At 37.7% G+C, this 134088-nt stretch overlaps 3 protein-coding genes and 1 pseudogene across 3 annotated transcripts; 1 reads left to right on the forward strand and 3 right to left on the reverse strand.

The window, feature by feature from the left end:
- The first annotated feature begins 8086 nt into the window (after positions 1-8086).
- LOC128210842 (probable serine/threonine-protein kinase kinX) lies at positions 8087-9638 on the forward strand. Its single transcript, XM_052915199.1, has 3 exons — positions 8087-8189; positions 8358-9055; positions 9093-9638. Exons 1-3 carry the CDS (start codon positions 8087-8089, stop codon positions 9636-9638), a joined length of 1347 nt encoding a protein of 448 aa, XP_052771159.1.
- Positions 9639-13791: 4153 nt separating this feature from the next.
- LOC128210843 (neuropeptide Y receptor type 6-like) lies at positions 13792-15102 on the reverse strand. Its single transcript, XM_052915200.1, has one exon. The coding sequence runs from the start codon at positions 15100-15102 to the stop codon at positions 13792-13794; it is 1311 nt and encodes a 436-aa protein (XP_052771160.1).
- Positions 15103-22837: 7735 nt separating this feature from the next.
- LOC128210844 (uncharacterized) lies at positions 22838-28201 on the reverse strand. The gene is made up of 3 exons (XM_052915201.1): positions 28107-28201; positions 23699-23987; positions 22838-23317 (listed from the first exon to the last, which is right to left on the reverse strand). Exons 1-3 carry the CDS (start codon positions 28199-28201, stop codon positions 22838-22840), a joined length of 864 nt encoding a protein of 287 aa, XP_052771161.1.
- Positions 28202-39776: 11575 nt separating this feature from the next.
- LOC128210845 (uncharacterized) lies at positions 39777-113219 on the reverse strand (annotated as a pseudogene).
- Positions 113220-134088: the final 20869 nt, after the last annotated feature.

Raw genomic sequence — 134088 nt, forward strand, 5'->3', positions numbered from 1 at the left:
TTGTTCCAGGTGGCGAAGAAGAAGTACAAAGCATCGGTATCTTCTGAATGTACTCAAATGCCTCCATCATTCTCCTTTACTATACTAACAATTTGATGGGCAACAATGTTGTCAGCTCCTTTATGTGTGTTGTGCACGTCATGACGCGTAATTATTACAGTTGGTGTAACTTCAATTGGTGAATCTTCATCTCCAATAGCAATAAGCACTCACATGTCTAGGGAATGAAATGTTGCTACCGACATGATCTCTTTCTGAGGAGGAATTTGCATTGCAGTTGACAACTGATGTACGCGCTACGTATGTGATCCTCTGTTTTCCCGTGTTTCAGTTTCTGTGCTGTATTGCCTGTATCTGGCGAAGATAAGTAGCTGTCTATAATTATCGATGTTACTTGCTTTGTTGCAGAACGTGCTGACACCTGAACTTGCAAATACTTTTTCAGCACATATTTGGATTTGGCAAGTCACATTCAAAACATCGCTGTTGGAACATGGGACAACTCATAGGTCAGCAACCTTTCACATCAAAGTCACGTGAGCTAGCTTGAAGGCCGATCACTCTTGTGAAAATTAATTATATCTTAAAGACCTTCGTATCACCAGTTTGTATATCCTTTGTGTTTCAGCTTGTGTTCGGTGCCCGTATTCACTTACGTCCTGAGTCTGAGTTAGAGACCCAGGCTCAGAACAGCGAACATTTAATGTTGTTATAAAAATGCTATAACATAAGAATATGTTGTCAATTGTTATATAAGAGATATTTTCAAACATATATAAATTCAGTTTTTTGAGCCTGAGTCTCAAACTCAGACTCAAGACGCTAGTGAATACGGCACCTGATCTTGCGACTTATCTTGACATTGAAACTCCCTGGCCAACCATTTTCATATTCCTTCATTTGTTTGATTTCAATTTCAACATCCTGATCAACATTTACAGTTTCTGGTGCTATCTGACCTGTAACTAAGTTGATGATTTCATCAGGATAATTAGACGGCTCCAATGGATTTATACAGTCATTTTTCGCTCCCTGCAGTGATGTTGCAGTCACTCAATATTCTTGCCTTCATTTCCTCTTTGGGTTTATCATTAGATGGCTTAACCTGTTCACTATTTGCAAGGCTTGAGATATCTGCCTCCAACATGCTACAAATGTGTATACAAGGCGACCATATCTGGGGTTTTGCACATTTTAATGTAATACCAATAATGCCTTGTTTTCCATACCAGTATCTCATAAATGTTGTCTCAATGAATATGTCACTCGAAATGCCGTTCCAAACGCCAAGAATGTGACGCATCACATGCTTCCCTTTTCCGAAATATTTCCCTACATGAACCGGACATTGACTCCATAGATCGTAAAAAGGAGCGGCAATACCAAATGTAATGCACATGTCTTGCTGCAAAAAATTAGGGGATCGTAGATTTAATAGCTACCAAATGAAAACCCTAATCAGTTTCTTTTTCAGCTATGATGTGAAGCATCATGATCAGCAATGACTTTATAACACAGTTATCCAAAGCTTTCATGTTCTGCTTCTAGATTACAGCTCTGAAAGAATTTCATTGAGGTCACCCATGCTGTCTATAATACCACTTACAAATGTTTCTGTCAGTAGTTCTTCAGAAGTAAATTGGAATAAAAAAATGCCATTGTTTTTTTATACATATATGTAAACGGTTGCTTGTTTCATTTAGTCTGTGTTAATTAATGTTTATTTTGGCGGCCATATTGGACGCCATCTTGGTTATTATGTAATAATATAATGTCATTTGAGATACCTATATTGGGTAAATACATTGTAATGTAAAAACGAGATACATGTGTATAACAATTGATGGTATTTGAAACAAAACCTAACTCAATTGTCAATTTTCTTTTTGTTTTGGCGGCCATTTTGGATGACATGATGGCTTAATTATGATATGAAATTTTGTAGAATGGATCGGTTTGCAATAAAAATACATAATGGTATAATTTTTAATAGGAATTAATGCATTTATACACAATTACTAGTCAAATGTTGATTTTGGTAAATTTTGGCGGCCATCTTGGACGCCATCTTGAATATCTCAATTTCCCCAAGGGTGATGTGAGGCCATTAAACGGATTCCTTAACTAGGGAGTCTAAACTACTTAAAAAGCTAAAAACATTTTCTATACACTCCGATGCAAGGTTCAGCCAAAATATCCCATTTGGCTGCCCGACTATTATTAAGTAATTTGAACACAATCGTATTCCTCATTACATGATCAAAATATAATTCAATTATACATATATACAATGACAACACAATAGGTTTGAATGTGAGACACGACATATATAATATGATCACTATTAATAATCAGTATTTTGCACATTAAATATTTACTAAATAGTGTTTAAATTGACATTGAGGATGTACAAACAAGCGTTAAGCAAAATATTTAAATTCTATTTGTCACGGAGAGTGGCATATCATATAACAATCATGTACTTTGTAAACCATCAAATTTAAGGAAGAACTATTATAAGTATATATATCAAGTAGAGTTAAATTCTAAACGTAAGCCTTACCTAAGTGATAGTGGTTACGAAACAATATTTACAATGTTATTACGTCGTTCGAATCCTTTAGAAATAAATTTGCACAAATTAAGTTGAATGGTATGGTTCCTGTTTTGCATAAGTTCAATGAATTTCATCATGCTAGGCATAACAAAGTATTTTCGATTTAAATGTAGTCTACGTAAATCAGTAAATACCTTACAAACACAAACAAAGTGAAACTCATCTTCAATATCGCCACTATTACATATTGTGCAATAGCGTTGATTATGAGGAATTCTATTGTTGCCATAACGCCCAGTTTCAATACGTAACTGATGAGACGAAAGTCGCAATCTATTAAAAGGAATTCGATATTTAGAGGCAAATTTATCGAGATACTCAGCACGTTCGAAAAATATTTCAAAATGTTTATAAGTACACAAAACGGGGCTGTTACTAATAGCTTTGTACCAAGATTGTTTAAACTGATCAATAAGTCGTTGCCTATAAACTAAATGAAAATATTTCATATCGACACAGCTGGGATTAATCCAAACAAAACCAGCTGAGTCCAGCAATATTTTTACATGACTAGCCCAATTCGACTTTCCTTTTTTTAGAGTCTGCTAAAGATCATTATACATTATGCGAACTATGATATTATCGTTATTGAGTGTTTTACACCAAACTTTTATAATTCGTGTATACCTTGTTATATACAATGAAAATCTACCAAGTTCTCCATATACTGACATTGTTGATGTTGACTGTTTTACATGTAATAATAATTTACAAAACTTAAGATGAACCCTTTCAATCTTTTTGTTTTTTCCAAACCCCCAAATTTCACACCCATAATTAAAAACTGGTGATACAAATGCGTCAAATAATTGACATATCGTACTTGGTTTTAGAGGCTTGTTTTTTTAAGTTTGAAAGAAGGACATTTAGAGCCTTTAAGCATTTCCCCGCTAGTGTTGATTGGTTCAGTATAAAACTTCCGGTATAGTTAAAAACAGTCCCAAGTTAATTAAAGTTTTCAACAGCTTCTAAGTTATAGCCATTATATGACCACTTTTCAGTATGTTTGATAGGGCCGCGGTTTCTAAACACAACAATATTACTTTTATCAGGGTTAACTTTCAATCCCCATTTTTTACAATATGAATCTAACAAATTTAAGCTATTTTGCAAGTCTTCGGGGGAATGTCCCATTATTACCATATCATCTGCAAATAACATAAGTATAAAAGATATCTCTTCTAAAGTTATACCAGAATTAACACTATCCATTAAAAACAACTCTAGATCTTCTAGAAATAGAGAAAATAATATCGGGGTCATAATTTCTCCTTGCTTTAAGCCTATGGAACATTCAAAGAAGTCAGAAAAGTGCTTCAGTTTCTTACACGTGCTTTTACCTTGGAATACATATCTCGAATATTTTTTTAAAATTTTGCCACTTACACCTAGATTATATAATTTCAACCATAGATCATTTCTATAAATACTGTCAAATGCCTTCTTAAAATCTATAAATGCACATGCTAAACGCTTATTTTCATTCAAAAATTTACTTATGGCAGCATTCAATACAAAGATAGCATCTACAGTTGAGCGACCTCTCCTAAAACCAAACTGGGCATCGCTTATGACGTCGTGATTTTCAGCCCACTCTGTAATGCGTTTATTTATAATTCCTGTAAATAATTTAGAAAAACAGCTAACTAGCATTATACCTCTATAATTGTTAACATCAAGAGGATCTTTTTTCTTAAATAAAGGAACTAGAACACCTTCCATCCATTGGTTGGGAAAAAAACCGTACGAAGAATACCGTTGAAAATGTCGACTAAATGAGACGACAAAACGTCGATAGTAGCAATGAAATACTCATTTATTAACTTATCACCAGCAAAAGCTTTATTTTTCTTTAGATCTTTAACTATTATTTCAAATTCCCTTGCGGTAATTGTAAAGTCAAGTTCATCCAAAATGCAATCGTCACTATCGAAGTAATGATTATTACAAAACTGTTCCGCGTTATCATTCGATGCGGTCGGCATGTTTTCATTTAACGTCGAAAAATATCGAAAAAAATCATCAGTGCTTATGTCACTATGAGTAGGTTTTTTCTTACTTAAATGCCTCCAAATATTCTTAGGTTTACAATGATTTAGCTTCTCAATTTCTTTTATTTTATCTGTTTCACATCGCCTTTTCATCTTTTTAATAAGGCGCTTATAGTACGTTTTAGTACCGCAAAATTCTTGCCTATTATTATCATTTTTAGAACTATTATATTTATTTAGAGCTCTTATATACAAGCATTTAGCATTAAAACATTCTTCTTCGAACCAATCAACCTTTTTACAAATACCTCGGTGAACATAAGGCTTATCAGTTATAACAGTAGTTTTAGAGAACAACCAGACAGTTAAAAGAGAGACAGGCACTATTCAAAATAGCACGTCTATTAGAAATTATGTTACGGTTTGGGAAAACTTCACGCAGTGAAAAGAAAACGGATATTTTATTTTCAATTGTAACAGTTAAGCGGGTATATTTACTTCCTCAGGAAAAGGATAGCCGCTAGTGTTGATTAAAATAAAATTACCAAACATATCTAGTACATGAAATGAATATCTACTAATTAAAGATATCGTTGATAAATCAAGAACTATTTTGAAATTTAGAGTCTTTAATTCGTACTTTATAACACTTAATTAACAGACAGTAGTTAAACTGATCATACTGCCATACTGCATACACTCTATTTTCTTGCATAGCAAGTATTTTATGCCCCCGAAGGTGGGCATAATAAATCGCACCGTTCGTCCGTCCGTCTGTCCGTCCGTCCGTCCGTCCTTCCGTCCGTCCGTGTGTCCGGCTCAATAACTCGTGTACGGGCTGTAACTTTCCCTTGTATGGACAGATTTTAAAATAACTTGCCACATGTGTTCGACATACCAAGACGACGTGTCGTGTTCAAGACCCGTGTCCCTACCTCCAAGGTCAAGGTCACACTTAGGTGTTTATTCACAATGGAATGCTGCATATAATGACATAGAGTTTAGAGTATAGATTATCGTGTCCGGGCTGTAACTTTCCATGGTATGGACAGATTTTAAAATAACTTGTCACATGTGTTCGGCATACCAAGACGACGTGTCGCGTGCAAGACCCGTGTCCCTTTTTCTTAGGTCAAGGTCATACTTAGTGTTTATTCACAATGGATTGCTGCATATAATGACATAGAGTATAGGTTGTCGTGTCTGGGCAGTAACTTTCCCTTGTATAGACAGATAAAAATAATAATACTGTGACAGCTCTTGTTTGTGTTGTCAGTTGTATAATTTACTTCTTGATGTCGAAGATTCCGATGCCTATAACGTGAATTAAAGAATCGAGTTACCATAGCTACCATTGAAAATTGCAAAAATGAACAGAAGAATGGTTTAAATACCAACAGTATTCATGGAACTAGAAAGACCACTTGCATAGCAAATTAAGCCTGACCATGAATACATTTGAACAAATTAAATGTAATTTACTTGTTTATTCAAACGCACAAAACAAACAATGCGATAATGAAAGGCTGGTGTGTAAGCTTATTTATACTCTCGGGCCTTGCCCATTCGGCGAGTGCGACGTTAAGATTGTTAGTCATTTTAGGTTTTGTGGAGGATAGTGCACAGATAGAATGCAACCCTGGTTAGAGCTACCGTGGTTCTTAAACGTGCATCAATGTATAGTACTGTGACACGGGACCCCTATTTGACGTCCTTCCCGGAAGACAATTAGTATCTTTTAGTAATGCGACGGGGAATCGAACCTGCGACGCCTGGATTGATAGTCAAATGTGTTACCACTAGACCACGGATCCACCACTAATAAAAGGCAGTCGCTTAAAGTCGATTTATATTATAGCGCCGCTGTGTACCGCTGTCGGTTCAATCAAATGTATTACTGAAAACCGTCGTTAACCTTGCTCTACGTATATCGTTTTAATATTTTATGACTGACTCAATATGAAGATATGTTTTTTTGATCGTTACGAATAATGCTCATACCGATTTTAACTTGGAAAATTAATCACATCCCGTTTAAAAGGTGATTTGTATATTTTCTTAACTCTTTAACGAATGATATTAGAGAAATCGCTTTTTTGTGAGTTTTATGTCTGGTAGATACCATGTTAAATATAGATCCAAAAGTTTAAGTATAACAATAACACGTATTATTGTATGCAGTAGCTCAATGTTATCACAGGTAATTCAGAGGGTATTTTCCAAAAGAATGCTTTAGTCCTTGAAAATATGGAAGCAGCAGTCAGATCTGTATAACTGTATAATAGGAAAATAAAGTGTTGTTGTAATACACTAGTCTAATATATAAGAGACTTTTTTTATTCGAATCTGTATTTTAAGACCATCTTAAATTTATCACCGCGGGTAACATTCTTGGACAAAGCAACGCATTATGATACAAAAAGTACCGGGCAATCACTTTTAAAATACCTAAGGGTGAAAATATGTCAAAATTGAAAGGTTTCCTTCCGACATCTCGTAAAGATATCAACCGGCAAGACAGAACCCACCAGCGAGAATAGTCTTTGTCTGATTAATTTACTCCCAAATGGCCCAACTCAGGGAAAAATGAACAAACAATGAAACCAATTCAATTGACTTCTACAACATCTCCTATATAAGAAAAAGATCCAGAAGCAAAATTGTATTTTTGCGAGATCAACGGTACTTACCGTGTTTCGATGACTTTTTTATGTTTCTAGTAACACTATCTTAGTAAACAAATACAAAAAGCCGTTTGCCTCATGGGCATATATTTTGTTTTTGACAAGACAGATTAACTTGTAAAACAAGAATTATTTTAAACAATATTAATGTATGGATAATTGTAATATGTAATATGCATGCATGAATTAAAGTATATAAACAACTTCTTATCATACTAATTTATCGCCTTATACCCAGTAATTGGTTGAAATACATATACCTTCCAAGCATTATTTTATTTTATTTTGATAATGTTAAACTATTATTATAATGTTAGTACGGATCTATTTTATATATGACAACTGATTATCATGATCTAGCAATAATGAGAGGTAGCAGTACTACCTAATCCGGGACAAAGACTACGAATAAAGTGGAAAAGAGCAAGACCAAGACTACGAGTAGAGAGGAGTGAAGCTAGGTTATGGGTATAGCTGAGTAGAAAAAGACCAACACAACGAGTATTGAGGGGTAAAGCTAGAACAAGACTACGAGTATAGCGGGGCAGAGCCAGACCAAGACTACGAATAACGCGGGGAAGAGCAAGACCAATACTACGAGTATAGCGGGACAGAGCAAGACCAATACTACGAGTATAGCGGGGAAGAGCAAGACCAATACTACGAGTATAGCGGGGAAGAGCAAGACCAATATTACGAGTATAGCGGGGAAGAGCAAGACCAATATTACGAGTATAGCGGGGAAGAGCAAGACCAATATTACGAGTATAGCGGGACAGAGCAAGAGCAAGACTATGAGAATAGCGGGGCAAAGCAAGACCAAAACTACGAATAACGCGGGGAAGAGCAAGACCAATACTACGAGTATAGCTGGACAGAGCAAGACCAAGACTATGAGTAGAGCGGGCAGAGCAAGACCAATATTACGAGTATAGCGGGGCAGAGCAAGACCAATATTACGAGTATAGCGGGACAGAGCAAGACCAAGACTACGAATAACGCGGGGAAGAGCAAGACCAATACTACGAGTATAGCTGGACAGAGCAAGACCAAGACTATGAGTAGAGCGGGCAGAGCAAGACCAATATTACGAGTATAGCGGGACAGAGCAAGACCAAGACTATGAGTACAGCGGAGTGGAGCAAAACCAATACTACGATTATTGCGAAGTATGGCAAGAGCAAGACTATGAGAATAGCGGGGCAGAGCAAGACCAACTCTATGAGTACAGCGGAGTGGAGCAAAACCAATACTACGATTATTGCGAAGTATGGCAAGAGCAAGACTATGAGAATAGCGGGGCAGAGCAAGACCAAGACTACGAGTATATGGGGGTAGAGCAAGACCAAGACTACGAGTATATGGGGGTAGAGCAAGACCAAGACTACGAGAATAGCGGGGCAGAGCAAGACCAAGACTACGAGTATATGGGGGTAGAGCAAGACCAAGACTACGAGTATTGCGAAGTAGAGCAAGAGCAAGACTACGAGAATAGCGGGGCAGAGCAAGACCAAGACTACGAGTATATGGGGGTAGAGCAAGACCAAGACTACGAGTATATGGGGGTAGAGCAAGACCAAGACTACGAGTATAGCGGGGCAGAGCAAGACCAAGACTACGAGTATAGCGGGGCAGAGCAAGACCAAGACTACGAGTATAGCGGGGCAGAGCAAGACCAATATTACGAGTATAGCGGGGCAGAGCAAGACCAATATTACGAGTATAGCGGGACAGAGCAAGACCAAGACTACGAGTATATGGGGGTAGAGCAAGACCAAGACTACGAGTATATGGGGGTAGAGCAAGACCAAGACTACGAGTATAGCGGGACAGCAAGACCAAGACTACGAGTATAGCGGGGCAGAGCAAGACCAAGACTACGAGTATAGCAGGGCAGAGCGAGACCAATATTACGAGTATAGCGGGACAGAGCAAGACCAAGACTATGAGTATAGCGGAGTGGAGCAAGACCAATACTACGAGTATAGCGAGGCAGAGGAAGACCAAGACTACGAGTATAGCGAGGCAGAGCAAGACCAATACTACGAGTATAGCGGGGCAGAGAAAGACCAATATTACGAGTATAGGGAGGCAGAGCAAGACAAAGACTACGAGTATAGCGGAGTGGAGCAAGACCAATACTACGAGAATAGCGGGGCAGAGCAAGACCAAGACTACGAGTATAGCGGGGCAGAGCAAGACCAAGACTACGAGTATAGCGGGGCAGAGCAAGACCAAGACTACGAGTATAGCGAGGCAGAGCAAGACCAAGACTACGAGTATAGCGGGGTAGAGCAAAACCAAGACTACGAGTATAACGGAGTAAAGCAAGACCAAGACTATTAGTATAGCGGGGTAGAGTAAGACCAATAATACGAGTATAGCGGAGTTAAGCAAGACCAAGACTATGAGTATAGCGGAGTAGAGCAAGACCAAGACTTAGAGAATAGCAGGACCTAGACTACGAGTATAACGGAGTAGAGCAAGACCAAGTTTATGAGTATAGCGGAGTAGAGCAAGAGCAAGACTACGAGTATAGCGTTGAATAGCAGAACCAACACTACGAGTATAGCGGAGTAGAGCAAGACCAACACGACTTGTATAGCTGTTTCGGGCAAGACCAACACTACGAGAATAGAGGGATAGAGCAAGAGCAAGACTACGAGTAAAGCGGAGTAGAGCAAGACCAAGACTACGAGTATAACGAAGTAGAGCAAGAGCAAGACTACGAGTATAGCGTATAATAGCAGTACCAAGACTACGAGTATAGCGGAATAGAGCAAGACGAAGAAAAAGCGTATAGAAGGATAGAGTAAGACCATGAGGAGAATACAATGCACTTCCATAATATAAACCAAAACAGACAGTTCACTACAGAAGCAAATTTACTAGATTTGTTGAAAGTGTCAAGTAGGACTCAACAATTAATGCTTTGTCGCATTTCTAATGCGCAAATGATTTACAAACATGGTAAGACACTGTCACTGTGGTTATTTTTTACCTATTATTATCGTGTCGTATCATTATTATATCGGAATTAATAAGGTATTCTACCACAGTGACCAAACAATTGTATAAGTATTTTTAGCTTGTTAAATGCATGGTAGGAATAAATGTTTAATAACTTTTAAAAATTACCCATTTGTGCCCATCATCCCATTTTTGGTATGTGAAATGCATAAATAAAACTTCAGCAAAAGAACCTTAATTTATAGTACTTTTTACTCCGACATTTAGTAATAATAACATAGTCATATAGAAAAAAATGGGCATTCATGGGTTCATTAAGAATATATAGACGTTTATGATAAAAATGTATGTTCACTGGCGCTGACGGGTTAAAACAAAATTCCTACTTCTAGAAAAATCCAAACACGTCCTTCAATGTATTTATTTCATGCTGTTATGTAACACTTTTCATACAATCATAAAACAACAGGTGTTATGTGTAGCATAAAATACATTCCGGTAATGTCAATATATCCAAGCAATTCAATGTCGAAATATGCGGAACCAAAGAACACAGAACATTAATCAATAGATGAAAATATCAATCTTTAATACAAAGTAGAAAAAAACCCGTTCACTTTTGTTGATAGCAATGCAAGATAAAAATGCAGTATCTTTAAAACAAATTGTTTCAATGAATGTATCTTAACATATTTGCTGCAGATAATTTGAAACCTTTGCAGTTTTTTTAAACTTGAGTATACTTATACATTTATCGCAAATATTAGTTCTCAATGTACCCTTAAAGAAATACGGCATGTGAAATAAAATTCACTTTGATCATTTGAAGCAACGACAATGATAGAAGTTATAAATATAATCGCCGAACATTTTTACATACGCATTCTTCTTTGACAAGATAAGCCGTACATTTTTTTCTCATTTATTTTTCGTCTTTAAATAACAAACACACACATACACATACACCCACGACAGCGATACACTTAAATATTCGTAAAAAATAACCTACAATAGAGATTTTGAACATTTTGAGAGCGATTCTAATTATTTGATCAATGATTCGAAAGAATTTTCTAAACCATTTTTAAAATATATAGCATTATCAGCGAAAAGTGATTGTTTAATTTCCGCATTAATTACATGTATTCCCTTGATATCAGGATTTTTCTTAATATAGATTGACAGTATTTCTAGAGAGAGGATAAATGAAATGTAAGAAAGTGGACATTCTTGTCGTAGTCCTTTTTAAATTTTGAATGCTTCCGACAAATGACAATTATTTTTAATTATAGGAAGAATATCGCTATAAAAGCCATTGTACGATATCTGTGTCAATGTTTAACGTTTTTGAATATCGAAAGAGTGATCAATACTTTCAAATGCTTTTTGAAAGTTGACAAAGCATAAGAGCTCGGGCATATTATTTTTTCAAGATATTGCATGACCTCAATGATTATTCGGAACATTTTCGCCAATGTATCTACCCTTGATAAAACCCGTATGTTCAGAATCAATTTGTTTTGGCAAGATTTGTTTTATTCTATTTGATATTACTTTCATTGCTATTTTATAATCAAAATTAAGTAAACTGATTCTTCTTCAAATTGAAAGGTTTTCGAAGTCTTTGTCAGGTTTTGAAATATTTTAGCGAAATTATACCCTGCTTTTGGAACAGTGTTAGATGACCCCTATGAAAGGAATAATTTAAGGAGTTAATTAAAGCATTTTGAATGTCGTTTCAAAACTTTTGAAAAAAATACGTAGTAAGACCATCTGGACATTTATTATTGTTCACGTCTTTAAAGCATGTCCACATTCATGTATTTAAAGTAAGCCTTCGCATGAGTTGCTAACAATTTCAGAAAGCATGTATTGATAAAATTACGGAATAAGTTTCGCATGTCATCAACTAGCTCTGTGCTTTTACTATAAAGTTTCTTATACAATTTTACTTCTTCTTGTAGAGCATTTCAACCCCTACTTCCATTTTATTGTTCATTTTTAATTTGTATACAGTTTTCTTCGGTGCGTGTTTTTCTGCAGACTTGCATACTATTTGGGTTTTCTTTTATTATTTTTTACATATATTGCTTTCGACCTTAAAATATTTCGATTGATATGCCCCCTTCGGTTTTCATCAAGATTTTTTTTCTTTTGTACTAGTGTTGGCGTTATGATATCAATATTTTCAGGGATTTTATTGTTTAGTTGTAATTCAATACATTCTATTTAATTTATTAAGTTTCCTCCTCCGTTTGGAGTATAAGTATTTTCATATCTAATAGAACTTTTTTTATGATTTCGCATCATTTGTTTGGATTTGCATCTTCATTAAAATCCTCCATTTCTTGGATGATATTCTGTGCCCAGAAAGAGAGTTGTTTCATTTAAAGTACCCTAAAAACCCCTTTCTCCATTTAAATAACCTAGCGTAAATAGTATTAAACCATGATCTGTTATAAATCCTGATTTTATAGTTCTATTATTTACGTAATTTAACAGATTGTCTTTTATTAAAAAGTAATCTTATCGACAATATATTTGAGGTTTATTATTCGAGTTCATATTGCATTTTAGACGAATGTAGCAGTCGCCATTTATCGACTAATTAGCATGTGTTAATTATATCATTTATATCATCTCTGCATTGTTGGTGTGTGTCTATTTTTCAATTCGTTTTATCAAGAGTATAGTCTCAAATTGTATTAAAATCGCAACCGATAAGAAACGTTTTTTTCATAATTTGCTAGCATAAACTCATGTAAGGTTTTAAATATTTGCGGTTTATCTTTGTTAGCTCCATTAACATTTATTAAAAGCTAATTTATCTCCATCTAATTTAATATATAGTGCAACTATTCTTCCTTCTTTAATTTCAGTATATTGTTGAATTTCCATATGAGCGTTTTGGTTAATAAGAATTGACCCGCCTTTACTGTTTGTACTATTTCCGCTTACACACAAGGTCCATTCTATTCTGTCTTTCATTTTGAAAATACATTCTGTGTACAATGTACTTCTTGCAGCAATTCAATATCAAAGTTTTCCATTTAAACTACTCAAATACTTGTTTACATTTACCGGTGTTGCCTAAACCCCGAACATTAAATGATACTATTTGCCTTTCCATTTAGCGAACTTGAGAATAACTAAGACACAACCTAGCCATAACAAAGAAAATACCGAGTTCTATGAAATAAGTATATGTGACATTTGTCATAAACATAATTGTACTTCGTTCATAATTCTGATGAACTCTGATGAACGTTCATTAGTTAATGCATTTGGGGTATAATGGTCACGGCTTTATGTCTGGAAAAAGGCAATTTATGATGATTCGCTATTTCGTATACAAAAGGAGAAATTTAAAATGAACCTAGATAAATTTAACGAAGCAAACATCTCGACATTGGATAAATAAATAAAGAGAATGTCTAAGTGTAATGAAACAATATAGTAACCAAACTTTTTTACATTTTTATATACACACATGCACACATTTCTGTGTTAAGGTAAAACCTAATTTAAGCTAATGGCCTTGCAGATTTTCAATTTCATCGGGAGATGAACAGGCGATTTGCCGAGACAGTTGTCCCTTAGATCTCCAAGAGTTACTAGATCGCGTTGAGGATGATACTTTCCTTTTCCCTGATGTGGCCAATGGAATACTGCTGTAAAACCGGAACAGTTCTTTACTGCTTTCTCTAGAGTCGTTTCTGATCGTCGCCATTTCCGTGGGACTGTTTGAAACATTTTTGTGCGGACATATAACTTGTATAATCGCCTTTCGAAAGTTCATGTTAAACCACCCGTATATGATAGGATTAAGGCAGGCGGAACACATCGCGGCCAAGAGGCAATATGCGTAGGCATGATTGAAATTCCAGTTCAAAAAGAAGCGGTAGTCATAATCTGCGAGTGTGTTCATAACCGTCAGTGGAAGCCAAGCTAAAGCAAAAGAAATCGTTATTCCTGTCAAGAGCAACATGTTACGCCGTTGCCGTTTGATTTCTCGTAACACTCGATCAACTTCAACTTGCGTTATAGGATTTTCACTTATCCTGCAGCGCAAGAACTGGCAAATGCGCCCATGGAGGAGTGAAATCATAGTGAGGGGCACCACGTACTGTACAATAAGGACGAATGTCGTGTAGATTTGCCTTAAAACATCCGAAGGCCAAACCTCCATGCAAATCTCGAATAGTTCTGGACTCACTTGAGTAACTTCATGAAAAGAAAACATAGGGATACAAAACAGGATCGAGAACAACCAAATAAGAATGATGGTAAAATGGACTGTTGTTCTGTTCTCAGTGTCTCTTTGAGCACGGACAATGGCGGAATAGCGATCAACTGCAATAGCCACGATTGTAAATGTAGAAACATACACATCAATCGTCTGAACAGTTGAACTTATTCTGCACATGATATCTCCCAACATCCAGTTTTTAAGCGTCAGACGGAGCAAAGAGAATGGCATACATGCCACACACATTAAAATGCCACAGAAAGACAAATTTAGGATAAGTATATTACGAGGTTTTTGCAAATACTTGAATTTGATGACAATGTAGCACACACACGAATTGCCAACTAGACCAAGCAACATAACTGTGCAATAACAGGCCACTAGAAGAGCTTCTTGTGATGGTGAAAACCAGTGATCCCAAGTCTGAAATTCATCCACGATTCCATTGCAGTCACTTGTGTTAAATGCTGAGTCACGGCAAGGGTGTGTGTCAATGCCGCTTCCATTACTGACATTGTTGTAATTCAAATCTGGGACAGTGTTGGATATCTGCAAAGATCGTATTCCAACGTCTAGCTTATTCGTCTTCATCTTGTTACTAGTTTTTGTAATTGTTAATTGAAAATGAAGCTAAACCATCCTCCTGAAAAAAAATCAAAAGCAGGTAATAAATATTGCCTTTTTAAAACAATAAAATATATGAGATAATGTAATTTAGCATGATACATGATAATTTAAACAAACAATATGTTTTGCAGTTAAAATTTAAGACGGAAATATCAGAAACGCTCGTGTGTAGTTTGAGCCCATTTATAAGGCGATATACGAACATTGCAAGAAGTGATCGGAAGTGCAGTATTTGTGAAAATAATGACATAGAAGACGAATTTAATTTTGTTATTATTTGTCCAACATAAAGGGAAATTCGTGAAAAATATATTCCTTTGTATTATCGGAGAAGATCGAATATGTTCAAATTTGTAAACATGTTGAATACAACGAGAAAACACTTACTACACAAAATAGCCTCTTATTTGATAAAGGCAAATAAAATAAGAAACTCTGCAATCAACATTCCCATGTGATATGTAACATCTTGTATTATACACTCTCATGTCAATTAACTTATTATTTTGTTATCTGTGTTTGAATCATTATCTATGTTATTGTTTGACTGTATACCATTTACATACATGTATGTTTGAGAATATTGTGTAATTGATAATAAGCTGTATATGCTTACATCAGAATAAACTTTATGTTATGCTATGTTATAATTCGGAGAAAACATTCGATGCATTTTAATAGCTTTTGTGTTGTCGGCTCCGTCAAATATCTATGACTTTAATACTTTGCTCCTTTTTCGACTTTCGAAATACAGCAGCATTTGCGTTCGCTTTGCAGCTCTTTTGTTAAATTGCTCCACTGCATTTGATTTGTTTAAGAATGTCATAATTGATTAGTTGTGCCATTATTTTCCGATTTTATTGAACGAAAAGTGTTACCTTGTATGAAAAGCAAAAACGAACACCGACTATCCATACACACTACAAATAGCATACTGTGTTGTCATAGATTTGTAGGTTTGGTTCATTTCTTAATTTGAAAAACGGTATTCGCCAATTTTTCTATTCCGTATAATGCCATTCTGATTTAATTCCACAGAACATAAATGTTTCACAATACTTGCGTAAGGGAGAGGTTGATCGTCCGTAAACCGGATTAAACCAATGGATTATCGCAAGCTCATATAAAGGCTCAACTATTTATTTATAAGCAAAGGGCTGCAATGATGTAAAATGGGAGTGTGTTGACCTAAACAGGCCTTATGTCTTATACCTCGCGGCAATATTTCTCCTGTTACCACATAATTAGCAGTATTTGCAAGCATGCATGTGTCTGTATTCATCAGAAATTAAACATGATGAGATGGACATTATTGCCTAGTTGTCTGTACATGGAACCCTTAATAATATTTAGAATGCGTCAAAATGATAATCACAATGTATAGGTCATTGCAATTTCCAACTGTCAATGCAGCAATTTTATTTTCGTTTAATTTTTTTCCAATTTGTTTGGACAATTAGAGACATGTCAGTCCGTATATTATAAGATACCTAATCCGATAAAATGATTGATTGATAGTTTATATGCTTTAATTCCTGATGTCTTGTCACAATTGGAAATAGACGACGATGACATTTCATATGTATCGCCATTTCGCTCTTATAGCATTCATATAAGAAAACGTATCTATAATCTCTCTGAGAAAATAAATGAGTAATGCATATGTTTTCGGTGTGGAAAGAAGAACTTGTATATCTGTCGTTTGTTTTATAGCCCTTTCTTGGTTGGGTCTATGAACGTGGGTCTTAACATACCGTCCATTTAGCGATACATGTTGCAACATCAGTTGGTTGGGGCTATGAACGTGGGTCTTAACATACCGTCCATTTAGCGATACATGTGGCAACATCAGTTGGTTGGGTCTATGAACGTGGGTCTTAACATACCGTCCATTTAGCGATACATGTTGTACCATCAGTTGGTTGGGTCTATGAACGTGGGTCTTAACATACCGTCTATTTAGCGATACATGTTGTACCATCAGTTGGTTGGGTCTATGAACGTGGGTCTTAACATACCGTCCATTTAGCGATACATGTTGTACCATCAGTTGGTTGGGTCTATGAACGTGGGTCTTAACATACCGTCCATTTAGCGATACATGTTGCACCATCAGATACAAACTTGATGAGATCTACTGTGAGGTCTGTCATAGCAGCAAGACATTTTTTATTTGCTATTTCTAAACTGTACAATGTATACAACACTTAAGCTAGGTCGTAATGAAAACAATTAGTAGTGTGGCGATGAAAAAAATATTTGTGAGACAAAAAAATAAGATTTATGTCGATTGCAAAAGTCTTTGCCTTTTTAATCAATATGAGATTGTTGATAGCATAACACTTTATTTGGTAAATGTTAATAGATATGACGAAAGCAAAAGTATTTGCTTGATAAAATGATAATATTTATATCGATTGCAAAAGTCTTTGAGTGATAGAACAATGACATATATGTCGTTAGCAAAACCATTTCTTCATAACACGATTACAGCTAGATAGATGATACAATTATCATTTATATAACAATAAGATGACTAAACTATTTAACTTTTTTAACTCTGCTTTCTATTCAATCCGTTATATTAATCATGCATATGATAGTATAAGATATAATGGTGCAATCTTTTGTGTGATAAAATGCTAAATAAAATGTGTTTTATCTCTATTTAGTGCCAAAGCATATGTCTGAGGAAAGGAAATAAACCAACAAATAATTATTCTTTTAACAAATATAAAGAGTTTGAGGAAAAAAGAATATCACTTTTAATACTTACATTGAACTGCTATCCGCGCATCACATTGTCCAATATTCCACTGCGCTAGTGCCTTATGAGAAACTAAAGCAAAGTGAGAAAAATGGTCGGCTGAAGACACTTTTATAGGATATAAGTCGCGTAGCAACTGGAGCTTACAGCCATGAAACTTTGCACAATATTTTCATTGCCGCATGTTCCCTTAATTATAAACGAAATTCTCTTAAGAAGTGTTGGGTTTGTTTGATATTTTTCCGAGGTTGAAATATTTTGAACTCTTATAATCAGATAACGTCAGTGCTGTGTGCATGCACAAACATGGCTTTAAATTGTTTTTGTTCACAGCAGTATAATAATTAATGGCACAGTATTTTAATCCTTTTAAATTTATCTTGGAAATATTAAAGCTAAACAAGAACAGTACACGATATTACAATTGTATATTAGTTGTTATTCTTCTTGCACGTTTAAATATGTATGAAGTCTGTGTGTGTTGTACTGTGGAGCTTTAATATGTATGTAACCTGTGTGTGTGATGTACTGTGGCGTTTTAATATGTATGTTACCTGTGTGTGTTGTACTGTGGCGTTTTAATAGGTATGTAACCTGTGTGTTTTGTACTGTGGCGTTGTATTATGTATGTAACCTGTGTGTGTTGTACTGTGGCATTTTAATATGTATTTAACCTGTGTGTGTTTCAACGTGGAGTTTAATTATGTATGTAACCTGTGTGTGTTGTACTGTGGTGTTTTAATATGTATGTAACCTATGTGTGTTATACTGTGGCGTTTTAATATGTATGTAACCTATGTGTGATATACTGTGGCGTTTTAATATGTATGTTACCTATGTGTGTTGTACTGTGGCATTTTAATATGTATGTAACCTGTGTGAGTTATACTGTGGCGTTTTAATATGCATATAACCTATGTGTGTTATGTTGTGGCGTTTTAATATGTATATAACCTATGTGTGTTGTACTGTGGCGTTTTAATATGTATGTTACCTGTGTGTTGTACTATGGCGTTTTGATATGCATTTAACCTGTGTGCGTTTCAACGTGGAGTTTAAATATGTATGTTACCTGTGTGTGTTGTACTGTGGCGTTTTAATATGTATGTTACCTGTGTGTGTTGTACTGTGGCGTTTTAATATGTATGTGACCTGTGTGTGTTATACTGTGGCGTTTTGATATGCATGTGGCATGTGTGTGTTATACTGTGGCGTTTAAATATGAATAAAACCTGTATGTGTTGTACTGTGGCGTTTTAAAATGTATGGAACCTGTGTTTGTTGTACTGTGCCGTTTTAATATGTATTTAACCTGTGTGTGTTGTACTGTGGCGTTTTAATATATATTTAACCTGTGTATGTTGTACTGTGGCGTTTTAATATGTATTTCACATGTGTATGTTGTACTGTGGCGTTTTAATATGTATTTAACATGTGTATGTTGTACTGTGTCGATTTAATATGTATTTAACTTTGTATGTTGTACTGTGGCGTTTTAATATGTATTTAACCTGTGTATGTTGTACTGTGGCGTTTTAATATGTATTTAATCTGTGTATATTGTACTGTGGCGTTTTAATATGTATTTAACCTGTGTATGTTGTACTGTGGCGTTTTAATATGTATTTAATCTGTGTATGTTGTACTGTGGCGTTATAATATGTATTTAACCTGTCTGTGTGTTATACTGTGGCGTTTTAATATGTATGTTACCTATGTGTGTTGTACTGTGGCGTTTTAATATGTATGTTACCTATGTGTGTTGTACTGTGGCATTTTAATATGTATGTAACCTGTGTGAGTTATACTGTGGCGTTTTAATATGCATATAACCTATGTGTGTTATGTTGTGGCGTTTTAATATGTATATAACCTATGTGTGTTGTACTGTGGCGTTTTAATATGTATGTTACCTGTGTGTTGTACTATGGCGTTTTGATATGCATTTAACCTGTGTGCGTTTCAACGTGGAGTTTAAATATGTATGTTACCTGTGTGTGTTGTACTGTGGCGTTTTAATATGTATGTGACCTGTGTGTGTTATACTGTGGCGTTTTAATATGCATGTGGCATGTGTGTGTTATACTGTGGCGTTTAAATATGAATAAAACCTGTGTGTGTTGTACTGTGGCGTTTTAAAATGTATGGAACCTGTGTTTGTTGTACTGTGCCGTTTTAATATGTATTTAACCTGTGTGTGTTGTACTGTGGCGTTTTAATATATATTTAACCTGTGTATGTTGTACTGTGGCGTTTTAATATGTATTTCACATGTGTATGTTGTACTGTGGCGTTTTAATATGTATTTAACATGTGTATGTTGTACTGTGGCGATTTAATATGTATTTAACTTTGTATGTTGTACTGTGGCGTTTTAATATGTATTTAATCTGTGTATATTGTACTGTGGCGTTTTAATATGTATTTAACCTGTGTATGTTGTACTGTGGCGTTTTAATATGTATTTAATCTGTGTATGTTGTACTGTGGCGTTATAATATGTATTTAACCTGTGTGTGTGTTATACTGTGGCGTTTTAATATGTATGTTACCTATGTGTGTTGTACTGTGGCATTTAATATGTATGTAACCTGTGTGTGTTGTACTGTGGCGTTTTAATATGTATGTTACCTATGTGTGTTGTACTCTGACATTTTAATATGTATGTAACCTGTGTGTGTTATACTGTGGCGTTTTAATATGTATATAACCTATGTGTGTTGTACTGTGGCGTTTTAATATGTATGTAACCTGTGTGTGTTATAATGTGGCGTTTTAATATGTATGTTACCTATGTGTGTTGTACTGTGTCATTTTAATATGTATGTAACCTGTGTGTGTTAAACTGTGGCGTTTTAATAGGTATATAACCTATGTGTGTTGTACTGTGGCGTTTTAATATGTATGTTACCTATGTGTGTTGTGTTGTGGCGTTTTAATATGTATATAACATATGTGTGTTGTACTTTGGTGTTTTAATATGAATGTAACCTATGTGTGATATACTGTGGCGTTTTAATATGTATGTTACCTATGTGTGTTGTACTGTGGCATTTTAATATGTATGTAACCTTTGTGTGATATACTGTGGCGTTTTAATATGTATGTTACCTATGTGTGTTGTACTGTGGCATTTTAATGTGTATGTAACCTGTGTGTGTTATACTTTGGCGTTTTAATATGTATATAACCTATGTGTGTTGTATTGTGGCGTTTTAATATGTATATAACCTATGTGTGTTGTACTGTGGCGTTTTAATATGTATGTAACATGTGTGTGTTATACTGTGGCGTTTTAATATGTTTGTAACCTATGTGTGATATACTGTGGCGTTTTAATATGTATGTTACCTATGTGTGTTGTACTGTGGCATTTTAATATGTATGTTACCTGTGTGTGTTATACTGTGGCGTTTTAATATGTATATAACCTATGTGTGTTGTGTTGTGGCGTTTTAATATGTATATAACCTATGTGTGTTGTACTGTGGCGTTTTAATATGTATGTAACCTGTGTGTGTGTTATACTGTGGCATTTTAATATGTATGTTACCGATGTGTGTTGTACTGTGGCATTTTAATATATATGTAACCTGTGTGTGTTATACTGTGGCGTTTTAATATGTATATAACCTGTGTGTGTTGTGTTGTGGCGTTTTAATATGTATATAACCTATTTGTGTTGTACTGTGGCGTTTTAACATGTATATAACCTGTGTGTGTTGTACTGTGGCGTTTTAATATATATGTAACCTGTGTGTGTTATACTGTGGCGTTTTATTATGTATGTAACCTGTGTGCGTTTTAAAGTGGAGTTTTAATATGTATGGAACCTGTGTGTGTTGTATTATGGCGTTATTATTTGTATTTGTACAATTCATCAATTTATTTGTTGCATTTTCATATTATTCCATACTTAAGATTGTAAAAACCTTTTTACTTGAGAAAGATCCGAGCTCAGCCCAACTACAGATTGCTTGGAAGTAAAAAAAAAGTTTGTTTTTTTTTTAAAATAATTTTAATTCTAAATTTTGTCGATGAATTGTTTTCACAGGTCTTTGCTTAATATTGGAGGCTTTTAAATTCAGGGCATGGTCAAAAAGCTACTGAAATGTGCAAAAATATTCTTGTGCATTTCTGTAAAAGAATAACTCTTGAACAGTAAACTCTTAGAACATTCATGTGGTCAGCAATATACAGCTGAGACATGGTATGAATGGAAGCTCACAGGACTTTGTATTATCCTTTTAATGTGACCTTGACTTTTCAGTTTGACCTTGAACTTATTGGCATTGAACAATGAGGCGATAGTAACCACATACTGAACACATATCAACTTATGAGTTTTTATTAAATTTCATTTTGTTATAGCTGAGACGAAACTGAGTCTGCTAGAGAGATGAACAATATTTTATATATGCAACTCTGTGGTGACAAAACAATATCAAAACAATAATAAGAAAAGCTCCAAATTGATTCAAAATTTATTTACAAAAACTAGACGGTGTCTCCCTGACGGTGTCTCCCTAACGGTGTCTCCCTGACGATGTCTCCCTAACGGTGTCTCCCTAACGGTGTCTCCCTGACGGTATAACGGTCTCCCTGACGGTATAACGGTCTCCCTAACGGTGTCTCCCTGACGGTATAACGGTCTCCCTAACGGTGTCTCCCTGACAGTATAACGGTTTCCCTAACGCTGTCTCCTTAACGATATAACGGTCACCCTGACGGTGTCTCCCTGACGGTGTCTCCCTAACGGTGTCTCCCTGACGGTGTCTCCCTAACGGTGTCTCCCTAACGGTGTCTCCCTGACGGTATAACGGTTTCCCTAACGCTGTCTCCTTAACGGTATAACGGTCTCCCTGACGGTGTCTCCCTGACGGTGTCTCCCTAACGGTGTCTCCCTGACGATGTCTCCCTAACGGTGTCTCCCTAACGGTGTCTCCCTGACGGTGTAACGGTCTCCCTGACGGTATAACGGTCTCCCTGACGGTGTCTCCCTGACGGTATAACGGTCTCCCTAACGGTGTCTCCCTGACAGTATAACGGTTTCCCTAACACTGTCTCCTTAACGATATAACGGTCACCCTGACGGTGTCCCCCTGACGGTGTCTCCCTAACGGTGTCTCCCAGACAATGTCTCCCTAACGGTGTCTCCCTAACGGTGTCTCCCTGACGGTATAACGGTTTCCCTAACGCTGTCTCCTTAACGGTATAACGGTCTCCCTGACGGTGTCTCCCTGACGGTGTCTCCCTAACGGTGTCTCCCTGACGATGTCTCCCTAACGGTGTCTCCCTAACGGTGTCTCCCTGACGGTATAACGGTCTCCCTGACGGTATAACGGTCTCCCTGACGGTGTCTCCCTGACGGTATAACGGTCTCCCTGACGGTGTCTCCCTAACGGTGTCTCCCTGACGGTATAATGGTCTCCCTTACGGTGTCTCCCTGACGGTATAACGGTCTCCCTGACGGTGTCTCCCTGACGGTATAACGGTCTCCCTGACGGTGTCTCCCTAACGGTGTCTCCCTGACGGTGTCTCCCTGACGGTATAACGGTCTCCCTGACGGTGTCTCCCTAACGGTGTCTCCCTGACGGTATAACGGTCTCCCTGACGGTGTCTCCCTGACGGTATAACGGTCTCCCTGACGGTGTTTCCCTAACGGTGTCTCCCTGACGGTATAACGGTATCCATGACGGTGTCTCCCTGACGGTATAACGGTCTTCCTGACGGTGTCTCCCTGACGGTGTTTCCCTAACGGTGTCTCCCTGACGGTATAACGGTCTCCCTGACGGTGTTTCCCTGACGGTGTCTCCCTGACGGTATAACGGTCTCCCTAACGGTGTCTCCCTGACGGTGTCTCCCTGACGGTATAACGGTCTCCCTGACGGTGTCTCGCTGACGGTATAACGGTCTCCCTGACGGTGTCTCCCTGACGGTATAACGGTCTCCCTGACGGTGTTTCCCTGACGGTGTCTCCCTGACGGTATAACGGTCTCCCTGACGGTGTCTCCCTAACGGTGTCTCCTTGACGGTATAACGGTCTCCCTGACGGTATAACGGTCTCCCTGACGGTGTCTCCCTGACAGTATAACGGTCTCCCTGACGGTATAACGGTCTCCCTAACGGTATAACGGTCTCCCTAACGGTGTCTCCCTAACGGTGTCTCCCTAACGGTGTCTCCCTGACGGTGTCTCTTACAGTCTCTCCCTAACGGTGTCACTCTGACGGTGTGTCTCCCTATCTGTCTCCCTAACGGTGAATAGCTTACGGTGTCTCCCGAGCGATGTCTCCCTAACGGTGTCTCCCTAACGGTATCTTCCTAACGATGTTTCCCTAACGGTGAATAGCTAACGGTGTCTCTCTAACTGTGTCTCCCTAACAGTGTCACCCTAGTGGTGAATAGCTAACTGTGGTTCCCAAACGTTGACTCCCTATCGGTGTCTCCCTGACGGTGTCTCTCTACCGGTGTCTCCCTAACGGTGTCTCCCTAACGGTGTTTCCCTAACTGTGCCTCCATAACAGTCTCCTTAACGGTGTCTTCATAACAGTGTCTCCCTAATGGTGTCTCCCTGACGTTGTCTCCCTAACTGTCTCTCTACCGGTGTCTCCCTAACGGTGTCTCCCTTACGGTGTCTCCCAAACGGTCTCCCTAACGGTGTCTCCCTAACGGTGACTCCCTAACGGTGTCTACCTAACGGTGTCTACCTGACGGTGTCTCCCTAACGGTGTCTCCCTAACGGTCTCTCCCTAACGGTGTCTCCCTGACGTTGTCTCCTTAACGTTGTCTCCCTAACGGCGTTTCCCTAACGGTGTATCCCTAACGTTGTCTCCTTAACAGTGTCTCTCTAACGGTCTCCCCCTTACGGTGTCTCCCTAACGGTGTCTCTCTTACGGTGTCTCCATAACGGTAAATAGATAACGGTGTCTCTCTAACGGTGTCTCCCTAACAGTGTCACCCTAACGGTGAATAGCTAACTGTGGTTCCCAAACGTTGACTTCCGAACGACCCTAACGGTGTCTCAATAACGATGTCTCCCTAACGATGTATCCCTAACGGTGTATCCTTGGCGGTGTCTCCCTAACGGTGTCTCCCTAACGGTGTCTCTCTAACTGTCTCTCTAACGGTGAATAGCTAACGGTCTCTCCCTAACGGTCTCCCTAACGGTGTCTCCCATTAGGGTGTCTCGCTAAATGTGACTCTCTTACGGTGTCTCTATTACGGTTTCTCCCTAACAATGAATAGCTAACGGTGTCTCCCTAATGGTGTCTCCCTAACAGTCTCTCCCTTACGGTGAATAGCGAACGGTCTCTCCCTAACTGTCTCTCCCTAACGGTGTCTCCCTAACAGAATCTCCCTAACGGTATCTCCCTGACGTTGTATCTCTAACGGTAAATAGCTAACGGTCTCTCCCTAATAGTTTCTCCCTAGCGGTGTCTCCCTAACGATGTCCCCCTACCGGTGTCTCCCTAACGGTGAATAGCTAACGGTGTCATCCTAACGGTGTCACCCTAACGGTGTCTCCCTAACGGTATCTCTTACAGTCTCTCCCTAACGGTGTCACTCTGACGGTGTGTCCCGAACAGTCTCTCCCTAACGTTGAATAGCTAACGGTCTCTCCCTAACGGTGTCTCCTTTGCTGTCTCTTTAACGGTGTATTCCTAACGGTATCTCTCTAACGGTGTCTCTCTAACGGTATCTCTCTAACGGTGTCTCTCTAACGGTGTCTCTCTAACGGTGACTCCCTAACGGTGTCTCTCTAACGGTGTCTCTCTAACGGTGTCTCTCTAACGGTATCTCTCCGACGGTGACTCCCTAACAGTGAATCTCTCACAGTGACTCCCCAACGATCCCTATAACGGTGTCTCCTTTGCTGTCTCTTTAACGGTGTATTCCTAACGGTGTCTCTCTAACGGTCTCTCCCTAACGGTGTTTCTCTAACGGCGTCTCCCAAACGATCTATCCTAACGGTCAATGGTGACTCCCTATCGATCTCCCTTACGGTCTCTCGCTGACGGTCATTCCCTAACGGTGTCTTCCTAACGGTGTCTCCCTAACGGTCTCTCTAAAGGTCTCTCTAACGGTTTCTCGCTAACGGTCATTTCCTTACGGTGTCTTCCTAACGGTGTCTCTATAACGATCTCTCTAAAGGTCTCTCCATAACGGTGTCTCCATAACGATAATTCCCTAACAGTGTCTCCCTTACAGTGTCTCCCTAACAGTGCCTCTTACGGTATCTCCCTAACGGTTTCTCTCTAACGGTGTAACCATAACAGTCTCCCCCTAACGGTCAACGGTGTCTCCCTTACAGTCTCTCCCTTACGGTCATTCCCTAACGGTGTCTCCCTAACAGTGTCTCCCTAGAGGTCTCTCCCTAACGGTGTCTCCATAACGGTCTCAATAACGGTGTCTCCCTAACGGTGTCTCCCTAACGGTCTCAATTACGTTGTCTTCCTAATGGTGTCTCCCTAACGCTGTCTCTCTTACGGTGTCTCTCTAGCGGTGAATCCCTAACGGTGTCCTAGTAACGTTGTCTCCATAACGGTGTCTCCCTAACGGTGTCTCCCTAACGATGTCTCCCTGACGGTGTTTCCATAACTCTCTCTCCCTAACGGTCTCTCCATAACGGTGTCTCCCTAACGATCAATCCCTAACGGTGTCTCCCTAACAGTGTCTCCCTTACAGTGTCTCTTACGGTCTCTCCCTAACGGTGTCTCTCTAACGGTGTCTCCATAACGGTGTCCCCCTAACGGTCAACGGTGTCTCCCTAACAGTGTCTCCCTTACAGTGTCTCTTACGGTCTCTCCCTAACGGTGTCTCTCTAACGGTGTCTCCATAACGGTGTCCCCCTAACGGTCAACGGTCATTCCCTAACGGTGTCCACCTAACAGTGTCTCCATAACGGTGTCTCTCTAACGGTGTCTCTCTAACGATGTCTCCCTAACGGTGTCTCCCTAACGGTGTCTCCCTAACGGTTATTCTCTAACGGTGTCTCAATAACGGCGACTCCTTAACGGTGTCTCCCTAACGGTGTCCTCGTAAAGTTGTCTCCATCACGGTGTCTCCCTAACGGTGTCTCCCTAACGGTGTCTACCTGACGGTGTCTCCCTAACGGTGTCTCCCTAACGGTGTTTCCCTAACGGTGTCTCCCTAACGGTCTCCCTAAAGGTGTCTCCCTGACGGTGTCTCTCCAACGGTGTCTTTCTTACGGTGACTCCCTAACTGTGTCTCTTTAACGGTGACTCCCTAATTGTATCTCCCTAACGGTATCTCCGTAACGGTGTCTCCCTAACCGTGTCTCCCTAACGGTCTTCCTAAAGGTGTCTCCCTGACGGTGTCTCTCTAACGGTGTCTCCCTTACGGTGAATCCCTAACTGTGTCTCTTTAACGGTGACTCCCTAATTGTATCACCCTAACGGTATCTCCGTAACGGTGTCTCCCTATCGGTGTCTCTCTAACGGTGTCTCCCTAACGGTGTCTCCTTTACGGTGACTCTCTAACGGTGTCTCTCTAAAGAGGTCTCTCTTACGATGTTTCCCTAACGGTGTATCTATAACGGTGTCTCCCTAACGGAATCTCTCTAACGGTGTCTCTCTAACGGTGACTCACTAACGGTGACTCCATAACGGTGTCCCTCTAACAGTGTCTCTATAACGGTGTCTCCCTAACGATGTCTCCCTATCGGTGTCTCTCTAACGGTGTCTCCCTAACGGTATCTCCCCAACGGTGTCTCCCCAACGGTATCTCCTTAACGGTGACTCTCTAACGGTGTCTCTCTAACGGTGTCTCTCTAACGATGTCTCCCTAACGGTGTCTCTCTAACGGTGTCTCTCTAACGGTGACTCCCTAACGGTGTCTCTCTAACGATGACTCACAAACGGTGACTCCTTAACGATGACTTTCTTACGGTCTCTCTCTCTAAGAGTGTCGCAAACAGTGTCTCCCTAATGGTGTCCCTCTAACGGTTACTCCCTTATTGTATATCCCTAACGGTATCTCCGTAACGGTGTCTCTCTAGCGATGTTTCCTAACCGTGTCTCTCTAACAATGTTTCTTAAACGGTGTCTCTCTAACGGTGTCTCCCTAACAGTGACTCCCTAACGATGTCTCCCTAACGTTCACTGCCAAACCATGTCTCACTAACGGTGTCTCCCTAACGGTGCATCCATAACGATGTCTCCATAATGTTGACTCCCTTACCATGTCTCAGTAACGATGTCTCCATAATTGTGTCTCCCTAACGGTGTCTCCTTGACGCTGTCTTCAGAACTGTGTCTCCCTAACGGTGTCTCCATAACGGTTTCTCTCTAACGGTGTCTCCCTAAAGGTGTCTCCCTAACGGTGTCTCCTTAACGGTGTCTCCCTAACCGTGACTCTTTAACGGTGTCTCTCTAAGGGTGACTCTCTAACAGTGTCTCCATAACGGTGTCTCCCAAATGGTTTCTCCCTAAAGGTGTCTCCATAACGGTGTCTCTCTGTCTCTCTATCGGTGTCTCTCTAATGGTGTTTCCCTAACGGTGTCTCCATAACGGTGTCTCTTTAAGGGTGATTTTCTAACCGTGTCTCTCCAACGATTTCTCTCTAACGGTGACCTTCTAACCGTGTTTCTTTAACGATGTCACTCTAACTGTGTCTTTCTAACGGTATCCCACTAACGGTGTCTCCCTAACGGTGACTCTCTAACGGTGTCATTCTGACGCTGTCTCCCTAACGGTGACTCTCTAACGGTGTCTCCCTGATGGCGTCTCTCTAATGGTGTCTCCCTAACGGTGACTCTCTTACGATGTCTCCCTAACGATATCTTCCTAGCGGTCTCTCTCTAATGATGTCCCTCTAACGGTGTCTCTCTAACGGTGACTCACTAATCGTGTCTCCCTAACGATGTCTCTCTAACGGTGTCTCTCTAACGATGTCTCTCTAACAGTGTCTCCCTAACAGTGTCTCTCTAACCGTGTTTCTCAAACGATGTCTCTCTTACGGTGTTTCTCTAACGGTGTCTCACTAACGGTGTCTCTCTAACGGTACTCTCTAGCCGTGTCTCTCTAACGTTGTTTCTCAAACGATGTCTCTCTAAATGTGTCTCACTAACGGTGTCTCTCTAACCGTGTCTCTCTAACGGTGTCTCTCTAACGCTGTCTCACTAACGGTGTCTCTCTAACGGTCATTCTCTAACGTTGACTCTCAAACCGTGTCTCCCTAACGGTGTCTCTCTAACAGTGACTCTCTTACCGTGTTTCTCAAACGATGTCTCTCTAACGGTGTCTCTCTAACGGTGTCTCACTAACGGTGTCTCTCTAACGGTGTCTCTCTAACGCTGTCTCCCTAACGGTGTCTCTCTAACGGTGACTCTCTAACCGTGTCTCCCTAACAATGTCTCTCTAACGGTGTCTCTCTAACGGTGTCTCTCTAACGATTACTCTCTAACAGTGTTTCTCTAACGGTGACTCTCTAACAATGTCTCTCTTATGGTGTCTCCCTAATGATGTCTGTTCAACGGTGACTCTCTAACCGTGTCTCTCTAACGGTGTCTCTCTAACGGTGTCTCCCTAATGATGTCTCTCAAACGGTGACTCTCTAACCGTGTCTCTCTAACGGTGTCTCTCTAACCGTGTCTCTTGAACGATGTCTCTCGAACGATGTCTCTCCAACGGTGTCTCTCGAACGATGTCTCTCTAACAGTGTCTCTCTAACGGTGTCTCTCTAACGGTGACTCTCTAACAGTGTTTCTCTAACGGTGTCTCTCTAACGGTGTCTCTCTAACGGTGTCTCCCTAATGATGTCTCTCCAACGGTGACTCTCTAATCGTGTCTCTCTAACCATGTCTCTCTAACGGTGTCTCTCGAACGATGTCTCTCTAACGGTATCTCCCTAACGGTATCTCCGTAACAGTGTCTCCATAACGGTTTCTCTCTAACGGTGTCTCTCTAACGGTGACTCCCTAACGGTGACTCTCTAACGGTGTCGCTCTAACGGTGACTCTCTAACTGTGTCTCTCTAACGGTGATTCCCTAACGGTGTCTCTCTAACGGTGTCTCTCTAACGGTGTCTCCATAACGATGTCTCTCTAACGGTGACATTCTAACAGTGTCTCTCTTACTGTGACTCTCTAACGGTGCCTCTCTAACCGTGTCTCTCTAAGGATGTTTCTCTTACGGTGTCTCTCTAACGGTGACTCCCTAACGGTGTCTCCTTGACGGTGTCTCTTTAACGGTGTCTCTCTTATGGTGACTGCCTAACGGTGTCTCTCTAACGGTGACTCCATAACGGTGACTCCATAACGTTGTCTCCATATCGGTGTCTCCATAACGGTGTCTCCCTAACGGCGTCTCTCTTACCGTGTCTCCCTAACGGTGTCTCCATAACGGTGTCTCCCTAACTGTGTCTCTCTTACGGTGTCTCCCTAACGGTGTGTCTCTAACGGTGTCTCCCTATCAGTGTCTCTCTAACGGTGATTCTCTAACGGTGTCTCTCTAACGGTGTCTCTTTAACCGTGTCTCCCTCACGGTGACTCTCTAACGGTGATTCTCTAACGGTGTCTCTCTAACGGTGTCTCTTTAACCGTGTCTCCCTCACGGTGACTCTCTAACGGTGACTCTCTAACGATGCTTAGTGTATGGAGATGACTATTCCCGTATTTATTATTTCCTGTACGCCAATGCTATGAAATAATTCGACAGCAAACATGATACAATCAACGTAACGTTATGTACATAATGTTCTTAATGGAACGTTGCCTCTTGCAAGGTGAAATTGTTTTTGAAACTTTAATTAAAAAACAAAACAAAACATTGACAGTTTTCTTCCGGTGGTCTTTTTAAGCTGTTAACATTAACTTGTTTATAACTAGTCCTGATACGTTACGAGATTTGTATTAATTGAAAAGCGTTTTAAGTCGCCATTTTATAACAACACTGTCATAAATTTTGTAGTATCTGTTTTCGAGATTTGAATTACATTGACTGTTATTTGATAAATAACGAGAACTTTCATATAATATTTGTTATTTCTGTGATCGTAAGTTTACTCCCAATAAATAACAAAGATTTTCATGCGTAGTTTGTTTATTACGATAATTGCATTGCGTTCAAAGCATGTTTATTCACTTGTACTTAACTAAGACAGTTAAACACTCATGCATGGACCAACTTTGAGCAGGGTCAGTCGCAATTACATAACAAATATTGCGAAGTAGTCAGCAGTTCCAACCGAGCCACTTTCCCAGAAGATTTTTGAGTTGCCCTCCGGATAGAGAAACATTGGAATTCTAGGATGCTTATCCATCTTACATACGTTGTTTTTTTATTCATCGATGACCACGAAGTGACCGATGTCACCTGGGCAGTTGACATATAGCTCATTGATAAAGAAGCGCCTGTTGATTACCCCACCGCCTAGGTCACCCTCGATAGAGAAAAAGTTGTATGTGCCGTCGGAAGCAAGGTCCGACCATGTTGATTCCATGATCCGTGGTGCATCAAACCAGTCCAGGTAATTGCTGCCAACCCCGTCGAAGATCATATAACCGACTTCTTTGTTATTCTTGTACAGGCCAACTTTTACCTGTATACCAGATACATGTAATATAAATAACTACTTTTTCTTAGTTGTTTCGTGATCATTGTTATATACTGGGCACTTTTATAAGCATTTAGTCAGATCAGGTATAGTAAGATTGATAAGATTATATGTTATAAGATTAACTTTGATATTATATTAGGGGGTTTCCGGTGGTTTATAAAGATGCACTCTTACTCCCAAATAAGATTTACCACAACTAATACAATTGTTTTAACATACCAAAAAAATGAATATCGAAAGCAATGGTTCTTATGAAGGATACCAAGTTTAATTTGAAAGAAAGGTGCAGAAAATATGGCATTTCCACCTTATGAGAAGCACTCACCAATCATTTAATAAGTTTGCGTTTTCAGCTATTAAATGCACGGTTACAATATTTTCCATAAATGCATTATTTATTAAGTAGTTAAAGGGTTATGACTCAAAATGTATGTTTGTCATACATGTGTATGTATTGATTTTGAATAAGAGTGTCACTTTAATAAAGATTTAACGTTGAATCACAACTTGATTATTTAAATGCATCAAAGAACTTGGTATACCAAATCTACATTATTACTTTGAAAAACAACAACGGGTCAATCAGGACAGAGCTCGAGACAAATATCAAAACACGATGAACGCAATATCGTTAAATAACCTTATTGACGTCGACACCATCGTTCCAAACCGTGTCAAGCTGACTTAGCCTGTAGTGGTTGGGGTAAGAGCCGCTCACCCTGCTCATGTCGTTCGGTTTAATCGTAGTCGTTTGGTCGCCTGTAAAATTGAGTCCAGTGATTAGTTCATGCAGCAACATGATGCCTTTAAATGACAACCTGGTTTGTTCAGGCCGTCACGTTGGAAACCTTTTTCAATATCACGCATGGTTATGGATGATCGTCTACGTTAAACTAGTAACACTGTCATTAAGTTACTGTTGTCTGAAAACAGACACGTATATGGTCCAATTAACATGCGTTGTCTTCGTCAATAATATAATGGCAACTATATGAACACGCCCAGTAGTCAAACATTCAAAATTAAACCCTATTTAGAGGCAAAAGGCAAGGGCCTAAAAAAACAATGAACTAGATACACAAACACATAAACACCACATACAGAAATAGTATACTTATATTTTTCGAAACTCCATTATTGGCTTCGTCAGGACTATAAAGCACATACGTGTCTGCACGCAAACATCACGACTTTTCGGATTAAAGTTCCAATATCTTTGTTAGTATCAATGCAATATGGTGGCCATTCTTCCAATGATTTGAATCTATAATGCCAACACTACAACATTTGGGCTCTGTTGTTGCTGTTGGTTAAGAGTGGTCACGTAAGAAAAAATACAGCCAGAGTTGTAGGACTTGCCAGCTTCGCGCCCATTGCATTTATACAAACAAAGGGTTAAACTTTAAGCAGTCATTGTTTGTCACAAATCTTATCCAATTCACTGTTATTCGTCAGCTATTCAGTATATCTCAAAACCAATTCTATGAAGCTGCGCTGAAATAGTATCCTTTGATTTAATAACGGTTTTCAATCATTGCCAAAGGTTAAAATGTTTGAAAGACGTCACTTCCGGCACAGATACCGACAACGGTGACCCACCCAAATATAATACATTGACTGTATTGTTCTGGTCTAACAGACAGAAAGATCATTTACCGTTTGTATATGCTGGATAGACTGGATTACCATTCGCAGACGTTGCCCGAAACACCATCATCCAACCATCACGTTCCAACTCGCTAATAAGAGGTGGCTCGTTACGACTAAAAGGATACATGCATTATTATACCAGTGTTACATGTGAAGTGTTCAACAACATTTAATTGTTTCGGGGTATTGATTGAATCAATCAAGCAATCAGTTTACCAATTATAAGACTATACTTTGTAAGTTAATGAAAACAAAAAGGATGCATTATCTGAAAATAGTGCCAATTTCATGGATGCATTATTGGCGTGTGCGACTATTCAGGTTGTTAAGCGGCATCACGTCTGCCATGGATATAACCACAAAGCAGTTAAATCATCAGAGCGCATGTACGTTGCAGCGGGATCATGATTCAACGTATAGCTGAAGCTTGGAACCAAGCTCGTTATTATACCTTTGGCGAATCAGATCTCGCAGTCGTTGTTCTATTTCTTCTGGTGATGGGCCAGGTTCTGTAATGCAATGTGCAAAGATAATATAAGCAGTAAAAGGTTGTGCATATATTGTTTTTTTAGTTCATTTTTAAAATGTATCTGGCTGAATTATAGCATGCAAGTGTAGCCGTGTTGTTGATTCATGGCTATACATGAAACAAACCCCTTTGCAAGATTACACGCTTTTGTGATATTGTATTTTCAAGAATCACTAATATATAAATATAAATAACATTAAAATCCCGTACCAAAATGTAAATACGTTGCAACTAATCTGTGATAAAAGTACACCCTCAACATACCTTCTTCATAGGCACAGTCTTGTTCATCTTCTTTCCCAGCACACTCAGTGACGTTGTTGCATACGTTTGCGCAATTTCCAGTCCCTGGGCATATTATCTGGCCAAACACACACTGGCTGACTGGAAAATATGAAGATTTTAGGTATTAAAGCCAGAAAAGTGATATTGTATATTGGGAAGATGGCACACTATTTTGTCCATGGACTTATTATTTGATGTACCTACATTTGTCATTCTGAGAATATGCATTTAAATATGTTCGAATATAACGAAGGTCACTGAATTATCTGACCTACATTACACTCGCTCGGAAAACACCTAGACATTTGCCTAAAGAATTTGGCGCACTTTTGTTATTTTGGACACACTTTTCTGTCGTCCCCACGGACTTGCTGTTGAATGTCGAGCATAGTAAAAGGGTTGGTACTTGAAAGAGGTCATATTGACAGATGAAAATGTTGTTACAGACGCTTTGGCATTTTTGCGTTTTGTCTCTGTCGCATTGGTTAACTGACTCATTGAAGGTTGTTAGCAGCACCGCTGACGTGAAAAACTGCTATGACAGAATTGCTGGGAACAAGTCACATGACTGTACTGTAAGACCATGTATTATTTTTCGCACACGTCTGAACCCGGTTTATACTGACAGTATGCTTTAAATTAGGAGCTGAAATATTCGGATGAGGCAATATCATATTTGATACTCACAGCAGTCTTTTTCATCATCCCCTCCCGGGCACTGCTGTTCACCGTCACACACTTTCTTCTTGGGGATGCATGTCTTATCGTCATCACACCGGTAGTTTCCACCGGAACAAGAACAGCTGGGGGCTATAAAATAGGAATGATTGAATTAATCACAAGGGCAATATCTACATAGAAATGTATTATTATGAAAATAAGACTCAGTTTGATTAAAGCATTTTATTGAAGCCAGACTGTGTGAACATCAATCCTCCTGGCAATGCCATTTTTGTATAGTGAGAAGGAAGAAGTTAAAGTCATATGTTTACACGATTGTATCTATCTTTGTTCAAACATACGGCATAGATTTCGTCTTCACCGCCGGGGCACTCCTTTTTGCCATCACAAGCTAGGCTACACATGTTTTTGCTCGCACGATGAGAAAATGCCAAATATATAAAGCTCGTGGTATTTATAGTGGGTCATAAATAAGTTGCTTCAATTAGCTAATATATTCGAATGTGTATAGATATTTAAGTATATGTATCTGTCATTTCAATATATTCATAATTATAACGATTTCCGTACCAATCTGTTTCAGATCGTGAATTATCATAAACAAACTTCTGATCCACACTTTCAAAAACAATTCCTTAATTTTCTTTTACCGATAACATAATGGACAATACCAGAACAAACCCAGAAACAAAAACAATAACTATGATCTATGTGATATAAAGACACTAAAACATTTTTGGACTACCACATGTGAACAGTCTGCTACAAGAGGCCATTGGGGTTCGATAAAATTTCAATACAATGTTGAAATGATTTCAATTATTTTCTCTCTTACTTCAACATTTTCATAAGCATAACTTTGATTATATACCTTATATCGACAATAAGCGTTTATAAATGTGATTATTTTCCTAATTTTAGCGATTTTATATGCACGTCAGTCATACTTTATCGTACTACACCTGTTTTCACCTGTAATATTTCTAACCACATCCGGTTTTACCCTCACCATATTGTAATTACTCACACCAAGTCCGGTTTAACCTGCATCATTTTTGTAATTTCTCTTACCACATCCGATTTCATCTGCACCGTTTCCACAGTCCTGTTGTCCGTCGCAGACCTTTTGTTTGTTGATACATTCTGGAGGAATGTTTGAGAATCCGGCACGACATACAAACTGACCGGTACACACGCTTCTTGCAGCTAAGGACTGTATAATGTTAATCAATAGTGTAAATCAAAATTGTAATTGATAATATAAAAAGAATTGTGAAAAATTCCAAGAGTAATCTAGATGTTTAGTGTTTTACCCAAAACATTCATTTAAACATTACAAAAATAAATGTGTTTCTGAGTGAACTGTACGGAAATATGTTTCCAAGTCAAGCCGAGACCGGACACTCGGCAATCTGCACGTGTCCTCCGGTCGAATTGATCGTTCCGACCAGTAACATACGATACAGTGTGTGTACACCACGTGATAAATTACGTTTTTTTATGCTACGCCAGACGGCAACATTTTGCCTCAAATAAAGACGTAAATCAAAGATAACTTTTCTTTAACTACACGATTTTAAATGAAACAAAGGGCAGTCTATGTCGCTTAAAGTGCCACGCCTTCCTTCGTTTTACTACCGGAGTTTGATAAGGTGATTAGTTTCATCAAACACTTCGACAAACCTGTTTCCAAAATAATGTTTTGAAAGTGCTTTGTCCGACGGCCGTCTTGTGAAAAGGTTTGTCGAAGTGTTTTAAGAAATACACTCTCAATCAAATTCTGGTAAACGACCGAAGGCAAGGCTCAGTTAGTGGTGTAGACTGCGCTATGTTTCATTTCAGATGGTGATTAAATAAGAAAGTTATCTTTATTTAAAGTCTTCACTCGAAGCATAATATTGTGAAAATGCAATTGTTCAAGATTTTTGGGAAGTAAATATATCGAGCCGGAGTTGCCTAGGTGAGAAGCGATTGCGCTAACCATTGTGCTAACTGGGCAACTAAAGATTGAGGATGGTAGGTGATTTTTAATGTACCCATCTTGATAAATAATGAAATTATTTACATATATTTACTTCCCAAAAATCTTGAACAATTGCATTTTCACAAGATTGTTTTGCATGCAATTAGTTTCACGGCGGTTTTTTTTCTCATTTTTATTTTACTTTAAAAAAACAAAACAAAAAACAAAAAAACACACGCAAATTTGACATTGTAAAAATAATACGTTGTCATCATCAAACATTGAACAAACGGTTAGTTGCCAGATAACATAATTTACAATAATTGAATAAAGACGTCGATACTCACAAATTGGCACTGATGGCCGTCCATGATAAGTTTTATCGTGGCCCGCAGCAGCCGACACAAAGCACAGCAGAATCCATACGGCAGCCATCTTGCACTTTAAAAGTGTTAAATTATTTATTTTTTATGGTGTTAAAAATATCCTGACAGGGTTAAACGACATGGAAAACAGAACTAAGAAAAATATGTATATACTTAAATTGAATGAACGTTTGAATAACAATAAGTCAACTTTTAGAAAATTTAAATTTAGAGGATAATTGAAGTTTAGTCAACATGCCTCAGAAGTGTAGCCACGTAAATTATTAGCTATAAACTTATAAGCCCGTCCAGACTCGACTTACACTTACAGGTATGCGTTACGCCAGGAAGTGGCAAATAAATCTCTCGTTATATACTCTCATAATATGCCCATTGGCTTTTTGTCACTTTGATGAATTTGTTTTTAGTATATTTACTATGTACTTTCGTCAGTAATTTGGTAATATATGTAAATATATAGATAAATATGCCCATTGGCTTTTTATCAAGATTACTCACTGTATTAAATTTATTGTTCGCATACATACTATGTACTTACGTCAGGAAGTTGGTAAAATATATATTTGAGAAATATTACACACCACTGAGGGTCATATGACATAATAAGGACCGGTCAGTCAGCCCTCGAAAGTGTATATGGATCGAAGCGTTAGGTCCATTCACCTTCGGGGGCTGACTGGTCTGTCCTTATAATGCCTGATGGCCCGAAATGGTATGCAAATATTTCTTATATGATACCGAACATTTTATATTATTCAATAATTTACAAAAGCGTTAGATGCGTCTTATTGAACAAAGCTAATAATGTTTACTTCTTACAATTTTTGCCGTTATGAAATTGCAAGCAGCACAGACCAGTTGTATCACGCCAGAGGTCCATAAAACACTTTTGGCGAAGTCCGGACCGGGCAAAAATATGATATTGACCGCTGTCGTCATAAAGCTGGACTTTTATCATAATACAGTGATAAACGGACCGATCGACTTTATGTATACAAAGAAGGGACACATTTATCTAAGGTACATCAATGTGGCCATAGCCTTTTTATCAAGATTACTCCCTGAAATACATTAATTTTAAAACTTATGTAAATACAGAAAACAAGGTAGGGTTTATTTTCACTTGATACAATACACTTCCTTGAAAGTAAGTATGTATGTTTTGCTTTTGCCATAAAGTGATTATATTTTGTAAATGGCCAAAGGCAAATCATGTCGATTTCCAATACACTTTGAAAATTTGTTAAACAACATGTATTGATTTTCACTAGCAATTAATAGTACATAGTGTTTAACCAGTGATAAACTTTAAAACAGTTAGTAGATTTTTAACTGTTTAGTAGTTAAATACATGACTTTAAACTATTTCTTGGATTAAAGTATTGGTCCCCACCCCGTTGCACCAGCAAAATAATAAAGTTTAAGTGTATTTTGCATGTTTAAAGAATTTAGAACATTGAATAACAAGAATAAAACTTCTGCTATTTAACACAAAACAAATTGAACCATAAAAGGCAAAATCATATTGAAAATGTGCGAGGACTCATCGGCTACAAAACATTGGAATAATTTTATTCATTTCGTTAAATAATGAAGATGTTATAGGTATTGGTTACATTCGTAGTATTTAAGCAAACGTAGTTATGTTGCTTAATCTATATGAAGCTTAGAATACCCCGGTGTTTGTTATATTAAAAATTATCTAGAAGCGTCAGAACATTTTAATAATCCTATTCAAAGAAGTATGCATACTTCTTAACCGGGCCCCAATTTCTCGAAACTTCTTAAGCTTAACAGGCTTAAGTAGCTAATTTCAAAGAGCCAAAATACATACACAAAATGGATTTTGATAAATGAAAAATGTTTTTTTTTTTTTGTGATAATCATACAAATTATTCCTATATATTTTCTAACAACTCTTCAAGAAGTAAATATAATGCATATTATAGAACAACAAAAATAATGAGCTAAGCTTAATCCTGTTATAAGGGACTTAAAAAGTTTCGAGGAATTGGGGAGACCTCGTACATATCCGCAGTTAACATTTATTCACTGGTTCCTGAAAGTTGTGAGAAAGGGTGTGTAGCCTTCTCTGGACAAGATCAGCTAGTTTGATGAGCATCTTGAACACTAAATAAAGTGCAGTCCAAATCTCCGACCAATATAAATCTAATTTGTTTTGAAAAGAACTGATATAATATTCATTTTTCAATACTTTGACGCCAAATGTATCTATTGGTGGTTTTAATTTAAAACATAGACTAAAATAAATAAATAATAAGTTATATCTATGTTTAAATTTTAAACATAGATATAACTTATTATTATTTTTTTAGTAAAATAAAATAATAGAAATAAGTCATCATTGTGTAACAACTTTGTTTCTCGTAATATGTAATATGTATTGCTTTATATACTGTATATATGACCGTTTGTTTGTTTAATATGTTAAAATCACTTTCGGGTTGAAAGGCAGCCGTGGGTCCCAGTCCCGCGATGTTGCTGATCGTCCGAAGTAGTTGGGTGGTGGTGAGCTCTTCCTGCTCGTAGCGGTCCCAGGCGTCGAGAATTATCCATGGAGTGAAGCATACTTCTTACGTTGGATGCGGGTGAGTAGAAGCTCGACCAGGCGGATCTGCAGGTCGACCGTCTCGGATTCACCGCGGAGGAGGGGGACCAAGACATAGAAGCCAAGGTTTGCTCTACCAGCTTTGGTGTTGTCAGCTTCAGTTGTTCAAATGCAGGGACGATGTGCTCGGTCGGTAGATAGGGTAGTGACATAACCTTCAGAAGAAACTCTAACTTGGCCCCCTTCTGTAGGCATTCGCCATGAACCACTCCACCAAGGGCTGGCCTAGATGTCGTAGCAGACTTCTCAGCACCTCTGGGACCTGCTTCGTGTTCTCACCCTTCTTTACAAAGGAGTGGATTGTGGCGCGCTGATAAAACGGATGTTTCACCAGCTTGTAGGTCCGTAGGTCTATGAACCATCTCCTAGACTGTCGAAGGTGGTGTAGCTGTTGCTGCGTCGCAAAGATGATATGGCGCGGACCTTCGACCCGTATATCGTCAAGGATAAACTTCTCGCTGATGAATTCCCTCTCCAACTGTAATTCGAGGTCAGCTGGATCACTCACCTTCTGTGATGGTTTGCAGCTCGCGCCAAATTGTCAGGCTTTGGTAGGCTGACGTCATCTTGTGTCGACATCTGCTTCGCTTGACGATATTTGCTGCGGACGCGAAGATGCGCTCCCTACCGGCTTCCTTAACTTTTGTAGATATCTTTATCTTTTTGGCGGCGCCGGTATCGGCCGGATGGACATGGCCGACGATGCTTGTAGTGAACATATCGCCGAATTGCTTGACGCTTGCGTGGCAGGTCATCTTCTTGCTTCTTATACTGCACGTGCATTAATGCGACCACCCTTGTTACGGCGAGCTGTGTATGAGTATCCGGCACTACTGACGAGCTTCCAGCCACCGCGCTTGCTGCCACCCTCTACGACCTCAAAGGTCACCGGTACATCTACGGGAATCTCTTTGTCTAGGGACCTGTCCGGTAGCGACTCATCCAGTGGAATATGGGGTCGACCGAAGCTCAAAATAGCACTTCAGATAAACTTTACTCCACCCAGTAAGTGTGAGCATTTAGTGAACGTTTTTAACATAGGCATGCTTTTAAATCTAAAACGTTCAACAATAGCTTTCTTCGATATGTTGGTGTTAAAATGCATTTCGTTTCCTCACCGCTGCTGCGACGTTATATTCATATTTCTTGCATTAATTATCGTAAGCTTATGTCCTCGCACAATGCCAGTCATTTTGTTGTTCTGCGCAACTTCAGCTGTGTTAAGGTCAAGTGCAGTCATGTATAAGGTTACTCATCCTTTTAATTTGTTTATGATTGCATTCCGAAACTTAGGGCTACGTTCAGAGCCTTTCTTTGTATCAGTTGCATATATTTGCTGATGGCTGCAATAAATTTCTTTAAACGTTCGTTTTTATGGCGGTCACATGACTGCCATTCAATATGTTGTCACTGCCATAAATTTTCTTGGCACTGCCAACGTTTTGTTCGACATTGCCATTATTTTTCTTGGCAGTAGCTATTTGCCAACCTACGGTTGCTGTGCGAGTATAAAAGCGCCACGATTTTCGGTGGCAGGCAGTCTGAGTCAAGCTTTGTTCAGAGCAGAACCACGTTACGTTCGATAAAGTAATAAAGCTGAGTTTTAACTGAAACAATAACGATAGTAACATTATAGAACTGCATTTACTCAGCAAACATATAAGTTATGTGGCCTTGTATAAATTAAACATTCATAATTAGTTTTACTAACGTTCAATTTTGTTGAAATTGATACAGGCCTACAGTATTTATTAACAGAACATACATGCGTGTTAAAGTTATAAAGCACAGACAACTGTATTGAGCAAGTAGGGTGACTTTTGCGTGTTATCTGGCTTAGATTGCCATTACCAGAGCGTTATTAAAATCGCGTTGTACTACAGAATAACACCACTAGGTTCATGGTTAATATAACAAATAAATTATATAATATATAATACAATACGATTTTTACGGAGCGTGTGCACCAGCGAAAAGATGGTGACTTTTATCAAATATTATGATAAAAATACATAATATTTCTATATGAACAATTGTACTCAGTTCGAGTGATGTTTCACCTAATGCAATTCAACTGTCAAAACTTTCAAACTGTTTTCAATACGTGGTTGGAATTGGTATGGACTATAAAATGTCTGCTTAATATCAGAGTTGAGTCGATCACCTGTGAGCCAAGCTGAGCTTGTTAGCACGGCCCACTAGAAGTAACTCGGTATCCTTCATAAGAACCATTGTTTATGATAATTACGTATTCTTTTTGGTATACTAAAACATTTGTATTAATTGTGTTAAATTTTATTTGGGAGGAGTAAGAGTGCATCTTCAAGTATAATAACCAAACAGGTTAAACCAGACATTCAAACAGAATAGTTGATAACTGAAACATGAAACTATAAAGTAGGATCAAGGTTTATGTCCCTTGATTATATAACGTCTACTGACAAGTGATTAACGGGTACTTTTTTTATTTCAGTCCAATACCTACAATCAGAAAGAAAACACATACACGAATATTTCAGAGATAAATACATGTACTGTTGGATTATAAATTTTCTAACTTCAGGTCTAAAATAAATGGTAACATGGAAAAATTAACAGTTTATAACGTATGGTTGTGATTTACGCGAAATGCTTTGAATGGTATTTTTCGAATCTGAGGATTGCCTATTTACATTTAAATGTATAAGAAAATATAAAAGCAGTCTATAACCTAGACATCTGATAATATGTCTACCATTCATTACGAAAATTGATTAAATGCTTACATATAGAATGTATAGCGTCGAGAAAAATGCCTCAAATGGACCTTTAAATGACAGATTCTATGTCTGCGTGGGTGATGACAACTTCAAATATAAAATAATCTATCTTGACGTCGCGAAAATACTCACATTATCGTATATCCAGTATTGCGTTAATAATGCCCTAAAGAAAAAAAAACACATCAATTTAATAGAAAATACTTTACATGAGAACAAGTCGCCACCGTTATATGGGGTTAACCATTGCATCGATCCACAATGACCGCCCCAAGGCAGTAATCCAACATTTCTTGATAAAGAGGATATTTGTTGAATTCAGTGTAAGATCGTATTTTATTTCACGTGTGGTCACAGACAAAATATTTTCTCGAGTGGCGTAGTAAGCTCCTCTTCGCGCAAGCAGACCTTCCACTAAAAAAAATGTTCCACACTTAATGAAAATGGTTGTTGGAATAGATAAAACCCTAGTTCCATCAACGAAACCTATCATGTTTAACATTTAATGAGACAAAAAACAAGTATTTAAACAGAAGCATTTCGTAAATAAAAAAAAATGTATCGCGTAGAAATACAATTCAATGAAACTTGAGCATGTGACATTTTTGTACATTCAAAAACAATTTCAACAGATTTAAATTAACAATGATGGACTTATACAAGTGTATATTGTTAAAAGCAACGGACGTCTGTGTTTAGTGTTTTTCGTAGTGTATATCTAGTCACTGTCGCTCTCAGACTCTGGATCTTACGGGGTTTTTTCGGGGTGAACTCATGCTCAGTGCAGCCGAAGGATGTTTGGTTGTTGAGACAGCGAATTAGTTTTATATCTATTAAAGTTGAATGTCACGTTCCCGTGTGTTTATGAAGACCCCAGAGGAAATGTCGAGGATGTGCCCGAAGATGCTTTTGAGAGGGATGCAGCGTAAACTTTGAAAGTTTTTAAAAAGAAAAATGTATTGTTGAACTGATGAATGTAAACTGGAAATTGGTCAAATTCAAAATGCTTGTGCATACATGTACGCGGTTAGAGTTTGTAGGAAGAAATGGTCTATCAACTCTATTACTAGCACATGTGGCCAAGTAAATATTCAACCGATACCTACCAATTGTAACAGTATTTTCCATGAAATAGTTCATACATAAATTGGTAAGCTTGTTCTTTTTTAATAGTTATAATCAATCGCAAAAAAAATGTTTGTTTTATTAAAACTATTGCATAATTTGATTGTGACAATTCAATACGATTAGGTCAATGTGTATATATTACTGCACTACAGACGACAACAAACATGTACTTGTGACATACATGTATTTTTTCAAAGTCAAGGGAAGCAAAGTCTGAGTGGAATGAGCAAGGGTTATCATGTCACTCGAGCCAGAGTAAAATGATCAAGTTATCATTCACTAATATTTTTCACCGGTATGCATGAAATAAAACTGAATCATCACAATTCTGTTTGATGTTTAATCGACGTCTGTTGTTAAGTGGCGTTGTTTGTCTTGTTGGGCTTTCACGACAGCTCAATTATGCAACAGATACTTCAATGACGACCATCTGGGTATGTTGTCTTGTTGCGATGTGTGTCTATATGCGCTATCATGACAGCTCAATTATGCAACAGAAACTTCAATGACGACCAACTGTGTATGTTGTCTTGTTGCGATGTGTGTCTATATGCGCTATCATGACAGCTCAATTATGCAACAGAACCTTCAATGACGACCATCTGTGTATGTTGTCTTGTTGCGATGTGTGTCAATATGCGCTATCATGACAGCTCAATTATGCAACAGATACTTCAATGACGACCATCTGTGTATGTTGTCTTGTTGCGATGTGTGTCAATATGCGCTATCATGACAGCTCAATTATGCAACAGAACCTTCAATGACGACCATCTGTGTATGTTGTCTTGTTGCGTTGTGTGTCTATATGCGCTATCATGACAGCTCAATTATGCAACAGAAACTTCAATGACGACCATCTGTGTATGTTGTCTTGTTGCGATGTGTGTCTATATGCGCTATCATGACAGCTCAATTATGCAACAGAACCTTCAATGACGACCAACTGTGTATGTTGTCTTGTTGCGATGTGTGTCTATATGCGCTATCATGACAGCTCAATTATGCAACAGAACCTTCAATGACGACCATCTGGGTATGTTGTCTTGTTGCGATGTGTGTCAATATGCGCTATCATGACAGCTCAATTATGCAACAGAACCTTCAATGACGACCATCTGGGTATGTTGTCTTGTTGCGATGTGTGTCAATATGCGCTATCATGACAGCTCAATTATGCAACAGAAACTTCAATGACGACCAACTGTGTATGTTGTCTGGTTGCGTTGTGTGTCTATATGCGCTATCATGACAGCTCAATTATGCAACAGAACCTTCAATGACGACCATCTGTGTATGTTGTCTTGTTGCGTTGTGTGTCAATATGCGCTATCATGACAGCTCAATTATGCAACAGAAACTTCAATGACGACCAACTGTGTATGTTGTCTTGTTGCGATGTGTGTCTATATGCGCTATCATGACAGCTCAATTATGCAACAGAAACTTCAATGACGACCATCTGTGTATGTTGTCTTGTTGCGATGTGTGTCTATATGCGCTATCATGACAGCTCAATTATGCAACAGAACCTTCAATGACGACCATCTGGGTATGTTGTCTTGTTGCGATGTGTGTCAATATGCGCTATCATGACAGCTCAATTATGCAACAGAAACTTCAATGACGACCATCTGTGTATGTTGTCTTGTTGCGATGTGTGTCAATATGCGCTATCATGACAGCTCAATTATGCAACAGAACCTTCAATGACGACCATCTGGGTATGTTGTCTTGTTGCGATGTGTGTCAATATGCGCTATTATGACAGCTCAAGTATGCAACAGATACTTCAATGACGACCATCTGTGTATGTTGTGTTGTTGCGTTGTGTGTCAATATGCGCTATCATGACAGCTCAATTATGCAACAGAAACTTCAATGACGACCATCTGTGTATGTTGTCTTGTTGCGTTGTGTGTCAATATGCGCTATTATGACAGCTCAATTATGCAACAGAAACTTCAATGACGACCATCTGTGTATGTTGTCTTGTTGCGTTGTGTGTCAATATGCGCTATCATGACAGCTCAATTATGCAACAGAACCTTCAATGACGACCATCTGTGTATGTTGTCTTGTTGCGATGTGTGTCTATATGCGCTATCATGACAGCTCAATTATGCAACAGAAACTTCAATGACGACCATCTGTGTATGTTGTCTTGTTGCGATGTGTGTCTATATGCGCTATTATGACAGCTCAATTATGCAACAGAACCTTCAATGACGACCATCTGTGTATGTTGTCTTGTTGCGATGTGTGTCTATATGCGCTATCATGACAGCTCAATTATGCAACAGAACCTTCAATGACGACCATCTGTGTATGTTGTCTTGTTGCGATGTGTGTCTATATGCGCTATCATGACAGCTCAATTATGCAACAGAACCTTCAATGACGACCATCTGTGTATGTTGTCTTGTTGCGTTGTGTGTTTATATGCGCTATCATGACAGCTCAATTATGCAACAGAAACTTCCATGACGACCATCTGTGTATGTTGTCTTGTTGCGTTGTGTGTCAATATGCGCTATTATGACAGCTCAAGTATGCAACAGATACTTCAATGACGACCATCTGTGTATGTTGTCTTGTTGCGTTGTGTGTCTATATGCGCTATTATGACAGCTCAATTATGCAACAGAAACTTCCATGACGACCATCTGTGTATGTTGTCTTGTTGCGATGTGTGTCAATATGCGCTATTATGACAGCTCAATTATGCAACAGAAACTTCAATGACGACCATCTGTGTATGTTGTCTGGTTGCGATGTGTGTCTATATGCGCTATTATGACAGCTCAATTATGCAACAGAAACTTCAATGACGACCATCTGTGTATGTTGTCTTGTTGCGTTGTGTGTCTATATGCGCTATCATGACAGCTCAATTATGCAACAGAAACTTCAATGACGACCAACTGTGTATGTTGTCTTGTTGCGTTGTGTGTCTATATGCGCTATTATGACAGCTCAATTATGCAACAGAACCTTCAATGACGACCATCTGGGTATGTTGTCTTGTTGCGATGTGTGTCTATATGCGCTATTATGACAGCTCAATTATGCAACAGAAACTTCCATGACGACCATCTGTGTATGTTGTCTTGTTGCGTTGTGTGTCTATATGCGCTATTATGACAGCTCAATTATGCAACAGAAACTTCAATGACGACCATCTGTGTATGTTGTCTTGTTGCGATGTGTGTCTATATGCGCTATTATGACAGCTCAATTATGCAACAGAAACTTCAATGACGACCAACTGTGTATGTTGTCTTGTTGCGATGTGTGTCAATATGCGCTATCATGACAGCTCAATTATGCAACAGAAACTTCAATGACGACCATCTGTGTATGTTGTCTTGTTGCGTTGTGTGTCTATATGCGCTATCATGACAGCTCAATTATGCAACAGAAACTTCAATGACGACCAACTGTGTATGTTGTCTTGTTGCGATGTGTGTCTATATGCGCTATCATGACAGCTCAATTATGCAACAGAAACTTCAATGACGACCAACTGTGTATGTTGTCTTGTTGCGATGTGTGTCTATATGCGCTATTATGACAGCTCAATTATGCAACAGAAACTTCAATGACGACCAACTGTGTATGTTGTCTTGTTGCGTTGTGTGTCAATATGCGCTATCATGACAGCTCAATTATGCAACAGAAACTTCAATGACGACCAACTGGGTATGTTGTCTTGTTGCGTTGTGTGTCAATATGCGCTATCATGACAGCTCAATTATGCAACAGAAACTTCAATGACGACCATCTGTGTATGTTGTCTTGTTGCGTTGTGTGTCTATATGCGCTATTATGACAGCTCAATTATGCAACAGAAACTTCAATGACGACCATCTGTGTATGTTGTCTTGTTGCGTTGTGTGTCTATATGCGCTATCATGACAGCTCAATTATGCAACAGAAACTTCAATGACGACCATCTGTGTATGTTGTCTGGTTGCGTTGTGTGTCTATATGCGCTATTATGACAGCTCAATTATGCAACAGAAACTTCAATGACGACCAACTGTGTATGTTGTCTTGTTGCGTTGTGTGTCAATATGCGCTATCATGACAGCTCAATTATGCAACAGAAACTTCAATGACGACCATCTGGGTATGTTGTCTTGTTGCGATGTGTGTCTATATGCGCTATCATGACAGCTCAATTATGCAACAGAAACTTCAATGACGACCAACTGTGTATGTTGTCTGGTTGCGTTGTGTGTCAATATGCGCTATCATGACAGCTCAATTATGCAACAGAACCTTCAATGACGACCATCTGTGTATGTTGTCTTGTTGCGATGTGTGTCTATATGCGCTATCATGACAGCTCAATTATGCAACAGAACCTTCAATGACGACCAACTGTGTATGTTGTCTTGTTGCGATGTGTGTCTATATGCGCTATTATGACAGCTCAATTATGCAACAGAACCTTCAATGACGACCATCTGTGTATGTTGTCTTGTTGCGATGTGTGTCTATATGCGCTATCATGACAGCTCAATTATGCAACAGAACCTTCAATGACGACCAACTGTGTATGTTGTCTTGTTGCGATGTGTGTCTATATGCGCTATCATGACAGCTCAATTATGCAACAGAACCTTCAATGACGACCAACTGTGTATGTTGTCTTGTTGCGATGTGTGTCTATATGCGCTATCATGACAGCTCAATTATGCAACAGAAACTTCAATGACGACCATCTGTGTATGTTGTCTTGTTGCGTTGTGTGTTATATGCGCTATCATGACAGCTCAATTATGCAACAGAACCTTCAATGACGACCATCTGGGTATGTTGTCTTGTTGCGATGTGTGTCAATATGCGCTATCATGACAGCTCAATTATGCAACAGAAACTTCAATGACGACCATCTGTGTATGTTGTCTTGTTGCGATGTGTGTCTATATGCGCTATCATGACAGCTCAATTATGCAACAGATACTTCAATGACGACCAACTGTGTATGTTGTCTTGTTGCGATGTGTGTCTATATGCGCTATCATGACAGCTCAATTATGCAACAGAACCTTCAATGACGACCATCTGGGTATGTTGTCTTGTTGCGATGTGTGTCTATATGCGCTATCATGACAGCTCAATTATGCAACAGATACTTCAATGACGACCAACTGTGTATGTTGTCTTGTTGCGATGTGTGTCAATATGCGCTATCATGACAGCTCAATTATGCAACAGATACTTCAATGACGACCAACTGTGTATGTTGTCTTGTTGCGTTGTGCGTCAATATGCGCTATCATGACAGCTCAATTATGCAACAGAAACTTCAATGACGACCATCTGTGTATGTTGTCTGGTTGCGTTGTGCGTCAATATGCGCTATCATGACAGCTCAATTATGCAACAGATACTTCAATGACGACCATCTGTGTATGTTGTCTGGTTGCGTTGTGTGTCAATATGCGCTATCATGACAGCTCAATTATGCAACAGAAACTTCAATGACGACCAACTGTGTATGTTGTCTTGTTGCGATGTGTGTCAATATGCGCTATCATGACAGCTCAATTATGCAACAGAAACTTCAATGACGACCAACTGTGTATGTTGTCTTGTTGCGATGTGTGTCTATATGCGCTATCATGACAGCTCAATTATGCAACAGAAACTTCAATGACGACCAACTGTGTATGTTGTCTTGTTGCGATGTGTGTCAATATGCGCTATTATGACAGCTCAATTATGCAACAGAAACTTCAATGACGACCATCTGTGTATGTTGTCTTGTTGCGATGTGTGTCAATATGCGCTATCATGACAGCTCAATTATGCAACAGAAACTTCAATGACGACCATCTGGGTATGTTGTCTGGTTGCGTTGTGTGTCAATATGCGCTATCATGACAGCTCAATTATGCAACAGAAACTTCAATGACGACCATCTGTGTATGTTGTCTTGTTGCGATGTGTGTCTATATGCGCTATCATGACAGCTCAATTATGCAACAGAAACTTCAATGACGACCATCTGTGTATGTTGTCTTGTTGCGATGTGTGTCTATATGCGCTATCATGACAGCTCAATTATGCAACAGAAACTTCAATGACGACCATCTGGGTATGTTGTCTGGTTGCGTTGTGTGTCAATATGCGCTATTATGACAGCTCAATTATGCAACAGAAACTTCAATGACGACCATCTGGGTATGTTGTCTTGTTGCGATGTGTGTCTATATGCGCTATCATGACAGCTCAATTATGCAACAGAAACTTCAATGACGACCAACTGTGTATGTTGTCTTGTTGCGATGTGTGTCAATATGCGCTATCATGACAGCTCAATTATGCAACAGAAACTTCAATGACGACCATCTGTGTATGTTGTCTTGTTGCGATGTGTGTCAATATGCGCTATCATGACAGCTCAATTATGCAACAGATACTTCAATGACGACCATCTGTGTATGTTGTCTTGTTGCGTTGTGTGTCTATATGCGCTATCATGACAGCTCAATTATGCAACAGAAACTTCAATGACGACCATCTGTGTATGTTGTCTTGTTGCGATGTGTGTCTATATGCGCTATCATGACAGCTCAATTATGCAACAGATACTTCAATGACGACCATCTGGGTATGTTGTCTGGTTGCGTTGTGTGTCTATATGCGCTATCATGACAGCTCAATTATGCAACAGATACTTCAATGACGACCATCTGGGTATGTTGTCTGGTTGCGATGTGTGTCTATATGCGCTATCATGACAGCTCAATTATGCAACAGATACTTCAATGACGACCATCTGGGTATGTTGTCTGGTTGCGTTGTGTGTCTATATGCGCTATCATGACAGCTCAATTATGCAACAGAACCTTCAATGACGACCAACTGTGTATGTTGTCTTGTTGCGATGTGTGTCTATATGCGCTATCATGACAGCTCAATTATGCAACAGAAACTTCAATGACGACCATCTGTGTATGTTGTCTTGTTGCGATGTGTGTCTATATGCGCTATCATGACAGCTCAATTATGCAACAGATACTTCAATGACGACCATCTGGGTATGTTGTCTTGTTGCGTTGTGTGTCTATATGCGCTATCATGACAGCTCAATTATGCAACAGATACTTCAATGACGACCATCTGGGTATGTTGTCTGGTTGCGTTGTGTGTCTATATGCGCTATCATGACAGCTCAATTATGCAACAGAAACTTCAATGACGACCAACTGGGTATGTTGTCTTGTTGCGATGTGTGTCTATATGCGCTATCATGACAGCTCAATTATGCAACAGAAACTTCAATGACGACCAACTGTGTATGTTGTCTTGTTGCGATGTGTGTCTATATGCGCTATCATGACAGCTCAATTATGCAACAGAAACTTCAATGACGACCATCTGTGTATGTTGTCTTGTTGCGATGTGTGTCTATATGCGCTATCATGACAGCTCAATTATGCAACAGAACCTTCAATGACGACCAACTGTGTATGTTGTCTTGTTGCGATGTGTGTCTATATGCGCTATCATGACAGCTCAATTATGCAACAGAACCTTCAATGACGACCAACTGTGTATGTTGTCTTGTTGCGATGTGTGTCTATATGCGCTATCATGACAGCTCAATTATGCAACAGATACTTCAATGACGACCAACTGTGTATGTTGTCTTGTTGCGATGTGTGTCTATATGCGCTATTATGACAGCTCAATTATGCAACAGAAACTTCAATGACGACCAACTGTGTATGTTGTCTTGTTGCGATGTGTGTCTATATGCGCTATTATGACAGCTCAATTATGCAACAGAAACTTCAATGACGACCATCTGTGTATGTTGTCTTGTTGCGATGTGTGTCTATATGCGCTATCATGACAGCTCAATTATGCAACAGAAACTTCAATGACGACCAACTGTGTATGTTGTCTTGTTGCGTTGTGTGTCTATATGCGCTATCATGACAGCTCAATTATGCAACAGATACTTCAATGACGACCATCTGTGTATGTTGTCTTGTTGCGATGTGTGTCTATATGCGCTATCATGACAGCTCAATTATGCAACAGAAACTTCAATGACGACCAACTGGGTATGTTGTCTTGTTGCGATGTGTGTCTATATGCGCTATCATGACAGCTCAATTATGCAACAGATACTTCAATGACGACCATCTGTGTATGTTGTCTTGTTGCGATGTGTGTCTATATGCGCTATTATGACAGCTCAATTATGCAACAGAAACTTCAATGACGACCAACTGGGTATGTTGTCTTGTTGCGTTGTGTGTCTATATGCGCTATCATGACAGCTCAATTATGCAATAGAAACTTCAATGACGACCATCTGTGTATGTTGTCTTGTTGCGTTGTGTGTCTATATGCGCTATTATGACAGCTCAATTATGCAACAGAACCTTCAATGACGACCAACTGTGTATGTTGTCTTGTTGCGATGTGTGTCTATATGCGCTATCATGACAGCTCAATTATGCAACAGAAACTTCAATGACGACCAACTGTGTATGTTGTCTTGTTGCGATGTGTGTCTATATGCGCTATCATGACAGCTCAATTATGCAACAGATACTTCAATGACGACCATCTGTGTATGTTGTCTTGTTGCGATGTGTGTCAATATGCGCTATCATGACAGCTCAATTATGCAACAGATACTTCAATGACGACCATCTGGGTATGTTGTCTTGTTGCGTTGTGTGTCTATATGCGCTATCATGACAGCTCAATTATGCAACAGATACTTCAATGACGACCATCTGTGTATGTTGTCTTGTTGCGTTGTGTGTCAATATGCGCTATCATGCGCTATCATGACAACTCAATTATGCAACAGAAACTTCCATGACGAGCATCTGTGTTGTCTTGTTGCGTTGTGTGTCAAAATGCACTATTAAGACAGCTCAACCATGACGAGCCTCTGCGTCTGTTGACTTGTGGCGTTGTTGGTCTTGTTTGGCTTTCACGACCGCTTAATAATACAAGGTTATCTGCTATTAGCACTTTCCTCACAGCTCAATAATGCAACAACGACATCAATTTGCGATTTTATGACAGCTGAATGATGCAACAGAAACTACAATATATAGTATCTGCATGTGTTACCTAGTAGCATTGTTTGTCATGTTGTTTTTTCATGACAGCTTAACAATACAACTGAAGCAATAAAACTGATACAATGAAAGGGATCTAACACAACTGAATAGCAACTAGACACGCAAATAGATTGTTGTGATGCTAACTGTTGCGTTATAGAACTGCCTTTTGAAGTCTTTGTGATCAGTCATACCATTTTGAGTTGAATATCTTATCTGCAAGTTTTACATTATTGTTTAAAACCACTCATTGCGAAATTAGAACTCGCTGCTATGTTTCAGAATAAACTGGGAAACACTTACGCCAATCATAAAGTAAAGTCCCTGTGGAATTTGTCTGAAATTAATAGGCATAATTAATAAAAAAGAAGGGTTTCCTCTTTAGATTATTGATGCGAACAAGCCTATAAATGCCTTCGTCATTGGCGATAACAACGCCTTATGCACCTGATCTATTTTTGTGTCTAATAGACGAAACAATGTGCTGTTAAAAATATTTATGTTAAAAGTAATAATAATTAGATATCGTCTACATTTGTCATGTGATTTAACAAAAAAAATACATTCAAAATGCTTCGTTCAAACACATTATAACGAAAACACAACTTTCAGGGACAAGCACGGAAGCTCTAATTCTACGCATTCCCTGCCTTCAGGGACAAGCCCGGCAGTTCTAATTCTACGCCTTCCCTGCCTTCAGGGACAAGCCCGGCAGTTCTAATTCTACGCCTTCCCTGCCTTCAGGGACAAGCCCGGCAGTTCTAATTCTACGCCTTCCCTGCCTTCAGGGACAAGCCCGGCAGTTCTAATTCTACGCTTTCCCTGCCTTCAGGGACAAGCCCGGCAGTTCTAATTCTACGCCTTCCCTGCCTTCAGGGACAAGCCCGGCAGTTCTAATTCTACGCTTTCCCTGCTTTCAGGGACAAGCCCGGCATTTTCTAATTCTATGCCTTTCCTGCCTTCAGGGACAAGCCCGGCAGTTCTAATTCTAATCCTTCGCTGCATTCAGGGACAAACCTGGCAGTTCTAGTTCTAATCCTTCGCTGCCTTCAGGGACAAGCTCGAGAGTTCTAGTTCTACGCCTTCCCTGCCTTCTGAGACAAGCCCGGCAGTTCTAGTTCTACGCCTTCCCTGCCTTCAGGGAAAAGCCCAGCAGATCTAATTCGACGCCTTCCCTGCCTTCAGGGACAAGCCCGGCAGTTCTAGTTCTACGCCTTCCCTGCCTTCAGGGACAAGCTCGAGAGTTCTAGTTCTACGCCTTCACTGCCTTCAAGGACAAGCCCGGTAATTCTAGTTTTACGCCTTCCCTGCCTTCAGGGACAAGCTCGAGAGTTCTAGTTCTAATCCTTCCCTGCCTTCAGGGACAAGCCCGGCAGTTCTAATTCTACACCTTCCCTGCCTTTAGGGACAAGCCCGGCAGTTCTAATTCTACACCTTCCCTGCCTTCAGGGACAAGCTCGAGAGTTCTAGTTCCACTCCTTCCCTGCCTTCAGGGACAAGCCCGGAAGTTCTAATACTAATCCTTCCCTGCCTTTAGGGACAAGCCCGGAAGCTCTAGTTTTAAGCCCGGCAGTTCTAGTTCTACGCCTTCTTTGCCTGCAGGGACAAGCCCGGCAGTTCTAGTTCTTCGCTTGTTCCTGCTACTCCGGAAGCTCTAATTCTACGACAGTCATGTCTCAAGAGACAAACCCAGTAATTCTTATTTTACGACGGCCTTGCATTGACTTACAAATCCGGTAGCTCTAATTCTAAGACTGAATATTTTTTTATGCGTCGGCGTGATTGTTTTCAAGTTCAAAAAGAAGTGGTAGTCATAATCTGCGAGCGTGTTCGTTACCGCAACACACCAAACGCATTAAAATAGAAAACGTAAGATTAAGTACATTCTGAGGTTCTTGCAAATGCTTGAACTTGATAACAATGTAGCAAATATACGAATTGCCAACAAGACCAAGCAACATTACTGTACAATAACAGGCCTCTAGGAGAGCTTCTTGTGATGGATAAAAAACCCCCAGTGATCCCAAGTCTTAAATACGCTCACGATTCCATAATAGTCGTTTAAAATGTTGAGACATGACAAGGGTGTGTCCAAATGTGTCCAGTATTATTGTAGTTGTTATCATTCATACGGAACAGTATTGGATACCTGTAGAGAACGTATTCCAACGTTTAGGTTATTCGCCTCCATGTTGTCAATGCATTTTGTAATGTTTTGATAATGAAGTTGCGGCATCCTCTTGAAATTTATTAAAATATGTTTTAAATATACTTCCAAAAAAGTTAGATACACGAGACGATTAACCCTAGCATACGTAAGGTTTAACTAAATTATTGCACTGTAGTAAAGGTTTAGAATTTAATAAACATAAAACTGTGAAACTGCTTTTTTCTACATTGCTCGTGTAATATTCGGGGGAAATCATTTAAGGTGTTGTCATAGACATGAGACCGATGGCTTTGTCAACGGCGTGTAAATAAGCCAACCTTTCTCATTATTTAAAATCTGGTGAAGATATTCAGAAGAAACGTGAGGAAAATGCTGCCAGAGACAACACGCAAAGCCCGTATGTTTATCTGCTATATTCGTCGAATATGCCTTTTTCGACTATAAACATAATTGGAAAGGCGTACACTCCACCGCTGTTTTGTTAATTTACTCGAATGCGTATTTGAATGCTTCGAGAGACATTTCAAGTGATAACGATAGAAAAACAAACATCTAAAATACAATGCTTATCAATTCCTCTTTTTTTGTTGTTTTCTTGGAGCAATGGACATCAATGCGACCTTATGTGTACGTTGTTGTTTTCTTGGAGCAATGGACATCAAGCGACCTTATGTGTACGTTGTTGTTTTCTTGGAGCAATGGACATCAATGCGACCTTATGTGTACGTTGTTGTTTTCTTGGAGCAATGGACATCAATGCGACCTTATGTGTACGTTGTTGTTTTCTTGGAGCAATTGAAATTAATGCGACCTTATGTGTACGTTGTTGTCTTCTTGGAGCAATGGACATCAATGCGACCATATGTGTACGTTGTTGTTTTCTTGTAGCAAGGGACATCAATGCGACCTTATGTGTACGTTGTTGTTTTCTTGGAGCAATGGACATCAATGCGACCATATGTGTACGTTGTTGTTTTCTTGTAGCAAGGGACATCAATGCGACCTTATGTGTACGTTGTTGTTTTCTTGGAGCAATGGACATCAATGCGACCTTATGTGTACGTTGTTGTTTTCTTGGAGCAATGAACATCAATGCGACCTTATGTGTACGTTGTTGTTTTCTTGGAGCAATAGACATCAATGCGACCTTATGTGTACGTTGTTGTTTTCTTGGAGCAATGGACATCAATGCGACCTTATGTGTACGTTGTTGTTTTCTTGGAGCAATTGAAATTAATGCGACCTTATGTGTACGTTGTTGTCTTCTTGGAGCAATGGACATCAATGCGACCATATGTGTACGTTGTTGTTTTCTTGTAGCAAGGGACATCAATGCGACCTTATGTGTACGTTGTTGTTCTCTTGGAGCAATGGACATCAATGCGTCCTTATGTGTACGTTGTTGTTTTCTTGGAGCAATGAACATCAATGCGACCTTATGTGTACGTTGTTGTTTTCTTGGAGCAATGGACATCAATGCGATCTTATGTGTACGTTGTTGTTTTCTTGGAGCAATGGACATCAATGCGTCCTTATGTGTACGTTGTTGTTTTCTTGGAGCAATGGACATCAAGCGACCTTATGTGTACGCTGTTGTTTTCTTGGAGCAATTGAAATTAATGCGACCTTATGTGTACGTTGTTGTTTTCTTGGAGCAATTGAAATTAATGCGACCTTATGTGTACGTTGTTGTCTTCTTGGAACAATGTACATCAATGCGACCTTATGTGTACGTTGTTGTTTTCTTGGAGCAATGGACATCAATGCGATCTTATGTGTACGTTGTTGTTTTCTTGGAGCAATGGACATCAATGCGTCCTTATGTGTACGTTGTTGTTTTCTTGGAGCAATGGACATCAATGCGTCCTTATGTGTACGCTGTTGTTTTCTTGGAGCAATGGATATCAATGCGACCTTATGTGTACGTTGTTGTTTTCTTGGAGCAATGGACATCAAGCGACCATATGTGTACGTTGTTGTTTTCTTGGAGCAATGGACATCAATGCGACCTTATGTGTACGTTGTTGTTTTCTTGGAGCAATGGACATCAATGCGACCTTATGTGTACGCTGTTGTTTTTTTGGAGCAATGGACATCAATGCGACCTTATGTGTACGTTGTTGTTTTCTTGGAGCAATGGACATCAATGCGTCCTTATGTGTACGTTGTTGTTTTCTTGGAGCAATGGACATCAATGCGTCCTTATGTGTACGTTGTTGTTTTCTTGGAACAATGGACATCAATGCGACCTTATGTGTACGTTGTTGTTTTCTTGGAGCAATGGGCATCAATGCGACCTTATGTGTACGTTGTTGTTTTCTTGGAGCAATGGACATCAATGCGACCTTATGTGTACGTTGTTGTTTTCTTGGAGCAATGGACATCAATGCGTCCTTATGTGTACGTTGTTGTTTTCTTGGAGCAATGGACATCAATGCGACCTTATGTGTACGTTGTTGTTTTCTTGGAACAATGGACATCAATGCGTCCTTATGTGTACGTTGTTGTTTTCTTGGAGCAATGGACATCAATGCGACCTTATGTGTACGTTGTTGTTTTCTTGGAGCAATGGACATCAAGCGACCTTATGTGTACGTTGTTGTTTTCTTGGAGCAATGGATATCAATGCGACCTTATGTGTACGTTGTTGTTTTCTTGGAGCAATGGACATCAAGCGACCTTATGTGTACGTTGCTGTCTTCTTGGAACAATGGACATCAATGCGACCTTATGTGTACGTTGTTGTTTTCTTGGAGCAATGGACATCAATGCGACCTTATGTGTACGTTGTTGTTTTCTTGGAGCAATGGATATCAATGCGACCTTATGTGTACGTTGTTGTTTTCTTGGAGCAATGGACATCAAGCGACCTTATGTGTACGTTGTTGTTTTCTTGGAGCAATGGACATCAATGCGTCCTTATGTGTACGTTGTTGTTTTCTTGGAGCAATGGACATCAAGCGACCTTATGTGTACGTTGTTGTTTTCTTGGAGCAATGGACATCAATGCGACCTTATGTGTACGTTGTTGTTTTCTTGGAGCAATGTACATCAATGCGACCTTATGTGTACGTTGTTGTTTTCTTGGAGCAATGTACATCAATGCGACCTTATGTGTACGTTGTTGTTTTCTTGGAGCAATGGACATCAATGCGATCTTATGTGTACGTTGTTGTTTTCTTGGAGCAATGGACATCAATGCGACCTTATGTGTACGTTGTTGTTTTCTTGGAGCAATGGACATCAATGCGACCTTATGTGTACGTTGTTGTTTTCTTGGAGCAATGGACATCAATGCGACCTTATGTGTACGTTGTTGTTTTCTTGGAGCAATGGACATCAATGCGACCTTATGTGTACGTTGTTGTTTTCTTGGAGCAATGGACATCAATGCGATTTTATGTGTACGTTGTTGTTTTCTTGGAGCAATGTACATCAATGCGTCCTTATGTGTACGTTGTTGTTTTCTTGGAGCAATGGACATCAATGCGACCTTATGTGTACGTTGTTGTTTTCTTGGAGCAATGGACATCAATTCGACCTTATGTGTACGTTGTTGTTTTCTTGGAGCAATGGACATCAATGCGACCTTATGTGTACGTTGTTGTTTTCTTGGAGCAATGGACATCAATGCGTCCTTATGTGTACGTTGTTGTTTTCTTGGAGCAATGGACATCAATGCGACCTTATGTGTACGTTGTTGTTTTCTTGGAGCAATGGACATCAATGCGACCTTATGTGTACGTTGTTGTCTTCTTGGAACAATGGACATCAATGCGTCCTTATGTGTACGTTGTTGTTTTCTTGGAGCAATGGACATCAATGCGACCTTATGTGTACGTTGTTGTTTTCTTGGAGCAATGGACATCAAGCGACCTTATGTGTACGTTGTTGTAATCTTGGAGCAATGGACATCAAGCGACCTTATGTGTACGTTGTTGTTTTCTTGGAGCAATGGACATCAAGCGACCTTATGTGTACGTTGTTGTTTTCTTGGAGCAATGGACATCAAGCGACCTTATGTGTACGTTGTTGTTTTCTTGGAGCAATGGACATCAAGCGACCTTATGTGTACGTTGTTGTTTTCTTGGAGCAATGGACATCAAGCGACCTTATGTGTACGTTGTTGTTTTCTTGGAGCAATGGACATCAATGCGACCTTATGTGTACGTTGTTGTTTTCTTGGAGCAATGGACATCAATGCGTCCTTATGTGTACGTTGTTGTTTTCTTGGAGCAATGGACATCAATGCGACCTTATGTGTACGTTGTTGTTTTCTTGGAGCAATGGACATCAATGCGACCTTATGTGTACGTTGTTGTTTTCTTGGAGCAATGGACATCAATTCGACCTTATGTGTACGTTGTTGTTTTCTTGGAGCAATGGACATCAAGCCTCCTTATGTGTACGTTGTTGTTTTCTTGGAGCAATGGACATCAATGCGACCTTATGTGTACGTTGTTGTTTTCTTGGAGCAATGGACATCAATGCGACCTTATGTGTACGTTGTTGTTTTCTTGGTGCAATGGACATCAATGCGTCCTTATGTGTACGTTGTTGTTTTCTTGGAGCAATGGACATCAATGCGACCTTATGTGTACGTTGTTGTTTTCTTGGAGCAATGGACATCAATTCGACCTTATGTGTACGTTGTTGTTTTCTTGGAGCAATGGACATCAATGCGACCTTATGTGTACGTTGTTGTTTTCTTGGAGCAATGGACATCAATGCGACCTTATGTGTACGTTGTTGTTTTCTTGGAGCAATGGACATCAATGCGACCTTATGTGTACGTTGTTGTTTTCTTGGAGCAATGGACATCAATGCGTCCTTATGTGTACGTTGTTGTTTTCTTGGAGCAATGGACATCAATGCGATCCTTATGTGTACGTTGTTGTTTTCTTGGAGCAATGGACATCAATGCGATCTTATGTGTACGTTGTTGTTTTCTTGGAGCAATGGACATCAATGCGATCTTATGTGTACGTTGTTGTAATCTTGGAGCAATGGACATCAAGCGACCTTATGTGTACGTTGTTGTTTTCTTGGAGCAATGGACATCAATGCGACCTTATGTGTACGTTGTTGTTTTCTTGGAGCAATGGACATCAATGCGTCCTTATGTGTACGTTGTTGTTTTCTTGGAGCAATGGACATCAATGCGTCCTTATGTGTACGTTGTTGTTTTCTTGGAGCAATGGACATCAAGCGACCTTATGTGTACGTTGTTGTTTTCTTGGAGCAATGGACATCAATGCGACCTTATGTGTACGTTGTTGTTTTCTTGGAGCAATGGACATCAATGCGACCTTATGTGTACGTTGTTGTTTCTTGGAGCAATGGACATCAATGCGACCTTATGTGTACGTTGTTGTTTTCTTGGAGCAATGGACATCAATGCGACCTTATGTGTACGTTGTTGTTTTCTTGGAGCAATGGACATCAATGCGACCTTATGTGTACGTTGTTGTTTTCTTGGAGCAATGGACATCAATGCGACCTTATGTGTACGTTGTTGTTTTCTTGGAGCAATGGACATCAATGCGACCTTATGTGTACGTTGTTGTTTTCTTGGAGCAATGGACATCAATGCGACCTTATGTGTACGTTGTTGTTTTCTTGGAGCAATGGACATCAATGCGACCTTATGTGTACGTTGTTGTTTTCTTGGAGCAATGGACATCAATGCGACCTTATGTGTACGTTGTTGTTTTCTTGGAGCAATGGACATCAATGCGACCTTATGTGTACGTTGTTGTTTTCTTGGAGCAATGGACATCAATGCGACCTTATGTGTACGTTGTTGTTTCTTGGAGCAATGGACATCAATGCGACCTTATGTGTACGTTGTTGTTTTCTTGGAGCAATGGACATCAATGCGACCTTATGTGTACGTTGTTGTTTTCTTGGAGCAATGGACATCAATGCGACCTTATGTGTACGTTGTTGTTTTCTTGGAGCAATGGACATCAATGCGACCTTATGTGTACGTTGTTGTTTTCTTGGAGCAATGGACATCAATGCGACCTTATGTGTACGTTGTTGTTTTCTTGGAGCAATGGACATCAATGCGACCTTATGTGTACGTTGTTGTTTTCTTGGAGCAATGGACATCAATGCGACCTTATGTGTACGTTGTTGTTTTCTTGGAGCAATGGACATCAATGCGACCTTATGTGTACGTTGTTGTTTTCTTGGAGCAATGGACATCAATGCGACCTTATGTGTACGTTGTTGTTTTCTTGGAGCAATGGACATCAATGCGACCTTATGTGTACGTTGTTGTTTTCTTGGAGCAATGGACATCAATGCGACCTTATGTGTACGTTGTTGTTTTCTTGGAGCAATGGACATCAATGCGACCTTATGTGTACGTTGTTGTTTTCTTGGAGCAATGGACATCAATGCGACCTTATGTGTACGTTGTTGTTTTCTTGGAGCAATGGACATCAATGCGACCTTATGTGTACGTTGTTGTTTTCTTGGAGCAATGGACATCAATGCGACCTTATGTGTACGTTGTTGTTTTCTTGGAGCAATGGACATCAATGCGACCTTATGTGTACGTTGTTGTTTTCTTGGAGCAATGGACATCAATGCGACCTTATGTGTACGTTGTTGTTTTCTTGGAGCAATGGACATCAATGCGTCCTTATGTGTACGTTGTTGTTTCTTGGAGCAATGGACATCAATGCGACCTTATGTGTACGTTGTTGTTTTCTTGGAGCAATGGACATCAATGCGACCTTATGTGTACGTTGTTGTTTTCTTGGAGCAATGGACATCAATGCGTACCTTATGTGTACGTTGTTGTTTTCTTGGAGCAATGGACATCAATGCGATCCTTATGTGTACGTTGTTGTTTTCTTGGAGCAATGGACATCAATGCGACCTTATGTGTACGTTGTTGTTTTCTTGGAGCAATGGACATCAATGCGATCCTTATGTGTACGTTGTTGTTTTCTTGGAGCAATGGACATCAATGCGTCCTTATGTGTACGTTGTTGTTTTCTTGGAGCAATGGACATCAATGCGTCCTTATGTGTACGTTGTTGTTTTCTTGGAGCAATGGACATCAATGCGTCCTTATGTGTACGTTGTTGTTTTCTTGGAGCAATGGACATCAATGCGACCTTATGTGTACGTTGTTGTTTTCTTGGAGCAATGGACATCAATGCGTACCTTATGTGTACGTTGTTGTTTCTTGGAGCAATGGACATCAATGCGTCCTTATGTGTACGTTGTTGTTTTCTTGGAGCAATGGACATCAATGCGTCCTTATGTGTACGTTGTTGTTTTCTTGGAGCAATGGACATCAATGCGACCTTATGTGTACGTTGTTGTTTTCTTGGAGCAATGGACATCAATGCGACCTTATGTGTACGTTGTTGTTTTCTTGGAGCAATGGACATCAATGCGACCTTATGTGTACGTTGTTGTTTTCTTGGAGCAATGGACATCAATGCGACCTTATGTGTACGTTGTTGTTTTCTTGGAGCAATGGACATCAATGCGACCTTATGTGTACGTTGTTGTTTTCTTGGAGCAATGGACATCAATGCGACCTTATGTGTACGTTGTTGTTTTCTTGGAGCAATGGACATCAATGCGACCTTATGTGTACGTTGTTGTTTTCTTGGAGCAATGGACATCAATGCGACCTTATGTGTACGTTGTTGTTTTCTTGGAGCAATGGACATCAATGCGACCTTATGTGTACGTTGTTGTTTTCTTGGAGCAATGGACATCAATGCGACCTTATGTGTACGTTGTTGTTTTCTTGGAGCAATGGACATCAATGCGACCTTATGTGTACGTTGTTGTTTCTTGGAGCAATGGACATCAATGCGACCTTATGTGTACGTTGTTGTTTTCTTGGAGCAATGGACATCAATGCGACCTTATGTGTACGTTGTTGTTTTCTTGGAGCAATGGACATCAATGCGACCTTATGTGTACGTTGTTGTTTTCTTGGAGCAATGGACATCAATGCGATCCTTATGTGTACGTTGTTGTTTTCTTGGAGCAATGGACATCAATGCGACCTTATGTGTACGTTGTTGTTTTCTTGGAGCAATGGACATCAATGCGACCTTATGTGTACGTTGTTGTTTTCTTGGAGCAATGGACATCAATGCGACCTTATGTGTACGTTGTTGTTTTCTTGGAGCAATGGACATCAATGCGACCTTATGTGTACGTTGTTGTTTTCTTGGAGCAATGGACATCAATGCGATCCTTATGTGTACGTTGTTGTTTTCTTGGAGCAATGGACATCAATGCGACCTTATGTGTACGTTGTTGTTTTCTTGGAGCAATGGACATCAATGCGTCCTTATGTGTACGTTGTTGTTTTCTTGGAGCAATGGACATCAATGCGTCCTTATGTGTACGTTGTTGTTTTCTTGGAGCAATGGACATCAATGCGACCTTATGTGTACGTTGTTGTTTTCTTGGAGCAATGGACATCAATGCGACCTTATGTGTACGTTGTTGTTTCTTGGAGCAATGGACATCAATGCGACCTTATGTGTACGTTGTTGTTTTCTTGGAGCAATGGACATCAATGCGACCTTATGTGTACGTTGTTGTTTTCTTGGAGCAATGGACATCAATGCGACCTTATGTGTACGTTGTTGTTTTCTTGGAGCAATGGACATCAATGCGACCTTATGTGTACGTTGTTGTTTTCTTGGAGCAATGGACATCAATGCGATCCTTATGTGTACGTTGTTGTTTTCTTGGAGCAATGGACATCAATGCGACCTTATGTGTACGTTGTTGTTTTCTTGGAGCAATGGACATCAATGCGTCCTTATGTGTACGTTGTTGTTTTCTTGGAGCAATGGACATCAATGCGATCCTTATGTGTACGTTGTTGTTTTCTTGGAGCAATGGACATCAATGCGACCTTATGTGTACGTTGTTGTTTTCTTGGAGCAATGGACATCAATGCGATCCTTATGTGTACGTTGTTGTTTTCTTGGAGCAATGGACATCAATGCGACCTTATGTGTACGTTGTTGTTTTCTTGGAGCAATGGACATCAATGCGACCTTATGTGTACGTTGTTGTTTCTTGGAGCAATGGACATCAATGCGACCTTATGTGTACGTTGTTGTTTTCTTGGAGCAATGGACATCAATGCGACCTTATGTGTACGTTGTTGTTTTCTTGGAGCAATGGACATCAATGCGACCTTATGTGTACGTTGTTGTTTTCTTGGAGCAATGGACATCAATGCGACCTTATGTGTACGTTGTTGTTTTCTTGGAGCAATGGACATCAATGCGACCTTATGTGTACGTTGTTGTTTTCTTGGAGCAATGGACATCAATGCGACCTTATGTGTACGTTGTTGTTTCTTGGAGCAATGGACATCAATGCGATCCTTATGTGTACGTTGTTGTTTTCTTGGAGCAATGGACATCAATGCGATCCTTATGTGTACGTTGTTGTTTTCTTGGAGCAATGGACATCAATGCGACCTTATGTGTACGTTGTTGTTTTCTTGGAGCAATGGACATCAATGCGACCTTATGTGTACGTTGTTGTTTTCTTGGAGCAATGGACATCAATGCGACCTTATGTGTACGTTGTTGTTTTCTTGGAGCAATGGACATCAATGCGACCTTATGTGTACGTTGTTGTTTTCTTGGAGCAATGGACATCAATGCGACCTTATGTGTACGTTGTTGTTTTCTTGGAGCAATGGACATCAATGCGATCCTTATGTGTACGTTGTTGTTTTCTTGGAGCAATGGACATCAATGCGTCCTTATGTGTACGTTGTTGTTTTCTTGGAGCAATGGATATCAATGCGACCTTGTGCAATGGATATCAATGCGTCCTTATGTGTACGTTGTTGTTTTCTTGGTGCAATGGACATCAATGCGACCTTATGTGTACGTTGTTGTTTTCTTGGAACAATGGACATCAAGCGACCTTAAGTGTACGTTGTTGTTTTCTTGGAGCAATGGACATCAATGCGACCTTATGTGTACGTTGTTGTTTTCTTGGAGCAATGGACATCAATGCGACCTTATGTGTACGTTGTTGTTTTCTTGGAGCAATGGACATCAATGCGACCTTATGTGTACGTTGTTGTTTTCTTGGAGCAATGGACATCAATGCGACCTTATGTGTACGTTGTTGTTTTCTTGGAGCAATGGACATCAATGCGACCTTATGTGTACGTTGTTGTTTTCTTGGAGCAATGGACATCAATGCGACCTTATGTGTACGTTGTTGTTTTCTTGGAGCAATGGACATCAATGCGACCTTATGTGTACGTTGTTGTTTTCTTGGAGCAATGGACATCAATGCGACCTTATGTGTACGTTGTTGTTTTCTTGGAGCAATGGACATCAATGCGACCTTATGTGTACGTTGTTGTTTTCTTGGAGCAATGGACATCAATGCGACCTTATGTGTACGTTGTTGTTTTCTTGGAGCAATGGACATCAATGCGACCTTATGTGTACGTTGTTGTTTCTTGGAGCAATGGACATCAATGCGACCTTATGTGTACGTTGTTGTTTTCTTGGAGCAATGGACATCAATGCGACCTTATGTGTACGTTGTTGTTTTCTTGGAGCAATGGACATCAATGCGACCTTATGTGTACGTTGTTGTTTTCTTGGAGCAATGGACATCAATGCGACCTTATGTGTACGTTGTTGTTTTCTTGGAGCAATGGACATCAATGCGTCCTTATGTGTACGTTGTTGTTTTCTTGGAGCAATGGACATCAATGCGACCTTATGTGTACGTTGTTGTTTTCTTGGAGCAATGGACATCAATGCGACCTTATGTGTACGTTGTTGTTTTCTTGGAGCAATGGACATCAATGCGACCTTATGTGTACGTTGTTGTTTTCTTGGAGCAATGGACATCAATGCGACCTTATGTGTACGTTGTTGTTTTCTTGGAGCAATGGACATCAATGCGACCTTATGTGTACGTTGTTGTTTTCTTGGAGCAATGGACATCAATGCGACCTTATGTGTACGTTGTTGTTTTCTTGGAGCAATGGACATCAATGCGATCCTTATGTGTACGTTGTTGTTTTCTTGGAGCAATGGACATCAATGCGACCTTATGTGTACGTTGTTGTTTCTTGGAGCAATGGACATCAATGCGACCTTATGTGTACGTTGTTGTTTTCTTGGAGCAATGGACATCAATGCGACCTTATGTGTACGTTGTTGTTTCTTGGAGCAATGGACATCAATGCGACCTTATGTGTACGTTGTTGTTTTCTTGGAGCAATGGACATCAATGCGACCTTATGTGTACGTTGTTGTTTTCTTGGAGCAATGGACATCAATGCGACCTTATGTGTACGTTGTTGTCTTCTTGGAGCAATGGACATCAATGCGACCTTATGTGTACGTTGTTGTTTTCTTGGAACAATGGACATCAAGCGACCTTATGTGTACGTTGTTGTCTTCTTGGAGCAATGGACATCAATGCGACCTTATGTGTACGTTGTTGTTTTCTTGGAGCAATGGACATCAATGCGTCCTTATGTGTACGTTGTTGTTTTCTTGGAGCAATGGACATCAATGCGTCCTTATGTGTACGTTGTTGTTTTCTTGGAGCAATGGACATCAATGCGACCTTATGTGTACGTTGTTGTTTTCTTGGAGCAATGGACATCAATGCGACCTTATGTGTACGTTGTTGTTTTCTTGGAGCAATGGACATCAATGCGACCTTATGTGTACGTTGTTGTTTTCTTGGAGCAATGGACATCAATGCGTCCTTATGTGTACGTTGTTGTTTTCTTGGAGCAATGGACATCAATGCGACCTTATGTGTACGTTGTTGTCTTCTTGGAGCAATGGACATCAATGCGACCTTATGTGTACGTTGTTGTTTTCTTGGAGCAATGGACATCAATGCGACCTTATGTGTACGTTGTTGTTTTCTTGGAGCAATGGACATCAATGCGACCTTATGTGTACGTTGTTGTTTTCTTGGAGCAATGGACATCAATGCGACCTTATGTGTACGTTGTTGTTTTCTTGGAGCAATGGACATCAATGCGACCTTATGTGTACGTTGTTGTTTTCTTGGAGCAATGGACATCAATGCGACCTTATGTGTACGTTGTTGTTTTCTTGGAGCAATGGACATCAATGCGACCTTATGTGTACGTTGTTGTTTTCTTGGAGCAATGGACATCAATGCGACCTTATGTGTACGTTGTTGTTTTCTTGGAGCAATGGACATCAATGCGACCTTATGTGTACGTTGTTGTTTTCTTGGAGCAATGGACATCAATGCGACCTTATGTGTACGTTGTTGTTTTCTTGGAGCAATGGACATCAAGCGACCTTATGTGTACGTTGTTGTTTTCTTGGAGCAATGGACATCAATGCGTCCTTATGTGTACGTTGTTGTTTTCTTGGAGCAATGGACATCAAGCGACCTTATGTGTACGTTGTTGTTTTCTTGGAGCAATGGACATCAATGCGTCCTTATGTGTACGTTGTTGTTTTCTTGGAGCAATGGACATCAATGCGTCCTTATGTGTACGTTGTTGTTTTCTTGGAGCAATGGACATCAATGCGACCTTATGTGTACGTTGTTGTTTTCTTGGAGCAATGGACATCAAGTGCGACCTTATGTGTACGTTGTTGTTTTCTTGGAGCAATGGACATCAATGCGACCTTATGTGTACGTTGTTGTTTTCTTGGAGCAATGGACATCAATGCGACCTTATGTGTACGTTGTTGTTTTCTTGGAGCAATGGACATCAATGCGACCTTATGTGTACGTTGTTGTTTTCTTGGTGCAATGGACATCAATGCGACCTTATGTGTACGTTGTTGTTTTCTTGGTGCAATGGACATCAATGCGACCTTATGTGTACGTTGTTGTTTTCTTGGAGCAATGGACATCAATGCGACCTTATGTGTACGTTGTTGTTTTCTTGGAGCAATGGACATCAATGCGACCTTATGTGTACGTTGTTGTTTTCTTGGAGCAATGGACATCAATGCGTCCTTATGTGTACGTTGTTGTTTTCTTGGAGCAATGGACATCAATGCGACCTTATGTGTACGTTGTTGTCTTCTTGGAGCAATGAACAATGCGACCTTATGTGTACGTTGTTGTTTTCTTGGAGCAATGGACATCAATGACATCATGCACTTATGTGTACGTTGTTGTTTTCTTGGAGCAATGGACATCAATGCGACCTTATGTGTACGTTGTTGTTTTCTTGGAGCAATGGACATCAATGCGACCTTATGTGTACGTTGTTGTTTTCTTGGAGCAATGGACATCAATGGACATCAATGCGACCTTATGTGTACGTTGTTGTTTTCTTGGAGCAATGGACATCAATGCGTCCTTATGTGTACGTTGTTGTTTTCTTGGTGCAATGGACATCAATGCGACCTTATGTGTACGTTGTTGTTTTCTTGGAACAATGGACATCAATGCGACCTTATGTGTACGTTGTTGTTTTCTTGGAGCAATGGACATCAATGCGACCTTATGTGTACGTTGTTGTTTCTTGGAGCAATGGACATCAATGCGTCCTTATGTGTACGTTGTTGTCTTCTTGGAGCAATGGACATCAATGCGACCTTATGTGTACGTTGTTGTCTCTTGGAGCAATGGACATCAATGCGACCTTATGTGTACGTTGTTGTTTTCTTGGAGCAATGGACATCAATGCGTCCTTATGTGTACGTTGTTGTTTCTTGGAGCAATGGACATCAATGCGTCCTTATGTGTACGTTGTTGTCTTCTTGGAGCAATGGACATCAATGCGACCTTATGTGTACGTTGTTGTCTTCTTGGAGCAATGGACATCAATGCGACCTTATGTGTACGTTGTTGTCTTCTTGGAGCAATGGACATCAATCGACCTTATGTGTACGTTGTTGTCTTCTTGGAGCAATGGACATCAATGCGTCCTTATGTGTACGTTGTTGTCTTCTTGGAGCAATGGACATCAATGCGTCCTTATGTGTACGTTTGTTGTCTTCTTGGAGCAATGGACATCAATGCGTCCTTATGTGTACGTTGTTGTCTTCTTGGAGCAATGGACATTTAGCGTCCTTATGTGTACGTTGTTGTCTTCTTGGAGCATGGACATCAATGCGTCCTTATGTGTACGTTGTGTCTTCTTGGAGCAATGGACATCAATGCGACCTTATGTGTACGTGTTGTTGTCTTCTTGGAGCAATGGACATCAATGCGACCTTATGTGTACGTTGTTGTCTTCTTGGAGCAATGGACATCAATGCGACCTTATGTGTACGTTGTTGTTTTCTTGGAACTATGGACATCAATGCGACCTTATGTGTACGTTGTTGTCTTCTTGGAGCAATGGACATCAATGCGACCTTATGTGTACGTTTTTGTTTTCTGGAGCAATGGACATCAATGCGTCCTTATGTGTACGTTGTTGTTTCTTGGAGCAATGGACATCAATGCGTCCTTATGTGTACGTTGTTGTTTTCTTGGAGCAATGGACATCAATGCGTCCTTATGTGTACGTTGTTGTCTTCTTGGAGCAATGGACATCAATGCGTCCTTATGTGTACGTTGTTGTCTTCTTGGAGCAATGGACATCAATGCGTCCTTATGTGTACGTTGTTGTCTTCTTGGAGCAATGGACATCAATGCGTCCTTATGTGTACGTTGTTGTTTTTGGAGCAATGGACATCAATGCGTCCTTATGTGTACGTTGTTGTCTTCTTGGAGCAATGGACATCAATGCGTCCTTATGTGTACGTTGTTGTTTTCTTGGAGCAATGGACATCAATGCGTCCTTATGTGTACGTTGTTGTTTTCTTGGAGCAATGGACATCAATGCGACCTTATGTGTACGTTGTTGTCTTCTTGGAGCAATGGACATCAATGCGACCTTATGTGTACGTTGTTGTTTCTTGGAGCAATGGACATCAATGCGTCCTTATGTGTACGTTGTTGTCTTCTTGGAGCAATGGACATCAATGCGTCCTTATGTGTACGTTGTTGTTTTCTTGGAGCAATGGACATCAATGCGTCCTTATGTGTACGTTGTTGTCTTCTTGGAGCAATGGACATCAATGCGTCCTTATGTGTACGTTGTTGTCTCTTGGAGCAATGGACATCAATGCGTCCTTATGTGTACGTTGTTGTCTTCTTGGAGCAATGGACATCAATGCGTCCTTATGTGTACGTTGTTGTTTTCTTGGAACAATGGACATCAATGCGACCTTATGTGTACGTTGTTGTCTTCTTGGAGCAATGGACATCAATGCGACCTTATGTGTACGTTGTTGTCTTCTTGGAGCAATGGACATCAATGCGACCTTATGTGTACGTTGTTGTTTTCTTGGAGCAATGGACATCAATGCGACCTTATGTGTACGTTGTTGTCTTCTTGGAGCAACGGACATCAATGCGACCTTATGTGTACGTTGTTGTCTTCTTGGAGCAACGGACATCAATGCGACCTTATGTGTACTGTTGTCTTCTTGGAGCAATGGACATCAATGCGACCTTATGTGTACGTTGTTGTTTTTTTGGAACAATGGACATCAATGCGACCTTATGTGTACGTTGTTGTCTTCTTGGAGCAATGGACATCAATGCGACCTTATGTGTACGTTGTTGTTTTCTTGGAACAATGGACATCAATGCGACCTTATGTGTAGGTTGTTGTCTTCTTGGAGCAACAGACATCAATGCGTCTTTATGTGTACGTTGTTGTCTTCTTGGAGCAATGGACATCAATGCGACCTTATGTGTACGTTTGTTGTTTTCTTGGAGCAATGGACATCAATGCGTCCTTATGTGTACGTTGTTGTCTTCTTGGAGCAATGGACATCAATGCGTCCTTATGTGTACGTTGTCTTCTTGGAGCAATGGACATCAATGCGTCCTTATGTGTACGTTGTTGTCTTCTTGGAGCAATGGACATCAATGCGTCCTTATGTGTACGTTGTTGTCTTCTTGGAGCAATGGACATCAATGCGCCCTTATGTGTACGTTGTTGTTTTCTTGGAGCAATGGTCATCAATGCGACCTTATGTGTACGTTGTTGTCTTCTTGGAGCAATGGACATCAATGCGACCTTATGTGTACGTTGTTGTTTTCTTGGAGCAATGGACATCAATGCGTCCTTATGTGTACGTTGTTGTTTTCTTGGAGCAATGGACATCAATGCGTCCTTATGTGTACGTTGTTGTCTTCTTGGAGCAATGGACATCAATGCGTCCTTATGTGTACGTTGTTGTCTTCTTGGAGCAATGGACATCAATGCGTCCTTATGTGTTACGTTGTTGTCTTCTTGGAGCAATGGACATCAATGCGACCTTATGTGTACGTTGTTGTCTTCTTGGAGCAATGGACATCAATGCGACCTTATGTGTACGTTGTTGTCTTCTTGGAGCAATGGACATCAATGCGACCTTATGTGTACGTTGTTGTCTTCTTGGAGCAATGGACATCAATGCGTCCTTATGTGTACGTTGTTGTCTTCTTGGAGCAATGGACATCAATGCGTCCTTATGTGTACGTTGTTGTCTTCTTGGAGCAATGGACATCAATGCGACCTTATGTGTACGTTGTTGTCTTCTTGGAGCAATGGACATCAATGCGACCTTATGTGTACGTTGTTGTTTCTTGGAGCAATGGACATCAATGCGACCTTATGTGTACGTTGTTGTCTTCTTGGAGCAATGGACATCAATGCGTCCTTATGTGTACGTTGTTGTCTTCTTGGAGCAATGGAATCAATGGACATCAATGCGACCTTATGTGTACGTTGTTGTCTTCTTGGAGCAATGGACATCAATGCGACCTTATGTGTACGTTGTTGTCTTCTGGAGCAATGGACATCAATGCGTCCTTATGTGTACGTTGTTGTCTTCTTGGAGCAATGGACATCAATGCGACCTTATGTGTACGTTGTTGTCTTCTTGGAGCAATGGACATCAATGCGACCTTATGTGTACGCTGTTGTTTTCTTGGAGCAATGGACATCAATGCGTCCTTATGTGTACGTTGTTGTCTTCTTGGAGCAATGGACATCAATGCGTCCTTATGTGTACGTTGTTGTTTCTTGGAGCAATGGAAATCAATGCGACCTTATGTGTACGTTGTTGTCTTCTTGGAGCAATGGACATCAATGCGTCCTTATGTGTACGTTGTTGTCTTTTTGGAGCAATGGACTTCAATGCGACCTTATGTGTACGTTGTTGTTTTCTCGAGCAATGGACATCAATGCGACCTTATGTGTACGTTGTTGTCTTCTTGGAGCAATGGACATCAATGCGACCTTATGTGCTCTTTCTTGTCTTCTTGGAGCAATGGATATCAATGCGACCTTATGTGTACGTTGTTGTCTTCTTGGAGCAATGGACATCAATGCGACCTTATGTGTACGTTGTTGTTTTCTTGGAGCAATTGACATCAATGCGTCCTTATGTGTACGTTGTTGTCTTCTTGGAGCAATGGATATCAATGCGACCTTATGTGTACGTTGTTGTTTTCTTGGAGCAATGGACATCAATGCGTCCTTATGTGTACGTTGTTGTTTTCTTGGAGCAATGGACATCAATGCGACCTTATGTGTACGTTGTTGTTTTCTTGGAGCAATGGACATCAATGCGACCTTATGTGTACGTTGTTGTTTTCTTGGTGCAATGGACATCAATGCGACCTTATGTGTACGTTGTTCTCTTCTTGGAGCAATGGACATCAATGCGTCCTTATGTGTACGGTTGTTTTCTTGGAGCAATGGACATCAATGCGTCCTTATGTGTACGTTGTTGTTTTCTTGGAGCAATGGACATCAATGCGACCTTATGTGTACGTTGTTGTCTTCTTGGAGCAATGGACATCAATGCGTCCTTATGTGTACGTTGTTGTTTCTTGGAGCAATGGACATCAAGCGACCTTATGTGTACGTTGTTGTTTTCTGGAGCAATGGACATCAATGCGTCCTTATGTGTACGTTGTTGTTTTCTTGGAGCAATGGACATCAATGCGTCCTTATGTACGTTGTTGTTTTCTTGGAGCAATGGACATCAATGCAACCTTATGTGTACGTTGTTGTTTTCTTGGAGCAATGGACATCAATGCGACCTTATGTGTACGTTGTTGTTTTCTTGGAGCAATGGACATCAATGCGACCATATGTGTACGTTGTTGTTTTCTTGGAACAATGGACATCAATGCGACCTTATGTGTACGTTGTTGTTTTCTTGGAACAATGGACATCAATGCGACCTTATGTGTACGTTGTTGTTTTCTTGGAACAATGGATATCAATGCGACCTTATGTGTACGTTGTTGTTTCTTGGAACAATGGACATCAATGCGTCCTTATGTGTACGTTGTTGTTTTCTTGGAGCAATGGACATCAATGCGACCTTATGTGTACGTTGTTGTCTTCTTGGAGCAATGGACATCAAGCGACCTTATGTGTACGTTGTTGTTTTCTTGGAGCAATGAACATCAATGCGTCCTTATGTGTACGTTGTTGTTTTCTTGGAGCAATGGACATCAATGCGACCTTATGTGTACGTTGTTGTTTTCTTGGAACAATGGACATCAATGCGACCTTATGTGTACGTTGTTGTTTTCTTGGAACAATGGACATCAATGCGACCTTATGTGTACGTGTTGTTTTTTGGAGCAATGGATATCAATGCGACCTTATGGTACGTTGTTGTTTTCTTGGAACAATGGACATCAATGCGTCCTTATGTGTACGTTGTTGTTTTCTTGGAGCAATGGACATCAATGCGACCTTATGTGTACGTTGTTGTCTTCTTGGAGCAATGGACATCAATGCGACCTTATGTGTACGTTGTTGTTTTCTTGGAGCAATGGACATCAATGCGACCTTATGTGTACGTTGTTGTCTTCTTGGAGCAATGGACATCAATGCGTCCTTATGTGTACGTTGTTGTCTTCTTGGAGCAATGGACATCAATGCGTCCTTATGTGTACGTTGTTGTCTTTTTGGAGCAATGGACATCAATGCGTCCTTATGTGTACGTTGTTGTCTTCTTGGAGCAATGGACATCAATGCGTCCTTATGTGTACGTTGTGTTTTCTTGGAGCAATGGACATCAATGCGTCCTTATGTGTACGTTGTTGTTTTCTTGGAGCAATGGACATCAATGCGACCTTATGTGTACGTTGTTGTCTTCTTGGAGCAATGGACATCAATGCGACCTTATGTGTACGTTGTTGTCTTCTTGGAGCAATGGACATCAATGCGTCCTTATGTGTACGTTGTTGTCTTCTTGGAGCAATGGACATCAATGCGTCCTTATGTGTACGTTGTTGTTTTCTTGGAGCAATGGACATCAATGCGTCCTTATGTGTACGTTGTTGTCTTCTTGGAGCAATGGACATCAATGCGTCCTTATGTGTACGTTGTTGTCTTCTTGGAGCAATGGACATCAATGCGTCCTTATGTGTACGTTGTTGTCTTCTTGGAGCAATGGACATCAATGCGTCCTTATGTGTACGTTGTTGTTTTCTTGGAACAATGGACATCAATGCGACCTTATGTGTACGTTGTTGTCTTCTTGGAGCAATGGACATCAATGCGACCTTATGTGTACGTTGTTGTCTTCTTGGAGCAATGGACATCAATGCGACCTTATGTGTACGTTGTTGTTTTCTTGGAGCAATGGACATCAATGCGACCTTATGTGTACGTTGTTGTCTTCTTGGAGCAACGGACATCAATGCGACCTTATGTGTACGTTGTTGTCTTCTTGGAGCAATGGACATCAATGCGACCTTATGTGTACGTTGTTGTCTTCTTGGAGCAATGGACATCAATGCGACCTTATGTGTACGTTGTTGTTTTTTTGGAACAATGGACATCAATGCGACCTTATGTGTACGTTGTTGTCTTCTTGGAGCAATGGACATCAATGCGACCTTATGTGTACGTTGTTGTTTTCTTGGAACAATGGACATCAATGCGACCTTATGTGTAGGTTGTTGTCTTCTTGGAGCAACAGACATCAATGCGTCTTTATGTGTACGTTGTTGTCTTCTTGGAGCAATGGACATCAATGCGACCTTATGTGTACGTTGTTGTTTTCTTGGAGCAATGGACATCAATGCGTCCTTATGTGTACGTTGTTGTCTTCTTGAGCAATGGACATCAATGCGTCCTTATGTGTACGTTGTTGTCTTCTTGGAGCAATGGACATCAATGCGTCCTTATGTGTACGTTGTTGTCTTCTTGGAGCAATGGACATCAATGCGTCCTTATGTGTACGTTGTTGTCTTCTTGGAGCAATGACATCAATGCGCCCTTATGTGTACGTTGTTGTTTTCTTGGAGCAATGGTCATCAATGCGACCTTATGTGTACGTTGTTGTCTTCTTGGAGCAATGGACATCAATGCGTCCTTATGTGTACGTTGTTGTTTTCTTGGAGCAATGGACATCAATGCGTCCTTATGTGTACGTTGTTGTTTTCTTGGAGCAATGGACATCAATGCGTCCTTATGTGTACGTTGTTGTCTTCTTGGAGCAATGGACATCAATGCGTCCTTATGTGTACGTTGTTGTCTTCTTGGAGCAATGGACATCAATGCGTCCTTATGTGTACGTTGTTGTCTTCTTGGAGCAATGGACATCAATGCGATTATGTGTACGTTGTTGTCTTCTTGGAGCAATGGACATCAATGCGACCTTATGTGTACGTTGTTGTCTTCTTGGAGCAATGGACATCAATGCGACCTTATGTGTACGTTGTTGTCTTCTTGGAGCAATGGACATCAATGCGTCCTTATGTGTACGTTGTTGTCTTCTTGGAGCAATGGACATCAATGCGTCCTTATGTGTACGTTGTTGTCTTCTTGGAGCAATGGACATCAATGCGACCTTATGTGTACGTTGTTGTCTTCTTGGAGCAATGGACATCAATGCGACCTTATGTGTACGTTGTTGTCTTCTTGGAGCAATGGACATCAATGCGACCTTATGTGTACGTTGTTGTCTTCTTGGAGCAATGGACATCAATGCGTCCTTATGTGTACGTTGTTGTCTTCTTGGAGCAATGGACATCAATGGACATCAATGCGACCTTATGTGTACGTTGTTGTCTTCTTGGAGCAATGGACATCAATGCGACCTTATGTGTACGTTGTTGTCTTCTTGGAGCAATGGACATCAATGCGTCCTTATGTGTACGTTGTTGTCTTCTTGGAGCAATGGACATCAATGCGACCTTATGTGTACGTTGTTGTCTTCTTGGAGCAATGGACATCAATGCGACCTTATGTGTACGCTGTTGTTTTCTTGGAGCAATGGACATCAATGCGTCCTTATGTGTACGTTGTTGTCTTCTTGGAGCAATTGACATCAATGCGTCCTTATGTGTACGTTGTTGTCTTCTTGGAGCAATGGATATCAATGCGACCTTATGTGTACGTTGTTGTTTTCTTGGAGCTATGTGTACGTTGTTGTCTTTTTGGAGCAATGGACTTCAATGCGACCTTATGTGTACGTTGTTGTTTTCTCGAGCAATGGACATCAATGCGACCTTATGTGTACGTTGTTGTCTTCTTGGAGCAATGGACATCAATGCGACCTTATGTGCTCTTTCTTGTCTTCTTGGAGCAATGGATATCAATGCGACCTTATGTGTACGTTGTTGTCTTCTTGGAGCAATGGACATCAATGCGACCTTATGTGTACGTTGTTGTTTTCTTGGAGCAATTGACATCAATGCGTCCTTATGTGTACGTTGTTGTCTTCTTGGAGCAATGGATATCAATGCGACCTTATGTGTACGTTGTTGTTTTCTTGGAGCAATGGACATCAATGCGTCCTTATGTGTACGTTGTTGTTTTCTTGGAGCAATGGACATCAATGCGACCTTATGTGTACGTTGTTGTTTTCTTGGAGCAATGGACATCAATGCGACCTTATGTGTACGTTGTTGTTTCTTGGTGCAATGGACATCAATGCGACCTTATGTGTACGTTGTTCTCTTCTTGGAGCAATGGACATCAATGCGTCCTTATGTGTACGTTGTTGTTTTCTTGGAGCAATGGACATCAATGCGTCCTTATGTGTACGTTGTTGTTTTCTTGGAGCAATGGACATCAATGCGACCTTATGTGTACGTTGTTGTCTTCTTGGAGCAATGGACATCAATGCGTCCTTATGTGTACGTTGTTGTTTCTTGGAGCAATGGACATCAAGCGACCTTATGTGTACGTTGTTGTTTTCTTGGAGCAATGGACATCAATGCGTCCTTATGTGTACGTTGTTGTTTTCTTGGAGCAATGGACATCAATGCGTCCTTATGTGTACGTTGTTGTTTTCTTGGAGCAATGGACATCAATGCAACCTTATGTGTACGTTGTTGTTTTCTTGGAGCAATGGACATCAATGCGACCTTATGTGTACGTTGTTGTTTTCTTGGAGCAATGGACATCAATGCGACCATATGTGTACGTTGTTGTTTTCTTGGAACAATGGACATCAATGCGACCTTATGTGTACGTTGTTGTTTTCTTGGAAATGGACATCAGTGCGACCTTATGTGTACGTTGTTGTTTTCTTGGAACAATGGATATCAATGCGACCTTATGTGTACGTTGTTGTTTTCTTGGAACAATGGACATCAATGCGACCTTATGTGTACGTTGTTGTTTTCTTGGAACAATGGATATCAATGCGACCTTATGTGTACGTTGTTGTATTCTTGGAGCAATGGACATCAATGCGTCCTTATGTGTACGTTGTTGTTTTCTTGGAGCAATGGATATCAATGCGACCTTATGTGTACGTTGTTGTTTTCTTGGAGCAATGGACATCAATGCGTCCTTATGTGTACGTTGTTGTTTTCTTGGAGCAATGGATATCAATGCAACCTTATGTGTACGTTGTTGTTTTCTTGGAGCAATGGATATCAATGCGTCCTTATGTGTACGTTGTTGTTTTCTTGGAGCAATGGACATCAATGCGTCCTTATGTGTACGTTGTTGTTTTCTTGGAACAATGGATATCAATGCAACCTTATGTGTACGTTGTTGTCTTCTTGGAGCAATGGACATCAATGCGTCCTTATGTGTACGTTGTTGTTTTCTTGGAGCAATGGATATCAATGCGACCTTATGTGTACGTTGTTGTTTTCTTGGAACAATGGACATCAATGCGTCCTTATGTGTACGTTGTTGTTTTCTTGGAGCAATGGACATCAATGCGACCTTATGTGTACGTTGTTGTCTTCTTGGAGCAATGGACATCAAGCGACCTTATGTGTACGTTGTTGTTTTCTTGGAGCAATGAACATCAATGCGTCCTTATGTGTACGTTGTTGTTTTCTTGGAGCAATGGACATCAATGCGACCTTATGTGTACGTTGTTGTTTTCTTGGAACAATGGACATCAATGCGACCTTATGTGTACGTTGTTGTTTTCTTGGAACAATGGACATCAATGCGACCTTATGTGTACGTTGTTGTTTTCTTGGAGCAATGGATATCAATGCGACCTTATGTGTACGTTGTTGTTTTCTTGGAACAATGGACATCAATGCGTCCTTATGTGTACGTTGTTGTTTTCTTGGAGCAATGGACATCAATGCGACCTTATGTGTACGTTGTTGTCTTCTGGAGCAATGGACATCAATGCGACCTTATGTGTACGTTGTTGTTTTCTTGGAGCAATGGACATCAATGCGACCTTATGTGTACGTTGTTGTTTTCTTGGAACAATGGACATCAGTGCGACCTTATGTGTACGTTGTTGTTTTCTTGGAACAATGGACATCAATGCGACCTTATGTGTACGTTGTTGTTTTCTTGGAGCAATGGACATCAGTGCGACCTTATGTGTACGTTGTTGTTTTCTTGGAGCAATGGATATCAATGCGACCTTATGTGTACGTTGTTGTTTTCTTGGTGCAATGGACATCAATGCGACCTTATGTGTACGTTGTTGTTTTCTTGGTGCAATGGACATCAATGCGACCTTATGTGTACGTTGTTGTTTTCTTGGAGCAATGGACATCAATGCGACCTTATGTGTACGTTGTTGTTTTCTTGGAGCAATGGATATCAATGCGTCCTTATGTGTACGTTGTTGTCTTCTTGGAACAATGGACATCAATGCGACCTTATGTGTACGTTGTTGTTTTCTTGGAGCAATGGACATCAATGCGACCTTATGTGTACGTTGTTGTCTTCTTGGAGCAATGGACATCAATGCGTCCTTATGTGTACGTTGTTGTTTTCTTGGAGCAATGGACATCAATGCGACCTTATGTGTACGTTGTTGTTTTCTTGGAGCAATGGACATCAATGCGTCCTTATGTGTACGTTGTTGTTTTCTTGGAGCAATGGACATCAATGCGTCCTTATGTGTACGTTGTTGTCTTCTTGGAGCAATGGACATCAATGCGACCTTATGTGTACGTTGTTGTTTTCTTGGAGCAATGGACATCAATGCGACCTTATGTGTACGTTGTTGTTTTCTTGGAGCAATGGACATCAATGCGACCTTATGTGTACGTTGTTGTTTTCTTGGAGCAATGGATATCAATGCGTCCTTATGTGTACGTTGTTGTTTTCTTGGAGCAATGGACATCAATGCGTCCTTATGTGTACGTTGTTGTAATCTTGGAGCAATGGATATCAATGCGACCTTATGTGTACGTTGTTGTAATCTTGGAGCAATGGATATCAATGCGTCCTTATGTGTACGTTGTTGTTTTCTTGGAGCAATGGACATCAATGCGTCCTTATGTGTACGTTGTTGTAATCTTGGAGCAATGGATATCAATGCGTCCTTATGTGTACGTTGTTGTCTTCTTGGAGCAATGGACATCAATGCGACCTTATGTGTACGTTGTTGTAATCTTGGAGCAATGGACATCAATGCGACCTTATGTGTACGTTGTTGTAATCTTGGAGCAATGGATATCAATGCGTCCTTATGTGTACGTTGTTGTTTTCTTGGATCAATGCGACCTTATGTGTACGTTGTTGTTTTCTTGGAGCAATGGACATCAATGCGACCTTATGTGTACGTTGTTGTCTTCTTGGAGCAATGGACATCAATGCGACCTTATGTGTACGTTGTTGTTTTCTTGGAGCAATGGACATCAATGCGACCTTATGTGTACGTTGTTGTTTTCTTGGAGCAATGGATATCAATGCGACCTTATGTGTACGTTGCTGTTTTCTTGGAGCAATGGACATCAATGCGACCTTATGTGTACGTTGTTGTTTTCTTGGAGCAATGGACATCAATGCGTCCTTATGTGTACGTTGTTGTTTTCTTGGAGCAATGGACATCAATGCGACCTTATGTGTACGTTGTTGTTTTCTTGGAGCAATGGATATCAATGCGTCCTTATGTGTACGTTGTTGTTTTCTTGGTGCAATGGACATCAAGCGACCTTATGTGTACGTTGTTGTTTTCTTGGAGCAATGGACATCAATGCGTCCTTATGTGTACGCTGTTGTCTTCTTGGAGCAATGGACATCAATGCGTCCTTATGTGTACGTTGTTGTTTTCTTGGAGCAATGGATATCAATGCGACCTTATGTGTACGTTGTTGTCTTCTTGGAGCAATGGACATCAATGCGTCCTTATGTGTACGTTGTTGTTTTCTTGGAGCAATGGACATCAATGCGTCCTTATGTGTACGTTGTTGTTTTCTTGGAGCAATGGACATCAATGCGACCTTATGTGTACGTTGTTGTTTTCTTGGAGCAATGGATATCAATGCGACCTTATGTGTACGTTGTTGTTTTCTTGGAGCAATGGACATCAATGCGACCTTATGTGTACGTTGTTGTTTTCTTGGAGCAATGGACATCAATGCGACCTTATGTGTACGTTGTTGTTTTCTTGGAGCAATGGACATCAATGCGTCCTTATGTGTACGTTGTTGTAATCTTGGAGCAATGGACATCAATGCGTCCTTATGTGTACGTTGTTGTTTTCTTGGAGCAATGGATATCAATGCGACCTTATGTGTACGTTGTTGTCTTCTTGGAGCAATGGACATCAATGCGTCCTTATGTGTACGTTGTTGTTTTCTTGGAGCAATGGACATCAATGCGACCTTATGTGTACGTTGTTGTTTTCTTGGAGCAATGGACATCAATGCGTCCTTATGTGTACGTTGTTGTTTTCTTGGAGCAATGGACATCAATGCGTCCTTATGTGTACGTTGTTGTTTTCTTGGAGCAATGGACATCAATGCGACCTTATGTGTACGTTGTTGTCTTCTTGGAGCAATGGACATCAATGCGTCCTTATGTGTACGTTGTTGTCTTCTTGGAGCAATGGACATCAATGCGACCTTATGTGTACGTTGTTGTCTTCTTGGAGCAATGGACATCAATGCGACCTTATGTGTACGTTGTTGTTTTCTTGGAGCAATGGACATCAATGCGTCCTTATGTGTACGTTGTTGTCTTCTTGGAGCAATGGACATCAATGCGTCCTTATGTGTACGTTGTTGTTTTTCTTGGAGCAATGGACATCAATGCGTCCTTATGTGTACGCTGTTGTTTTCTTGGTGCAATGGATATCAATGCGTCCTTATGTGTACGTTGTTGTTTTCTTGGAGCAATGGACATCAATGCGTCCTTATGTGTACGTTGTTGTATTCTTGGAGCAATGGACATCAATGCGTCCTTATGTGTACGTTGTTGTTTTCTTGGAGCAATGGACATCAATTCGACCTTATGTGTACGTTGTTGTCTTCTTGGAGCAATGGACATCAATGCGACCTTATGTGTACGTTGTTGTTTTCTTGGAGAAATGGACATCAATGCGTCCTTATGTGTACGTTGTTGTTTTCTTGGAGCAATGGACATCAATGCGACCTTATGTGTACGTTGTTGTTTTCTTGGAGCAATGGACATCAATGCGACCTTATGTGTACGTTGTTGTTTTCTTGGAGCAATGGACATCAATGCGACCTTATGTGTACGTTGTTGTTTTCTTGGAGCAATGGACATCAATGCGTCCTTATGTGTACGTTGTTGTTTTCTTGGAGCAATGGACATCAATGCGACCTTATGTGTACGTTGTTGTTTTCTTGGAGCAATGGACATCAATGCGACCTTATGTGTACGTTGTTGTTTTCTTGGAGCAATGGACATCAATGCGACCTTATGTGTACGTTGTTGTTTTCTTGGAGCAATGGACATCAATGCGTCCTTATGTGTACGTTGTTGTCTTCTTGGAGCAATGGACATCAATGCGACCTTATGTGTACGTTGTTGTCTTCTTGGAGCAATGGACATCAATGCGTCCTTATGTGTACGTTGTTGTTTTCTTGGAACAATGGATATCAATGCGTCCTTATGTGTACGTTGTTGTTTTCTTGGAGCAATGGATATCAATGCGACCTTATGTGTACGTTGTTGTATTCTTGGAGCAATGGACATCAATGCGACCTTATGTGTACGTTGTTGTTTTCTTGGAGCAATGGACATCAATGCGTCCTTATGTGTACGTTGTTGTCTTCTTGGAGCAATGGACATCAATGCGACCTTATGTGTACGTTGTTGTTTTCTTGGAGCAATGGACATCAATGCGTCCTTATGTGTACGTTGTTGTCTTCTTGGAGCAATGGACATCAATGCGACCTTATGTGTACGTTGTTGTTTTCTTGGAGCAATGGACATCAATGCGTCCTTATGTGTACGTTGTTGTCTTCTTGGAGCAATGGACATCAATGCGACCTTATGTGTACGTTGTTGTTTTCTTGGAGCAATGGACATCAATGCGTCCTTATGTGTACGTTGTTGTCTTCTTGGAGCAATGGACATCAATGCGTCCTTATGTGTACGTTGTTGTCTTCTTGGAGCAACGGACATCAATGCGACCTTATGTGTACGTTGTTGTTTTTGTGATACTTACAATCCGCCATATATATTATCTCAATGTTGACAGCAAAATCATTTTTCTTCTAAAACCTTTCAATAAGTTTGAAAACAATTATAAAAATGTCATTCAATATAATATAGGATGCCTATACCGATAAAATGAGACGCTTGATGTTTGATCGCAAGTTTCATTCGGAAAAACACACACAATAGTAAACTTAAATATTCATCGCCCTGTCGCCGTTATAGCATACGTCTTAGTAAAAGTTTCTTCATTTTGAAAAAGGAAAACGTGATGCGTATGTTGCCGACGTTGAAAAACATAAAAAGGAGGTATTAATGTCAATTTGACGTAATACATTGCCATTATGTTGCTCAAGCTATGAAAATGAACCAGGATCAAAATACTTTTTTACCCGAACTATAATGCCAATATTTGAAAATTATTTGTCATTACTTCCAAAGTAAATCAGAAGCACGGCATTATTGTATTTTGCTCTGACAAAACTTTGCGATGTATAAAATAGTTAAAAAACCCGAAAAAAGACATTGATATCACAGCCATCTCGTTTAAATAACAAAAGTGGTGTGACGGTGAAACAAAATATTTGCGAGATAAACTAATTAGACGTATGTCAAAAGCAAAACTCTGTGCTTCATTAAACAATATAAGGTATATCTATAGCAAAACACTTTCATTTGTAAACACCAGACAACCAAATGACGTCGGGATTTATCGTTCAACTGACGAGTTTCCCAAGTTACAACTGTACCTGGTTTGACTGTTTGAAGCATTGGCCAACGAGGAACGCTTGACTGTGTGGTCTTTTTTACGAATTTGCCCATATCCAAGATGAAATAACAACAGGAATAATATCATCGCGGATCCGCTGGTGCATTTATTTAACGCCTAAAAAACTGTGTGCATCTATTTCTAGATACAATACACACATATGAAGCATGGATCAATACTCTTTAATAATGTTGAGTTAAAGATCCTTGTTGTTCTATAAAACAACATTAGGCAAGCGTTGGCGTTCCCTCTGCGGCGTTCTTATTAGATTATTGAAATTTGATGTGAGAAATACTTAGTGAGAACTTGTAAACTAGACTACCCTAACGTAAAGCCATAAAGCAAACACCTGTTGCGCCGACGGGTCAAAGGCTGTTTACCCTACAATAAACAACGACTGCCCTGTTTCAAGGTACAAGGGTAAGGCCACTGAGCGAGTGATATCACAGATAGACTACACTTGCATCTTTATAAAATACATCTTTATGAGGTCAACGAAACATAAGGTCATTGGAAGTTATAATATATTCTTCAATGTTCATAAATAGTTAACCATACACGTATACCGACAATTATCGATAATTTCATAAGAAACAAGAGGGCAATGATGGCCATGAAAAGCTTATCTGACGTATGTAAAAAAAAACCACTTCTTATAAACATGTTTAGGGAAGTACGCCCAATTAAGATGTAATAGGTCACTAAGCGGCGCACAGGGAAAGCGACGATTTCGGTTGATATTGTTATTGATAAACCTTTACTGAGGGACCGGTTTATAAATTGCAGATAAATGCTGTTGATTTTTTCCACGTTGTACGATAAAATGTATTAAACGGTTTGATGTAACAAAAAGACGTACAAAAAAACAAAAATGAATAATTTGATTGATAACGAAGTCTTAAACTATAATGGGAATATATTTTGCTTTTTGAAAATAATGATTCGAAATACATTTTTTTTCCTGAATAGCTGAAGGTTTTACGGTACTATTACAATTTCCTATATATATATCTCAATCTCCTGCGCATTTATTTCTCTTAACGACAAAGGTGGTTAAAAAGCTATATACGACAATATAAAACCTGACCCAGATGCTTTTGTGTCAGAAAAAGTAGTTGACGGTGCCATTTAAACGTTACCTAAGTGCAAGGCATATGAACATATGGAAGGTTAATCATCGCTCCAGTATTGGCTGATATGTTTACTTCTATGTTAAGGTTGTCCCATATCCCGGTGTTTATGAAGATAGGTACGATAACTACTATGCATAAGGGAGGTAATATGAGAAAAGACGACCCAAACAATTATCGAGCCATCACTCTGTCGTCGGTTATTTTTAAAGGTTTTTAAAATATTTTTTTTTGCAACGATGCATGTACCAATTACTTACAAACACTGACAACCAACAGTGTGGTTTTCAGGAACAGTTAGGGTGTTTAATGATGTCATCTTTTTCGCTACGTGAAAGCTTATTATTCGCACGGGAACATTCCTCAACTGTATATCTTTATTTCTGGATGGGAGATAAGCTTTTGACCGCGTCTGGCACGATGGGCTTTTCTACAAACTTCTGCAAACCGCCATGGATCATACAACACACCTTGCAGTAAAAGAGATGTTTACTGAAGTTCAAAGTCATGCTAGATTTAAAGGTTTTTCGTCTGAAAAATTCGACGTCCTACAATGAAATCCTCATGGCCGAAAGACGTCACCGATAATGTACCTTGTCTTTATCGACGGACTTTTAAAGGAGTTGTGGGCTGTGTACTTATAATATTTCCATAGGATCACCAACGGTAGTCGATGATATGGTGTTGTTGTCTTTATCTAAACACGGAATGGACACAATGATGAACATTTGTTGAAATTACCCCCGAAAATGGAGATATCTATACAATACATATAAATGCACTGTCTTAACATTCAACAACCGTTTAAATCAATGGCATATAATCCATCTGGGCAATGAACTTATCAGTGAATGTGATGCGTATACACATTTGGGAAAAATATGCAACTCCAATTTGTCATCGACGAGCTCCATAAAGGTTGCGTGTATCAAGCTTCGCGGCACGTACCTCAACATCTGCAACAGTGGAATCCATCCGAAGTCACTGCCTCAATTAACTTTTTTGAAGACTGTTTATGAGAGTTTCGTACTGCCTAAATCTATGTATGGTTGTGAGACATGGTACTCTTACTCAAAATCAGACATTCAAAAGCTCGAAACAGCTCATAGGTATTGCATTAAACATATGCAGAAAAAAAGCTGAACACAAGTAAAATTTCTGCATTTAGTACACTAACATTTAAGTTTTCTGTACTTTATAAACACTTCAATAGGTTGAATACCCTAATGAAGTGTTTATAGACTATAGAAAACTTAAATGTTTGGGCCAATTATGTCGAGTGCCGGCAAAATATTTGACTAAGGAAATATTTAACCATAGTCTTGTCAAGTATCACCATTGTGACAAACAGACGGTCGGCTTTGTTCCGGACGTATGTCGTTTATTGATGAAATATTCATTATATAAATACACACGTGGACAACGGTACGTTCCCCTCTTCCTGCGCTTGGAAAAGTATTCTCCAATATAAGGTACTGAAAATGGAAAGGCAAAACGTTTTCGAATCAGTGCTCCAACTTAATTCATGGTGGCTCACCTAAAACATTATCATACCGGAAATATATTCAAATTTATGGTAAGCGGCAAAGGCATCTCCAAGACTATTGTCAATGCGCTCATTTCTAATGAACTTAAGTGCCTCATTTATGACGTGACAAAACAATTGCAACTGTGAAATGTGTCATCTTATGTGTAAAAGTCTGCCAGAACATATCATGTGTTACTGTTATAAGATTGATCATGTGAGACATACACTGTGGGTACATATCTTTGACCTTAAAGGTGCAGTTTATTTTAGAAAGTTCATAATTCTTTTTGCGAGAGAGCAGTCCCTCAATATATTGAACATTGCGGCAGAAATGTCAGATTCGAAATTGCCTAGTTAGGATTTAGCAAAGGTGCTTAAATATATGTTTAAATTTGCGTAATATAACATGGACTTACACATAATAAGCAGTGAATATATTGCCTCTAATGAAAATGCGATTGCTAAGAATGAAATACTCCTCATTTTATTGCATTTCGTGCCGTTATTGTTGATTTTTCTTCTTTTAATGCTCAATAATTGTAATAATTGCTATTTTTTATTGACTACTTATCTGAACATTTAGTTTAAGTCTGCCTTACAATTGTTTCAACATACAGAAATCTTGATGATATATACGAGCAATAATAACTCGAAATAAGTAAGGTAATACAAAGAACTTTTGCTTTTACTCATAAATAAAAAAAAAACGTTTCACATTTGTATTTCCATATTATTTAAAAAGTTTACTCCTTATGCAGTTTGGAATTTAGAATTTTGCTTTTGTCTCTGGATTCCAAAACCATACGTCCATCCATCCATCCATGTTTGTTTACAATAGAACCATAAATACTCATTGGAAAAATTGCGCATAATGTTATGGTGTCACTGCAGGTATTACGTTTTTGCTCTAACTTATTTACAGACACAGAAAGAACAGAAAGTTGGCTTTTTTGTGGTTGATGTTGTTGAAAAAACATTACAGGATTTTTTCAACAACATCAACAATAAAAAAGCCAATGAAATGTTGATGAACGGACGGACGGACGCCGAACAAAACACGATCCTAAAAGCTCACAGAGTCAGCATCAATATAAATACTATGAGAATGCAAATAAAGTTCAGTAAATCATATAAACAGAAAAACTAACGACCTGTTACAGACAACACATGTCAACGAATGTTTCCAGAAGGAACAAACAACATAGCTATCCAGGAGATCAAACAAAATCAAAATAGAAAAGAAATGATTACAATCTTGCAAAATAATCTCTTATTATATTAAACATTGGTGCTGCACTTAATCACGCGTGAAAGATAATCCTGCACCAACAAAGCAATCAAGTATGTACAACTCAAATATTATTGAAACCTCCGTATAACTTAATAAGAAAGGGTGACACCATAAGGGATTATTTCAATTGTTGATCTGTTCCGATTCATTCTCCGTAGTGAATATACATTAAATTAATATTCATTGTACATACTTGCTACAATCATGCAATCGAGTAAAATATCACACCGATTTTAAACCAGAATGTATTGTTTCCTACAGAGTTCATTGTTTAGTTAAATAATAGTAAGCAATAAAACGTTTGTTCTATGAACAATCAGGTTCGCGAACAGGTATGGAAGGCATAGTTGTGGGCATCGTTAGCATTGCTGGCGTTGACGATTTAGACCAAGTCCCTGATTATGCCTCTGTTAGGTGCTCTGTTGAAAATGTACATAATAGTCATGGGATTAAATTGCTTGGTCTTTGTAAACCGACATGTATTCGCATTATAAATGGTAGAATATGTGAAAGTTTTACACATACTTTTTATTCTCATAACGGAGTTTTCGTAATTGATTACTTATTTATCCATGAATGTAACTTTTTAATGATATCCAACTTTACCATTGGCGATTTCAATGAATGGAGCGATCACGCACCAAAACATTTTTATTGTATTTCGACTAGTTACATGACATACACTGATGTTAAATTTGAATGTGATAATACTCTATGTGAACAATTTCGACTGGGATTATTACAAAATTACCTGTTTTCAATGATATTGTTTATAATATAAACTGTTCAAATGGATTGTCAATTAATGATGTTTTAGATTGATTTACGGCTACAATCCGCAGTGTCTCGGACCCGTTATTTTCTAAACGTTGTAGTTACGGTAACAAAGCATTGTTTGATATTGATAATGATTGGTTTGATAATGAATGTGTTAATGCACGATGATGATATCAAGAAGCTTTTCATATTTTTAATTCGAATAAAACTGATATTAATAGAGCTACTCTGTGTGCAAAAAAGAAGTCTTATAAAAGTTTACTTCGTAAAACTTATCGTCAGAAAATGAAGGATATTGAGAATTTAAGGAAAAATAAACCTAGATAATTTTGGAAATTTAAAAATAAATAAAATAAAGTTAGCAATTGTAATTTTGTTATTGAAATACGTAGTGCAATAAAACATTGAAAACGTAATAAATCGGCTGGTAGCGACTGTATATTAAATGAGTACTTTATTGAATGCGTTGACATATTAACGAGAATTTTGTGATATACTGTATAGCATTTTAGTGTCGCTTTTTTCAAGAAAAGCGAACAGAAGGTGTCATTATTCCTCTCCATAAAAAGGTTCTGTTACCGATGTCAATAATTACAGAGGAATTACACTTGTGAGTTGTTTTTCAAAAGTATTTACAACAATTTTAAATGAGTGCATCAAGTCATTTTGTGAAGGTAATGCCACTACTTCGGATGCAAAATTCGGATTTCGAAAGAGGTTGCTCAACGGTTGACGCAATTTATATTTTGGTGTCTTTTGTGCAAAAATATATTAGTGATAATAAAAGATTATATGTTATTTATGTCGACATGCTGAAGTGTTTTGATAGTATTTATCGCAATGCTTTATGGCTTAAATTGTATAAATCTGGTATAAAGGGTAAATTACTTAGAATAGTGAAAGATATGAATGAAATGTTAAATCTTGTGTGATCTCATGTACATCTTTCTCTGAATACTTTAGTTATGCCGTTGCCCTGCGTCAGGGGGAGGTTATGTCCCCGAATCATTTTCCCTGTTTGTAATGGACCTATAACTATATATGCAAGATCGCATCACTCCCGGCTTAAGTATTGATATTTTATTGATTATGCTGCTATTTGCTGATGATATGGCCATTTTAAGGAAATCGCCCGAGAAAATCCAAACCCAATTAAACACAGTTTACTTGTATGACGCGATGAGAGGTAACGTTTGGTAAGCGTTTAAACACAAACACGCTTTTAGATGTTACATTGGCAGGCATATGAACACAAACACGCGATGAGAGGTAGCGTTAGTAAGCATCTGAACACAAGCACGCGATGAGCGGTAACGTTGGTAAGCATATGAACACAAACACGCGATGAGCGGTAACGTTGGTTAGCATATGAACACAAACACGCGATGAGAGGTAGCGTTGGTAAGCATCTGAACACAAGCACGCGATGAGCGGTAACGTTGGTAAGCATCTGAACACAAGCACGCGATGAGCGGTAACGTTGGTTAGCATATGAACACAAGCACGCGATGAGAGGTAACGTTGGTAAGCATATGAACAAAAACACGCGATGAGCGGTAACGTTGCTAAGCATATGAACACAAACACGCGATGAGCGGTAACGTTGGTTAGCATATGAACACAAACACGCGATGAGCGATAACGTTGGTAAGCATATGTACACAAACACGCGATGAGCGGTAACGTTCATAGGCATGTGAACACAAACACGCGATGAGAGGTAACGTTCATAGGCATGTGAACACAAACACGCGATGAGAGGTAACGTTCATAGGCATGTGAACACAAACACGCGATGAGAGGTAACGTTCATAGGCATGTGAACACAAACACGCGATGAGAGGTAACGTTCGTAGGTAACGTTTGGTAAGCATATGAGCATAAACACGCGATGAGCGGTAACGTTGGTTAGCATATGAACACAAGCACGCGATGAGCGGTAACGTTGGTAAGCATATGAGCACAAACACGCGATGAGCGGTTACGTTGCTAAGCATATGAACACAAACACGCGATGAGCGGTAACGTTGGTTAGCATATGTACACAAACACGCGATGAGCGGTAACGTTGGTAAGCAAATGTACACAAACACGCGATGAGCGGTAACGTTGGTAAGCATATGAACATAAACACGCGATGAGCGGTAACGTTCATAGGCATGTGAACACAAACACGCGATGAGAGGTAACGTTCATAGGCATGTGAACACAAACACGCGATGAGAGTTTACGTTCGTAGGTAACGTTGGTAAGCATATGAACACAAACACGCGATGAGAGGTAACGTTTGGTAAGCATATGAGCACAAACACGCGATGAGCGGTAACGTTGGTAAGCATATGAACACAAACACGCGATGAGAGGTAACGTTTGGTAAGCGTCTGAACACAAACACGCGATTTGATGTAACGTTGGAATGAATCAGAACACAAAAATGCAATGAGAGTTAATGTTGGTAAGCATCTTACTAAAATGTCTTTTGTTTCATGTCTTGACTCGCCGATCGCCATGTTTATGAACACGTATCATTTATAGCCAATGATCAAGGGCCATTTTAAACGTAAAGTTAATAAAGGCAAAACTAATATTCTGGGTTTTAGGAAAGGGGTAGATTTATTTAACCGTTATTTTTTTTATTCCCAATGCAGGTTTTCAATAAATTTACATTTTTAGGTATTTTCTTTAGATCAGGTGTATTACTTATGCATGCTATCAAAACGTTGTCCGGACAAGCACATGAAGCAATTTTTAATTTTATTTACAAATTTAACACATGAACATTAAGCTAACATTTGAAAATCTTATTATACGTATTATATTCCTTCGGTGCTTTACTACCAAGTTAGTGAATTTACTTTACAAAAACATGACAATTATTTTGTATTGCTTAAAGCTATTAGTTTTGAACTGAATTAAAGAAATTGAATGGTTGTCATATGCATAAAACGATATAAATGTTTTTTTCAGTCTGAAGTTTGCCTATTAACATCGAAATATATAGGGAAATTAATAAGTAGTCTGTAACCTTTTGTGTCTGCGTGGGCATTGGCAATACAAAATATTAAATATTTATCTACATTTACGTCGCAAAAAGCCACAGCACCATATATCAGTAGTGTAATAAGGATGCCTTAAAGCATGAATTTACCAGAACTTATCTTAGATAGGAAACTTTTCTTAGGACATAGGGGATTTGCCATACCATGGAGATCCACAATGACCGTTTCAAGGCGGTAGTTTGAAACATTTATTGATAATGAAATACTATTACTTACTTTCCTGAAAGGTCATTAATGGAACAACAACTACATGTACTTCTACGAGCATCTGCGTCTGTAGTCTTGTAGTGCTGTGTGTCTATTTGCGCTTTCAGTACAGCTCAGTAATACAACACAAACTACTGCGAGGAACATCTGCGTATGTTGCAGTAGTGTCACAGAGTGTTATTTTGCGCTGTCAAGAAAGCTAAATAAAACACTAGCAACGACAGTGACGAGCACAGATCTATGTTTATCATCTTTTGGCTTTGTGAGACTCATTGTGCTTGTTTGACAGCTAAACAATAAAATATAAGCAATTTTATATACCAAAATATAATAAAAGGGATTCAATCAGACTGAGCAATGCATCTGAATATAAAACCTCCATGGCGTTAACGTAAGAATGTATTTGAACAATAACAAAACATGGAAGTTAACGTTGGAATGTATTTGAACAATAACAAGACATGGAAGTTAACGTTGGAATACATCTAAGAAAATTAATTAAGAGTAAACGTTGGAATGCATCTGATTACAAACAAACGATGAGAGGTAGCGTGGGTAAGCATATGAACACAAAAACGCGATGAGAGTCAATGTTTGGTAAGCGTCTGAACACAAAAACGCGATGAGAGTCAATGTTTGGTAAGCGTCTAAACACAAACACGCGATGAGAGTCAACGTTTGGTAAGCATCTGAACACAAACACGCGATGAGAGGTAACGTTGGTAAGCATCTGAACACAAACACGCGATGAGAGGTAACGTTGGTAGGCATATGAACACAAACACGCGATGAGGGTCAACGTTTGGTAACCGTCTGAACACAAACACGCGATGAGAGGTAACGTTAGTAAGCATCTGAACACAAACACGCGATGAGAGGTAACGTTGGTAAGCATATGAACACAAACACGCGATGAGAGGTAACGTTAGTAGACAAATGAACACAAACACGCGATGAGAGGCAACGTTTGGTAAGCATCTGAACACAAACACGCGATGAGGGACAGCGTTACTAGGCAAATGAGCACAAACACGCGATGAGAGGTAACGTAAGTAGGCACATGAACACACACATGCAGTGAGAGGTAACGTTTGGTAAGCATCTGAAAGCAAAAACGCAGTGTGAGGTGACGTTTGGTAAGCATCTGAACACAAACACGCAGTGGGAGGTAACGTTTGGTAAGTGTCTGAACACAAACACGCGATGAGAGGTAACGTTTGGTAAGCGTCTGAACACAAACACGCGATGAGAGGTAGCGTTGGTATGCATATGAACACAAACACGCGATGGGATGTAGCGTTGGTATGCATATGAACACAAACACGCGATGAGAGGTAGCGTTGGTATGCATATGAACACAAACACGCGATAAAAGGTAACGTTGGTATGCATATAAACACAAACACGCGATAAAAGGTAACGTTGGTATGCATCTGAACACAAACACGCGATGAGGGTTAATGTTTGGTAAACGTCTGAACACAAACACGCGATGAGAGGGAACGTTGGTAAGCATCTGAGCACAAACACGCGATGAGAGGTAACGTTGGTAGGCATATGAACACAAACACGCGATGAGAGGTAACGTTTGGTAAGCGTCTAAACACAAACATGTGATGAGAGTCAACGTTTGGTAAGCGTCTGAACACAAACACGCGATGAGAGGTAACGTTGGTAAGCATCTGAACACAAACACACGATGAGAGGGATCGTTGGTAAGCATCTGAACACAAACACACGATGAGAGGTAACGTTGGTAAGCATCTGAACACAAACACGCGATGAGAGGTAACGTTGGTAAGCATCTGAACACAAACACGCGATGAGAGTCAATGTTTGGTAAGCGTCTGAACACAAACACGCGATGAGAGTCAACGTTTGGTAAGCATCTGAACACAAACACGCGATGAGAGGTAACGTTGGTAAGCATCTGAACACAAACACGCGATGAGAGGTAACGTTGGTAGGCATATGAACACAAACACGCGATGAGGGTCAACGTTTGGTAAGCGTCTGAACACAAACACGCGATGAGAGGTAAAGTTGGTAAGCATCTGAACACAAACACGCGATGAGAGTCAAAGTTTGGTAAGCGTCTGAACACAAACACGCGATGAGAGGTAACGTTAGTAGACAAATGAACACAAACACGCGATGAGAGATAACGTTTGGTAAGCATCTGAACACAAACACGCGATGAGAGGTAACGTTGGTAGGCATATGAACACAAACACGCGATGAGGGTCAACGTTTGGTAAGCGTCTGAACACAAACACGCGATGAGAGGTAAAGTTGGTAAGCATCTGAACACAAACACGCGATGAGAGTCAAAGTTTGGTAAGCGTCTGAACACAAACACGCGATGAGAGGTAACGTTAGTAGACAAATGAACACAAACACGCGATGAGAGATAACGTTTGGTAAGAAATTGAACACAAACACGCGATGAGAGGTAACGTTAGTAGGCAAATGAGCACAAACACGAGATGAGAGGTAACGTAAGTAGGCACATGAACACACACACATGCAGTGGGAGGTAACGTTTGGTAAGCATCTGATCACAAAAACACAGTGTGTGGTGACGTTTGGTAAGCATCTGAACACAAACACGCAGTGAGAGGTAACGTTTGGTAAGTGTCTGAACACAAACACGCGATGAGAGGTAACGTTTGGTAAGCGTCTGAACACAAACACGCGATGAGTGGTAGCGTTGGTATGCATATGAACACAAACACGCGATGAGAGGTAGCGTTGGTATGCATATGAACACAAACACGCGATGAGAGGTAGCGTTGGTATGCATATGAACACAAACACGCGGTAAAAGGTAACGTTGGTATGCATCTGAACACAAACACGCGATGAGAGTTAATGTTTGGTAAACGTCTGAACACAAACACGCGATGAGAGGGAACGTTGGTAAGCATCTGAGCACAAACACGCGGTGACAGGTAACGTTGGTAGGCATATGAACACAAACACGCGATGAGAGGTAACGTTTGGTAAGCGTCTAAACACAAACACGTGATGAGAGTCAACGTTTGGTAAGCGTCTGAACACAAACACGCGATGAGAGGTAACGTTGGTAAGGATCTGAACACAATCAAACGATGAGAGTCAACGTTGGTAAGCATCTGAACACAAACACACGATGAGAGGTAACGTCAATAAGCATCTGAACACAAACACGCGATGAGAGGTAACGTTGGTAAGCATCTGAACACAAACACGCGATGAGAGTTAACGTTGGTAAGCGTCTGAACACAAACACGCGATGAGAGTTAACGTTGGTAAGCGTCTGAACACAAACACGCGATGAGAGTTAACGTTGGTAAGCATCTGAAGACAAACACGCGATGAGAGTTAACGTTGGTAAGCATATGAACACAAACACGCGATGAGAGGTAACGTTGGTAAGCATCTGATCACAAACACGCGATGAGAGGTAACGTTAGTAAGCATCTGAACACAAACACGCGATGAGAGGTAACGTTGGTAAGCATCTGAACACAAACACGCGATGAGAGGTAACGTTAGTAAGCATCTGAACACAAACACGCGATGAGAGGTAACGTTGGTAAGCATCTGAACACAAACACGTGATGAGAGGTAACGTTGGTACGCATACGAACACAAACACGCGATGAGAGGTAACGTTGGTAAGCATCTGAACACAAACACGCGATGAGAGGTAACGTTGGTAAGCATCTGAACACAAACACGCGATGAGAGGGAACGTTGGTAAGCATCTGAACACAAACACGCGATGAAAGGTTACGTTTGATAAGCATACGAACACAAACATGCGATTAAAGTTTAAATCGGTAAGCAGTTTTAGCCATTGCCAGCGCAACCACGGTAAAGTAATGACATCATTTTCACTATTCAAATGGAGTTGCTGTTGTGTATATAGTACTTTCATGTGTAGGACTGTTAATATTTCGCAACAATATCATCATTACATGTTGTAAGTCATGCGGCTTATTTTTGCCCTTCATATTTGTATAAACCTTAATTAAGGTGATTATATTTGTCTGAGTTGGCGCTTTTTTAATGTTTTATAATACGTACAATACTCCTACTCTAATGCATTTGATGGACGATGTGCTTTTTTCCAATGAGATGTGACAGTTTCCATGTCAATTAATGAACCGACATTGTTTTTAGACATGATAGAGCGATATGTCATGTTATCTATACAGTCTGGTGGCCTAGAGGATGCTAAATAACTATTAATCAAAATAATCGACATATGTTAAACGAGATGTATATTGCTTTCAGGTCTTGCATTTCTGGTGATAATAATGCATATTTGCGTTTGCCAGGGCGTCAGTCTAGGTGAACATCCTTCACCCGTATTATTGGCAATATCTTTAAACATCCTATAACGCAACATGCGATTGCTTTAGGCGGCAGATAAAATGAATTTAATATAAAATAAAACAAACAAACAGACAAAGCCGGTATTTATGAATATACTGGTTTAACTATACGTTGACGAAACTGTTATGTTAGCAGAGAATGTATACGTAGATGAACTACAATTAACATTAGATAATAAATATACATATTGTATTGATATGTAGCTACGAGTTGATATCGACAAGATATAAATTTTGAATCATCATGTTTAGAGTCTTTTGGTGTGGCACAAACACGGTCCTATAATAGGTCCGTGGCACCGGCACAAATAAAGCCATTGAGTCAGAGTCAAAAACTGCAAGAATACATACTTTTCAGGAGGTACCCAATCGAATTTCCTTGTCGGGGACATCAGTAAATCAAATGCATTGACATTCTATATAGGTGGCACGTTTTCTTCCTCTGTTTTTGAAAAAAACCCTCTATGACAATGGGTTTGACCCGGTATTTTATCAACAGGGAGCCGGCATGTCATTTGGTATGACGATCTCCCTTTATATTTACTTGCATTTCCAGCTGTTAGATATCCGCATACATTCTTGTCGAATGTATTAGAGGGAATGCTTGTGTTAATAATATCGGAGACAATACCATTTGCATTTATTTTAACAAATGAATTTACTGTTTTGCTGTTCGAGAAAAAGCTTAACTGTAACCATTCCGCCATGTTTCTTCGAGCGTTCTTGTCCAATCAAACGTCTGGATACAAAAAGGTCAGCGCTTACGATTGGATGACTTATATTTCCCCAACGATTTATTTTAATCGACGATCGAAATTCGGAGCGGAGGAAATAAAAATGTTTAAGATTTCCAATTATTTTATTTTTCTGAAATCGCGTTTTTTTAGCAGCGGGTTTGTTAAACGAACAATAAAAAACAGTGGCTTTATCTGGAACTGATTTGTGTGTAGTGCAAATTATGTAACTCAAAATATGCAAATAGACAAATCGTTTTATAAATAGTTCTGAGGATAGTGCAGCATTATACTTTGAATGCAGTGTGAATAATTTGATGCCATTTGAAGCGAGAAATGATTCATTTGGATATGAAATATTGCCACAATCCAAAGTTTCCATGGTTCTACAGACGACGGTCTTCAACAAGGGATGTAATAGCGTGATAACAATAAATAAGCTGTTCCATACGGGGTTTTCTTTCTTTGCCAGTGCACAAGATAAGGATTTCCAGCATGGCCAAATGTTTGAATCTACTTATATGGGTTGGTAGAAAAGCAAAGGTTTAACACCTTAAGCTAGTTTATCTATCAATAATATCCGGATGTGCTCAACGTATTTCAACAGACAATGTACTGAAGATTTCTTTATGGGCTCAGAATAATATTACCCTAGTAACTATGAATAAGAATAACAATTTACCATTTTCATATAGTGTATGAATACAAATGCATACCATGGAAATGCAAATATTTACTATGCGAATAATTCAACCCAACTAAAAAGAAAAACGCACGAAAAGAATGTTAATGGCATAAATAGACAAAGATATGAACAAAAGCAATCCAAATATAAATCTTAAAGTTGCGTACATATCACAAATGTTAAAACATGCATATTGAATGTTTAACCTAATAAGTTTACATTCATTAGCACAAGTAAATTTAATTCTTCAAAGAAGGATTTATTTTGATCAAAAGTGGCTGTCAATTACTGCCATAATTAAATAAATAAGAATATTATCTGACACTTCAATATAATACATGTGGATTAGTTGCACCTTTAGGTCCTTGTACTTGTTATTGTTCTGTTAAAATTGAATGATTGACTACTGCACTTATCCTCTTATTTTCATTGCATTATTATACGTGAATTGGCTACTACTGGATATGTCCCTGTAGTCTTCATTGCATTTTCATACGTGAATTGGTTACTACTGATTTGTCCCTGTAGTCTTCATTGTATTATTATACGTGAATTGGTTACTACTGATTTGTCCCTGTAGTCTTCATTGTATTATTATACGTGAATTGGCTACTACTGGATATGTCCCTGTAGTCTTCATTGCATTTTCATACGTGAATTGGTTACCTGATTTGTCCCTGTAGTCTTCATTGTTTTATTATACGTGAATTGGTTACTACTGATTTGTCCCTGTAATATTCATTGTTTTATTATACGTGAATTGGTTACTACTAGTTTTGTCCCTGTAGTCTTCATTGTTTTATTATACGTGAATTGGTTACTACTAGTTTTGTCCCTGTAGTATTCATTGTATTATTATACGTGAATTGGTTACTACTGGTTTGTCCCTGTAGTCTTCATTGTTTTATTATACGTGAATTGGTTACTACTGATTTGTCCCTGTAGTCTTCATTGTTTTATTATACGTGAATTGGTTACTGATTTGTCCCTTTAGTGTTCATTGTATTATTATACGTGAATTGGTTACTACTGGATTTGTCCCTGTAGTCTTCATTGTATTATTATACGTGAATTGGTTACTACTGATTTGTCCCTGTAGTCTTCATTGTATTATTATACGTGAATTGGTTACTACTGATTTGTCCCTGTAGTCTTCATTGTTTTATTATACGTGAATTGGTTACTGATTTGTCTCGTAGTCTTCATTGTTTTATTATACGTGAATTGGTTACTACTAGTTTTGTCCCTGTAGTCTTCATTGTTTTATTATACGTGAATTGGTTACTACTAGTTTTGTCCCTGTAGTCTTCATTGTTTTATTATACGTGAATTGGTTACTACTAGTTTGTCCCTGTAGTCTTCATTGTTTTATTATACGTGAATTGGTTACTACTGATTTGTCCCTGTAGTATTCATTGTATTATTATACGTGAATTGGTTACTGATTTGTCCCTGTAGTCTTCATTGTTTTATTATACGTGAATTGGTTACTACTAGTTTTGTCCCTGTAGTCTTCATTGTTTTATTATACGTGAATTGGTTACTACTAGTTTTGTCCCTGTAGTATTCATTGTTGTATTATACGTGATTTGGTTACTGATTTGTCCCTTTACTGTTCATTGTATTATTATACGTGAATTGGTTACTGATTTGTCCCTGTAGTCTTCATTGTTTTATTATACGTGAATTGGTTACTACTGATTTGTCCCTGTAGTCTTCATTGTATTATTATACGTGAATTGGTTACTACTGGATTTGTCCCTGTAGTCTTCATTGTATTATTATACGTGAATTGGTTACTACTGGTTTTGTCCCTTTAGTGTTCATTGTATTATTATACGTGAATTGGTTACGACTGATTTGTCCCTGTAGTATTCATTGTATTATTATACGTGAATTGGTTACTGATTTGTCCCTTTAGTGTTCATTGTATTATTATACGTGAATTGGTTACTGATTTGTCCCTTTAGTGTTCATTGTTTTATTATACGTGAATTGGTTACTACTGATTTGTCCCTGTAGTCTTCATTGTTTTATTATACGTGAATTGGTTACTACTAGTTTTGTCCCTGTAGTCTTCATTGTTTTATTATACGTGAATTGGTTACTACTAGTTTTGTCCCTGTAGTCTTCATTGTTTTATTATACGTGAATTGGTTACTGATTTGTCTCTTTAGTGTTCATTGTATTATTATACGTGAATTGGTTACTACTAGTTTTGTCCCTGTAGTCTTCATTGTATTATTATACTTGAATTTTTTACTGCTGGATTTGTCCCTGTAATCTTCATTGTTTTATTATACGTGAATTGGTTACTACTGATTTGTCCCTGTAGTCTTCATTGTTTTATTATACGTGAATTGGTTACTACTGATTTGTCCCTGTAATATTCATTGTTTTATTATACGTGAATTGGTTACTACTGATTTGTCCCTGTAATATTCATTGTATTATTATACGTGAATTGGTTACTACTGATTTGTCCCTGTAGTGTTCATTGTTTTATTATACGTGAATTGGTTACTACTGATTTGTCCCTGTAGTCTTCATTGTTTTATTATACGTGAATTGGTTACTACTGATTTGTCCCTGTAGTCTTCATTGTTTTATTATACGTGAATTGGTTACTACTGATTTGTCCCTGTAATCTTCATTGTATTATTATACGTGAATTGGTTACTACTAGTTTTGTCCCTGTAGTCTTCATTGTATTATTATACGTGAATTGGTTACTGATTTGTCCCTTTAGTGTTCATTGTTTTATTATACGTGAATTGGTTACTACTAGTTTTGTCCCTGTAGTCTTCATTGTTTTATTATACGTGAATTGGTTACTACTAGTTTTGTCCCTGTAGTCTTCATTGTTTTATTATACGTGAATTGGTTACTACTAGTTTTGTCCCTGTAGTCTTCATTGTTTTATTATACGTGAATTTTTTACTGCTGGATTTGTCTCTGTAATCTTCATTGTTTTATTATACGTGAATTGGTTACTACTAGTTTTGTCCCTGTAGTCTTCATTGTTTTATTATACGTGAATTGGTTACTACTAGTTTTGTCCCTGTAGTCTTCATTGTTTTATTATACGAGAATTGGTTACTACTAGTTTTGTCCCTGTAGTCTTCATTGTATTATTATACTTGAATTTTTTACTGCTGGATTTGTCTCTGTAATCTTCATTGTTTTATTATACGTGAATTGGTTACTACTGGTTTTGTCCTTGTAGTATCCATTATATTATTATACGTGAATTGGTTACTACTGGATTTGTCCCTGTAGTCTTAATTATGTTATTATACTTGAATTGTTGACTACTTAAGGATTAGAAGGACCCCACCAGCATTTTGAACTGCGCCATTGCATACCATACCCCAATAATATGCAACATGTCGAATTTTAATACTTATATTTACATTAATTTAAATCTACATTTCTGCTAAAATAGATAGATTTTCAAGAGCATTTGTCTTTTTTCTTTCTCTCGTTGTTCTCAACGGTGGATAAATTAGAACAGCTATCGTAACCATAAAAGTATACACCAATAAATGCGCAGATAAAATAGTTCCTTATTTATATGTTTATTTTCTATATTTTCAAGGACAAGTGCATTATAAATACGTATTTTAACTGTATAACAACTAGAAAAATACACTTTGAGTTATGAAAAATTAACAATAACAAAATAACAACAAAAATATCGCCAACTACAATGTTCTCATTATATCCCGCGATAATACGCGATACTAGCGTTTGTTAGTCACGAGGTTTCAAATGGAGTGAAATTCCAGTCAATTTACTTGTTGAACGTTATTTTGAAGAATCAGTTGGTGTATGAACCATGTTGGAATACGGTGTTGGACAAATCAGCTAGTGCGTTGTCATTTCTTTGGAAGTTAACATTCAATTTAGATGAAACGACAGTGGCGGTGGGTGGGGTAACGTGAACTTTCGCGGAAGGAAAGCCAGAGGACGCGAGAAGACTTAGTGTTGACAGAACTCTTTCTTCTGGACGTTGCTGGGTTCACTTCAATACGTTATTGTTTTATTTCCTCGATTTCATGTTTTGTCAGATGCTTTATTTTTACCAAATGTCAATTCCCAATTCCGAAATAAGTCGTCATCATTGTCATTTAATATTTCTTCAACTGTTCCATCCATCATGAAATCATCTACATTAAAATCAATCAAATTATCGTTGCTCATTTTGTTTAACTGCTTTACTGCAGATTTTAGTTTTGCAGGTTGCCAATAATATTACTACGATTTCATTGAAAAAAATAGTTCCGTATTAAATATGCCCCGCCCATTAGTATTCTTGCGCCCAATGACAGGACAGAAGTATCGAACAAATGCACGCGATTTCGATGGGAAATGCCATTGCACTTTATACAGAATTAATGTGAAAATTGATAAACAACAACCATCGTTAAGGAATGATGTGTTAATATAAATATTGTATATTGAATTAAGGTACTATACGTGAATCGTTCACTAATGATTTGTCCCTGCAGTTTTCGGATTTTTATCGTACGTGAATTGTTACATACTTGGTTTGTCGCTTTCATGTATTTTTTATTATATTACTTCCTCAATCTGACATTTATTTGGCTACTTCCTTTCGTTTTTATTCCATTATTCGTCATAATAGTTCTATATAATTCATAAACGAGAAATACACAGGAGGTTATATAATAATTTTAGGTTAATTTCATATCTTACTGTAAGAAAGGTCCTACTATAAAACTACATTTAAATAAATAAAAGTCACAATAACACTGATTGTGAAGTTACTTATTATTATAGTTTACTAATGAGTCGAATAACTAAATTTTATACTACATGCCATGACCATCGTCCTCTTATTCATTCCAAAGGACATTTAGCCTAAAACTAATCTTCTAGCCATTAAAGATGCATTTTCACAATCAAATTATGGATTAGCTTGCTTAACATATATATGCAATTCAACTTAACGTAAGAATAAATCCGAACATATACACGCGATTTGAGGTATCTTTGGAATGTATCGGAATACAAATATCCGGTGAGAGTTAACGTTGGAATGCATCTGAGCACAGACACGCACGCACGCACGCACGCACGCACACACACACACAAACACACACCATGAGAATTAACGATTGAATGTGTCCGAACACAAACAAGCAATTAGAGGTGTATGCATTTTGGGTGTTTATACTACAAGTAAATGATCAAGGGCTTTTGAATGTTTATACTACAAGTAAATGATCAAAGGCTACTGGGCATTGCCTAATTCCGGATCAATTTTGAAGTTTTCTTAAATATTGTCATAATTACTGAACATATTACATGAAATTTTAATAGAGAAATGTTGGGTACTATATCAACCAAAATGGAAAAAGAATAAAAGAAAAACAACAATTAATTATAATATAATATTCTGTACGAAATAAGGGCATAAACGACGTCCAAAAACCTGCATTCAGTGCCTAAATATTCGGATTTTTTCAAAGAACAAGTTAACATTATTAAGTCAATACAAATATATAAATGCTACTTAAATAAAAAATCATGTATTAAATGTTTAGCCGGAATATAATTTTATACTTCTCTGAAGTATTTGTATGTGTATTTTCGGCGTATCCGAACTACTAATTTGTCCGAATTTGCATAATTTTTGAAAGTACAAATCTGCTTCATTTTTGCTTCATTTTCATATCAAATGCTGCACAACAAAAAACATGACATCGTCAATATTTACTATTTATGTAATTGGCATTGTATTTCGTGATTGACGATAAGACATAAACATCATATAGTGGGTCTAGTGTTTAAAGATAACCCTGTCGAACCTCAATATAAAAGCTCGCGCTGTGTGACGTCATCCCCCACGTGACTTAATATTGACATTTAGGAAAGCGAAAGTTTAGAGGTATTTATTTTGGGATTATACTCGAATAGCTGCACTTTTGTGTTGTTTCTGTTGCTATGGAGGTCAGTTGCGTAGACTGTGATCATTCTATATTGATCACGGTCGTTGAAACGCTTTTTAAACGATTTCCGAATATTTAGCCAAATCCGGAATTAGGCAACTGGCCAGTATTCGTTTTCAGTCATACCGAGCGCATAAAGAAATATTTAATAAGTTACTTGTTTTGAGTTACATGAAAAACAAGCTTACATCATTTGCTCTGAGTTTCTTGGAAATTGACTTTTGTTTCAGTACAATATCAGTTTGTCATCTTTCTCCATGGACGAGACTAACACATTATGACAAACAATTCACAGAAACCATTCTGAGCCATATATGTTTGACTTTGTTTATCATTTTTAGTTAAGATGGACAGGCTATTTGGAATCGGTAGGTTGTTATTACAGGTATGTTGTTAATATATTAGTTTGCTGCTATCATGTTTAACCACCAGTTGACAATTTGGAGAGATATTTTTCTTACAGAATGATTGTTCGTTTGGAAGGTTGTCAAGTCACCGCATTGACTTAAAACCAAATCAGTTGTAATACCTTGGTTTCAGGTGTAATACCTCGGGTTCAGTTGTAATACCTTGGTTTCAGGTGTAATACCTCGGGTTCAGTTGTAATACCTTGGTTTCAGGTGTAATACCTCGGGTTCAGTTGTAATACCTTGGTTTCAGGTGTAATACCTCGGGTTCAGTTGTAATACCTTGGTTTCAGGTGTAATACCTCGGGTTCAGTTGTGGTAACCAAGGTTGTACTTGTAATACGTTAATGCAGAAAAGTTTTGACATTTATGTAGCATGTTAACAATTCAAAAACGGGGAAAAACTCGCAACTTTCTGTTGCGCTTCTTCCAAATATCATTATTCTCTTTTACCTCAATTGAAGAAAGTCGTTTTACAAAAATGTCTTGTTGCAATGATCAACGGAGTATGTTTGGATTTAAAAACGCGTATAATGGTCAATGAATAGTATACAGTATAACATCGGCTGTATTCAATCAGTTGCTTTATTTTCGGTGCGGTGGTAAGAATCTAAACACAAACAGATGATGAGTTTTAACATTGTAAGCATCAATGCATTTAGATGAGAGTTAATGTTGGAATGCATCTGAACACAAACACGCGATGTGAGTGAATGCTGGAATGCATCTGAACACACACACGAAATGAGAGTTAATGTTGGACACAAACACGCGGTGTGATTAAATGTTGGAATGCATCTGAACACACACACGCGATGTGAGTGAATGTTGGAATGCGTCTGAACACACACACGCGATGTGAGTGAATGTTGGAATGCATCTGAACACACACACGCGATGTGAGTGAATGTTGGAATGCATCTGAACACACACACGCGATGTGAGTGAATGTTGGAATGCATCTGAACACACACACGCGATGTGAGTCATTGCTGGAATGCATCTGAACACAAACAAGCGATGTGAGTCAATGCTGGAATGCATCTGAACACAAGCAAGCGATGAGAGTGAATGTTGGAATGAATCTAAACACAAACACGCGATTTGAGTGAATGTTGGAATGTATCTGAACACAAATACGCGATGTGAGTGAATGTTGGAATGCATCTGAACACAAACACTCGATGTGAGTGAATGTTGGAATGCATCTGAACACAAACACGTCATGAGAGTAATCTTTGGTAATCATTTCAACATTAACACGCGATAAGAGTGAATAATGGAATATTTACATTCGTACTTGATTTTCTGAACGATAAAACCTGTGTTCATTTTCATGAACCGGTCAACCTTTCGTGACCTTTGTTGGCAGAGGTTTGCAAGAAAGCAACGCTCTTATTAGGCGCGGATGAATCACCGTGCGTAGAGATTTTACCACGATGTACTTCTTGCTAAATATAGCACGGCACATGCACACAAATAACTGAAAAAATGACACTGAAAATGTGTCAAGTTTTAAAAATTTGACACGTTTAATGCAGAAATGCATTTTTCAGCATAAGAATGATATAATGGTATCCCTCATATTAAAGAAGAATATTTCAAAATATCATAACTTATTACAAAACAACATTTAAATACATGAAATGATTGTAACCTGTCAAATTGTCATGTATTTTTCAAACAAGAACAATCGTCTTAAAGTGTCCATTCGAGAAGACTTGCACATCATTAAACTACAATTTGATGAAAAACATTAAACGACAACAAAATAGTATTTTTACGCTATTTTTACCTGTTAAACTGAACGTAATCCATAAAATCCACGTGAAAAAATTTATTATGCCCTCTAACATTGGTCATGCATATGTAAAACAGAAGTTAAAATATATCGATATTTTTCGTGATAACAACAAGAATATTACAAAGGAAATCAATCGCTTCTTAATGATTGGTAATAGGTACAATTATCCTACTCTAATGCACTTGATAGATGAAACGCCTTTTCCATGGAGATATGATGCAGTTTCCAACTAAATTTATTAACTGACATTATTCCTAGACAAGATAAATCGATATGTCATGCTACTGTCTGGTAGCTTAGAGGATGTTGACTGACTATTAGTCAACATTATCCACTTATGTCCTACGAAATGTATATTGCTAACAGGTTTTACATTTCTGGTGATTCTAATGTACATCCATGTTTTGCAGGGGCGTCAGGCCAAGTGAGTAAGAATACTTACCCTACTTTTACACCAAAATTATGAAAATAGAATATCTTTACTAAGAAGCTGTATGAATACAGCCCTAGGAATCAGGTATTTGCGCCTACGTTTACATGTTAGAGCGAATAGTAATGATGATATTGATCAATGTATATATAACCTGTTATCATGTATTGAAGGTGTATGCGAGCCTTTATTCAGTAAACGGATTACAGTCAATTGCTTAATAGTGGAAATACCAATTATGTAAATAGTAACACATCAAGAATTTCGAACCCGTTATTTGACCATGTTCAAGATAAACGGAAGGATTTTTTTGTAACTTAATTTGTACAGAAAAGATAACAGTGGGTTAAATAGAGTAGATGGTACAATCAAGAAATTTTATAAGAAAAGTGTACGTTTGTTTAATTTTGTGAAGGCCAAGGATAAAACAGATGTTTTATTACAGGCACGAGTCAAAAATGCAAAGTTATACTGGCGCTTGTTAAAAGAAACTTCTGGCGTAAAATCACCACATAACATCTCCTTAAATACGTTCACAGAATATTTTAGAGCAATTAATAATCCTGAAATAGATTTTTTCAAGCAGATGAAGATGTTATTTATTTCAATGAAAATGTAGTTGATAACGAGATGAAGATAATGTTCAGTGAGTTAGATGCACCTTTTACTACTGTTGATATCAGTAGAAATATTAAAGAGCTGAATCTAGGTCGAAGTGCTGGGCCAGATTAAGTTTTAAATGAGTTTTTATATTACGGAAATGATACATTTTCACCAGTATTATCTTTGCTGTTCAATAAACTTTTAGAATTAGGTCATTTTCCGGAATTGTGGAGTGATGGATATTTAGTGCCTATTCACAAGAAGGGCAGTCTGTCAGACGTTAAGAACTTTAGAGGTATCACATTATTGAGTGTATTAGGGAAATTATTTACAAATGTATCAATGAACATTTGGCATCATGGGCAGAAAGAAATTACATATACGTTGAATCACAAGCCGGGTTTCGTTCAAAAATGGGAACTACTGACAATATTTTTGTTTTACATAGCTTGATAAATCATGATAAAATGAACAATTGTATTGTTATTTGTTGATTACTCTAAAGCATTCGATTATCTTGTTCGACCTAACATATGGTATAAATTATATAAGTTAGGTCTTCGAGGAAAACTTTTTAATGTTATAAAAGGTATATATAGTAGTGTCAAAACAAAAGTGAAGCTTTTTGGAGAAACTGGTGAATTGTTTGAAAGTTTTCTTGGTGTTCGTCAAGGGGAATGTTTAAGCCCGTTTATATTTTCTATGTACCTAAATGACTTAGAAGATGAATTATTTTTGAATGGAGCCAAAGGAATAGATATTGATACAATCAAGTTATTTCTATTGATGTATGCAGATGATATTGTAATATTTGCCAAAACAAGTGAGGAAATGCAACGTAATTTAAACATTTTACATGACTACTGTAACAGATGGAAGCTATCTGTAAATAAGGATAAGACTAAAGTTGTTGTATTTAGGAAAGGCGGTAGACTACCTCAAAATTTGAAATTCCATTATGGTGACTCAGAAATAGATGTTGTATCAAGATATTGTTATTTAGGTATTGTTTTCACATCTGGGGCTCTTTTATGGAATGTTATAAAACACTATCAGGTCAGGCAAATAAGGCTATTTTTAAACTAAAAAGGTATCTTCAGAGTTTTGCCAACATATCAACTGAACATGTGTTAGATCTATTTGATAAATTAGTTAAGCCCATCTTCTTTAATGGTTGTGAGGTCTGGGGATTTTCCAGTGCCAACAATATAGAAAGAATTCATACAATGTTTTGTAAGAACTTATTAGGGGTTAAAACTTCGACACAAAATGATTTCGTATATGGTGAATTAGGAAGAATAGATTTGTTTTCTATGCGATTGACGTACATTTTAAAATACTGGTTCAAATATTAGATTGCTGTGACAGAAAGTATTCAAAGGTTATGTATAAAACGATGTTAAATGAAATTGAAAATAACCCAAGAAAAATTAATTGGGCAGTAAATGTTAAAAATATGTTGTGCAATTATGGTTTCATGAAGTCTGGATTGCCCAAGGGGTGGGGAACACAAAAACATTTATCAGTTTTCAGCGTCGAGTAAAGGATATCTTTATCCAAAATTGGTACAGCAGACTAGAAAACTCAACTAGAGCGTCGTTCTATAAAGTGTTTGCAAATTTTGAGTTTCAGTCATATTTGAAGAATGTAAACATTAATAAATATAAAATAGCATTAACTAAATTACGATTATCATCACACCGGCTCTCGGTTGAGACTGGAAGATGGACAAATATTCCTAGAAATGATCGCTTATGTAGAGCATGCAATAAGTTAGAAGATGAGTACCACCTGTTATTTGAATGTCTTTTGTACAACGACATACGATGTAAATACATTAAGAAATATTATAGGGAGAGACCGAGCATGTTTAAGGCAGTTTCGTTGCTAAAGTCTGAAAATGCAAACATCTTAAAAAAATTAGCTGTATATATATTTAATGCATTTGAAATAAGGAAAACGTATGTTCACGTATAGATTTCTAATGAGTAGAAACTATGTGTGCTTCAGCTGTATAACATTTTCTTTGAAATCACAATGCATTTATTTGGTAAGCAAAACAATACTAAGATCGACATAGCTTTACCCTGTAAACCCTCCTAATATTTCGTTTTCGCTCTTTTAGTGGGGGTGGGAATGGGACATATTCATTTAAGTTAGACACGTTTGTACTTCTAAGAATATAACGCACAAGTAGTATATTTTGTAAAATAATTAAACTTCAAATTTAATACATATCATATGCATGTTGTATTATTGTATTTTGTAGACACTGTTGTTAATACTATGATAAATATAATATTTCATGTTATGGTCATTTATGTATTTATGATATGTATATCAAACTCTAGGTACAGCTGCTATTTATTTGATACAATTATACTTGTTTACTTGTCGCTATTTGAATTTGAATTTGTATACGTAAGCTATTGTATTCGATGAATTTGATCACGGGTCATGTTGGCCTATTTCAAATGTATATTGTGTGTTATATTTCCTTGAATAAACTTTCTTCTTCATGAAGAAGAAGGTTTATTCATAGAAATATAACACACAATACATATTTGAAATAAGCCAACATGACCCGTGATCAAATCATGTAATGGTGTACGTATAGAACTACAAATAGTGAACATGTAAACTATATAACAAGTATGTTGTATCAAATAAATAAATAAATAAATAGCAACTGCATCTATTGAGTTCGACACATATTATGAATAATAAATAAATGAATTAAACTCTAAAATAGTACATTTGTATAATATTATTAACAGCAGTATTTATAGATTTTGACAACTTTCGAATTACGTCCCATTCACTATAGTCTAAATTTGAAATCGAAAGCGAAAGTTATTTAGACTATTACAGGACTCGATTAAATAGCTTATTTTGTCGACATGGAACTTTTGCCTTCTGAAATAAAATTCTTTTTCCAAACATTTTTCTATAAATCAAATAGTTGTACAGTGTGTGATTTGGTTCTTTATAGAAAAATCTGGTTATCAATCAGTTATCTTCGACCTTCTTTTCGTAAGTATTTCTTTGGGTTGCATAGTGTGTTTACATTTACGACGTTGACACACGTGTGAAAGTAAAGATTATTCAAATCACAACAAATAATAAGGTGTATATAATAGATGCAAATATACGGAAAGTGTAAAATTGAATTTCAGATATAGTTAAGTGACATGTGCAATTTTGTTTGAAACAGGATTAACGTTACTTTCGATTCGAGACAGTAGGAACAGTTCAGTACACGATGGATAATCAGATAATTTTATTAACTGTCATTTAATACAACATTTAATGATGAGATTCTTCAGAATTGATGGATACGGTAGACATAGAATAAATGACTTAGATTTAAATGGATAATTTAATGGATAATTTAATAGTTTCAGTTATTATTAATAATTAATTACCAGTCTTTATAAAAAGTTAATTGGGAGTAGGACTGGTCCCAGTTGTTATAACCAGTAAAAGAACAAAATATAATGTAAATAAGAAAATATTTTTGTAAAATCCGATTTGAATGCAATTCTTTGTGTCTTGTTTTTTTCAGTTCAGTTCCTGTGTCTTCCTGTGTCTGCTGTCTCATGTAATTATACAATTGAAGGTAATTCGTAGTTTAAGTTTTCTAATCAGTTATCAACTGTAACAGTAGTAGCTTGCCGTCGTAATTCGAAGGCGTTATATGTATAAACAGCAGGATTTCTAAGTATGCATACATTGTTAGACTGTAGCATATCAGTACATTTGAACATGCTTGGTATCTTACACGTAATTCATCATATAACTTGCACCAAACAGAAAATGATATTCATCTTCTAATGTGTTACAAATACTACAGAGCCTTTCATTTCGTGGAATGTTAGACCACCTTCCTGTTTCAATATTTAGTCTATGTGATGACACTAACAAACGTGTGAGGGCAATTCTATATTTCTTCACATTAACACTCTTCAGGTAATTGCTAAGCTCAAATTTAGTAAATATCTTGTAAAAGGAGGCCCTAGTTGAGCTTTCAATTCTACTGTACCAGCTTTGAATAAATGTGTCTTTATCACGTTGTTTAAACACACTAACAAATTTAATAATATTAGCAACTCCCTGTGCTAACCACACATCATTAAAACCAAAATTACATAGCATATTTCGTAACATAGATACCCAGTTGATACATCTAGGATTGTTTTCAACGTCTTGCAGTAAAACATTGTACATAACTCTCGTATATTTTCTATCTGCACATTGTAATATCTTAAGCCAGTATTTAACTATAGAAATAAGTCGATGCGAGTACATATCAGTTCTACCTAATTCTCCATATATAAAGTCATTTTGCGTCGTTATTTTAATACACATCAGGCTTTTACAAAACATAGTATGAATTCGTTCAATAGCACTGGCCTGGGAAAACCCCAAAACTTCACAACTATAGAACAAAATAGGTTTAACCAACTTATCAAATAAATCAAGAACATGATCAACAGATATGTTCGTGAATTTAAACAAATATCTTTTAAGCTTGTAAACAGCTTTATGGGCTTGACCTGACAGGGTTTTCTTGACATTCTACCCATGAGCCACCTGACGTCATGACTACTCCAAGATAACAATATTTCGATACAATATCAATTTCAGAGTTGCCATAATAAAAATGTAAGTTGTCAGGTATTCTACCACCCTTTCTGAAACAACTATTTTTGTCTTATCCTTTTTTACTTTGAGTTTCCATTTCATACAATCTTCATGTAAAATATTTAAGTTATGCTGCATATCTTCACTTGTTTGTGCAAAAAATACAATGTCATCGGCATACATTAACATAAATAGTTTCAACAATGAAACATCAATACCATTAGACCCCTTAAGAAATAACTCATCTTCTAAATCATTAAGGTATAAGGAGAATAAAAACGGGCTTAGACATTCCCCTTGTCGTACATCAAGCAAACTTTCAAATATTTCACCAGTATCATTAAGTAACTTTACTCTAAGTTTCACCTTTTGATACATGCTTTTAATGACATCAAATAATTTACCTCTAATACCTAGCTTATACAGTTTATACCACATATTTTCTCTAACTTAATAATCGAACGCTTTAGAATAGTCAACAAATAGGCAATATAGCTGCTGCTTTTCATTAATCACATGATTAATAAGGCTGTTTAACACAAAAATGTTATCTACTGAACCCATTTTGGCCCGAAAACCAGCTTGTGCTTCAACATAAATATAGTTACTTTTTGCCCATTTGTTTAGGCGTTCATTTATGCATTTTGTAAACAATTTACCGACAACACTTAACAAGGTTATACCTCTAAAAAATTTAACATCATCTAATGAACCTTTTTATGTATTGGAATGATATATCCTTCACTCCATTTATCTGGAAAATAACCCATTTGCATAATCTTATTAAAAATAATCAATAATATATGGCCTAATACATTTTTACCATTTTTATCATGATACAGGAGCTCATTTATAATTTTATCTGGTCCTGAGCTGCGACCCATATTTAAATCTTTTATATTCCTTAAAACATCATCAATGCTAAACGGAAAATCTAATTCACTGAACATAACTTTCATTTCACTGTTCATAATGTTCTCATCAAAATTTAAGATATCTTTATCTGGTTGAAAAATCTATCATCTGGGTTATTTATAGCTTTAAAATATGTAGTAAAGTAAATATTAGCAACTCCCTGTGCTAACCCAATGCATCTGTGTCATGTGCCACATAGTCTGGCAATGTACCAATTCTAGCGTTTAAATCGCCGAGTATCATGAATGAACACCGAGCTTCGTTATACATGTCCTGTATGTGTATCATATTTTCTAATATTGTATCATACACATTACTCTCATTCAGAACTTGTCTGCTAGAATTGCTAGGCACGATATAGCATAGGCAAATAAATAAGTCAGTGCCTTAATTAAAATGATCACCTTTAAGTCTAATCCAAATGTGTGAATCGTTGTGTTTTAAGATACACATGTTATCGTGTGCTAGCTTTTCTAAAACATAAATAATAATGCCACCAGAATTACGAGTTGTTCCTTTCAATTTCTCCGTTCTGTTTAAAGTAACATGAATAAAACCAGCTTTACTATAATCTAAGTGCTCCGCACCCCCAGGTTTCTGTGAAACAAATAAATAATATCATTGCGATTAAATATATGTTCAATTTCTTGTGAATCTAGTTTATTTTGCGCTTTTGTGATTAGACCCTGTACATTAAGTATTGCGAATCTAACTGTAGGTAAATTATTTACACTCGCATCGCTTTGTGGATGCTAATCTTTGGAATTCCCATTCGCGTAATTTTGGCCTTCGCTCTGATTGGCTGTCGCCTTTGGTAACTGTGACGTGTTTTTCGGTGGGCGTGCACTCTTCGAGCGAGCTCTTTGTGTATTAGCTATTGAATTTGCACGTGACGGGGTCGACCACGTTGCGTTTGTTTACCAACATTGTTCACCTGCGGTTTCTGCATGACACTTTTCTGCGGTTGTGAAAGTGATTTGTTTTCTTGTAGCTTGGTATTGTCGCACAGTGTGGCACTTTTCGTCGGCTGTGAGAGTGAGAGAATAGGTTTTGTTATAGTCGTGTTACCCTCGTTTTGGCTCCAGTCTCGATACAATGGTGGTGGAATCTGCATCGCAGCGGCAGCTTTCGGGGCTGGTGCTGCGGTTGACATGGACTGGGGCTGTTGACTTCCGACGTTATAGACCCGTGGCATAGTGGTATAGCAGTCTGTGCCATCCAGGGAACTCATCGCGGACGATTTCCCCGTTTACTAAAACTTACATATATAATCCGATTTTTTTAGATTCATACACCACAAACTTTATTCAACTGACCATCAACGCTTTCAGGTCAGTATCTAGTCCAGCTAATCCTTTGTTCGATTTCGCGCTCAGCCTATTGTTCTCCTAAAAAAGCCCCCAAAACACTTTTCCACATATTTTTAAATATCCATATCAAAGCAATTGTTAATAATTGTATTTTCCATGTAGCTGACACATTTTATATAGTCAAAACTTTTATAAATCCTGTTTTAATGATATTTTTTAGAGCGTGCAACAAATACACCACCTTATCGAAGGGACATTACTCGTGTTATCTCTTTCAGACTGCATTAAATATCACCCTTGGTGTTCGCACATTTTTGTGGGCCAATGACAATCGAGGATTTACCCTACTTACTGCAGCTCCATATCATGCAGAGCAGATTTGATGGTGAGTATAAACATTTCTTTCATGCTTTTCGATGAAATGGAGTTTTATCAGTAAAATAATTCAATTTGATATTTTCACTGCAAAATATGGAGTTAAAATATCAACTTCAACAAAAACTTTTAAAATCCATTGTAGATACTTCACCTTGATCAAATATAAACACGTCTCTTTTGAACCAGAATATGTTGACAAAAACTCTAAAACTGAAATTTAAAAAAGGTTGCATCAATTTTACTTAAAGATATATTTGGAAATAAACAACTTACAATTTAAAAGAAATTGTATCCTGTTTTTCAAACGTTACATGAGCTTAAAAGCTAAATGTTCGTCCATTTCCTTTCATGAAAATCAAATTGCAGGCGAAAACAACTGCTCGAACATAAATAAGGTGTTATATCAGCGTTCACATATCGTTTCGCATTGTCTGACATTTTTAAACGTAAAACGGAAAAATTCCCATAAAAAAGCATAAAAGAAACAGGATATTTATTGATTTTAGTATAAGATCGTGAAAATATGTTTTACTATGACACTCGTGCTATAAAATGAAAGCTTATGCCATGTTCTCGAATTTAAGTAAAGATGTGTATTCAGTTATTCAAGTCTTATTTGCATCTATCCAGTGCACAATTAAAATATTTATGAATCAATTTTCGAAAACAGATATCATTTACGTTTCTTCTTTTAAAATCCTCGATTTTAAACTACAACCAAGTAAACAAATTTAGTACCAAATCGGCAATATTATTTTCGATCATTATGAATACTACTTATAGCGGTCATCTCAGTAAAATTCTGCACTATGCAAACATATCTAGCTAATTCAAATAATCTTAATATTAACACCACACACAATGTGTTAAATTTAAAACGAAACTTATTATAAACGTTCATGTAACGGTGCTTTCTAATTTTGTACAAAAAAACATTTATAACATAATAACAAAGTCGCGATTATTTACCATTGCCCGTCACTCATGTTATGAAACTAACCCCTGTGCGGTTTAACTTTCGCGCCAAAATACTACGTGACTAAACAAAGGGCGCAGCCAGTGGGTCTTCTTAGTGCGAACACAAAATAAGTTTGAATTTAATTTTGGCGATCAATAGAGAATGGTGCGAGATTTTTCAGCCTGCGGCCCGGTTGCGCTCGCTCCATTTTTAAACATCGCCAAAATGAATTCTTACATATACGTGCATTATTAATTACCTTAGTAGAGAACCAGAACACTTGATGCTAAAAATTAATTAGAAACTATTTCATCATTAAAAAGATTCCAAAGAAAATGTTATGTATGAATAGTGTTTGAAATTATTCTCATTGTTCAAAAACTTGTTAAATATTTATGAAACGTTCTTAAGTTATATGAGAAAATCAATTTTAAATATTAAGAAGGTGTTGTTGTTTTGCGCTGTAAAGCACCAGGAGACAAATCAGGTGAAACTAACTATTTACACTCAAGTAGGACCACAACGACCAATAGACACTCATCAATTCAACCTATGTTTTATGTAATTATTACATACGTCAACTGATTCTTGAGATACATGAACTTGTAGTTTTTAGATATAATAACGTTAACTTAGTAACGCAATACATATGATTAAAAGAAAGTAATCATTTCACGTATGATTAGTAAAATAGGTCACATAATAAAAATGCGCTTAACACCCTTAAGGTTTCCAGAACAAATTTGAAAACAATCTACCGATCTACCAGAGTAGTGCGTAATCACTTCATGATAAGAAGTCGTTCTCTTTAGTGCAGATATTCTATAGCTAGAATTCCAAGAGACCTGTGAACAAACCGATCTAACAATGTCCAGTTTCAGTTTCATTTTTTTAATGCGCAGAAGGTTAACGATACTATTTGTGACATATAAGTGATTCTAATTATTATTTATATGGCGTTTTCTATCAGTCGAAACAGATTTTACATATTAAGAATATTAATTAAATCTTCAAAACTGACGCTTCTTGGTATGTGTGTTGTTAAGGTCTGCAGTTGCAGCTTCCCTCGGAGTAAAACACGGCAATAATTTTCAAGCTATGTTTCTCTGCCATAAACTTACTAGACCAAACTGTATTGGAGATATAATAAAACATTACAATAGCAGCAACGTGGGTTGAAATGGAAAGTGTAACACAATTACCCCCGCCTATTATTTATTCATCGCTGTTAAGGTCATCATTCCTTTCTTTAGCTACTAAGTGGTCGAAATGCCATAGCGTTTATTTTCATTGGAGCTTTATTACCGTTACCGGCAGGTGTCGATTAAATATTTTGATAATAGATGGAACAGGTAATCGCTTTAGCATATATGCTAGGAATGGCCCTAAGACTTGAATAATAACTTTCAAAATATCTGCCTTTTGCTAAATTCCTACGTAACTTGGTGCCATCGAAGATCAATCGGCTACGGCTTAGGTCAACCGCTAATGGGTATTTTAAGTACTGTCCAGAAATAAGTTAAAGTACCTTGTTTACTAAAATCCTATTAAAGGGGTTTGGTCTAGTTAATTTTGACGTCACTGAAACTATTGATTGACAAGCTTCTTTTTGTGGCGATAGCCAGTAAACTACTTTGGTAATGGTCACATGAGGTTTAATGTATCACATGATATCGTTAAACTATTAAACGGAATAAGGAAACACTTCTGAATGGTTAACTACAATTGGGGCTGTCAATAAGGGAGTATAAAACCTCATTTTTGAAGTTCGAAGTACTTTTGCTTCTGGTTAGGATTCTGATAGTCGAGAATGTAATCGGGTTTAAATATTCAGGTCTACGGACCGAGTTTAGGCAGTGTGCTAGGTTACGATCTAAGAGTCAGCTTTGCTGGCATCTAATAGAACAAAATAATTAACAATTAATCAATAAATAATTGCTCACAATAAAACATGTACCATCGGACGTGGTTGTTTTGACTAAACGATTGAACGGCATAGTGTAAACGAAGGGAACTGAAAGTGCTACAAAAGCAGGTATCGTCAGATCTACTTTTTGACATGACATAATGAAAACAAGATTAATGCACAGTATTTAAAAAAAACTACATTATACAATTATCCCTTGTATGATAGCATATCAATACGAAAGAAGCAATGCTATATACAAACAGATAAATTCAGAGGGATCTTACGCAAACAAATGGCAACGACACACACTTTTTACTTGATGTTATCTGTATTGTTATAGAACTACCTTATGAACTCAGGGATCAGTCATACCATAATGAGTTATACATCATTAATAGTAATCTTCAAATATCACATTATTGTTTAAAACCTCTCATCACGAAATGAGAACACAATGTTATGTTTCAGAATAAACTGCAAAACACTGAAGTCTTCCACTCATAAGTTATGGCCCTGTGGAGTTTGTCTCAAACTAATGGACATAATATTCAAAAATGGAAGGGTTTCCTTTTTAGAATATTGATGTCGCGAACAAACCTTTTTCATGGGCGATAACAATATCTTATGAATCAGTTTTATCTTGCATTGAAATGACAAAATTAGTTGTTTTGAAACCTCTTTATATACTTAAATGCATCGTAATATTTGCATTCTATATATTAACGCTTGCAAAAATACAGGGACAAGCCAATAGTCAAAAGTCATTATAACAAGCTATTTACTGTAATCTTTGAAATTTGGTCATGTGTTTTTACAAATAATATAAGTCATAATGCTTTGTACAAACACACAATAATAATAATAATAATAAAACAACATAGACTTCAGGGGCAAGCCAGGTATGTCTTATTCCACGACGGACTTGCATTTCCTGTAGGGTTTTTTTTAATTTTAAGGAGAGACATTCAATCTTTGAAACAGCAAGGCCAGGCAACCCACGCTAAAACAGGGACTATCCTTGAAAAGAAATATATTCACAACAACAAAAACAGTCGACATACGCATAAACAGGGGCCAACAAAGTATATAAGTCTGGAGATCTCGCCCTTGTTGATAAATTCAATAGCACTTTTAGATATATTGGCAATATTCTAAATTTGGATAATCCTGTACTTAAAGATAATATTAAATCGATATACCCTTCACAATTGCAACTTTAGAATTCTAATACATTCATTTTAAAAGCATCTTAAAAGCGATCTGCAACTCGAAGTAAGGGACGATATATTGAATATCAATCTTAATGATAAAAGTGATCATTTTAATTTTAAAATAATCAATTACTCTTCTTTAGAAGGTGATGTGCCTAGTCCACCATCATATGGTGTTTTTATTGCACAGTTGATAAGATTTGCTAGAATATGTACAGATGTCAAACATTTCAGCTCTCGCAGTAAACTTATGACGGTAAAACTTCCGTATGGTTTCAGATATAATAAATTAAGGAAAACTTTCTCAAAATTTGTTAAGACCATTATAGTATTATATTTAAGTACATTAGTAGTCTTAAATCGCTAATTGCTGATAGTATTGCTCATCCCGACGTTTGGGGTGATGTTTGAAAGAAAATTCGTAAAATTAAAATGTTTCCAGCAGAAAGTTGGGCAGATAGACTGAATGAATTGCTTGGATTTTATTTAAACCGTGGATATAACGGCAACACTTTGAAGAACACTTGCTCTCTAGGTTTTAGGGATGAATTCCTCAAACAAAATGTAGGGTTGAATATAGCGTTCTTACATAACTAAGCTTTCACTTCTTTGAATTAATGAAAATTTGACAGATTCCAGTTATCTTTAAAACAGTCTTTGGCTGGCTAGGAATGTTCCGGTATGTGACCTTTTTTCTTAAAATATTTCACATAGGTAATTATTTGGAAGAAAAAAATACCGAATACATATCGTTATTATTTTTAATATTTTTTCGTTATTTGTTCCCAGTTTTAGTACAATGATGCTTTTTATTATGAAACACTATGATCTCAAAGTCTTAAACCTTTTATTTTCTAAGATGCGAGATGCTGATAGTTTCAAAAACAATGACTGCATCGTATCTTTGAAAAGTTTTTTGCATTAGGTACTCTGAATTGTATTCCCCCGTCTGCAAATAGAGTTGGAATACCCAATTATTGAAGTATTTGGGTTTTACCTAACCCTCCAGTCAATGCATACTTTGATAAGATTTATCTTTTACGTTTTTACTTCATTCAGTATTGTTGGAATTAGAGTGAAGTTTGTGCACATAAAATGGTTTAAACCTCCAGTAAATTTACATTTTACTGACCGTTCCAAGGCGGTACCTAACAATCCTTGATAAACATACCTAGTTTTTTGATATAGTATATGCGCACTGTGTTGATTCTTGAGTTTTGTTCCGTTGTATCATGTTTCTTGTTTGTGATTTTTTGTTTTTGTGTTCTATGTCTTTGGCGTTTACCCAGTGCCTTTAAATGGGGTTTATGGTTAATATTTTGGCTACTGGGCTTGTTTCTGTAGTTTTTCACATAAATATTGCATCCAATAAATGCTTTCTTCTACTATTTGACAATAACTTCCATGTATGTACGGGTTTGGACCAAAGACATTTTTCCCTCTATTTTTTCAACTTTTACTTACATGTGCGTGTATCGAAGACATGCTTGAGCTTATGTTACAACATTAACTTGTTTGTATGTACCAAATGATTGCTCTTTTCTGTTTGCTGACATTAATTGTATGTAATTATAATATTGGGCCCACTTATATATTCTTAATTTACCTTTATTTGTCTTTTCCCAATACATATTTTCTCTATCAATTGACCTCTACTGGTGTGTATGGACCTAAATGAAGTTTTTTTCTTTATTTACTGACGTATTCTGGTGTGTTTAGACCCAAGTCTTTGAGAAGCTAGGTTTTGTCTACATGTGTAATAAAGTTTACTACTGATACTGTTTTATATTGACGATTAACCATAAATTCATAATAAGATCAATGTGCGATGATACAATATACTATTGCATACATTTTGTCTGAGCAATTCAGCGGACATGTTAACAGTCACACTGTTTATGGTTTCGTAAAACCATACGTTAAAACACATTATAAAAAGATGTCTATGTCCTTGATCATTGCCGTAGGAATGCTTCAGCGTAAGAGGAATTAATGCGTCCATTAGTGGGTAATATAATAACATTCGTTGTCAATTAGCGAATTTCTGTCTTTTTTCATTAATGATCCAAATGGTTACATAGAAATGCAGAGAAAACCATAACAACATTTTCCTGACGCTGCAAGTTCGCATAATTTAGAGCTTTATATGACGACTTGTCATTCGTGTTGTCACATACCTTTCTGAAATGTATTTACACTTTCAGAAATATTTTTATTTTCAAACCATTTTAATGTTTTAGTTTTTATTGATGAATGTTGGGGCAAAATGTGCGGTTGAGCGGTTTAAATCCCCAACGAATACCGCCTGGCTAGTCCCTCTATATTTATTGCACTGACTAGTCCCTCAATATTTATTGCATTGTTGGCGAATATTGGTGCCAAGGACATGCGAAATTGGCGAGATTACACCTATTTTAAACACGCTGACATGTTTCCAGATCCAATAAACATGATAGTGTTCCTTATGTGAGAATAAATACCGACATAATATTCGTTATAAAACGCTAACAACAACAATAATGCGTATATTTTGTTTGGTACCAATAGTAACAATTCAGATATCATTAACACGCAAGTTGTTTTTTAAATATTCATCATAATTGATCGGAAAATAGAAAAGTTCAGAATACAATTGCAAGTCGACATTTGGGTTTATAAATGTCTGCCCATGTCAATTGGCTTCATTAGACCATCGCATAGGGGAACTTTTGGTTTGCTTCTAACAAAATTTACTTTAATGTCTCGTGATTGAATTGGCCATGTTGATGTCCATTATTTTCTTGAATAAAGTTCGCCGATCGGAAAAATAAAGAGACGTACAACTATCACCCTGCATAGTCATCGACGAAGTTATATACAATTTCATTATTATACTTTGAGTTTGACACTTTGACTATACATTAATGTATTTCATTCTACTTGTGTGCATAAACCCAATAATTCTTTCCCATGTACATGACCTTTACTTGTATGTATTCACATGCTATTAATTGACGTTTAATTGTGATTTTAATTTTCTGTTTACTACACTACAAAACAATCCTTGCTTTTAAATGTGAGAATTTATGTTTGGTACGTCTCATTACAAAGTCGCCAATCCCTTGTCAATTTACTGTTGATAGGGGTAGAACACGCGAATTTACAATTTACTGTCCAATATGTTCTTGAAGATATACTTGTTGGAAGCACACCATGAATCAGTCTTTATTCTAAGGTCTGTGTTTCTGATTGTGACCGAGATAAATAAACATCCATCGCAGATGGCCATACAGTCTAGAGAATGGCTATAGATTCAATCATGTCCTGACTTGAACTATCAAAATATCGGAAAATTGTCTGTTGTTAATGCTGATTTGTTAACAACAGAATAAATAATGCAACGACGTTATGCATTGGGACTATATGGTGTCGGTATTTTTTAACGTATCAAGCTTTTTGTAAAATCTTTACCAAGACTCATACGCATTGGTTGTTATGCGATTCGTTTGCTTTTCTTTAATAGTCTTATTCAAAATCAATACATACATGTTTATAACAAACATTAATTTTGAGTGATAAACCTTTAACTACTTACTAAATAATGCATCTATGGAATATATTAATTACTGATAACAATATTGTAACCGTGTATTTTATAGCTGGAAACGCAACAAAAATGAATGGTGAATGCTAAAATATTTACTGTGATCAACTTTAGTCTTATTAGGTAGAAATACCATGTTTTATGCACCTTTCTTTCAAATTAATCTCGGTATCCTTCATGAGAATAATTGTTTTCGACTTTGAATCATCCTTTTTTGAATATTAAAACAATAGTATTAATTGTAGTAAATCTAATGTAGGAATAAGAGTGCATCGTTAAGTCTTTGTTTCTTTTATTACGCTTTTATTACGTTCAACCCATTATACATGTGAATAGAGGTAGACATTATATTATAATATAATAGAAATATAATATAAAAAAACAACAAATAATGGTTTTTGGGGTCAGATGTTAAAGCATAATATATTTGAATTTGAAAAGACATAAGATACACTTAACCATAATAAGTTTTAGCCGAACTACTCATCTTTAAAATACTAGGTCATATTGCCAGGTGGGTTTCGCAATGTTTTAAACACAAAATATATGAATTTGCTTGTGAGTATTAGCTTTACACAATCATTCTCACACCTTATCCTTTGGAAATATATTATAATGACGTCATTTCTATGAATAGCTGGTAAATATTTGCAAAGTGTGTGTATTTCAGAATGTAATGAAATTCATCGCCAATGTCATTTAAGTTACAAAAAGTATATTTTCGGTCATTTCTTTTAATACCATGCCAACAACCCGTCTCAACGGGCAAAAAATTATTGCAAAGTCTGAAATTTATGAGCGGCTGGATAAACATTTCTGGAATTATACCATAAAAATCTTCAAAATTATGATCCGTTCTGTAAATCCTATAAATGTAGCACTTTGGAGACTCATTTACAGTACTATTCCAAGATTGCTTGTATTGATAATTTAACGAATTTTCAACAAGATATAACAAATATTCCTTTAAATCGTCAAAGTACTGGTTTTGACATATAAAACGAAGTCCACATTCTTCAAAAATATTCTTAACATTGTCTAGCCACAGATAATGCCTAATATTTCTAATTGACTCATTATAGAGTAGTTTATACAATATCGACGATATATTTTAGTCATTGTGAGTAAGTTTATACCAGAATCCTATAATCCGTTTCTTAATAACAATACTGAGAAAGAATCTACCTAAGTCACCATAGAGTCACCATGAGATGTGCCTTTCTTTACTTTTAAAATATTCTTCATTCAATCGGTTTGAGGTTTCCAAACCCCCACATTTTACAACCATATAACAAAATTTGTGCAACAGTATTATCAAAAAATTTCAATTGGCAATCAATTGGTGAATCTAAATTTCTTATTTTAACTTTAAACCATTGAATATATTCGCAGTCAGTTTCAATGCTAGTAAAATTTTCAAAAATATCGTTGTTATCAAAAACACCAATTCCACTAGACTTTCTCATAGATTTCTGTTTGCGACTTTTGGAAATAAAAGTCTAATTATCTATATTAATCCTATATTAACTGTCAAGTTTTGTTTCGGCGCATCCTACAATGTCGAACTTTGAAATATTATCGCAAAAATCTGGACAATTTACTTTAGACTTTAACCCACAAACATTAACAAAAGAGAATGACAACTGATCAGACCTGTGTGCTTTGCCACCTTGGCTGTCCTACAGGTGCGTATCCATTGTCTCTTGACGCTGCTGTTCTCATTGGTGCTGGCGTGGAATGTCGTCCGTGTTGACTGCTTTCCCATTGACGAGGAGCTTGTCCCGGACAAACACGGCGCGTTGGTTCTCCCTGCGTAATTGGTGCAACAGCAGGTAGAGCGCCCTCCGAAAATTGTTCATTTATGCCAAATCTAGACTATTTCAGTTTGTATCCAGAACGGCGCACTATTTCACGTTCTTTGAATAATGTAAATTTTGCCACAATTGGTTGGGGGTCAGGGCCGCGTTGACTCGGATGCTTGGCAGGACCCATTAGATGTACACGCTCAAACTAAATATCTTGAAGCTGAATTTTGTTGTGTAGAAAATTGCACAATTCAAGCTCTGTATTTTCATATCGGCCGCCATAATCGGTTGTTTGGAATCTCTCTGGAATATTTGTAAAAATAAGGTTATCACGCATGTTTCTGCACTTGAGGTCAATTAAGTCTTCATTCAATGACTTGTTTAGATCGATTAAGCTATGAAGTGTAGTACGTAGTGCGTCATTTTCTTGTTGAAGAATTTTTATATTGGTATCGCTTTTGGATATTTTATTTGAGTTTTCGCTACACATTTTTGAGACATCGTCGTATTGGTTGCAAACAAATGAAACGGAGTCTTTAAGATCTGATGTTGTTTTCTATGATGCTTTGAGTCTTTCTTCGAAATCGGACATATTTTTCATCTAACCTATTGACAGTTGACTCGATCAAGTTTATCTAGTTTATCGAGTTTGCCTAAGCCTGTTTCCATGTTTATAAGTTTACTTATCATTGCATCGTATGCTTCAGTAGTAATAGGCATTTGCTCCGTCGTACGGCTGGCTGACATGACGCGTCCAGTGTCCAGTGTCTAGGTCCAGGTATGAAAGCTCCCCGTCCACGGATAATCCGAACCGATCGATGATCTTGGTCGTTTGGTTTGACGGCTTGGAGTTGATGTTAAGGATACGTTCTTCAGGCCAAAACAATTAAATTTAGTTTTCTCAGGCACCATTTTTTTTAAAAATGCGGAGGGAGCGCTCATGTTTTTCATCTACCTATTTCTTTTTTTAAACCTATTTCGAATTTAACACAATAAAAGAAACAGTGTATTTACACAATGTATCATACAAAAGACTCATTTTCAATACACATAAAGTTTCTAATGCTAATTCAAAATTGCAAATGATTGTTAAAATTTGATTTTTGGTTCATATAATACAGCCTAAATAAATGGTTAGTTCAATCTCAACTATAGTTATTCTAAACTATAATATTTTTACTACTTTTGACCAATATTGTTAGATCTATGTAACACAACATTTTTGTTAAACCAACAATGGTGCACATTGACATGTTCTACTTGGGTTTAATAAAATGCCAGTTTTGTTCTGTATATGTGTACAATAAAGAATGGAATACAAAAGTATTAATTAATTTTTCTCTTTCTGTCCTGAATTATGTGAAAAATGAGAAACATAAGACTGCCTTTTTAAAAAGATTAATGATACAAAAGAGGTCGTAACAAATTAAAAAAAAATCTGGTTTCAAGGGTTAATGGCAGCCATATTAATCTTCAATTTTAGACTCATTTTAAAATTACGTATGAAGCGGCCAATTTTCTGTCAAGATGATGGCCTTGATTCTGACAAACCTCCAAACCAAGCCGAATACGCTCAACGGAGATTGCCGACTAGCTACGAGAGCTGCTAACAAGATCCATTCCCCTTATCCCATATTTAACGATTAAAGTAACCAATCAAAACGGCAAAAACTAGTATTAGCCGGCTCGTTTCTGTATTGGGCGAGTTTTTGCATATATTGCCGTCCATTGCAAAGCTTATGATTAGCTTTAGTCTGAAAAGGTTCATGTTGTAGGCGTATGAAGAAAAAACACAATTATTCTAGTAAATTCACTGGGGAGTAATCATAGGAATAGGTTTTCAAATAAGAGTAATTGTTGAACAAGAGCAGTATAGCATTTAATGCCATTTGAATGTTCTCAGTGTACAATCTTAAATCCCGCTTTAATCTTAAAAAATATATAACTACCGACTTCGTCGTAAAATATCAATGAAATGGCTCTGTTTCCTTATTCAATCTCCTGTGTGAGCTATGTAAATTTTCTAAGGTAAAAAGAGAAAAATTACTCTCCAACTTTTGTAGGAAAAGATGTATGTGGGTGTTTTTATTGATATCAAACTACATTGTAGTTTTAACTTTGGTTTTAAGAGTGTCGGCGGTTTGGAAAGTATCGCTTGAAGTATCATATGCACGGTTTTGTGTACAGTTTCAACAACATGGTGAAGCTTCTGCAAGTAGTCATTACTTCTGAATTTATTAAAAACAATGATACCGCAGATTGGTCGTTTGCCTGTTAACTTAATGATTTTAAAAACACGGATTATTTAACAGTCGCAATGTTGTTTTTTCAAAGTAAACAAGTTTTTAGATGGAACAAACTGACGAAAACTCCTCCGGAGTGGGTTTTGATAGTTTAAAAACTAGTTTCAGTTTCCGTTAAACAATTGAGAAAACTGGGTCTCATTTTTATAAAACCAACAGTAGTTTATTATCACCAAAAACTGCTCATATTTAACTACGTTCCAAGAAATCGCGTAGTAATTTTGATTTCTGCAGTAAAGCCTAAGGCCTTTATTCCTAGGATTTTTGATTTTACCAATAATTGATGGAATTTGAATACAGATGGATTGACACAGTAGAATAGTTTTATATAAGTTTTACGTAACTGACGATAACATGGACAAATACATATGAGGTGATTTTCATCCTCTATGTCCCTACTATTACAACATAAACAATATCTTTCGTTACGAGGTATATTATTACGTGCATAACGTCCTGTTTGTATTCTAAACGGGTGTGCAGAAACTCTCAATCTAACAAAGTATAAAGGTAAAAACGTATAAACTAAATCATAAAATGAAATCTTAAATTCAAAATGAAAAAAAAATCACTAAATAATAACAAAACTAGGTTTCTATTGTTTATTATATCCGTATGACTATAATAGTACCTTGTGTAAATTTAAGTCTACTTTGGCTTAGCCGTGTAATTTACTTAAACCTTTTTAAGACGGACAATATATATGCAAAAAGCTACAGAACCATGCTCAGTAGCAAAAAGTTTAAACATAAACCTGGTTTAGTGGCAATGGGCAAACGCCAAAGACATAGATCACAAATTCACAAACAAGAAACATAGAACAGCACAAAACCCTACAAACAGCACAGTGCATAAATACTATATATATATATATATATATATATATATATATATATATATATATATATATATATATATATATATATATATAAATAATTGGTATGTTTATCAAGAATTGTTAGGTACCTCCTTGGAACGGTCAGTAAAATGTAAATTTACTGGGGTTTAAACCAGTTTATGTGCACAAACCTCACTCTTATCCCAACAATTCTTAATAAAGATAAAACGCAAAAGGTAAAAATTATCAAAGTATGCATTAACTTGAGGAAACTAATTAATAAATCAAAATATAATAAAAAAACGAAAAGGTAAACTTTATTCTACGGACACTGACTGTTCTGGCGTCTGAATATTTTGTTGCTATATGGGATTTCGAAGTTATTTAATAGGTTGTATTGTAGAACATATAATAATGTCATGAAAACATTAAAAATACAAGCAAAAAAAACAGCCAAACAAACAAAGAACGGTAATTAGTTAAGTTGTACTTACAAACAAAATATTAACGCGGCATCTAAGATAACATTGATTTTCTTATTGCGGTCTCTAGAATTGTCTTAGTCATTTCCATTCTAATAAAATGTCATTGCAACGGAATAAAAATCCATATGGAACTGAGCATAGATACTGTCATTATATCGAATGTCAGTCGAAGGTGCGTTCCAGTGTAATATTTTATATCATTTACTGTCATAAAGAGGTAACACAAACCTTCCCATTCAATATGAGTCCCTAGGGATATGGATATTAATGTTATCTATCCATCCATCTAGATATGCCTCTTATTTTCACATTAAGCAGTATTATATTGAATATAGTTTTTGCAATTCCTATCGATTGGTTTTAACCGGCAAATACGAGACTGACAAACTGTACGTATCAAATCGCTCAAATCTGTTCGTATGCGTATATCCAAGCGGTCAGAGGTAAAATGACGACAAAAACACCTAATCAACACAAATGAGTACTACTTAAAGTGGACACTCTTATTCAAAATCAATACAAACACATGGATAACAAACATAAATTTTGAATGATAAACGTTTATCTACATACTAAATATTGCATTTATGGAAAATATTGATTACTGATAACAAGATTGTAACCATGTATCTAAAAGCTGAAAACACAAAAATACTAAATGATTGGTGAGTGCTAAAAGATTTAGTGCGATCTACTATTGTCTCTTAAGTTAGAAATACCGTTTTTTTTTCCTGCACCTTATTTACAATTTTAACTCGGTATCTGACAAAAGAACCATTTTCGACATTTATTCATCCTTTTTAGTTTATTCAAACAAGTGTATGAATTGTGGTAAATCTCATTTGGGAGTTAAAATGCATCTTTTACTCAAATCACATTTTTTCCCAAGAATTATAACAACTCGAAAATATTATAAAATGTGTCCTCAGATAAATAATATATATTTTATATCGAATGGAAAATCCTAAAAACGATGCCTACATGTTATGAAACTAGTGCATATCGATGGTTGAAAGTGAACTATTACCTTGCGAATACTACATCATGTCCATGAAAAATATAAAATATTCCACAAAGAACCGCTTGCAAATTAATGGTTAAATTAGCTGTTATACATGTATATTTCTGGTTTGTTTACGTTTGAGCGTTTTTGATAAGAGATAGATTAATTGAAATATTTATAAATAAACCATTTATGACCATTATCAAAATAAGTTTTTTGTATGTATTTTTTTGGTATAAATACTGCATATTTCACTAATGTTAGCTTATCTTTGTGCCAGTTGGTATCTGCTGTTTCGCTGATGTTTTGAAATTGTTAATCCATGTGTTTAAGTGTCATGACATAGTTTACACATATATATCATAGGAATACACACAAATATTTTAAGGGTCGGTCACAATGCAAAAGAGGGCGAGGAAGGTAAAAAACTAAAACGTTTAAAAGTTCATGTTTCATTTAGTTTTGAGGAACGACCTTTTTGGTAATGAAACATATTCTCTGTGACATGTTTTGGGGTAGTAAGGAATTAAACATGTTTTACGAAAGAAGATTTGACCAGATTTTGGATAAAAAAAGCATTCACCTTATTTCGCGAATGTCCGTTGTCATTATCACTTTATTTCATTGTCAAAATGTCCCAGACAACTTATCCAACAATGTCTTGAGAGTTCTTGATGATTTCTTGTTAAATTAGAAAGTTATTCATAAAATAATGAAAACTCGTTTGTGAAATTAATTTCCGGGTTACAATAATGCATATATTTTTTAAATAGCTGAAATAAACAAATGCCCTAAGACATTGTTCATTGGGCAGTTCCGATAAATTTGACTCACAAACATAATATTTTAGTATTAAGACATTTCCGAGAAAAAGCTAATGCTTTTTATTGGAAAACTGATAAAACATTCTTTCGTAAAAAATGCTCAACTCCTGATTACAGTTTTTTTTGTTGCAACTGATATATGAATCATGCTTGTTAAATATTTAACCTCAAAACAAAGTCCGTATCACAAATTACTTCTCATAAACAAGTTAAAGCCACACCAAATTAATGTATTGTTCCTCGGATTTTTGCCAAAATAAATTGGAGCGAGCGGGCGATTTTTTTTATTTAAAATACAATTTTGTCAGTTTTAAAAAAAACGAGCGAAAAGCGATTTTTTTCTTATAGTCAATATAAATCAGAAAGATTGTTCAATAAAATTGCCCTTAAACCCATTTAAATGCAATCATGGACTGAACCTCTAAAGAACAAAGGGAAGATGTCCGAATACATACTATTTATTCATCCATTTTAAGTACACACATTTTATGGATAAACCAAATTTTAAATATAATTAAAACATGTTTTAAGTATGATGATCATTCATTATAAAGTTTGAAACGACTTATATTCATCTACCTCAATCTCTTTAACATCATTTGCAAAAAATAGTACAAGGGTATGTTCAGAGTACTTTAATGTTCAGTGGGATGTTTTTATAATCCCGGATTAATCTGTAAAAGAAAGTAGAAACTAAAGTAATAAACTAAGGTTAGGCTTACCTATTTTGTGGTCTATCCGGACCAGCGTTCATATGCTATATGTGAAAAGATATTTGTTCGAAAATGTTGTTTTGTCAGAATTTGGTCAAAATGACTTTGAAGATAAAATTCTGGTCAATTGTATTATGACTTGAATCAAATAATACTTAATTCAGTCAATGCTCAGCATTTAAGGATTGATTCTTACTTTGTGTGCGTTCATGCAGTATGAACGCTCGGCCGCGATTTTGAATATGCATAAACCGCGCTAGCGGTTTTTGCAAAATATGCAGAATCGAGGCCGAGCGTTCATACTGCATGAACGCACACAAAATAAGAATCAATACTTATATTTACATTTTTTCCTTTTTATTTCTTTATTTTTTCGCTCTAATAGTGTTTGGGAACAAGTCTCTTATTACAACAAAGGGAAACAAAACGTGAAGAGCAAATGTAAAGGGTAAGAGTACTTGTCGCCTTTAGTGTTTTAACCGGGCGTTCTTTTTTTTCTCCGCATAACAGATAGTCAATATAATTTGCAGAAAAAAATACTAATCAAATATTTTTTTAATCATTTGGTAGTTTCTGTAAAATCTGTCGATGTAGTAACGATGTTTTGTTGTAATATGTTCATTTTAATCAAGAGAATTCTCGATACATTTTAACTCGTGTTTTACATATGCATGACACATGTGAGAGGGCATAAACTTATGGATTACTTCCAGTCCAAGGTAATTAAAAAGTCATAATTTCATTCTTTTCGTTGTCTTTTAACTTTTGCAAATATATTAAAGTGTTCTAATGTGCTAGTCTTCTCGAATTGTCAATATTTACACGATTGTTCAAACTCGCGAAAATATATAACACTATGACAGTCTAATTTCATTTCATGCATTAAAATGAAGAGTTTTTGTTTTTTTTAAATACGTGATATGATTTTAAAATGTTCTTAAATATAGAGGCACGCTTACAAACTTTTTCATATTCAATTCTTCTGATGATGTGAAAATGTATTTTATTCATGGTGTCAAAATTTTGAAATTGGACACATTTATTTCATTTTCATCAGTTGTTTATGTTCAAAATGTTCAGACGTCAGCTATCAGCTAGTTCTGGTACATGACTAAGACAAGACGACTCAAGGCTAAGGCAGAACGAATTTAATTGTATAAGCCCGCAGTTTTGAAATATTCTGTTAATAAAACATCATAAAAAATATTTTCAATTTATTTCACATCTAATCTTGAAAGAAATAGTTACATTTTATTTCAATTAAAATTATTTACTTTACATCAAAACGATCATTTATGATCAAGAACATGTAACATTTAAGCTCTGTTGAGATATTTTGGCTTAGAAAAATAACACAACCAGGCGCGTAGCTGACTGTAAGCAAATATGCAGTTGTGTAATACTAATAAAATTTTAACAAGTCAAAGTTTTTGTCATTCAAAAAATCCCGAATCTTAATTAAACCAAACAGTGAAGGGTTCAATATGCTATATGTCACTGATCGGCATACGCCCAAATTGGCCATAGCTATGCGCCTGACAACAAATTATCAATTTAATGCACACAATAAATGATCAATTGTCTGAAATTTTATGAATTAAATAGCATAAAGTCTTGTACTAGCCAGAATGTTTCAAAATATAACTGTCATATAAAACATACTATTTGGAAACCATTCATATATGTTTTAGTATTTACTTAAATTGTGTTAAAGCTGAACTCTCACAGATGGTTTCCAGATATTTATGCCAAAATTGGTTCATTCTAAGACAAAAAAAGTGGTCAAAATGGTCAATCTGTGAGAGTGCTGCTTAAATCAAACTTCTAACTTCAATACCACTACAGTATATTCTCTATGTCCATTAAAGTTTTAAATGAAATGATAACAAACTGTCTTGCAGGTATTTCAACTTTTGCAACTAATAAAGCAGAACACTGCCTTGTAACAAACATGAACATATGTAAATGCAGATCAGATATTGTCAATCTATTACTGTGGCTTAGTAATGTTGATGTGCAATTGCTGAAAGTGGCAACTCTGAAAAAATCGGCATGACTTATATTTTGTTCATTGCTATGTCGAATCATCTGTGAAGAAGTTAGCACCTGATCATCAACAAGACTCATGTGAGTTTGCTTGTAAGGCTGCAGAGCTGTTGATGGTCCAGGAGATTGGAATTAGATGCTCCCTCGGTGAGTGCTGCCAGGGTGTTGCTTATTGCTTTCTTCTGGGATGTGCTACACCCCCGGTTGTACGACCTTATTGAAGCTTCATTCCTGTGGCCACTCATGAACATTATATGCCTAGCTTCATAACCCGCATCATTCATGGCTTGTATGGCTGTTGCACGTAGACAGTGTGCAGTGTAGCGTTGATTGAGACCGGCTGTGGCGCTTATGTTCTTCATGAACATTTCAAATGTCCTTTTTGCCAGGGGCTTCTCAGTGTACCAAATTTTAAATTGAGATGGATTTGCAAGTGCATGATTTTCCATTTGGTTAAAGAGCATCTTTGCATTGATATTTTGTTTGTTGATAAACAGCCTGAGAACTTTCACAGGACATAGAGCCTCTCGTGATGCATAAATTATATTTTCAGAGAGCGGACTTTTTTGGCTTGCGCCACCTTGGTGATTTTTTTCTTTGTTTTCTTGGTTCAGAATCAGGAATTCGCCATCAGCATCCTCACGGAACTCAATGCTGTTCTTCCGAAGCTGGTAATGGAACTCCATGCCTCTTGTGACAAAATGGATAGCTAAAAGGAACCATGCTGCCTCTCTCAGAATGATTGGAGAGTTTTCATAGCCTTTCAGGTAATCGGAAATTTTCTTCAGATCATCACATGGGACAATTTCCTTATGCTGGGTTGGACGAGAAATTCCGGATTCCATCCTACTTTTTAAATGTCCATCAAAGGTGCGATTAGATTTTGTGAACTCTGGGTCACGTACAATATCAACATTCCTGTCAATATCCTTAAGAAACCGATTTATCGCACTTCTTATGTTGATCATTGTGTTGCGATGGTACTAATTGGCTTGATGGGCTGGTAGAACTTTTTCACGGTGACTATTTTGCTTCGGAGGAGCTTCGCAGTAGAACTTTCTTAGTTTTTTCAGCGAGATTGTCCTTAGTGACTGTGTAAAAATCTAACTCGTGTTTGAAAACTTCCTTGTGCCATTCTGAAAAGCAAAGATGTTTTTAAATGGTTGATATTTTTTGTATCCCTATTAAACCTAGACCTTTTCCAAACCTAACGCCAAAACTTTTTATTGATTATAACCCGGCAATTTTTCTTTAAAAGATAAAAAAACACCACCCTGTGTTGTTGTTTTTTAAACTACGGATAATAATCTACATTTTTCCCTGCCTTAAATGTAAACAATGTCGTTGTTTTTTTTCAAAAGATGCTGTATATTTATTTTTTTATAATTGGTAAAAAAATATGTCATTATAATATTATTTCAGACTATCGACTGTGTTTTTATAGTTTTAAACATAGTGTTACAATTATTGAATAATCATTTACTTTCCATACCCAATTTCAGGTTACACTGAATGGATGGAGAAAGTCAAACATTGTTGATCAACAAATATGCTCTAGTATATATGGTAAATTTTGTCTACTCTATTTTTATTGAGTAGAAATTTTGATTTATATATTGGTGCATAGAAACACATCGTTCTGATTAAAATATTGACTTGGGATTGCGTACCATTTTCTGGTAAGTGATTTAATTTTATAAAGGAAGCTCTTTATAGCTATTTTTTGTATTATTTAATAACTTATTTTATTTGGGACGATTGATATTTTTTGTGTCTTCGTGCAATGTTATAGCCTGGTGACGGCTAAACGGGCTTTGTAAATTTCCCAAGAAACACTAGTGTGATTCATGGACGACTTCTAAGAGTAAACAGTTTTCCTCGAACACTTTTAGGTTGAAAAAAGGAATAAAGTGCGAAAATATAAGTATTGAGTTGTTGTTTTTTTGTGCGTTCATGCAATATGAACGCTCGGCCGCGATTTTGCAATTTTTCCAAGAATCGCTAGCGCGATTCATGGATTTTCATAATGGCAGCCGAGCGTTCATACTGCATGAACGCACAAAAAATAAGAATCAATCCTTAATTGATTAATGCAAGTCATTGGAAAGGACTTTTATTTTAGAAAATTGTTACCTTTTACTTCATTATCATAAAAAGGGTTTAATAATTTATTTCATACCCTGAAACAAATCTATGCCCCATTGGGTGTTTTTCTTTGATGAGGTTGATTGATGTTTTCCCTCAATGTTGTCGATTTCCTCATCTGCCAGTGCCTTTAACCGTTTTCGGTTCTGATATCCCTTCCACTGCCAGTGCCACTGGTGTTGTCTCAGTTGAAAATATATTATTACTGACTTTTTCTTAAATGACTGGACGAAGATATCGCCTAATTATATTGTTGAAAGTAATTTATTGTCTGAATCCGATAATTGATCAAACAGTTGTTCTAAAAAGAAATCGCCGAACTCATCATCAGCCATGTTTGTTTTGACAGTTATTGCAGACGAACCGTAGTAAAAACCGCGTAAGTCAATTTTAATTTTGTTTTTTATTATTTGTTCAAAGCGTGTTCTTTTGTTATCAAATGCAAAACCATCCATTTTTCAAATGATATTTCTAAAAAATAATGTCTTTCATTTAAATTCTACTTAAAACATCAAAAGAAACATGTAAACAAGCCGACATTCAACAGAACATGTGCCCTGCTATTTTTAGCTATAAAGTAGATCGTAGT

The sequence above is a fragment of the Mya arenaria genome, chromosome 12 (assembly GCF_026914265.1).
Source record: "Mya arenaria isolate MELC-2E11 chromosome 12, ASM2691426v1".
NCBI classification, from domain to species: Eukaryota; Metazoa; Mollusca; class Bivalvia; order Myida; family Myidae; genus Mya; species Mya arenaria.

Excerpts from the sequence above, each read along its gene's own strand:
- LOC128210842 (XM_052915199.1), top strand. The coding sequence starts at position 8,087 with ATGAGAATAGCGGGGCAAAGCAAGACCAAAACTACGAATAACGCGGGG. Across the intron at positions 8,190-8,357 it reads GAGCAAGACCAAGACTATGA|AGCGGGCAGAGCAAGACCAA; the intron begins GTAGAGCGGGCA and ends GACTATGAGTAG. Across the intron at positions 9,056-9,092 it reads AAGACTACGAGTATATGGGG|AGCAAGACCAAGACTACGAG; the intron begins GTAGAGCAAGAC and ends ATATGGGGGTAG.
- LOC128210843 (XM_052915200.1), bottom strand. The coding sequence starts at position 15,102 with ATGAAGACGAATAAGCTAGACGTTGGAATACGATCTTTGCAGATATCC.
- LOC128210844 (XM_052915201.1), bottom strand. The coding sequence starts at position 28,201 with ATGGAGACACCGTTAGGGAGACACAGTTCTGAAGACAGCGTCAAGGAG. Across the intron at positions 23,988-28,106 it reads GACATCGTTACTGAGACATG|GGAGACACCGTCAGGGAGAC; the intron begins GTAAGGGAGTCA and ends TTATACTGTCAG. Across the intron at positions 23,318-23,698 it reads GACACCGTCAGGGAAACACC|GGAGACACCGTTAGGGAGAC; the intron begins GTCAGGGAGACC and ends TTATACCGTCAG.